Below are 144,179 nucleotides of genomic sequence, written 5' to 3'. Positions count from 1 at the left end.
TGACTTGCCCAGGATCATGCAGATAAGAAGTATCCAGATTTGAACTCACAAAGAAAAGCCTTTCTGATTGCAGGTCCGGTACTCTATCCACTATATCACCTGGCTGCCCCAAGATTCGAAATAATGCTTACCTTGAATTAAGGCAAGAGCTCAAAATGCATTGTTGAGAGGGAACTGGGAGTAATAGTCAGAAAGCTGGTCTTGAAGTCAGATAGAGATGGATGGGTTCATGTTCTACCTGTGACACAAATATAGTGGCTGTGGGAACCTAAGCAAATATCTGAGTGCTCCAGACAACCCTAAAACTGCAAAGGGCAGTAATGATTTGCATAGTTAAAGGAAGTTCTTCCCTGGGAATTCCCTATTATTGATGAAATCACAGATCTGCTAAACACACATACACACACACACACACACACACATCACTGATGATGTGGCCTGAAGATCACTTTTTTGTATGTTTACTATTTGGATCATCTAAATGAATATAAATTGCATACCTGGATGTACTGATTGTTTCTTTTTTAGATTCATGAAAAATACAATCAAAAGTTGCAGTAATGAGCTCTAGAACTAATGAATTCTAGAAAGGCTCCTTTGAACTGATAATAATACAACTTCTTCAAAGACACATATTAGAATTCATATCACAGCTCCTCTACACTGCATATGGTCTATATGGTAATAGTTTTAAGGTTTACAAAACCTGCTATACATAGGATCTCATCTGATCCTTGAAACAACCCTATTTTAGCCCTCCTTTAATACATAAGTATACCAGCTCCCAAAGGCAAAATGACCTGCCTTGGTTTTTCTGACTGGAGCGCCAAGGTTCCAGTGAGCTGCCTCAGGAGTTACTGTGGCTGAAAAAAATTCATTCCCATTTGTGCAATCTTCTTGTGCTGAGTATCTCCAAACTTAGCTTAGCTGGTCCTCAGACTAAAGACACATAGTCCATCTCTCAGAACTTTTCCAATTTGGTAGACAGACGAAGCCTTTATTAAGTACTTAGAATGTACCTAGTACCACATGGAATAGTAGGGATACAAATCCAAGCAAAAAAGACAGTTCCTACCCTCAAGAGCTTATATTCTAATAGAGAAAATAAACATCTAAAAAGGTACTGGAAGGGTAGAGGAGAAGAAAGGTGAAGGCTGCTAGGAAGATAAAAAGTCTAGAGAGTCAAAAGTGGAGCCAGCATAAAATGACAGAGAAAGATAATGACGAATGTTGGAGGGGATGTGGGAAAACCGGGACATTAATACATTGTTGATGGAACTGTGAACTGATTTAACCATTCTGGAGAGCAATTTGGAACTATGCCCAAAGGGCTATCAAATTGTGCATCCCCTTTGATCCAGCAGTGTTTCTAGTGGGCTTATATCCCAGAGAGATCATAAAGGAAAGAAAGGACCCACATGGGCAAAAACGTTTATGACAGCCCTCTTTGTAGTGGCCAGAAACTGGAAATTGAGTGGATGCCCATCAACTGGAGAATGGCTGAATAAATTGTGGTATACGAATATTATAGAATATTATTGTTCTATAAGAAACGATCAGGAGGATGATTTCCTGGAGACTTACATGAACTGATGCTAAGTGAAGTAGGTAGAATCAAGAGAACATTGTGTACACAGTAACAACAAGATTATATAATGATAACAGTGATGGACATGGTTCTTTTCAACAATGAGAATGATTCAGGTCAATTCCGATAGCCTTGTGGTAGTGAGAGCCTTCTGCATCTAGGAGGACTATGGGGACTGGATGTGGATCACAGCATAATATTTTGACCTTTTTTTCTTGTTGTTTGCTTCCTTGTTTTTTTTCTTTCTCTTTTTCCTTTTTGATCTGATTTTTCTTGTGTACCATGATATATAGGGAAATATGTATAGAAAAATTGCACATGTTTAACCTATACTGGATCATTTGCTGTCTAGGGGAGGGAGAAAAATTTGGAACACAAGGTTTTGCAAGGGTGAATGAAAGACCATAGGATAGTGTCATATACATGGTGAAAAGGCTACTGGGAAGGTGGAAAAGTCCATAGAGTTAAGAATACAGGCTAGAGTGGAAACTTGCCAGAGGATGCATACTGCTAACATAATTTTCAAGGACCCAAAGTCACCTCCACACTCTAATAATGTATCAGAGGACTCATATTTGTGAGAGCACTTTCCTCATTTCTGTTTTTCCTACATAACTTTGGTTGGTCCTTTAGAGCATGAATTAAGAATTCCATGATGAAGGTCAAAATTCAAGTATTATTAACTCCATTTTACAGCTGAGGAAACTGAGGCTCAGAGAAATAAAGTGACTTGCTCAGGGTCACACAGCTAGAAAGTATCTGTCAGAACTTGACCTCAGGTTCCTCTCATTCTAATTTTATCCGAACTCTTTTCATAACAGTAGATTGTGTTATTCTTTACAAGATATTTTTTCCTTTCATTATTCACGATGATTTCATCATCTAATCCAAAATTTGTGCTATAAAAGACCAGCCAAAGTTATGCAGGAGAAGCAGAAATGATCACCTCAATTCCATAATTAAATTAAGAAGGACTACTAGCTGATGACTTGTCTTTCCTTCCAAATATTGCAACTGAAACGTAATAAGTACATGCCAATATTTAAAGGTTAATGTTGTGTCAAAAAATGAGCTATCACTGAGCTCTAGCATTCCCTAATTCCCACTTTAGAAAATGCTGATTAGGTTGGCTCGGTTTATAATACAGCAACCTTGGACTCTCCTTCCTTCCTTTGTCCTTTTCTTCACAATTCTTTCTTCTTTTGCTCTTTTTCAAAGAAACAATCCTCAAAGATGCTCTTTGAGGATAAGCTCCTGATGTACTCACTGTCTCATCTCCACTGCAGATGCCTCTTTTCAGTAGGACTTTGGGCCATGATGTCTGTGATGACGATTACCCTATCTTCTTAAATAGTAGGTCCCATTTCTAGGATTTAGAGAATCTTTTGAGATTCTCTGAACTTATAGAGTCTGAGAGAAAGGACCCACTATGCAAACTCTAAAATGCTTTGTCTCTTAAGGAGACCTTCATATGCAGATATTCAAAATGATGAGAAGTAGAAATACTTTAGGCTTCTTGTCAAATGGATTTCTGTGTACCTGTGAACAGCCAGGTCAGAGTAAAGTTGATGTGACTGATGAGTCTTAACAAGATTACTACCAAAATCTCATATGTGTGTAGACAACTAACTCTAGGCAGAGTAGACTAGTCTACTATAAATGGTCTTGATATTTAAATGATGAACTTGAGAGCAGAGTAGAAAAGAAAGGTAGGTATTCTGCTAACCAGAGACTGAGGTTTACTAAGATATTCCCACTTTCAGATATGATCTTAATAGGACTATGTAGAGCCAGTAAGCAAGGTCACAAGATATTAAATTTTTTAATTGGATTTCTTTATCCCTTTTAACAGGCCACAGTACTGGGAACATTCTAAGAAAAAAATTTTTTTAATTGCCCAAATCATTTTTAATTTGCATAATGAAAAATAATAGTACTTGAGGGTAGTTTGGTCCATTGAGATGAAGCATCACTAAGAATTATTATTAAAAGGAAAATCTTCAACCTAGGGCTACTCTAACATTTTGACCATCAGGTAAGATGAAATAAAACAGCTTCTAGAAGTATCTTCTAATTGACTGCCTTGAGTCAGGAGTATGTTGGTAGTTTCTTCTTGGGAAACTAGACATCCTTATCTTTTAAAAACCCGTATTAAACACCTAATGGTAAAGCTCTGTTCCTGGAGCTATCCAAAAGGAATTTCAAAGAGAAGCTGTTCCTGGTCTCTTGGTGCTTGCAATCCAAGACAGCAACATGTAAAGGTACTGTTCCTCGAAGTAACTTCACACGCAGGTTTATTCTTCATAAGATCACTGCAGAATTAAAGCTGGATTGTGAATTGTAAAGTTGCTTGGTGGTGCTCCCATTTTCTGTGCTACTTCCAGACAGCAACCCTGCCCCCTTCACCATAGTATGATCCTTTGAGCAGCTAAAACCTTCATGTTCCTCTCCCTGCTTCTATCAAAACCTGCTGTTGAGAAAGGATTTGTATTAGTCATTTATAACTTATTTTGAATTTAAATGACCATTGCCTAACCCAGAGGTATTTGTATTTAAGCCTTATCTCTATTTACTGAATGAAGACATTTATCTCCTGTTAAAAGGATTTTAATAGGCAGAGAAGCAGAAGCACCTTCTCATTTTTAACAGAAGTTGTGATGTTAAAAAAAAATAACTGGAATATCTTGAATTTTTCATAGAAATTCCAGCTGACCTGAAAGGCTTTTAGGCTGTTTTAAAGGGAAAGAAATACCTGATCTTATGGGGAAACTTCAATTACCTAGCTATTACCTTTGCTTGGCTGGTTTCAGTGCTGAGTGTGTTGGGGGGAGGATGGTGATTGAGGGACAGAACAGGCCGGGAGGTGCCAGGCATGGAAGCTAGACTGGAGCATCCAATCAGAGCTGAGAGGCAATATGCAAAGTCTAGGGTCTTATTACAATGGTCAAGGTTGGCATTCAGAGAGCCAACCTGCACAGGAAGGAAAAGGCAGCAGTGTGGTCAGCATAATCGGTGCCCACAGGTGCAAATGGGCCAGGGAGATACAAGCAGGAATGGAGGTGAATGTTCAGGAGAAGGTCAGGATTCAGCATTCAAGGCAGACAAAAGTTCAGACCAGAAACAGCATCTTCAGACTCAGAACAGATAAATGGTTCACACAAAAGCATTCCAGGACAAAGGAGGTCTGCACTCTACCCTAGTTTTAAACTATGCTTTAAACAAAGCATTTTGAAGGAGGATGGACAGCTCCAAGGTGTGGTCTGCTTTATGAGAGTTAGTGACTGTAGCAAGGGAGCTAGACCCTTTGGGAAGCTGTATGGAATAAGGGAAAGCTTTCAGAGTTTGAAACTCACTGACATTTATTTACTAGCTATATGACCAGTAACTCACATAATCACTCAGAGCCTCAATTTCCTCACCTGGAATATTGGGATCGTATTACTCAGAGGGTTGTTGTGGTGGTACCTTGTAAACTTGGAAGCACTACATAAATAGGAATTATTATTAATTGCAGAGAAAGGACTGCTTCCCTCTCTCTCTTGGGATACTATCACCTCCTAGAAGACAGACACATACATAAAATTTCCTGTAGCTCAAACCTGCTAGTTGTTTTTTGCACTTTTCCTCAATCACATTTTCAGATGGGTTTGAATTTTGGATAGTGTCCTCAATCAACATAGTATAGTAGAAAAAGAGCTCTTGGCTTTAGAGACAAGAGACAAAATTTGGGTTTGAGTCACAGCTCTAGTACTTGTTACCTTGTGATGCTGGGTTAACTCCCTTCACCTTTTGGGGGGCTCAGTTTTGTTATATTCAAAACAGGCTTGATAATAAAACTTAGCTAGCTCCTAATGCTGTTGTGGGAAAATGTTTTGGAAAAATGCTAAAGAAATGGGAGTTATTTTCAGCCATGCCAGATTCTTTATAACCCCCTATTGGGTTTTCTTGGCAAAGAAGTAGTTTGCCATTTCCTTCTCCAGCTCACAGGATTAAGTGACTTGCCCAGAGTCGCACAGCTAATAAGTATCTGAGGTCAAATTTCAATTCACAAAGAGAAGTCTTCCTGACATCAGCCCCAGCACTAGCCACTGCACCACTTAGCTGTCCCAACCTCAACCATAACAAAGAAATGTGAGTTATAATCATCTCAAATATAAGATATTCTGTGTACAGATACAATACCTTCCTGAAGCCATGTCCAGGCAGTTGGGCTTAAGTTGCTCTCCTGACTGTGTGTGTATATGTTGGCTGCAGTTTTTTGTCCTTTTAGATGCCAGCACAACAAATGATCAAACTAATAGCAGCAGGAAAATGAAGTAGATAGATAGAGCAGAGTTGGGAAAAGTGAGATCTTTCTATATTAGCTCCCCAAGTATTAAGCTTCTTTGTTACTGGCCCAGTTGGATCTAGCTACTGAGGAGTATAAAAGAGAAGCACATAACATTGATATTTTCATACTTAAAGGACCTTACCGCCTGGTTGGGGAGACAAGGCTGACTGACACAAGCATTAAAAGGCTAGAGAATTAAGTACTAAATTGCATGGTTCTGACTCAGAGCAGTAAGTGTTGGGAAAGTGGGAGCTCTGTGTGGGCCAGAGTCATCGGGAAAGGCAATTCATTTCAGACTTTAAATGAAGAGGTAACTTTTTAGACTTAAAGTAAAATACATTAAAAATAAAGCTTTTTTTTTTTTTTTTTTTACTTTGAGTTCTTGACTGGGTCCCTCATTTTGCTTCCCAACACTTTGTAAAATGAAAGTTAACTCTTACACCCAACATTTAAAACATTTGTTTATAGTTGAGCTAGGACTCCACCCTTCCCATGAAACCCATTAAAAAAGTATTTCTAACTCACAAAGTGAAAAGATAAAATGGTCTTCAGTATTAACACAAAGCAATCTCCTTACAAATACTTCACCATTCAATTTGATATTAGTTGCTGTTTCTCAAGACATAGCTTGCAAATATATTGCTCATTAAATAGCGAGTTATGCAATAGTAGGACAATTTGTACTAAATGTGCATTCCATGGAAAAGATTAAATTGCAGACCTATCTTTCAGGTTCAAGAAAAAATGTTTGCTTCAAATAGAATACATAATATAAATAAATTTATAATGTCTGGCTTATTGTAACTTTTTCTGTTTTTTCAAAACTTTTGTATTTCATGTTTTCCTACACACAAACTTATATTCCCTCTTGTAGGCCCAATGGGGTCAAAGTATGTTCAACATTTTAAAAACTGTCACTGATGTTACATTTCAGAACCTAATTCCAGTTGGAGAGTTTTCCAATATAGCTGCTTAGATCTTTGAGACAAAATACTGCAATATCACTTTTAAATCTGTTCTGTTGTATGAAAGAAAGTATCTCTGGCAGATTATGTTAGTGATATTTTATGGTGCTGCATCCCTAGCAATATTTTTGATATTAAAAAAGAGTCTTATATCCCTTTTAGACAGATAAGAGATATTCCAATGTCAGAAAATAATTACTGCTTTGAAATACAGTTTCAATAATTTGCCAACTGAACTGCACATAGTAGGCTTAGTAACAGCTTACTGAACTGAAAACAGAATTGACCTCAACAGCACAAAATTGAATTTAATAGCAATCACCAAACATGATACATATCAAAATATGATCCAGAAGGATATTAAAAAAATGAATGTTAACATATCAATGGCCTTAGTAGCTATGATGATGTAAGGGACATTAGAAAAGTGACATTTATTTCTGTAGATAAAAAAATTCCTACCAAAAATAGGGATTTTGGCAGGGAGGGAAAGAAAATATAAATTTTATTTAGTATTCTCATGTTACTTCTGTGCTAGCAAAAAAATATATATCTATTATTTTAAAGGATCATGGAATTTTAAACTGCAAGAAATCTTAGTGCTCATCTAGTTAATTGTTCAACTATTTCTTAAATGCCTATTTATGTGTTAGGTACTAGGCTAGGTGCTAGAGATTCAAAGATAAAAATCAAATAGTCCTCATTCCCAACAAGTTTACATTCTACTGAAGAATACAACATGTACTTAGGCAAATAGGTACAAGATAGTACAAGAAGGAGGGGGTGCTAAAAACTGAGAAGAAGCAGTTTCAGATAGGAAGTGACACTTGAGCTGAGTCTTTAAGAAAGCTAGAAATTCCAAGAAGCAAGATTGCATTATAGGGATGATGGATAGAAAAGAGAGAGTATGTTAAGTTCAAAGAACAGATAATGGGACAAATTTTCTGGAATGAAGAATGTGGAGGAGAATAATATGAAGTAAGTCTTGAAAGTAAGGTATTTCAACCTCCTCTTTTAAAAAAAGGCACTGGGGATCAGTGAGGCTGTTTGATATCATCTTAGAGGTCTCAAAAGGAGTGTCCCATGATTCGTCCTTGGCATTCCAAAGTAGTATCAATGACTTAAATGAAGGTAGAGATGACATACTTATCAAATAGCAGATGTCATGAAGCACTAAAGGAATTGACAATGCATTGGATGATATATTACAGATCCAAAATTTGATCATCACATGCTAAAAACAATTGTTATATTAAATAAATTGAATAAAGTTTAAAGGGGATAAGTTTAAAATTTTACCCTCAGGTCCAAAAATTAACTTCATAAATACAGAATGGGGGAAGAATGACTAAGCTAGGGTTTTCATGAAAACGATTGGGGATTTTAGAGAACTGCAAACTCAATATAAGATGGTACTATGACATGGCAGCTGAAAAAGCAAATACAAGTCAAGGCCACATTAAGAGTGGGATAGCCCAAAAAAGGCAAGTAATAGCTTCGTTACATTCTGCCATGGTCAGACCTTATTTAGAATGTTTTTTTGTTCAGACATCACATTTTAGGAAAGACATAGACAAGTTAAAGAGTATCTGTAAGAATGGACTGATGCTACTGGACTGAAGGGGGTTCATTGAGTAGAACCAGGAGAACACTGTATACAGCAATACCAAGATTATACAATGATCAATTCTGATGGATATAGCTGTTTTCAATAACTAGGTGATTCAGGCCAATTCTAATGATCTTGTGATGGAGCAAGCCATCTGCACCCAGAGAGAGGACTGTGGGGACTGAGTGTGGATCACAACATAGTATTTTCACCTTTGTTTTTGTTTTCTTTCTCATTTTTTCCTCTTTTGATCTGATTTTTCTTGTGCAGCATCATATTTGTAGAAATATGTATAGCAGAATTGCACATGTTTAACATATTGGATTTTTGCTATCTTGGGAAGGGGATGGGAAGAAAGGAGGAAGAAAAAAATGGAACACAAGGTTTTGCAATGGTGAATGTTAAAAATTTTCTATGCATGTGTTTTGAAAATAAAAACCTTAAAAAAAGAACATCTGTAAGAAAGCAATAGGGATGGATAATGAGAGAAACAGGGAGCCTAGGACATACAAGGATTTGGTGAAGACAAAACTTAGAAGAGACATGATAACTATCCTCAAGTATGTGAAAAGCTGTCATGAGAAAGGATTCAATTTGTTTTGCTTGGTAAAAGAAGGCAAAAGTAGGAACAATGAGTTGAAGTTGAAAAGAGGCAGAATTCTGTTCCCTGGACGACGAGACTTTCTAAAAACTAGTAGTAGAATAGGCTGCCTCAGGAGGTAGTAGCTTCTTACTCATTGGAGGCCCTCCAGCAGAGGTTAGACAGCCAAGACCTCTTGATCCAGTCAGATGAACTAAGTAACTTCTGGGGTCCCCTCCCACTCTCAAGATTTATGATTCAGTGACTTGCCAAAGTGACAGGTAATGAATAGCAGAACTTAGGTTCAAAACTCAGTCCTCTCACTTCAAATCCAGTGCAATTTTTACTATAATATTCAAGATTTCTGAGTGCGCTTGTATTTTTAGCTCATAGATCACTCGTAAAGAGTATTTTGGCAAAAACTTTTAAAAATCATAATTCTACAACTAAATCCTCAGAGTCTCTTTCCAGAGGTGGCTTGCCTCAGAGGCAACATGATTATGGTTCGGGTCTATAGAATAACCTCTGTAGGATAGTTCTAAGAGGAAACATGACATAATAAAATAACCATTGGCTTATTTTATTTATTTATTCAGTCATCCATCCATCCATCCATCCATTCATTTATTTGTTTATTTATTTATTTACCCAGATCTGGGTTACCTGGGTATCCTTTGGTCAACTAATTTTTCCTCCTCTCAGGCTTCTATTTCCTCAATATATGGAAGGGGAAGGGGAGACTAGATGCTGTCTTACATCCTTTTTGATCTGAAGCTATGATCCTATGATTTCCATTTGTTTAGAACCTCAGAACAGTTAACAATCTGTCAAAATCTCAATGCTTTGCTTTCTTAGTTCCAGAAGGAGAAAGAAAAATTTATGTCTAAAGCAAGATGTTGAAATTCTTAGAAGTAATTTAGTTATCTGATTAGGTTTATTAAGGGGCAACATCCAAAGTAATATCAAACTGAGATGAAAACTTTCAAAGGCTGTGAAAAGCCACAGGGTTTAGAGTGAAAGGATTTGGGTTTGAGTTCAGGCTTTGCTGTTTATGTGCTTGGGCAAGTGATTTCCCCTCTGGGAATCTCAGTTCTCTCATCTGTAAAACAGTGAGATGAGATTTATTGAAGACTGATTTTAGCCCTAAATCAGTGGTTCTCAAAGTATGGTCTAGAGAATCCTGGAGATCTCTGAAACCCTTTTAGAAGGTCTACAAATTCAAAAATAGTTTTCATTTTCAATATGGTAAATGTCTATAAATATAATCCAGATAAACAAAAACGGTTTGGAGATGTCCTCAATAATTTTTAATAGGATAAAGATACTGAAAACAAAAGTTTGAGAACCACTGTCCTAAATCTTCTGATCCTATTAGTCAGTCCATCGACCTGCTTTCCAACCAGTTTCATTCTCAGTAGAATGGAAGCTAATAAATAAGCAAACAAAGAAAACTGAGAGCAGAGACTGATTTTGTTTTGTTTTGGCTTTGTACAGTGCTTTGTATATAGTAGGGACTTATTAAATGTCTGTTGAACTGAACTGAATTAAAAGTATTGCCAGGAAAAGATAATGAAATAATAATTGAAGGAGATGTGGGAAAACTGGAACACTAGTGTACTGTTGGTGGAGTTGTGAGCTAATCCAACCATTCTGGAGAGCAATTTAGAACTATGCCCAAAGGGCTACCACACTGTGCATACTCTTTGACCCAGTAGGACCAAAACTGGGTCTGTATCCCAAGGAAATCATAAAGGAAGGAAAAGGACCCACATGTGCAAAAATGTTTATAGCAGCTCTTTTTGTGGTAGCAAAGAATTGGAAAATGGGAGAAAATGGAGAATGGCTGAAAAATTGTGGTATATGAAGATAATGGAATAATATTGTTCTATACAAAGTGATGAACAAGCTGATTTTAGAAAGGCCTGGAGAGATTTATATGAACTGATGCTGAGTGAAACAAGGAGAACCAGAAATACATTACATACAGTAACTGCAAGATTGTGTGATGATCACCTATGAAAGACTTGGTTCTCAGTGATTCAGTGATCCAAGCCAATCCAATAAACTTTGGATAGAAAATGCCATCTGCATCCAGAAAGAGAATTAGGAAGATTGAATGCAAATCAACACATGCTATATTCATTTCTTTTTTTTTTTTCTCCGGTGGCTTTTTCCTCTTTTGTTCTGATTTTTCTTCTCTCAACATGATTCATAAAGAAGTGTGTATTAGAAAAGTTAATTATGCATGTATAATCAGAAAAATGTTAAAAAAAATTAAAAATATTACTATATAATTCAAACTCTCATTACACATACATATATAGATATGTTATTTACCTTGCAAATCTGGAAGCAGGATTTATAAGTGAAGTGTGAGGAAATTTCTAAGGCTGAACTCTAAACCCCTGAAGAGAGCCCAGGGTGACTGAAATTGCTAGCAGAACAGTGTTGCGCGTCATGGGTATAAATGAAAAGCTTCCCCGGTTACGGAAGGGGGTTAAAACCAGTATTAGAGTCAGTAACTGATAAACACTCTATCTTTTATATAGGACTTTAAGTCTGAATCTACTGGCACCATGTGAGAGTGAGAATGTGAGAAAATGTGGCACGCTGCTGTGAGAGTAGGAAAAGATTGGAAATTGAATTTCCTTCTGCAGACCTTTGCTCTGCATTGACCACTGTAATAAGTCCTGTGGCAGCAGCAATCTCATTGGGAGCCAGCCTTGAAAAATCATATCTGCAAAGGTGGAGCCAGAGACTTCTCCTTAGCGCCCCCAGCCCAGGATATCTTCCTGGGGTGGGAGGGGCAGGGTAGAGGAAAGTGCCATTCCTTTATGTGATGGATACTCTAAGTGAAGCCTTTCTTTTATTTGTACCCTGAGACACTCATTTTGCTTTTTGAATTATATCCAGAGCTGCCAAATGCCTTAGAGAGTTTCAGGTGCCATAAAAATGCATAACATATAACCACAACGTATCTTCTTTCAGGATTAGATTTGCCAAGCCAAGAGTTGTTTAAATGTGTACAAATGAGATACTGGAAAGCTTGCCAGCAGATGGCACATCACCTCATTACTTAACACAGTAATGTCTCACTAGATTGCAAACTGGTAAATCAACACAATGTTGTCAAGTCAGAATGTTAGAATTAAATGGGTGATGATATTTCCCCCTTAGGCGTGGCCAGTGTCATCAAGGGCTGTTTAGAAAATGCGATGAATATGAACAAAAATATAATTTTAATGATTGAAGTATAACTTAAAATGTCAAAACCACATCCTTTCCAAAGACAAGCACCATTGAAGTAATTTGCAATGTGGTCCTCACCACTATCAGAATATCTGGTCGTCTCTATTTTCCACTAAGTTGTCATATTACACATATAATGTTCATAAGATCAAGGAAACATAGAACGTGGTCTTAATATAAAACCTGGGAAAGCTTCTACAATAGAAGACGTATTCTGTCTGAATTTGAAACTAATACTAACATTCCCTAATTATTTAAGAAAATCAGGAACAAAGAATGTTAGAGCTAGTAGGAGCCTTTGAAGTCATATAGTCCAATCCCCACATTGTGTAGATATGAGGCCCAAGGAGGAAAAAAGGTTTGACCAGAAAAGGCTTCGTATAGAAGATAATGCTTTTGTGCAGTCATGGAGGCCAGGGATTCCAAGTAGTCTCTTCTAAGAAGAGAGGAGAGAGTGCATTCCAAGCATGGGGGACAGTTTGTGCAAAAGGCACAGAGTGGGGAATAAAGTTGCATACAAGGAACAACAAAAAGACCAGTTTGGCTGGACTATATACAGTTGTGAAGATACTGTTATCAGTGGCAGGCCCAGAATCAGAATCTAAAACTTCCCCTGCCCCATTAAGGTTTGAACACAGGGTACTAAATCAGGATATAGTTTTGTTAGGGGCCATCCAAATAGGAAATGAGCTTGAAGACTCAGTATTAACTTTGCAAAAGACCTCAAGTGGCCACAGATCAGCAGCCATGAGTTCAATCATCATCTCTACTCAGAGGACTCCATCGATATATCCAGTCCAAACCTCTCTCCTGAACATGAGTGCTGTGTGTCTAGATGCATGCTGAACATCTGTAGCTGGGTGTCCACATCAGAACACATTCTCTTCCCTTCACAAATTTGATCCTCCCACAAAGTGCTCCATTCCCAATGAGGGTACCATCACCATTCCTGTGGCTAAGATTTTCAATCTCAGGTATCCCTGACTCTTCCTTTTCTGCTATCTCACTCCCACACAGTTGGCAACCAAATTTTGTTGGTATTATGTCTACAACATTTTTTCCTATTTAGCTGCCTACTTATTTTTCTACTTAACGAACACCACCCTTGTTCAGTATCTTCTCACTTTTCACTTGGACTATTTGAATAGTCTCCTTATTAAGCTACCTATCACCAGTCTCTTCTATCTTAAATTCATTATCTATCATATCATTATCTAGATATTATCAATATCTGCCAAATATTCATAAGATAAAGATCTGACTGTGATACCTATTACTCAAAAATCTTCAGTGGTTCTCTACTGCTTGCATAAGATAATACAAGCTTTTCAGCTTGGCATTTGAAGTTCTACATAATCTAGCTCCCACCTACCTTTCCAGACATCATCATCTTCTTCTTCTTCTACTTCTTTTTTTTCTTCCTTCTTTCTTCTTCCTTTTTCTTCTTCTTCTTCTTCTTTTCTTCTTTTTCTTCTTTTTCCTCTTTTTCTTCTTCTTCTTCCTTCTTCTTCTTCTTCTTCTTCTTCTTCTTCTTCTTCTTCTTTTCCTTCTTCTTCTTTTTTTTTCTTCTTCACAAATTCAAACAAGTCACTAACTGCTCCTTAAATTTGACATACCATTCCTCATCTCCATGGCTTTTCACAGACTGTCTATCATGTTGGGAAGGCACACCTGCTTCACTTCTGCATCCTAGATTCTCTAGGATTCTAGATTCTCTAGTTTCCCTCAACACTCAAATCAAATGCCACTGCCTATAGGAAGTCTTTCCTGATTCCTTCCATTTGTTGCAGTTCTGTCCTTGATCAAGTTCTCTTGTGTTTATTTATCTAAATAGAATTGGATCAATCAACAAGCATTTACTAAGCGCCTACTTTGTGCCAGGTATTGTGCTAGCTGCAAAGTTTATAAAGATAGAAGCAAAACAGCTTTTAAAACATTTTTAAACATCTTCAAGGAACTGACATTCTAGTGGGGGAGATAACACACACATGCATAGGTATGTACAGGAAACATATAAAACAGATACTAGATAACTTTAGTCGAGGGGAGAGGTTGTGGCATTAGTAGCCAAAATGACCAGAAAAGGCTTAGTATAGAAGATAATGCTTTTGTGCAGTCATGGAGGCCAGGGATTCCAAGTAGTCTCTTCTAAGAAGAGAGGAGAGAGTGCATTCCAAGCATGGGGGACAGTCTGTGCAAAAGGCACAGAGATAGGAAATAAAGTTGCATACAAGGAACAACAAAAAGACCAGTTCGGCTGGACTATATACAGTTGTGAAGATACTGTTATCAAACAGAAGACTTTATATTTGATCACAGAGTTAACTGGTGTTTGTTGAGCAAAAAGGGGTTGACATGGTCAGAACAACACTTTGGGAAACAGCTGTTGAGATGGACTGGATTGAGGAAAGGCTTGAGTAAGGGAGTAGAATTAGAAGGCTGTTGCATGGAATGATGAAGGTCTAAACTATGGTCTACCACCACACACAAAAGAATGGAAACTTGAGGCATGTACTCCTTGTTATTTTTTAACTTTACTATTCTTAGTACTAATCTGTGACTAATAAATGTTTGCTAAATTGAACTGAAGTAAATCTTCCAGAATGTTCAGTCTTGTCCAGTCTCCATGCACTAATCAATACCAACTATCCTGAATTTTCCTTTTCCCATCTGATTCTGTAGATCAAGGTTTTATATCCTCAACCTTATCTGAAGGCTTCTTAAGGCCTGAGATACCATTGGTACATCTATGTATCCCTCAGCATGTAAATATTTACTGGATGAATGAACACTAGCTTCAGAACAGGACAATAAAAATCTTGCTTAGAACCAGACCAGTCTTAAGGAAGCATCAAGCTCCCTCACTCTTAGAACTTTCAGTCACTAATCTCTAGAACCCAAACTTGTTCTACTAGGTACCATCTCTTTAACCAAAGGTGTCAAACTCAAATAGGAACAGAGGTCACTAAACTGTACCTAAGCATCCCTGCCAGGCAATATATTGACTTAGAAAACCATAACTTAATATTACCTACATTCCATCATATTTTTATTTTGCTAAATATTTCCCAATTACATTTTAATCTGGCTTGGGCTGCAGCTAGAGTACTGCAGGCTGCAAAGCTGCATAAATGATACCTCTGTTCTAGATTACTAGACTTCCTAGACAGATTCTCCTAGACTTCCCATACCTCAGCTTCCAAAGTCTCAGTCTTTTGACTTTGTCTTCTACATCCAATTCACAGATTCATGCTTCCACCAGTCTTGCATCTAGACCATTAACTAAATCTCCTGTTGAACTGACACTAGGAGCTGGAGTCCCAAGTCTGCATTCTGGCCATGAAGAAAATAGATTTGGGAAATTTTTGTGGATTCTATGAAGGATTTAAAATTATCTTTTGTGATAATTAATTTCATTCCCTTCTGACTACATCTACATCTAAAGGACTGGTCATTTAGCCCTTATTAGCAAGTTTAGCCATACATAACCTAGGCCTTGGGAATAATCTAGTCCTTAAGCAGGGAAGATATAGGAATCTATAGAAAGCAGTTTAGATGACTCATCTTCCTCTCTGCGCTGACCTTGTCCCTGACTATAGCAATGTGACTCTAGCTTTATCCATTATAACTAAACCCCTAATATCCCTGTATTAGGGCCCAATTTCATTTTCCAATGCCCACATCTTTCTCTCTTGCTACTTTGCCCTGTTCCCTATCCCCAACCCCTTTGAGATAACTTGTTCTTGCCACTCCTGTAAGTGAACCCACTACCAGTTTCCAGATCTCTTAACATTGCCCGCCATCTTTGGCACGTAGTCTAGTTTCCAGAACTACTTATCCCAAACTGACTACTAATTTTACCCTCCTGATTTTTTTTTTAATTTCTTAATGAAAAAGGCCTCATTTCTAAAATATATAGAGACTCAAATTTATAAGAAATCAAGCCATTCTCCAATTGATAAATGGTCAAAGGCTATGAACAGACAATTTTCAGACAAAGAAACTGAAACTGTTTCTAGTGATATGAAAAGATGCTCCAAATCACTACTGATCAGAGAAATGCAAATTAAGACAACTCTGAGATACCACTACACACCTGTCAGATTGGCTAAGATGACAGGAAAAAAATAATGATGAATGTTGGAGGGGATGTGGGAGAACAGGGACACTGATACATTGTTGGTGGAGTTGTGAACAAATCCAACCATTCTGGGGAGCAATTTGGAACTATGCCCAAAAAGTTATCAAACTGTGCATACCCTTTGACCCAGCAATGTTACTACTGGGCTTATATCCCAAAGAGATCTTAAAGGAGGGAAAGGGACCTGCATGTGCCAAAATGTTTGTGGCAGCCCTTTTTATAGTGCTCGAAACTGGAAACTGAATGGATGCCCATCAGCTGGAGAACAGCTGAATAAATTATGGTATATGAATGTTATGGAATATTATTGTTCTGTAAGAAATGACCAGCAGGATGATTTCAGAAAGACCTGGAGAGACTTACAGGAACTGATGCTGAGTGAAATGAGCAGACCAGGAGATCATTATACACGGAAACAACAAGACTATAAGATGGTCAACTCAGATGGATGTGGCCCTCTTCAACAATGAAATGATTCAAACCAATTCCAATTGTTCAGTAATGAAGAGAACCATCTACACCCAGAGAGAGGACTATGGGAACTAGTATGGACCACAAGATAGCATTTTCACTCTTTCTGTTATTGTTTACTTGCATTTTTGTTTTTCTTTTCAGTTTTTTTTTCTTTTTAGATGCTAATTTTCTTGTGCAGTAAAATAACTATATAAATATGTATACATATATTGGATTTAACATATATTTTGACATATTTAACATATACTAGACTACCTGCCACCTAAGGGAGGGGGTGGGGGGAAGGAAGGAAAAATTTGAAACGGAAGGTTTTGCAAGGGTCAACCTTGAAAAATTATACATGCATATGTTTTGTAAATAAAAAGCTATAATAAAATAAAACAAAAGAAAAAAAGAAAAAATTCTTAATCAAACTCTTTGATTTGCATTACAAAATTTAAACAAATATGCAAATGTGGATCTTGCCTGCAAGCCAATTTTGGGGTACTTAAAACACTAGATACATAAAACATTTTATTTTATGCGGCAAGTACCCCATAAAGAGGGGAGAAATTCAGATACTGTTTTATTTGTATTTGCAAGACTAGGATCTTCTTGCTGGTAGGATAAGGCCTTAGGTTATTAGGGTCCAGAAGATCAAGAAAGGCAAGGAGAAATGGATCAAAAATACCAGATAACTTCAAGGAGTACAGGCCTGAGAGTTCATAGTGGCACTAGAAAAAATATACATTTTTTTTTCTCAATTACATGTAAAATTGTTTAAACATTTGTTTTTTTTTATTTTGAGTTCAAAATTCTCTCCTTTTCTCCCTCTCCTCCTTCCCTCATTGAGAAGGCAAGCATATATATAACATATATGTTATACTTGTCATATAAAATGTATTTCCATATTAGTTATGCTGGAAAGAAAACACAGATCAAAATTTTTTATAAAGCAAGAAAAATAAAGAAAGCAAAAAAAAAAAAAAGCATGCTTTGATCTGCACTCAAACTCCATCATTTCTTTCTCTGGAGATGGATAGCATTTTTCATCATGAGTCCTTTCAAATTGTCTTGGATCACTGTATTGCTGAGAAAAGCTAAGTCTAACATAGTTGACCATCACACAATGTTGTTACTGTGTACAGTGACCTTAATCACTTTATTTTGCATCAATTCATCTAAGTCTTTCCAGGTTTTTCCAAAAGCATCTTGCTCTTCATTTCTTATAGAAAAATAATATTCCATCATAATCAAATACTACAAGTTGCTCAGCCATTCCCTAGTTGATAGGCATCTCTTCAATTTTCAATTCCCAAAAGAATTGCTATAAATGTTTTTCTACATAGAGATCCTTTTCCTTTCTTAAAAATCTCTTTGGGATATCAACTTGGTTGTACTATTGCTGGGTCAAAGTCTTTATAGTGTTAAGGTCTTTGGGGAATAGTTCAAATGACTCTTCAGAATGGTTGGATCAGTTTATAACTCTACCAACAGTTCATTAGTGTCCCAGTTTTCCTTCACTCCCTCCAACATTTGTCATTTTCTTTTTCTGTCATATTAGCCAATCTGATGGCTGTGAGGTAGTACCTCAGAGTTGTTTTAATTTGCATTTCTCTAATCAATAGTGATTTAGATCATTATTTCATATGATTATAGAGAACTTTGATTTCCTTGTCTGAAAACTGCCTGTTCATATCCTTTGGCCATTTATTTATCAGGGGCTGACTTGTATTCTTTTTTTTTAAGGTTTGTTGTCTGTCTTCTTTTTTTTAAATTAAAGCTTTTATTTTCAAAATATACACATGGATAATTTTCGACATTCATCCCTAACAAAACCCTGTGCTCTAATTTTTTCCTCCCTTCTCCCCACCTTCTCCCCAAGTAGACAAGTCATCCAATACGTTAAACATGTTCAATTCCTCTATACATATTTCCACAAATATCATGCTGCACAAGAAAAATCAGATTAAAAAGGAAAAAAAAAATGAGAAAGAAAACAAAATGTAAGCAAACAACAACAAAAAGAGTGAAAATCCTATGCTGTGGTCCACATTCAGTTCCCAATGTCCCCTCTCTGGGTGCAGGTGGCTCTCTTCATCACAAAACCTTTGGAACTAGTCTTGAATCACCTCACTGTCGATGAGAGCCATGGATGACCTGTATTCTTATAAATTTGATTCAGTTCTCTATATACTTGAGAAATGAGGCCTTTATCAGAGAAACTTGCTGTAAAAATTTTAGAAAAAAATTGAAAAACTAACTCCTCAAGATCAAATGGAAGATATAATACATCTTCAGGGATTCTATTGGATTGGTTTCAGGATCTCTGTCAAGTATCTGCAAACCCCAAAGACTTGGATCTCCTATGGGGTACTGGTATTGGGTCCTGACAATGTCTTCCTTTTTTAAATTATCCTAATTAATGATCCTGACTGGTATAAAGCACTGTTTAGTCCATTCTTTTGCCTTAAGCCCTTTGACACCTAGGCCACCTAAGGCTTACCTTTCTTAGTAGGTGATAAAGATGAGAGAAAAGCTAGATCTGTTGCTCATGAATCCCATGTGGAAGGATTGGAGTGGGAAGATGACAGAATTAAAGATTTCTTGCTAGAAGGGACCTTATAGGCCTTTTAATCTTCCTTTTACAGATGATAAACCCAAGGCCCACAGGGTTTAAGTGATTTGCTTAAGGTTATATAGGTAGTAGAATTTGGATTCAAACTAGGATTCCTGTCTCCAAATCCAGAATTTGAGGGATTATACAGGAAACATCAGCCCTGGATCATATGAGTAAAAGTGGGATATCATTAAATATCACATTAAGTTTGTCATATAATTTCATTATAACACTAAACTTTGTTTATATATTTAAAATTTTTGTATTTCAATAGATACATTTGGAGGCAGGTGAATGAACTTGAACTCCTTAGATCCTTTATAATCTTATAATTTTATTTTATTTTGCCATGTAATAGATTTTTTTAAATTCATCTTTTTATATTGAGCTTAACAACCCATCAAATAAAACAAGTATTTTTATATACGGAAATATACAGAAAACAACAACAACAACAACAAAAAACAGAAAGAGGACTATATATAAAACTGAATCTCAGTGTACAACTGACTTTCCCTTTTAAGAATATCATGAATTCAACCTGTAACTTTCAAAGTTGTCTTGCTTATGCATATTTTCTTCTAACCTCCATTCCATTCTCTTCTATGCATTTTTCCAAAAATGTTTCAAAGAGCAAAATTTTTACTTTCTTAATTTTTCCAACTGCTTTAAAAAAATAATAACATGACCAACATGGAAATATGCCCCACAAATACAACTGATATTATACTACTCAATTTCTCAATGGGTAGGGGAGGGGCAGAAAGAAGGAAACATTTCAGAAGTCAAAATAAAAAAAAAATGAAGTTAAAAACAATATTTTAAAAAAATGCTTCAATGACCCTATTTTCTTTCTTTCCTTTTTTTGGGGGGTGGGGCAGGGGCAATCCTATTACTGGCCCCTTGGTCCCAGATGAAAAAAAAAACACCCTAAAATTGAAAAAGAAAAACCAAAGCCCTTGCAATAAATATGCTTAGGCAAGCAAAACAAATTCCCACACTGGATAAGACCAAAATATACGCTTTGTTTTGTATCTTGAATGCATTTTCCCTCTGACAGGAGGTGAACAGCAATCTATAACTACATTAATGATCTAGAGAAATAGTAGATCATTGTATCAGAGTACTTATGGTTTTCTTTTTTTTTTCCTTAAGTCTTTCCAAAGTGTTTTTCTTTACAATATTTTTACTGCATACATTGTTTTCCTGGTCTTTTCACTTTACTTTATATCAGTTCAAAAAGTCTTCCCAGGTTTCTCTGAAACTGTACCTTAAGTTATTTCTTATGCAGAAATGATATACCATTATATTCCTCTCAAAAACTCTCCAATATTTATAACTTTCTTTTTTTTGCCATTTTACCAAACTGATGGGTATGATGTAGCACCTAAGCTATTTTACTTAGCATTTTTCTCATTATAAGTGATTTAGAACATTTTTTTCCTACAGCTATGAGAATTTTATTCCTTTGAGATCTGGATCTTTTGCCTACTTATCTATTGAGCAATAGTTTTTTTCCTCATAAATCTCAATCAATTACTTACATATCTTGGAGAAAATAATTCTAATTTAAAAACTATTGGTCCACAGGTCTAAAAAGTAATTTCTTCCTCTTTTGGCGGAAAGATTCCATTGGTAGGCATATACCCCCAGGAGGTAAATGACAAAAAGAAAGACCTAATATATATTAACATATTTATAGCAATACTTATAGCAGCAAAGAGCATGAAAAGTAATAAATGTCCATCTATTGGGCAATGGCTAAAAAAATCTGGGTTCATGGACAGAATGAAATATTACCATGGTGTAATAAATTATGAATATGAGGAATATGATGAAAGCACTGTTAGACATGAATTGAGAAGGAAATGGCAAACCACTTCAGTATCTTTGCCAAGAAAATCCCATATGGGGTCATGGCAATTCAGACAGAACAACAACAGACTTACAAAATGATTAAAAGTAAAGTAGGCAGAACCAGGGAAACAATACATACAAAGGCTACAAAAATATAAATGGAAAGAGCAACAAAATTATCAAAACTGAATGCTGCAAAATTATGACATAGCTAGATACCAAAGGGGAGATATGCTTGAGAAGTCATCTCCCCTTGCACTTCTTTGCTGAGATAAAGGACTATAAATATGGAACATTACATATAACATTTGACTTTCTGTTGTTACATTGACTAGTTTTGCTAAATTGCTTTTTCCCTTTCTTAAAAAAAATTCTGTTTTAGAGGATGGCTCTCTGGGAGAGGGAGGGAAAGAGGTACATTGGGAAATGTTGTTGATGTAAAAATAAAATATATCAATACAATTTTTAAAAAATAAATGGCATTTGACAATTTGTTCCAAGAATTAAAGGTTTTTAGTTTCTCTCTCTTTTTAAATCAGAGATGGAATTTAGGATAAAGGTGAATATTAGAAGAATCAAATAGCTTTGTTACTTAGCAGCATGGCAGTGTATCACAAAATGAAAAGGATCCTAGGCATTTGTTAAATACAATACTTTATACTTAAGTGAAGAAATTTTATTTGGATGGCATAGATAATTGCTACTGTCATTTTTACAATAGCCCAGTTATAGTCAGTTATTTTAGTATTTATAACAACTACAAAACAACTGCTACTCCTCCCAGGAGTCTCTCTCACCTGTGCCTCTTCTAAGCTTGATTCCAGAGTATCACTGAATGTGTATTATCTTTCACAAACTCATCTTCCAGCTCACTTATCCCTAGGGAAAAAAGTTCTTAAATGAAACCTCCATCCCCAACTTGCTCTACTGCATCATTCTGGTTAAAATTATGATTTGGTAGGGAGCGGAGAAGAGGAAATAGATATATGCTTTATTATTTAAAATAAAAGTCCCATCCATTGACTCTGTCATTCCACTGGCAGAGTAACTAGATGTCCAAGGTGCAGTGAATGCAGAATACATTGAGGGTTCTAAAACTAAAACCACAGCTACAATTTTGAAAGATAAACTCTAGAGTAGGCTTGAGTAACTGCAGGCTAGGCTGCCAATTGCATATGTTAAATGTTAAGAAACTGCTCTTATCATTCTAATTGCAGAATCCTAATTGGAAATCTATAGTGCTAACAGTGTGTAGATTTAGATTTTTAGAGCCCATAGAAAGCACTCAAGTATCACAACCAACTGGGAAAATGGACTACCTTGCAGTACAATTTAAACCAGCTCATTACTGTCCCTCTCCTATGTATTGTGCCATCAAATACTTTTGGGTTGACAAAATGAACCTAAATTATAGTGATCAGCAGAGGGATGTGAATCTAGGCAACATAACATTGATCGATACTCTGAAGCAGACTGAGGGTTTTATTGAAGGAAAAATAACAGGAATTAAAAATAAAACTTTTATAAGGCCAATTTTATTGATGATGTGGCATTTCCACATCCTCAGTAACAGAAGCCAGTTGTATTATTTTCCGAAAAGAAATTACGAACATTTATCATACCAAATCACTTGGTGTACGTCACTTTGAAAAAATACACTAATTGAAACAATAACGCTAGTTTAAACTTAGAAGGCAAGTGCAATGTCTCCCCCCAAGAAAGGGTTTCAAAATATGTGATGCTTTCCTTTGGGTCTTATTGTCAGGATCTGCCTGCCAAAAGCTATTGCTTCCGCCACCCACATCTTCGACCTCAGCCCAGTGCTTCCAATTACCTGCTCCCACCTTCTGGGTCCAGATTAGCCACATTGGGATTATAAAAGCTGTAGATCCAAGACAGAAGAACCGTTTCGGTTATTAAACTTCTTTTTACTAGGCTTTCCCCCTGCTCGACTATGTGTTGTTTTGTCATTCCAGATTCTGGTCATTTCTTTCTTGACCATCTCCAGGGATTCTTGACCACCTACTTCCTTAGCCCTGTGATACAACCTTTGGCTGGTTTTCCTTTGTTTTGATTCGGACCCCTGGCTTGGTCTGCCTCGTGGCATACTTTCTGCCGGCTTCCCTAGGTCAGGCTTCTTGATGTTTCTCAACTCTTGATAGTGACTTTGTATCACCTGGATTCTGGACTTATCACCACTTTCATTTTGCCCTTTCCAACACTTGCCTGCTCTTTTCGTGCCTTGCCCAGCTACTTGTATTCTTCACACAATGTTATCTGCTAGTATGTGTTCAAACTATTAGTTACTCACCTGGTTCTAGTCCCTTTGGCTCTCCATTTTCTGTCAGTTTCCAAGCATATCTCTGGGTTGAGGCCACCCCTGTGTAGATTTAGATTTCCCTCCCTAAACAAATAAATGATTTGCTCTCAGCCCAATCCTTTCTCATCCAGGTCCCACAATAGTCCCCTCCAGTTGCCCATACTCCCAGAGCTGACATTTGAGTTGAGTGCAAGCTGCCAGGCGCATTTTGAGGTCCATCAACTCTCACTCATCATGTGGTGCTATATAATCAATAACTGATCCATTGACCTTAGACAAGTCACTTAGCCTCTCTGTATTTCACTTTCCCCACTGAGCAGATATGTGTTCTAAGTAAGAAAAATGTGCTGGGTTACTCTGTCACCTAAACTGCCGACATCCTTCCTGAAACAGACAGTATGTCTATACAGGTACTTTTCATCTGAGGTTGACACTTCATTCTAAGATTTCTCCAAACTTATTCTTTCCTCCCATTTCCCCCAAACCCTAAATCATGATTTTATAAAATTTCCCTTCTGCCAACTTCTCCTAAAACTACATGGCTGGCCAAAGCCTCATCTTGTGCACCTCTCCAAAAAGCATTTTGTTTACTAAAGCAGAGAATCGTTTGTCTTGGTTGTTCAAAAGACTAAAGAAACTCCCTATATCCTTAGCTCTTCATAGTATGTATGGAGGAAAGGGTGCAAAAGTGAGAAAGACTAACAGTGTTAAGGTGGAATGGTGTAGTGAAAAGTGCTGTGGAAGTGCTTGGAAGACTCGTTTTGCCACTAAATGTATGATCCTGTGTGAGTTACTACCTCTCTAGGAGCCTCAGTTTCTTCATCTATAAAATGTGGGGGTTAGATTAGATCAGTCTAAGGTCATGATTCTAAAGTCCCTTCAAGATCCACTGTTCTTTGTTTAAGTCCTCTCCAGCTCTAACAATATGTTCTGAGATCCAGCCCGGGTTTCACATGTTCCATTCTATCCTATGATCCCGTCAAACATTCTTAAGTAGTCCAATGAATGAAGTGCAAGTTCAGAATGACTATGACTTTGTAAGGAGAAACCCATTCTTTGTCCCAGCCTAAGAAATCTGTTCACTGATCACCTTAAACCTTTCAGTGACTAGCAAATAAGGAACCCCTCCTCCCTGCTACAAATATAGGTGGGCATAAGGATTTAAGCTGTTTTCAGAAGACGGAATCCATAAATTTAAGTGTATCTCTTTATGAGGATTCATTACTTAGAAATTGCCACAATGAAATTAGAAAATGAAGGAAAGAATTCAATACAAACTCAAGAAAGACATGAATTAAAGGAATTTTTTGAATATACATACATAAACATTATACATACATACATAGTGACACACACATACCATATATCTGTGTGTACATATACACACATATTATGTTATAGATACATACATATACACACTATATCACATACATATATAAATATATAGTTTTCTAGATTTTCTCCCTAAGAATAAATTTTATTTATGCAGCACATTCATGATTCATGTATGTGTATTTTATTTTTAAAAATAATAGTTTTTTTATCTTCAAAATATATGCAAAGATAGTGTTTAACATTTGCCCTTGCAAAACCTTGTGTTCCAAATTTTTCTCTCTCTTCCCACCAGCCCCTCCCCTAGATAGCAAGTAATCCAATATAGGTTAAACATATATAATTCTTCTATACATATTTCCCCATCTATCATGCTGCAGAAGAGAAATCAAAGCAAAAAGGAAAAAAATGAGCAAGAAAAAAAGCAAGCAAACAACAACAAAAAAGATGAAAATACTATGGTGTGCTACACATTCAGTTCCCACAGTTCTTTCTGGATGCAAATGGCTCTCTCCATCATAAGTCTATTGGAATTGGCCTTAATCACCTCATTGTTAGTTTTCTAAATTTTTTTATCCATTATATTGACCTGCAGTAAGAAGAGCTGATATTCACCTATTTTTTCCTTTCGTTTTGCATTGATGGAAGAAGGGGGGAAAACTTTACCTTTCGAAACATCTAGAGTTTGAACTATTGAGAAGTAATCCTCTCATTTTCTATTCTCTTTTTCTTCCTTCATCAGCCTGTTGCTGTTGGGAAAGTAGGAAAGTGATGCATTGAAAATTTCTCTTCTATCAGTTCCAAGGACTGACATTATGTCCAGATCCAGGAGAATCAATGCTAGTTATTCATATCCCTTGCTTGTGGTATTCAGGTAATGGTCAGACTGGCTTCCAGCCTTCCCTTGCACATGTGTAAACACAACTCCAATATTAGAAGGGGGCAGGGTGGAGTTATAGGAATTTGGTTAATGTGGAGCTTTCAGGAATGTATCTGGTCTGTAAAATGAAGTTCACTTATAAGCAAACTACAAAAACAAAAACTTCTTGATTGTTAGAAGATCCAAAGAGAAGTGACCTACACTCCATGAGGAATTCCCTAGAGAGGAAATGCTGAGGAGTCAGAGAGCTTTTTCACAAAAGGGTTGTCCTTGGACACCTTACTTCCCAAAGCAGCTTTCCTAAGACAAGACCAACCTTCCTAAGAGCACATTCTTGTCACTTTTGCAAACTAAAGTAATATGAAATAAAATGATCATGGATAACTTAAATCAATGGCCAATTCCTAGTCTTAATGTTCCAACCTTCTTTCCTATAACATTTTAAAATTGAATGAGCAGAGAAATAAACAAAATTGGCTTATTTTCAATTTCTCTCCATGCTCCTGCACTCCCTCTGGTGGAGATGTCAATAAGCAGAGCAATGATTAAAAGGTGGGCAGCAGGAAAGGGGAGAAATAAAGGGCCTCAGCAATCCACAAATGATAAATAAATAGCTTCAAAGTTCATTTTTAAAACTTAGCAATATATATTTCATTGCCATTTATAAAATGTGTCCTGATAATCTCCCTTATCAAATAGTTGCCCTGGTTGTCAGCAGACTCAAGATAGTTCACAATCATTGGGGGAAAAGTATTATTAAATCTTTAGAAACCTCAATTTGTCCTGTTTTGTTTTATTTGGGACAGGAATATGTAAGACTGGACTGCACTAAACAATTCTGTAACAAATTCCATTTTCAGGTTCATATGCTGAATATAGCACCAGACAACATTATCTCCTTCATTCATGCTGTTCCCACCTAGAATTTATTTCACCCCTTGCTATCCAGAAACATTCCATAAGTGCTTCAAGATCATCAAGAATACAAGTTGCTTCCCCAGATGAAGTCTTTCTTATCTTCCTCAGGTACCTGATCTGAATTATTTCCAAGTTTTAATTAACTTTAGAGGTAATCCAGTCCCATCTCTCACATAATTCAAGAATCCCATAATAGACAGACTTCCACCTTTTAAAATTCCTGTGCTTAGGGGCTATATTACATTGAATTGAAATGTGCCTCCCTTTGTTCCCCACCTCTAGCATCTACTCCTAGGTTCTAATCCTGTCCTGTTTGGCTATACTGCAGAGCATTTGAGATCGTGTGTGTGTGTGTGTGTGTGTGTGTGTGATGTTTTATCTACTATACCTTACATGCCCCTCCCCTCACTTAATTATATACTGTCTTGTATTGCTCATTGTTTTTTTGCATTAAACTATAGGACTTCATGGTCTAATAATAGTGATAACATCATAGCTACCATACCTTCTTCCTTCCGCATTGTTATTTTCACTTGTCATTTACTTAAGCCTACCTCAAGTCCTGCCTTTTTCATGAAGCCTTCCTCAATTACAGCAATCCATTTTGGTATGGTTGATTATCTTATGACCTAGAACACAATCTATCATTTCAGTACCTGTGATTTCTTTCATCTGTGTGACTGGCCCATCCACATCAACCATTCTGTTGAGAGTTGCTTGGTCTGAAAACTGATCAATTTGTTAATAAGCTTCTATGACCTTAGCTAGACTGGTCTTCAAAAGACGTAAGACATACAGTCTCTTCCTGGATCAGTACTTAAAAATCTTTTCAGTTCAACAGGATCAAGGCGATCTGTCAGGGTTTATAGGTTGCTGATAAAACCCTCAAAACCCCAGGATTACCTTCCTACAATGATGAGGCATCAGGGGACTTTATTGGAGTTCAAATATTTAATGTTTCTGTTTCAGTCTGCTATCCTCATTATCCTTGCCCCAAACGACACTGTAAGCTTTTTCAAGGTTAAGGCCTCTTTTTTCAAATCACATCTCATTTTCTTGTATCCATTCACAATATCTAGCACACGTAGGACACAACATTTCAGTTAAGTGCTTGTGGACTGTTTTCTCAGTTGGAATCTAACTGGATCTATAAGAAGGCAGATACTGGAACCCCAAAGTGGGACACAAGTGTCCTTATGCTCACTGACAAGAAGACACTAACCATTACTCACAGGGCATCCCCCATTTAAACCAGAAAGCATGGGGAGTGGATGTGGAAAGAACTCGGGACTTGAAATTTGAACAAGGGGTTACTCTGGGACCTGGGGCCCGGACCTCAGTTTACTTATCTATCAAATGAAAGATTTGGGCTAGTCTCTAATGTCCCTTCCAGTTTGGGAGTCTTCTTTTTGTCTAGGCAAATAAGCTAGACTTTATTTCAATTAATTGCAATTCCAGTGAATAGAAAATCATTTTGATGGGGGTCGTTAGCGGGGCTTCTTGAATGCTTATGGATTTTATTAACTCCAAATGGATGTCTCCCCCCTCCAACACTGTATTAATAACATAAAGACCCCCATAGCTACCCATAATCACGTGCTCTTGGCAGCGTGCAAGAATTAGGCAGCTCCTGTAAATGATTGTCAAGTTGGAAAAGCTGGCAGTACCAGCCCAACAAGCTTATCTCTAGCTCCTGCAGCGGCAGGGATGCTTGGTGATCGGTGCTGTTCAGAGAGGGAGTGGCAGACACCAAGAGCCCTCGCTATGCCACAGCCGGGTCTGGGAGGGGAGGAGGCTCCCCCCGCTGCAGGCGGCCATCTCCCCTTCCCCCCTCTCGTGGGTTCTGGGCTGAGGCCGGGGACTGTCCGGAGCTGATCTCGGGCTCCCATTGGCCGCTGTCTGCCGTGACGTCACGATCATGATGAGAATTGATGATCGGACACGCTGATTTCATTGTCTGAGGCGGCGGTGGAGACCCAGGAAAAATCTCGCGGAATCCGCCCTGCCCGGCGCTAGCCCGCCCCGGGGAGCCTCGGATTACGGCCGCTTTCCCATCACGCCCGAGGTAAGCCCCGCACCTAGTGGAGTGGGCTGGGGGTGAAGGGCACGGGGGGGGGGGCAGGGCAGTGAGCTGCTGGTCCGCCCAGTGGGGGGCCCTCAGGGGCCGAGGCCTGCGGAGCCAGGGCGGTCGAGCAGCTGCGCGGGGCCCCCAGAGCCCAGCGTTGCTCCCCTCAGGGCCCGGGCGGCGGCGGGGCGGAGCGGAGCTGGGGAGGGGGCTGCCGCGGGCACAGCCCAGGGGGGCCCGGGGCCTGGGGCCCCGGAGCCGCCGGGTTCGGGGCCCGCCCCCTTGCCTCGCCTGGCCTGGCCTCGCCGGAGGAGGAGGAGGAGAGGAGGAGGTGGCGCCTTTTCCTCACATAAGAGGGGGGCGAATTCTGCCGCTTCTAGATTGTACTGGACAGTAGCTTTCCCACAGCCCGACTCTTACGCGCGGAGGGCGCTGCGCCTGCGCAGTCCCACCTGCGCGAGGGTGGGGCGCGCGGTGAGGGGCGGGCTAGCGTGCGCAAGCGCACTTCTCCGCTGGACTTGGGGCTGCACTCTGCCTGGGGACTGGAGGAGGAAGAGGAGGAGGAGGCGGAGACTGGTGAAGTTGGAAGGAAACCTAGTTGGAAAGCTAAAGATGAGCCTGGTAGGGATGGGATTTCTGTGGGTGGGGTGATAACATCAACTCTTCCAATGGACAGCATCATTGTCAGGTTCTTTTGGGCTGCTTCCCATTGACTCCATTCTCTTAGCTTCTCTTAAGCCCACCTTGCTACTTCCTCTGCAGTTAGAGCCCCACTTTCTCATGCTAAGTATGACTCCCTACCTGTAGCTGCATTTGAGGAGCCTCACGAGGCCGTGGGGCCTTCTGGGTAGGATTTTCCCTCCCTTCTGCTGTACCCTTTTCAAGTTGAAGCTACGTGCCTGAGTTTCCTCTTTTAGGTCCCACACCCTTGTCTCCTTAATTGTCCCAAAACCATATAAGCTCCTCTAATTTGGAGTGACCTCACACCCGACGGGGTTCCCTTACTCAGAGCCGGAGACTAACCCAACGACAAACTCTCTGGCACGTGGAGCCAGTAGGCAGCAGTTCAAGATGGCCGGCACCTTCTGTGCGCCCCAAGAACTAAGTGCTATTGGCTGAAGTAGTTGGCTGTCTGTTCTGTGCTTGGGACCCCGCCCCCCCCCCCCCCCCCCCCCCCCCCCCCCCCCCCGTGGAGGCATGCCATCAAATTACTCTTTGCCTTTCTTTTTTTGAAGGTCTTTATCACATCCCAATAGGTTTTTTTTTCTTCTGTGTCTCCACTGCGGCCATCTTAGTTCACACTGCCGTAATCTCGAAGCAATTACAAACTCTTAACTCTTCCCCATTCCCATTCCCTTTCCCAATTCATCCTGTATACCCCTGCCACAAGAATCTTCAAATCCTACTTCCATGATCACGTTTCGCTTCTCAGAAGCTTTTAGTGCCTCTCCATTGCCTGCTCCACCACAACTAAATTCTTCTGCCTAACTACCCTCAGGACCCCATCTTAATTCTCCATTTTTATTTGTCTCTATTCCCCATTGCCTGTTTCTTCATTGTCCCCCAAACACACCCCACTCATTCACACCTCTGCCCCTTCACTTGGGTTTTTACCCAATCTTCTCACTCCCCAATCCCCCTCCCCAAAACACACATATCTGGAATGCTTTCCCTTCTGTGGCTCACCGTCTTTCAAGGCTAAACTCAAGCCTTGACTGAGTGAACATAGGATCACAGATTTAGAGACAGATGAAAAAGTGAGATCTAGGGAAGTTCAGAAATTTGCCCTAAATCACAACTTCCAAACACACACATACACACGGATGATGACTAGACTTGAAAGAATTCAAAATCAGCATATGAAAAATCTAAAAAAATCACTGTTGTAGGCCATCAGAAATAAACTGTATGTTGATCAGTTTTTTTCCTCTTTCTCTAATTTATGCCGTTCACCCAGACTTTTTTTTTTTTTTTTAAAGCATGGGGGTCCATTTATCATAGTATTGGTGGTGTCTTTTTTTACTAGACACTGGCAAATTAGTCAGATATGCTCGGGGATCTAGAGATGGGATAGATTATGCTAGAATGATGCTTCCCATGTTTGGGGTGGGGAAGGACATGGCTAACAAAGTATGAACATGTAATGTGTTTATTTCCCTTCCCCCCAAATCTTTGGAGTATTATAATTCCTATCTCAATAATTATTTTGAAGATGTTCTCATTCACTCCTTTCCCCCTGTCTTATGTCTTAACCAAGTGTAAATTCCCCTAATTTTCCTTTCCCCATTGATGAGGCCTTCCTTCTGTTTTGATTATATTTCACTTGAGCTCTGCTCTTTTGTTTGGCCTTTAAAAGGAACCCACACAGCTACAAAAAGAGACTAAATAGAGGCAGGAGAGGTGGGTGCTAAAGCTTCTGGAGAGAAGCTTTCACAGCCACACAACCCATGATTATCTTAAGACCATAGATTTAGAGCTATAAGAGAGCATCAAGACAAACTAGTCCAATCCCTTCACTGGGTAGATGACACAATTGAGGTTCATATAGGTTAAGTGACTACCAAAGTTAACAGTAAGTGGCAGAACTGGATTTGAAACCATGTGCATCAAGGAACTGAACTAGCACTGTATGGAGTTAAGAGTAGAAAATGCTTTCTATTGGTGTGATTCTCCTGCAGGCATAGCTAGAATCCAGGAATGTGAGCCTTTATTCTGGTAGAACAAAAGCTTCTTGAGGACAGAAGCCATTTTTCCTTTTTTTTTCTATCTCTGGCACACTTCACATAGTTGTCATTTAATAAATGCTTTCTTAATGAGACAGGACCTCTGCTTTACTATGCTCTACTCCTGAAATCAGTGTCAACCATTCAAACTGTGATCCTATTCTGAGCAACTGTAAATAAAATAACAAAGCATAAGCATAATTAACATATAATTTTTCTGTGATTCGCTTAAGAGGCTCAGAAGTAGAATGACTCCAAAGTAGTTTTTCCATTGTTTAGCCAAAGTTCCATTCTATAAATTTTAACTGGGACTTTCTGACACAGAATGCATTTTAATGATGCATGCAGTAGGGAGTTAGCTGTAGTCTCACACTAGGGTGTGAATTGAAGACAGCACAACCGTGGCTTTCCACAAGAGAGAAGTTATCAGTGATCATCAAGGATACAAAAAAAAGTAAATACAATCCCTGCCCTCTAGAGCAATCTAATGGGGGAATTAAATATAAACAATTCTGAACCAATAAGACATAGGTTAAATTGGACCTAATCACAGAAGAAGACACTAGCATTAAGGGAATACCAGGAAAGGCTTCTGGTAAGTAAGATTCTAGTTGAGTTTTGAAGGAAGCTAGAAAAGCCTAGAAGAAGAAACAAGGAGAGACAGCATTCTGGGAAACAGGAACATTGACTCAAATGCATGGGGTAAGGAAATAGTGTCTTGTTTGTTTGAAAAGCAGCAAGGAGCCTGGGTGTCAGTGAAAAGATGTGGGAAAGGGGGAGTAAGGTAGAAGAAGATTGAAAAGGCAGGAGAAAGGGTAGGCTGGGAAGGTCTTTGAAAGCCAAAGAGAAGATTTTATACTGGATTCTGGAGGAAATAAGGTACCCTGGAGAGGAGCTGGAAAGAGATCTTCCTGAATTGAGGAAGAATTTAGGTTCAGAGAGGTCCACCTGAAGGAGGGGGCAGAAAAGAGGAGAAATAAATTTAGACACAGATGATTTCCTTGTATAGCCCACCATTGTACACTCAGAAACCAGAGGCAGATGAAAATGTAAAACATTAGGAAGTCAAGAGACATTCATACCCTCTAGCACCTAAAGAATGAAGGCACAGGATCACATGGTCCCCAGGGAGTAGAGGAATCAGCACCAGGTGGAGACATAGACTGGTGCAGAAATACAGACTGATGGAGAGATAGAGAAGAGAAACTAGTATTGGATGGAAATCTGAAAGGGGAGGAGATGGGTTGCTAGAACATATGTAAATAGGGGAAAAGATCAACATGGCAGGGAGCCATGACAGAGCTTCATCCAAGGGGATACTGTAAGTCATGTGGACTGTGCAGATACCTGTGGAGATGGAGGATTGCCAGAGAGAAGGTTGCTTAACTCTCAAGCAATTCTGAGTTTGTTTGTTGTTTTTTTTTTTTCTGCTTGGGGAAAGCACTTAAAGTAGTACTAGAAATCAGGAACAATAGTATAAAACTCAAATAGAAATTGGGCACCACTAATCTATACATAAGGGTCCTTGCAAGTGCATGCTGACTTAGAAACTGCTTATTATTGCCATTATCTTTGTTTTATTGTATTTGTATTTTGTTAAATATTTCCCAGTTACATTTTAATCTGGTTCCAGTGCACTAGGGAGGGTGGTAGGCTGCCCGTGTGTTTAACATCTTGGTCTACAGGATTGTATAGGTTCCTGGGAAAGGCAGGCCACACCAGAAGAGATTGTTTAAGGCCTCAGGTATGAGTCCTTTGAGTTTTCTGTTGGAGTAAATAAAACTCATTCTATATTTAATGTTTTGTTAGCCTGAGTGCTTTCATGGGAGACTGATGGCTTTCTTCCCTTGTTTGTGGAGACCTAAACATGAGCCAAAGTTCTGATGTTCCTCTGGGGAGACCAGGGTAGGAGCATGAACCATAGAATGATTAAAAAGCCTTCAAGATCAAGCCTTGTGTGTGTGTGAGTTTAGAGCTTTGATAATGGACCATAAGCATATAATAATGCATTTTTTCTTTATAATAATATATAAAGGATCTATAGAGTTGACATTTATACAGCATTTCAAGGTTTTCAAAGTGTCATACATCTTTTATTTCTCATTTGGTTCTCACAACCCCTGAGGTAGGTACTATAGATGTCATCACTCCCATTTTAGAGTTGACAAAATTGAAATCAATCCACTTGCCCAAAATTTCACACAGGATTTGAACCTAGTTCCTCTGAAACCAGATCCAGTGTTCTTTCCTCTGTATTACCATGCCTACTTGGTTAAAGGAGAAATTAGACCAACTGGTATTAGTTAGAATCCTTTACCTTCAGCAAGCATACTATGTGCAGACCTCAACCAAAGTCCTACTTGGATGCCTCATTGTGGTGTGGAGGTAACCCTAGATTCTTGAAAGTTGGACTAGCCATAACCATACCAGCAGGTCCAACCAATCTGAAATGTATGGATGTGGGGATGGATTATGTGTTTCTTGGGGGCGAACCAGTCTAATTAAATATTGAAAGATACATTATCAAAACCTTTAACCAATAGGAAATATTTTTCTTTTGACCACAGTAACTCATTAAGAAAAGAGTTGTCATCATAACTGCAGAGAGTGTCTTCCCTGATGGAATTAAAGACAGCCTTGAAACCCTGAATTGTTTGTATAGGGTGCTATGCTAGGTACCAGAAGAAAAAAACTTGACTTCTTCACTACACATGTGGCTTCTTTGCTGTGAGTATTTTCCCCACCCATGAGATCACAATCTTTCTTTGCTTTCATTCCATGTGATTCTTGAAGAACCCACATACAAGAGGTCTTCTCATTCTTTTTATAACTTGGGGGTACCAATGTATCACTTTGCTGTCCATCTCTCCTTCATCATTTTCTCTGCTTGACCAGCCCAACTCGTTTTAGGGGGATAATCCAAAGATACTTATATAGAAAGGTCTCGAGTTCATGGAATTCACAATCTAGTAGTAGTGAGGATATTACACATATGCAAATAACTGTAACTGTCTTAACAAACAAGTAAAATACAAATGTCTTTGCCTAGCATTAAAGGCCCTCCAAAATTTGGTGCCATCCTCCCTTGCCAGCCTCATTTCATATTACTTTCCACCACAAACTCTATACTTCAGTAAAAGCAGGTAATCTCTGCCCCTCCCACAATGAATCAATTAATAAGCATTTTTTCATCACCTACTATGTGTTAGTCCTTGTGTTAAGTGCTAGAGATACAAAAAGAGGCAAAAGACAACCTTCAAGGAGTTTATAATCTACCACATGCAAACCAGCACATCATTTCTTACAGAATAATAATATTCCATAACATTCATATACCACAATTTACCCAACCATTCTCCAATTAATGGGCATCCATCAGAGATTCATTTAAAAAAAATTAATAACAGCTTTTTATTTTCAAAATACATGCAAAGATAGTTTTTAACATTCACCCTTGCAAAACCATGTGTTTCAAATTTTTCTCTCTCCCTTACCCTCACCTCTCTCTCCTAGACAGCAAGTAATCCAATTTAGGTTGAACATGCACTTCTGCTAAACATATTTCCATATTTATCATGCTGCACAAGGCAAATAAAATCAAAAAGGGAAAAACAACAGTAACAAAAAAGGCAAAAATACTAGGTCCACATTCAGTCCCCATACTCCTCTCTCTGGGTGTGGATGGCTCTCTCCATAACAAGTCTATTGGAATTGCCTTGAATTACCTCATTGTTGAAAAGAGCCAAATCCATCAGAGTTGTCCATCACATAATCTTGTTGTTGCCGTGTACAGTGTTCTCTTGGTTCTGCTCATTTCACTCATCCTCAATTCCTGTAAGTCTCTCCAGACCTCTCTGAAATCCTCCTGCTGATCATTTCTTATAGAACACTAATATCCCATAACATTCCTGTATCATAGCTTATTCAGCCATTCTCCAACTGATGGCATCCACTAAGTTTCCAGTTTCTTGCCACTACAAAATGGGCCGCCACAAACATTTTTGCACATGTAGGTCCTTCTCCCTCTTTTATGATTTCTTTGGGATACAGGCCCAGGAGAAATACTGCTGGATCAAAGGGGATGAACAGTTCGATAGCTCTTTGGGCATAGTAGGGCAAATTGTAGAGCAGGGCTTCTTAAACTTTTATTTGTGACTTCTTTTCACCCAAGAAATTTTTAGGTGACCCCAGGTATATAGGTATATAAAAGAGGTATACAGATCAACCATTTACATTTAAATTAGATTTTAAAATAAATCATAATTTCATGATCCCCACATTTAGTTACAAGACCTTGTGTGAGCTTGTGAACCACAGTTGAAGATGCTGGAAGCTAGGACATAGAGCAAACAGATGGGAATAGAGAAGAGTGGAAAAGTATAAAAGAACCAGACTCTATAGGGCTCTGAAAACCCTGTTAAGGAGATTGAATTTTATTTGGAAGACTATAGTAAGCCATAGAGGAATTTTGAGCAGTGAAGTGACATGATCAGATCTGTGCATAAAAAAGAGTTCTCTAGCATCATTGTGGCTGATGTAGAGATTTGCCAGGAGGCTGCTGTAAAAATCCATACTATTAACTAGTAATGAAGGCATGAATTAAAGTGGTGTCAATGCAGCTAAATGGAACAGTGGAGAGAGTGGTGAGTCTGGAGTCAAGAAGACTCATCTTCATGAATCTGAATCTGGCCTCAGACACTTCCCAGCTGTGTGACCCTGGACAAGGCATTTATCCCCGTTTGCCTCAGTTTACTCCTCTGAGGAATGAGTAGCAGAAGGAAATGGGAAAACACTCCAGCATCTCTGCCAGTCTCCCTAAATATGGTCACAAAGAGTTTGACATGACTGAAATTTTAATAGAACAATGGTAATAGAATGAAAAGGAACATGTCAGAGATCTTAGGAAGGTGACAGTGATAAGACTTGATAACTGATTGGCTGGAAGTGTCGAGAGAAGAATCAAGGATCACACCAAGGTTTTAAACATGGGCAATAATAAGTGAATGATGGAACCACTGATAGAAGTTGAGAAGTCAGACGGTGTTCTTGTATTGAGTTTGTGAAGAAAGGGTGAGATCATCAAATGTTGGAGTACCTTTGAGGTTATCTGGTCTAATCCCTTCAAGTTAGAAGTGAGAAAAGTAAGGCCCAGTGGGGGTAAGTGATTTGAACCAGTTTGCCCAGTGAGTTACTTGGCAGACTCAAAGGCAGATCTCCTATAAGGTTTTGCCCTGCTGTGCCATCCAGTTTCTCCCCTTCATCCCATTTACTTTCCTACAAATTCTGTGACATAAAAAAAGGCTTTGTGATTTCTTTAAGACAGGTTTTAACCTTTTTGTGTTATGAGCTCCTTGGCAATCTGGTAAAAACTTCTGGACCCCTTCTTAGAATAACACTTAAATTATGGGAAGAAATGCTAAATTTTAATCTGAAGTTATAAGTTTTTTCCCTTCCAAGTTCATGAAATACTCCCCTCCCCCAAACTGATCCACAGACTCCTTGGGTGTTTGTTGATTCCAACTTAAGGACTGTCCTAAGATCTTTTGAATTAATCTGCATCAGAGACTCATAGGATTATAGATTTAGAGGTATGAAGGATCTGAGAGCCATCTAGTCTAAACCCATAATTTTACAGAAGGGGAAACTGAGGCTCAGGGAAGGCAAATGTCCAAGGTCACACAAGTGAAAAGTGGGAGAAGTGAGTTTTTTTTTTTTTTTTTACTCCAAATTCAGCATTCTTGTCATTGTATCCTACCGAATGCATCATTAAAATGCATTCTGTGTCAGGAAGTCCCAGTTGAAGCTTATAGAACAGAACTTTGGGTAAACAATGGAAAAACTACATTGGGGTCCCTCTGCTTCTGAGCCTCTTAACCAAATCACAGAAAAATAACATTAATTATGCCTATGCTTTGTTATTTTATTTACAGTTGCTCAGAATAGGATCACAATTTGAATACTTGACATTGATTTCAGGAGTAGAGCATAGTAAAGCAGAGGTCCTGTCTCATTCAGGAAGCATTTATTAAATGCCAACTATGTGCAGTGCCCCAGAGATACAAAGAAAAAAGGAAAAATAGTCCCTGTCCTCAAGAATCTTATGTTCTGCTAGAATAAAGGCTCATATTCCTGGATTTTAACTATGCCTCCAGGAGTATCGCACCAACAGAAAGCATTTTCTACTCTAACCCATGCCCTATACTGTTGATGTTCCTTCCAACATAATGGCCTCCCAGTTGATCCTCCTCTTATCTCCTATGACCTGTTCTTCCACTGCACCTCAGCAGCACCAAGGATCATATGTCCATATCTCACCGCTATCCACGTGTTCCATTTTCATGGCCAAGAACTCTGGAATTCCTTTATGAGACTACAGGCTCCTGTCCTTTCGTTTTTTCCTTTGCTTCCCTCCTCCTAACCCTGTTTTTCCTTCTCACCATAACTTTTAGATCCCCTAACACTCAATTATATCTCCCAGGATCAAGTCTTGCTCTTCCTTTACTTTTCTTCCTTTTGCAGTCCTAAGTCTGTAGTTAAGCAGCTCGATTACACAGAGTCCTCTATGACCAAATTCTTTGCCTCCTGCCCTATTGCTACTCATGCTTTGCTAAAACCCACCATCCTTCTCTGCTCTGATCCATGCAGAATTGAAGAGTGCATTGAGATCCCTTTTCGTTATAGCTGCAGCCTACCTGCAACAGGCCTATTGCACTTTGCCTTTTGCATTGTCTTTTAAGCAAACTGGCCAGTGTGATATCAATTCATTTCCCACCTGTATTAGCACAGGCTGTCCCTCATGCTTGGGGTGTACTCGCCTCGCCCCTTTCTCCAAGATTCAGCTTAAGGACCTTGTCTTCTATGGGGCTCATCCAGATTCCTCTAGTTATAGTAATTAATTTCCATTTATTTTGTATTACTGGTCTTTGTTCACGATGTTTGTCCTAACTGAATATAAGTAAACTCCTTGAGAGTGGGAACTATTTTGTTTTTGTCTTTATTTCTTTAACGCCTTGCAAAATTCCTGACACACAGTAAGCACTTCATGAGTCTTTATTGGATGAATATATAGAAAGTCAATACATTAAATGTAGGGAAATCTTACCCATCTTATACTCACCCATAAAAGATATTTCAGACTTTTGAGTGGCAGGCACCTAACCTTTGATTGGGAATTGCCTTGAAGTGAAGGTTACTTAGTTTTGAAGGTCCAGTCAGCCATAGCAGTTCATCAAATCTTCTGCTGAGTGCCAAGGGCACAGCTGGTACTCAAGGAAAAGATGCTGGGCACTTGACCTGCCTATTCCATAGAGATATTGGAAGATCACTGAGCGGCAAGATGGCACTCGATTGTCTTTTCCTTTGCACATTTGCATTGCAATAAAGTCTAACTCTGTGTGGATTGTTTGGGGCCAGAGAAAATCTTTTTTTGGGGGGAGGGGGGAAGAGAAAGTTCAGTGCAGTGAGGAGCCATTGGGGACATCTTGAGCACCCTTTAATATGCAGTCATTTCTGAGTTAGGTTAGTCAGCTCTTTGCTCTGATTAAGAAGTCCCCTGGTATAAACTTCCTCGCACCACAAAGGGGGCTGGGTAAAAACCAGAGGTTCAGAGAGGTGGGGGATAGAGAGCTAAGGCCATACCACGAAGCTAAATGCCATGACAGTTGCCCTGTTGGGGGTTGTTCTTGATGTGCAACTGTCTTCATAGAGGATTTCCAAGTGACAGATCACAAAGTGGCAGATATTCAGGCAAACTGCCCCTTATGCTCTCTTGCCATGCAAACAATAGTATCCAACAGCCATGCTCACCTGTGTGCCCAGGGCAGCTTCTCCTCTCATTTCGGAGGGACTCCAGCTATTGTTCTAGCAACCACCAAAGCTCTGCATCTTCCTTGGAGTTACAGAGAATAAGGAAATTCTTTAGACCATCTTAGCCCAGATGTTCCATCTTCAGGGAAGGTGGAAAAGGAATCCTTATGGCTCTTCAGCTATGCCCCAAAGTAAATAATGAAAAGTAAGCTTAACCCATTGGTGGGGTTTAGCTTGGACAGATAGGGTGAGGGTACACTTGTTAATATTTCACTTTTCTTTCTACCTTCAAACTTTTCCCATTGTCAGAGGCTTTGTAGCATGTTCCTTCTTCCCTCCACAGAGGTGAAAATTTGTATCTGGAAAGAGAAGAGGAGGGGAGAGAAGAGGAGAGCTCCTTAAGAGATGTTTGGGTATTTACCTCCAGACCAAGAAAAAGGAGGCTGAATGATAAGAACAAGAAGGACATTTAAGGGAGGGACAGCGAGAGATTGGAATAAGTAAATAATTAAAGAGACAATGAGAGGATTTCTTAGTCGGGTTGTAGTCAAGGATAGCTTATAGTTCTGCATTAGCTTTGTGCGCTCTTGTATTGCTCTGGTTTTTCTGTTGTTTGGTTAGGGATTTTTGTTGCTACTACTATACATTGCTAATACGTTCTCGCTCCCACACGGGCAGGAAGCATCCTTTAAAGGTATCTTTGAAACAACTCTGCACTCTCCTTGGCCAACCTGAACAGAGGCTAAACAGAACAGTGAAACTGAACAGAAGGGGAATTGGGGCAAGCCCAGAAGAACTCTGTAAACTGTAGGAGAATCAGTTTTGCCAGCACAGGCTTGAAGGGATTACAGGAACTACAAGTATCTTTGATTTTTGTCTGGCCCACTCTTTTAGGAAGACATAGTAGAAACAGAAAGCCACCTTTGAATATCAGGCAGTCAGTTATCAAAAAAAATTCCTCCTCCTCCAAACACACCTGTGATCTATTTTGGATGAGCTCTCAACTCTCCTTGTATCGGTGATTCACAGTAAGATGATGGAGTGGGTCAGTTTTCCTCTGGTTTTCTCCAGCTGGGCACTTGTTAGAGTGGATTCCACAGCTTTCTAAGGGACCAATTAGTGCCCTAGTGCATCTACACCTATTGAAAACTATTCTTGATACAGTGGCTCCTTAAAAGTTCTTATATCCTTGAAGGCTGCTGTGAGATTCCAATGCTTAGAGACATGTGGCAAGAATAGAGAGGAGGCCGAGATGAAATCGGTTGACATCTCTCTTTAAATTTGACTGCCTGCAGCTTGGAATGTTTCAAGGTTTGGCACTGGGGGAGCAGAAGAAAAATACTATGGCTGTTTTCCTCCAGCATTGCATTGATGAAGACCTTCCAATGGAATTGCTTTCAGTTGCATGAATTCTAGATTGTCCGGATCATCCAGACCTCAGTTTCCTCCTCTCTTAAATGAAGATATCAGCCTAGATAACCTTCTAGCTTTGGATTCTGTGAGCTTAGCTATGACCTGTTTCAGCATCAACTTCTCTCTGGGAGCAGGACTCCATCTACTTAGAGAGGAAAATCTCTCCAGGATCAGGTGAATTGTCTTCTTATGTGGCAGCAAGACCCTTTGAAGGACATTTGTGTTAAGGATTTAGCTTTTAACATTGCAGAGAGGTTCCATATTCATTAAGCATCCAACAGAACGCCCTGCAAGCTAAATCGATGGGGCTATGGGAACGCTAAAAAGTCAGTTAGCTGGGGTCTTATTAGTGAAACGGATGGCCAGTCCTGCCCCCTCAGTTGATGTCTACTTGTTATCATTGTTGAAAGCCTTTGATGAGTAAAATTTTGTGTGAAGCACTACGTTGAGTGCTGTACAAATGGGTCCATTATATATCCTTGGTTCCTCTTCAAATAATCTTGCAAATGTTTAGGTCTTCCTATTGTATCCGCCTAGTGAAACATGAATTCTTTGAATCCATGAAGTGTTTGTCATTTGGGGTTTTGTATCCTCAGGTTATCACCCCAGAACCTTTATACTGTACTTAATAAAGGTTTAAGACACGCTTGTTAGATTAGATTGATTGGTCCTTGCCCTCTGGGAGTTTATAATCTAAGGTACAAATGACAGACATGAATGAGCACACAAAAATAATTGACAAAACACATAAAATTAATAAAATAGATTATATACAAGCAAACTCCTCAAAACAGTTGTTGGCTCTTCTTCATGAGGCAGTACCTTAATGATTGCCATTTCCCTGAAGTTTAATGCCTACTCTCCCACCTTCTATTTCAAAGGAAGTGATATCTTTTTGTTCTTCTGATTCTCTTGACCCTTTTGAAATTGGTTTAAGACTTGCACAGAGCACCCTACATTAATGGTGCTTGTCCACAATAGATGCTTAATAAATGCTTGTTAAATGAAGGGCAAATGATCTCCAAGTGATGACAAAAAGTGGTCGCCTCTTTTGTATCTCTCAGCATCCTTTGAAACTACTGACTGGAAGCGAGGAAATTGCTTTGCAAGTTTCTATTCCAATCTCTCAGGCCTGACAGTTATATTGAAGCAAGATGTGTAGGAAAAACACAAGTGAATGTAATACCTTCCAAGCAGCCATGGTGGTCTTTTCTTGCAAATGGCTGTCAAGCTACCTGAATTGAATGATGTCAACAGAATCAGAACGACCAGGCGTGCTTGTCGTGCTTTTGTTCAGATTGTTCTCTGGGCTTGGAATGTCCTCCCTCCTCCTTGCCTATTGAATTCCTTCATTTCTTTTCAGTCCCAACTCAAATGGTACCTCTTAAAGTCTCTTTGTATTCTCCCCTGGCTTATTATGACCCCCCCTCCCATTCAGATCTCTCAAGGGCCTTGGTTTTGTAACCCCCTAATGGACTTAGATGTGTGTATTTTATAATAGTCTGTTTATGCCTTCCTCTTCTCCTAATTTTCTTGAGGATAAGGGACCATGGCTCATTGAAGCCATGTTCTGTCTTCCCTGTGCCGGAATCATTTAATACATTTGTCCCATTTATTGTATCGTCCTGTTCCATTAGCCCTCGGCCAGTATTGTGTTCTATATAGTATCAGGACTGGATTCTCTTTTGCTGGAGTACCTCAACTCTTTCCTCTTGCCCTGGTTGGTGACAATGGCCACGTTTCCAGGAACCCCAGTCTGCTTTTGAAGTCATCTATTCATGTATGGTGATGATATGAGATTATAGTAATTCTACAGGTTTAGAAAAAGGGAGTTATTCCTCTTGTCATTAGATTTGTCTTTGGGCTGTGTTGTGTGGACTCTTTAATCACAGAGTTCAGCTTCTTAGTTTAAAGAAAATCAGCTAATTTTGGGCAAGAGCACTGGACTGGGAATTGGAAGATTGTTTCTAATTAGCCATGACATTAAGCAAATCGTTTCACCTATCTAGGCCCAGTTTTCTCATCTCCAAAATGATGGGATGAAAGGCATCATGGTGGAATAGTTAGAAAGGGGAAGGGGAAGGGAACGAGCATGTATCATATACCTACTATGTGCCAGGCACTGTGCTCAGCACTTTACAGATATTATCTCATTCAATCTTATTTGACTGGTTAGAGGGCCAGTTTGGGAGTTTAAGGGTTTAAGATCAACTTTTGATAAAGCAAGCAGTTTTATCTCTCTGTATCCAGAGAATTCTCCAAGATTTTAAATTGCAGAGGAATTATTGATTTGCCTCCATGGAGGAATTTTTCACATTAGGTGTTCCCTAAATTGATGACTAGAAAAAAAATTAAATTAGGGGATTGGATTTGAGATATATATTTATATATATGTTGTGTGTGTGAATGTATACATATATGTATAGATATTTATTAAAGGTTTTTATTTTTAAAACATATGCATAGATAATTTTTCAGCATTGATCCTTGCAAAACTTGTATTCTAAATTTTCCCCTCCTTCCCACCACCCCCTTCCCTAGATGGCAAGTAATCCAATATATGTTAAACGTGTTAAAATATAATTTTTAAAAATTATACATAGGGTCTTTATAAAAAGTAGTATTTATTTGTCCAAATACATGCAAAGATAGTTTTCATTATTCACCTTTACAAAACCTTGTGTTCCAAATTTTGCTTCCTCTTTTCCCACCTCCTCTCTCCCTAAGACAGCAAGAAATCCAATATAGGTTAAACATATGCAGTTCTTCTCAACATATTTCCATATTCATCATGCTTTGCAAGAAAAATCAGATCAAAAGGGGAAAAAAACAAGCAAACAAACAACATCATCAACAACAAAAAGGTTAAAATACTGTGCTTTGATCTACTGAATATTCAGTTTCCATAGTTCTCTCTTTCCATCACATAGACTTGATTTTTAAGGTACCTCCCAGCTTTAAAATCTCTTTACATTACTATCACTGTGGCTCTGATTTGATGAATTAATATATACATGATGCCATAAATTTATAAGTAGACATTGAGGTTTGAGAGATTTTACTAACTCCGAAGAACTAGATACCTACTTACAAGAAGAATTTCTCTCAGGTATTTGGAAGCGCCCTCTCCCCCTCCCCCTTTTAATAGGTTAGTATGGAATTAAAACTACAAAGGACTCTTTCTGTTCCTATCTAGGTGACATTCTAAGCATACGTGTGTTTCTCTGTTCTGGGAAAATGCACTCTCTTAATCTGATTTGGAAAACTACAGCAAAATCTAGGCCTAGTAAAAACCTAAGTAAAGAAATACAATTTCAGTCTTTCCTAAACAGAATCTAACTACTTGACCAAACTTTGGCTGGGCTATTTAGCATAGGAGCTGGGAAAATGGAAGGAGGTAGAGGTAATAAAGGCAAAATCCCATTGTAATGGACTCTTTAGGACATCCAGATTATTCTGGTATAATGAATAGTTGGAAATCACATTCCCATTATATAAGGCTAGAGATGCTCTAGCTTCTCTCTGAATGGGATTAACAAATGAAAAGAAACACTTTAAACTTACTGCTCCCTAGTGTGAAATATGAAGCTTGTCAGATTTGAACCTACTGTGCTTGTGGAAATAGGAGCATTTTTCATTAACTTGTGGCTCTAATAATGGAGGAAGTTTTTTTTTTTTTGTTTTTGTTTTTGTTTTTTTTGCTTCATTAGCTGAGGGCATAGTAATGTAAACAAAAACAACCCATTCATTGAATAATTGTCTGAGGCCTGCCCACTATGTTGTTCTATGTCCTACAGATTTTATCAACTTTTGGCCTTTACTTGTAATATATTTTCTGTATTTAAGATACAGAGATGCCCTTAAAGCTCGGTAAATTGGACAGAGTTTACCTGTGAGCTCTGAGACATAATGTCCATAGGACCATGGGCAAATCACTTGGCCTTTTATTGTTCTAGCAAACTCCCAAAGACTCTAAAGTTCCAAAAAGGTGCTGACCTGCCTTGATAAAAGGAGTTTCCACACTGGAGAATTGCTTATATCAATGAAGTCTCAAGTCTAGTTCTTACGTCTATCCCTGGGATCCTATAACTGAAGACCAAAGCAGATGACTAGCCAGCAAATTCATTCATTGGGTCTCTGTTTACATGTCAATTGCCATCTCTAGTCATGTGTGTATGTAGTCATTTCAACAAAGGTAGAATAATTTCAGTGTCTTCCAGTGATTGAGAATGTGCTTGAATTTTCTAAGTATTTTCACATATTTTTTTTATTTTTAAAATTTTATATTCCAATTTCTTTTTTTTTTAACTTTTTATTGACAGAACCCATGCCTGGGTAATTTTTTACAGCATTATCCCTTGCACTCACTTCTGTTCCGACTTTTTCCCCTCTCTCCCTCCACCCCCTCCCCCAGATGGCAAGCAGCCTTATACATGTTAAATAGGTTACAGTAGATCTTGGATACAATATATGTGTGCAGAACCTAACAGTTCTCTTGTTGCTCAGGGAGAATAGGATTTAGAGGGTATAAATAACCCGGGAAGAAGAACAAAAATGCAAGCAGTTTACATTCATTTCCTAGTGTTCTTTCTTTGGGTGTAGCTGCTTCTGTCCATCCTTGATCAATTGAAACTAAGTTAGATCTTGTCTTTGTTGAAGAAATCCACTTCCATCAGAATACATCCTCATATAGTATCGTTGTTGAGGTATATAATGATTTCCCGCTTCTGCTCATTTCGCTCAGCATCAGTTCATGTAAGTCTCGCCAATCCTCTCTGTATTCGTCCTGCTGGTCATTTCTTACAGAACAATAATATTCCATAACATTCATATACCACAATTTACTCAAACCATTCTCCAATTGATGAGCATCCATTCATTTTCCAGCTTCTGGCCACTACAAACAGGGCTGCCACAAACATTTTGGCACATACAGGTCCCTTTCCCTTTTTTAGTATCTCTTTGGAGTATAAGCCCAGTAGAGACACTGCTGGATCAAAGGGTATGCATAGTTTGATAACTTTTGGGGCATAGTTCCAAGTTGCTCTCCAGAATGACTGGATGTGTTCACAATTCCACCAACAATGTATCAGTGTCCCTGTTTTCCTACATCCCCTCCAACATTCTGCATTATCTTTCCTTGTCATTCTGGCCAATCTGACAGGTGTATAGTGGTATCTCAGAGTTGTCTTAATTTGCATTGCTCTGATCAATAGTGATTTGGAGCACTCTTTCATATGAGTAGTAATAGTTTTAATTTCATCATCTGAAAATTGTCTGTTCATATCCTTTGACCATTTACCAATTGGAGAATGGCTTGATTTCTTATAAATTAGAGTCAATTCTCTATATATTTTGGAAATGAGGCCTTTATCAGAACCTTTGACTGTAAAAATGTTTTCCCAGTTTATTGTTTCCCTTCTAATCTTGCCTGCATTAGTTTTGTTTGTACAAAAACTTTTCAATTTGATATAATCAAAATTTTCAATTTTGTAGTCAATAGCGATCTCTAGTTCTTCTTTGGTCATAAATTCCTTCCTCTTCCACAGGTCTGAGAGGTAAACTATCCTATGCTCTTCCAATTTATTTATGATCTCATTCTTTATGAATGAAACCATGACTTATGATCATGAACCCATTTTGACCTTATCTTGGTGTATGGTGTTAAGTGTGGGTCAATGCCTAGTTTCTGCCATACTAATTTCCAATTTTCCCAGCAATTTTTGTCAAATAATGCATTCTTATCCCAAAAACTGGGGTTCTTGGGTTTGTCAAACACTAGATAATTAAAGTTATTGGCTGTTTTGTCCTTTGAACCTAACCTATTCCATTGATCAACTAGTCTATTTCTTAGCCAATACCAGATAGTTTTAGTAACCGCTGCCTTATAATATAATTTTAGATCTGGTACAGCTAGGCCACCTTCATTTGATTTTTTTTTTCATTAATTCCCTTGAAATTCTTGACCTTTTGTTTTTCCATATGAACTTTGTTGTTATTTTTTCTAGGTCATCAAAATAGTTTTTAGGAAGTCAGTATTTTCACATATTGGCAGTTGTAATCAAGGTGTAAGGGTCTGATGAAAATAAAAAAAAATTTATGAACATTCACAATATAATTATAAATGGTGCAAATTCATCAGCTTGCTAATGATTGTCCTTTCCTGTTGCAAGTATTAAGTTCTGTGGTCTTGAGCCTTTTTGGTAGAGACAGATCTCCTTTATATAAATCTATCTTCATTGAGTTTCCTATGAAAACTTACTAAGTTCTATGTAATCAGTGACAAATACTACATGTTATCTCTAAAGTAGTTTTTAAAAATAGGATTTCTTTGAATTCAATGTCCAATTTCTTGACAAAGTTGTGAGCTAGGGTGTTCTAAAAGTTCCACATGTTTCATATTTCCAATGAAGAAATAGAGGCCAATTATTTCTTTAAAAGGGAAGAAGAAAGAATGTGCACAAAATACAATCAGCAATTTTGGCCCAGCAAACATAACTAACATCCTTTCATACCAATAAAGCGCATGTTGTATCTGTTGCTGGACATGTCGTTAGAATTTGTTGAAATGTATTTTTTATTGTTTCTGCAACTTGTGACAAGTTAATTTAAAGGTAAAGAAAAAAGAAAAGTAAAAAATAATTTAAAGGTAAAGAAAAAAGTAAAGGAAAAGTAAAGGAAAATGCTTTTTGAAAAGAAGAGAACCATTCATTATAAACCACAGACCAAAAATAATGGTTGATGAAAGCAAGTTCATAGGACCAATTGATATAAAAATGGCAAAGTGTCATTACACTGTAAGTAGAAAATACTTTACTATGTATAACTTCTTCTAAGAGAAAATTTTTTTGAAAAACTCTGCTGTGGTTAATGTGAATCATCCCTCAAGAGCAGATAGTAGTACTCTTCTCCTTGCCCTCTCATCTTTTGGGATTCTTGTCCTTTCATAAACCCTTCATAGAGGATTTTTTCCTCACCCCAGTACCCTGTGGACAGTAGTCTGGACCTTAAAATATTTCTTGTCTAACTCTGTAGCATTTGGGATGCCCTTTTCTTACTCCTCACTCTTACTACATGACCATCCAGTCTCCTTTCCTATACTTGATCTGCTTCATATGCAAAAATCATCATAGATAATTGGCTGCTTATACCTACCATGTCTTCATTTCTCCATAACCTTCTGGTTCCCTGCAGTTTTGGTTCTTACATTTTGTTGTTTCATGATTTACTAATCTGTGATTAGTGCTTAGTAGCAGAAAAGTGAGACCCTTTTCTCACATCATGTCCTCTGAACTAGGCTCTGTTCTGGAACCAAGCACAGAGGAGCTGTGTAGGGCACCATATGTCCATTGATGTGTGTGGACATTATGGCCATCCCAGATTACATTTATGTTTATATGCTCCTTTATGGAGGTACAAAGTACTTTTTCACACCTTATCTCTTTTATTCCTTCCAAATGCTCCAGGAGGCAGGTAGAACAAGAATTCTTATCTCCATTTTACAGGTGAAGAACCGAGGCCCAGAGCAGGGTGGCAATTTTTCCAAGAGCATTGGCTTTCACTCTTCCCAAAAGGGGGATGTACTCAGGCTTCCCTGGCATTTCTTGGAGGAGACTAGCTGACATGTACTTATCCTGCTTCTTATTTATCCATCTGTGGTAGGGATCTTAGGCCACAGAACAATACTGATTCCCAGGAGAAAAGGTCACCTGGTTTTGACCAGATGTATTTTTCCTAGGGTTCTGTTACTGGGCCATTGACAAAAGGAAGGATGGTGCTCAAAAAATAATGTTTGGCAATCACCAACTGTGAAAAACCTTCAGTAAGAACAGACTTTGGCTTTTTGTTATGTTTTCAAACTAAGCTCTCATCACCCTGCCCACTTTGAGAAGAATTGATTGATGATGGGGCAGGCAAACTCTGGAGTGTGCATTGAATCCATAATTCAAAGTATTTGCACCCAGATGGTTGAGTGGATGTTGAAGACTGGCAGCGATGGAAGACACCTATATGTGAAAGGCAGTGATTATTTAGTATAATTCTAAGGGAAGCTTGACATCAGCAAATCTTGTTTGTGGCTCAGCTTTTCATTTACAGGTATTAATTTGAACTTCTCATTTCGCTCAGAGCTGATTTTTTTTTCTTAAGGGCAGCTATTGACTTCCAAGACAAACTACATTAGGTGTGTTTCTTCATATTAGGAAATCCGTGAAATTGCAAGTGGGCTTCTGATGAGTTATCAGTTGAATGTTCTCCCATCGATTGGCTTTTCTAGGGAATAGCTATTCTAGATCCATCTGTTTATTTTTTATCTCCATCCATTTATTTTATAACTTCACTGTCTGTGAAAAGAGACTAAGGCTTAAATTGTGTGGGATTTCACAGCACCAGAGATCTGGTTAACCCTTTTCTGGTGGGCCAAAAGGAGAAAGGGTCGGGAAATATGGCATTAGAGGAAAAAAAGATGCCCTTTGTTTTTACCCTCATTGCCTGTGCAGTATCTTCCAGATATGACTTGCTTAGCACATATGGAGATTTCCCGTGTGGTAGTTTGGGAGCAGATATTGTTATTCCAGTCTGTACTGTTGTTATAATGAAATTTATCTTTCCATAGGTTAGAAATCACAGACTCATAGATTATTAGAGCTGGAAGGGACCGGAGGGAACATTTAGTCCCAAATTCCTCATTTTGCAGATGAGGAATTGATTTTTTTTTCTTTTTTCCCCCCTAGAGTTAGCAGATAACTCTGTTTCTTTATCAGACTAAAGATAAGATAATGACACAGTTGCCAAAAGTGGGTAGGTAATTCTCTAGCATGGTACTAGAGAGACGCACAAAGAGAAAGCATTTGTGTGTCTGTGGGGGCCTGGGTTCTTTGCCTTTTATAGGCTTTTCTAAGTCCTGTTCAATCTGTTTCTTCCTCTGGCTATACTTACAGCCCCCAATCTTTGGAATCAGGAAAATGCACAGTCATGTCAAGAGGAAAGGGATTCTTCTTCTTTCCTTTGCTACTCTTCTTTGTATCCCTTTATTTGAGTTCAGCAGAGAGTTCCATATTGGGTAGATCGCTGAATATTCCAACCCCCTTCAACCCAGTGTGATGAAGTGGATCAAGAACTGACCTTGGAGGCAAGAACATCTTAGTTTAAATCCTGCCTCAGACACTCAGCAGGCAAGTGACCCTGGGCCTGGCATTTCATATCCCTGGGCCTCTCAGTTGCCTTATCTGTCAAGTGAGGGATTAGATGGGATGGCCTCCTCTAAGGTATCTCCCAGCTGTTCCTGTTATCCTTTGCAGCTTTAAGCACAGGAATACCTGACTAGACCCTGACCACTCCCTGATCTTGGTAGCCCTGGTGTTTTTTGGAAAGACTTAGGAAGCATTCAAGTTTACTTAGCACCAGGAGTCAAAGGCTCTAGAACCAATTCAAAGGCTTATTTCTCCTCAGTGTTACTGCTTACTTGATAAAGTAATATTACTAATAACAATTTAAATATTTAATCTAATGTTTCTGTTTGACTTGTTTAATCAGCATTAAGCAGAATGAAAACTAGAGTAATGTCTCTGACATTTGGTTCATTAAGCTATTAATGGAATAAATTGTATCACTTTGCCAAAACCCCTACTGGCAGGATCTTCAAATATGCTGATTTTAATCAAACTTTATTTCCAACTCTTTCTCAGTGTGAATTGAGGGCAGTAAAATGAAGTCCCTTTTTTAACCCTACGAAGGCCTTTGAGAAGAAAAGATGGGTACCATACTATCTTACCACAGACATTGAGCATCCTGCTCTGTTAGGAGCATCACAAAAAGGCAAAAAGGAAGTAGAAGGAGAGCCACCCAGTTCCTGAAAAATACTAGGTTTTTCTCATATGCAGGCAGGATCTTCAGGGCTCAACTTCAAAACTCTTTGTTCTTTATGTATACTGCTAGTGAGCTGAATTAGTTGACTTCTGAGATTAGGGAGGAAAATGGAAGGGATGGAGTTAGGGATGAACCCATTGAAAAGTAATAGCTGGCAGTAAGGGAAGAGATTGAAAATACATGTGTATATACACGTGTCTATATGGGTATATATGTATGCATACATATATATGTGTGTGTGTGTGTATATATATATATTTGCAAATATGAATTGTATATATCGGCTTAAAATTAACCTGTGCCTATTCAGGGTATTTGTGGGACAAATAGCCCTTCACATGTTCAATAGAACCTGTGCCATTTGCTGTATTAGGTAATCTAATCATTGTAAAAGTACCTAGCCAGGACACCTAGATCCTTACCTTGCCCTTCTTCTATCTAACTCTAATTCCAAGATGTGTGACTCTGGGTAAAATGATTTTCCCCTCAAGGCTAATTTTCTTGTGCGAAGTTTTCACTAAGCTTTTACATTTTAATTCTGTGATTATAATTATGAGATCTCAAGGAAATCTGTTCAGTATCTTCCATCAGAGAAAACAGGGAAATAGAGGCTACTTTTTTGAAATATTTCGACAACAAATGGAGGAAACAAAAAAGCTTGAGTGCTCACAGAGGTGACTCCTCTGCTATCTGGAAATCTTGGTTATGAGAATGACTTGTTCACATGCCGGTTCTTGGGAGTAGAGGCTTTGATCACCGTTTTTACATAACAAAAAGATGTTTCCAAAAGATTCTTAAAGAACATGGTCATTCTGTATCTACTTTATGACAGCTGGCCCTTACATAGAATGTTCTAAGGCTTGCAAAAGTTACCTTATTTCTTTTATCTGAACTTCCCGACAGCCCCGTGAAATAGATATTATAGGCATCCTTATTTGAAACCGAAGACTATGAAGAAGATGGAGAAACTGAGACTCACAGAGGTTAAGTTGCTCAAAATCTTGCAGTTAGAAATTGTCAGAGACGGGATTTGAACCCAGACTTTCCTGCCTCTCAGCCTAGCACTCCATTCGTCATACTGCACTAACTTAATGTAGATTTCCTCTTTCATAATACCTTCAAAGGTTGAATGATTTACAAAATACCCCCAGAAAATCTTTTCTGTCCTTTGTTGCCTTTTTGAAGAAAATGACACACAAATGGACCTGTAACAAGAAAGAGGTGAGTAATGGTAGCCCAAGGCAATGGTCTCACTGTGGCTCTGGTCTCACTGGAAGCAGATGGCCTAGGAACACTGACCCAAAAGATTAGATGGGAAGGTGGACTCCTGGAGGAGGGTGGTGGAGGGGCAGGAACATGGTGGGTCACTACAGCCAGAAAAAGTCACCAAAGAGTTGTAGCTTGGGTAGTGGAGCCTTGTGACAAAGCCCCTTTTGACCTCTCCTCATTACATGGATGTGGATACCTAATAATCACAAATTGAAACTGTGCTATAGTTTTGTTTTCCAAATATTCCAAGACTGATTATGGATAATAAGATTGTAGATCTGGAGCCAGAAGGGACATTAGAGTTCTTCTAGTCCAAACTCCTCTTTTTACAGCTGAAGAAACTGAGGCCTCAGGAAGTGCTCCAGGTCCTAGGTCAGTAAGTAGGATATCATCTAATTCTTTAGACACTTTTCACCATGCCAACAGCAAGGAGGATTAAATCTTGATGTTTTATTTCCGGAGAGAACACCAGATTCACAGAATAGCATGCTCATTTTTGTTCTGCCCTAAATCAAAATGCATTGATATTACCTTTTAGCAGTTGAGATCATATTCTTCTCTAAGGAATGGTACACAAAACCCAATAAAAGTAAAGTTTATTTAACCTTTGGGAAGGAGCAGTACTTTGGAATTGATATTATGGGTTAGGAATCTGCTATAGTACAAACCATCCATCCTGTTTCTCTTTTTTTTGTAACTTTGTATAAATAATTATATGAATAGGAAAGTTTCAAACAAAAATTTGGTTAAGGAAAATATTTAACTGAACTGAATAAAACTCCATTTCCTGGCATTCCTTTTCTAAAAGCCTCTTGATCATGCTTCTGCATGCTTGATTTGGTATTTGAACCCTGTGTACTTCTGCATAATTTGGACAAACAATAAGCCTTTTAACCTCTCTAGTTTTTATTACTTAAGTTTACCTGAGTACAGTCAAGACCATATCATCTTGATCCCTTAGGGATTGAATCATTCTGGAGAGGCAGATTTTTAGGATGGCTTATGCTGTGTTTTACATCCACTAAGCCCTTTAAACACAATAAAACATTTTAGCCATTTTGAGTGGAAGTTATTTACCGTGTCTGGAATGCTCTTTCTCTTCACCTTTACCTCCAGTCCCCTTCTTCCATTAAGAAGCAACTTGGTGGGCCACCTTCTACGGGAAACTTTTCCTGGTCCCCCGGTTATTAGTGTTTCTCCCTCTATAATTTGCCTTCCATTTACTCTGCATGTATCTTATGTGGACCTAGTTATTTCCATGTTCTCTCCCTCTTTACTTAGAATGTAAGCTCCATGAGGGCAGGGACTCTCTTTGTTTTTTTCTATGTTATTCCCAGCATGTGGCACAGTTCCTGGCACACAGTAGGCATTTTAATAAATGCTTGATGGGTTTATGACACATACATCTAACTTGCTTAAATAGGGCCTACAAAAGATAATTGAATCTTCTTCTTTGATGACTCACTTTCCTTATGAACATTAATTATAGTTCCTGCATGGGGTAGATGAGTCCTACTCTTTTTGGTAGTATTTTGTTTTTATATTTCTGTGCCACCTTTCATTCATAAAGTGCAGATATTGTGCCAAATATCCCTGGGAATTATTAGAGCAGTTATTTCTTCATTGCATTTAGCTCCAGGGTGAATTTCCCCAGCAGTTTAAGTCCAAGATAATGACAGTTTGGGGCAGGAGATGAACAGTGTTTACTTTCGATCCAAGCTACATGGAGAATTTACGTTGGTAGAAACTTGTTTTGGTAGCCGTATTAGCTCTGATGAAGAATGGCCCTAGCTCTTCAGTGACCTTGTACTGTCAGGACTTAAAATCCATGGCTTAAAGCTTGGGATTCATTTGCCAGCAGGATAAAATGTCTGCCTTTCAGGGTAAAGCTGTGAAAATAACTGGATTCTTGGAGTGTCCCAGGAAAATTCCTCGTCATATTCAGACACCTCTGCCTTCCCCCCCCCCCCATCCCATGCTGTGCTTATTGTTTAGTCATTTTAGCTGTGTCTGTGACCCCTTTTGAGATTTTCTGGCTAAAGATACTGAAGTAGTTGACCATTTCCTTCTCCAGCTCATTTTACAAACAAGGAAACTGAGGCAAATAGGGTAAAAGTGACATCTTCAGGATTACACAGCTATTAAATACCTGAGGCCAGATTTGAACTCACGAAGATGCTTCTTGTGGCCTTCAGTTCCGGCGCTCTATCCATTGCAGTGCCACCCAGCTGCCCCACACTTTTAAAAAATGGTCATACTTGACATGTCTTTAATGAAGTACTATTTTAGCTTTCAGCTTAAAGAGGGAGAAGATTGTGGGTGCTAGACTGTCTCTGCTTAGACTGGAATTGTAATACTATTTGCTCTAGAATGAGACTATGTACACAGTGCATTTCTCTTGGCTTAAGTAACTGAAATCTCCAAAGGGCATAGGTACAAATTAATCTCAAAGCAATTACGTGGCATGTTCACAGGCTCACAGATTTAGCTTGAAAGGGAGAGGAGAGGTCATCCAATCCAGTCTCCTGATCTTAAGAGCTGAGGAGAGGAGTCCAGAGAGGTTAAACTACTCCTTTAAGGTTACAAAGGTAGTAGGTGACCTGTCCCTCCAGAATGGCTTTACAGAGAGGCTCCCGGTACAATGTCTTGATTTGTTTGGTTTAGTCATTCTCTCCCAAGGAGGTCCGATTATTTTACCCATTTATGTCATGTAAACCTATGTAGGGAGGAATTGCCTTCTTTTTTAAAGTTTTATTTCGGGTGGACACTGAGGTCTCGAGCAGTGAGTTAATACCCCAGATCACTGTGTGTCAACAAGAGCAAAGTTAGGAAATGGTTCTGATTCTTCATGTAATGGAGAGAAAATTGGATTTGGAATCAGGAAGGATGTGGACTTGAATCCTACCAAGTCAGTGTCTCTCAGCCTCAGTTTCTTCATCTATAAAATAGGGATGATAGTAGTCATAGCACTTCCCTTTTGTGATTGTGAGGCTCCATTGAAGTGGTATATTCCAAGGGTTTTGCAGATGTTAAAGTGCTATATGAGTCAGTCAGTCATTTACCTCTCATTTAGCATCTACTATGTGCCAGGCACTGTGCTAAGCCCTGAGTCAGTGAATTCTTATGAATTCGTACCCAGTTTAGTGCTATTCCCATTCATTTACTGTGCTCAGTCTTTTCTTAGCTTTTGACAGTTACCTCAGGAATATTATGAAGTGGTAATACAGCAAGGAAAAGGCCTAGTTGTTATAATAATGCTAGTAAGAAAAAACCCTTAATTTGCCAAATGCTTTTGCATATAAGTAACACAGTTGCTGCATGTTATCATGATCTGTTTTTGGCTTATCCCTTTCCCAGATTGTAAATTTCATGAGCATAGAAACCATATCTTATCTAAATGTCTTTCCCCAGAACCCAGCACAGTGCTTTGTTACCCAGTGCGTGCTAAATAAATGTTTGTTGAATGAATACATCATTTCTTTCAGTCCTCAGAATAGCCTTTTGAGATAGGTTGGAAAGATGGTGCTATTCCCATTTTGCCACTGAGGAAACTAAATCTCAGAAAGGGAAGATGGTTTTTGTTTTTGTAGCCAGGATATGGGGATTCTCTTTGCCCTTATCCTCAGAATTGAGCTCCAGGCTGGAGTCCCAGATAGAAAGGATGAGGACGTGATCTGCCTTTTGACTTATATAAGGTCATAGCACATTTTTCATTATTTAGTTCCTTTTTTTCCCTTTCCTTTTCCCAATAGTCTAATGCCTATGGGATCCCCAACGTGATTTTTTCCTTCTGCTTCTGATAAATAAAAATCCTACCTGTAAGAGTAAGATTGTAAAAAAAAACTTTTCTTGCTGATGATTAAGAGCTTCAGCTGAGCAGTTGGGTATCTTGCTTCCTCACTGCCCAAGATAACTGGGGTGGGTGGAGATAATGACAACTTATCTTGTTCTTGCAGGGTTATCTGGTTGTTGTGGGAAAGAATTAGCTTCCTTTAATTTGGAAGATAAATAATAGATCTCCTGAGCAAAGTGGTCTTCCTGCTGATGCTACTGAATTTATGGAGAAAATGGAAAAGGTCACGGTGTTGTCTTTTACCAGAGCTGGAGCCGTTGTATTTAGCTAATAGTGTCAGTAATGGAGAACCTGCTGGGATTTGTGAGACTGCCCTCACAATTGAGAAAGTGGCCATTATTTTCCTGGAGTCATGCCAATAGGAAGACATCTCCCCCAATTCGGGCAGGTGTTGTCCCACCTAGGTGTCGTCCATCCCCTTCCACTCCTGGGCTTTATGCTATCATTACTGTCCCGTTAGGGAGGGGCAAAGCTGTAGCAGTAAATGCCCGCCACGAATCTAAATTGGCCACTATGATTTAAATGGACTGCATCCCACCAATGCCTTGTAAAGTGCTCCGCACGTTTCTGGTGCATAATAAAAGTGTGTTAAATTGAACTGGTTCTAGCTAAACCCCAAAGGAACACAACTACATTGCTTCGACATGTGACTACAGCATTTCCATTGGAAAACCATGAGCCCCACTCACCTGAACAACCTGCCGAAATGAATATATTTTTATAAAAGCAAAGAGAAAGGCTTTCATCTCCCGATGGCTATGAGATCCTACAGTTTGTTCAGATCAGGAGAGGTGGGCTGCTTTGTTGGCACACCAGATCTCTTATCTCCCAGGTTCTTTCCTGTTGGGAACGGAAATGAGTTGGAGTTCTCGGAGGTGGCAGCAGTGGTAGTTAGCAGCCACTTTTGTAGATGCTGCCACTGCCCACTGACCCAAATACCTTGGAAAATCCCATCGTGTGGCTGGGGACTTTAAGGAGACCCCTCTTCATGAAACAGATGGACACCTGGGTTTCTGAACTCACCAGATCAATCAGGGCAGGGACCCAACTATCCTCTCTTTTCTGTGACCCCACAGCTCCATTTTATTGTTACCATAAGCCTCCTGGAGGTAGGGAGATACGAGTGGGGGCAAAGAAGGAAGACAGGTACCCTGTTAGCTGCTGAGGAAGCAGGCATTATGGGTCCTTTCTCATTTCTTCACAGGACTGGTTTGTTGTTTAAAATCTTCTGAGAAGGGAAAATCAATTTTAGTTCATATGCCCGGGTACTGAGTGTTCTCTATCTACAGTTGCCAGGACAGACTTCCTTCGGGTTTGGCTACAATGTTGTTGTTTCTTGGGGCATTGTCTTGTTTCTTTTCTGTTTCTTTTTGGGTTTTTTTTTTTTATTATCCATTCTACTTAAGAAAGGCTTGCCTGCTTTTAGAAATATTCATTTCAGCGACCACTCCAAGAAAGAGCTGGAGTTTTCCTTGGCCAGAGTCTAGGAATTGTCCTTTTCTGAAATACAGAGGTAAAATATACCTATTCTTAAAGGAGGGACCTGTCATCTCCCACTGTCAAGCCAGTTTTTTGGGGTTGTTTTCCCTTTAGGACTAAAGTATCTAGCCTATCGTGCAAGAAGGAAGTATGCTTTGTTTTTTCTTGCAGTCTAATTAAGATCCAGTGTTAATTTAACCTGAAGGGGCATAGATTAAATGTGGCTTGTTTTCCATTGAATGTGCATGGTTTGGGATTTTGATTTCTATGCTTTATATAGGTATCAAAATCACAACATTGGTTAGTACTGCTGAAAGAGCCTCCCACTCATACCTGGCAGGTTATTTGACAATATTTCCATAAACATTATAGCTTAAAAGAAGAGTATTTTGATTTTTCCCCAAAGGACCACTTTACTCCTGGAAAGAAGGAAAAATAAAAATACTGATTTGTTTCTGGTTGTAAGACAGATATCTGTCAGATGTGGTCTTGCCTGACTGAGAACAGCTATTGGTCTTGGTGGGAACTGACCGAGGATGGCCATAACGATGCCAACCTTTACTGGCCATGTATGTATATTGCTTTTGGTGAAAAAAGCCCTATTTCTTTTTTTTTTTTTCATACATTAAACTAACCAGATAAGGACTCTCCATTTATTTGGCAGTCTTTTAAGCTGATATTTTCTCTGAACAAATACAGTAAGTCTTCACCTGATGTGCATTTTATCAGCAAGAGCTGTCTCCCCATAGCCCAAGTAACTTATTGCCCTTTAGTGGGGATTAATTCACTGAGAAAAGCCTTTTAGCTCGGTAGCTTGAACTTGTCCAGATAAATGAGAGCCTGCAAATTCGTCCGTCTCAAACGATTGCTTCCAATGTTCAGAGTATCTTCTTTTATTTTTAGATGAATCTGCGTTCGGTATTTACTGTAGAGCAACAAAGGATTTTGCAGCGTTATTATGAAAATGGGATGACAAATCAAAGTAAAAATTGCTTTCAGCTCATATTACAGTGTGCGCAAGAAACTAAGCTGGACTTCAGTGTAGTCAGGGTAAGTACAGAGGTCTTCCACCCTTGAATTGACACCATTTCATAACAAATGATATTTGTTTAAAGTGAAACCAACTGCTGGGCATGAAGGCACTAACTTTCTCAAGAACTTCGTATAACTTAATGCTCATTTTTGTAGTGAGAGCACTCCACCTGTAGTCTGTATTGATGTTCCTGTGAATGTCTTGGGAGCATGAAAGCCTTTGTTGGGGGAGGAGGGGGGTGGGCAGGTCTTACATCGATTGAATGAATTTCTTGAGGGTTGCTTCTTCCTTTTCGGCTATCATTAAGTCTTTAATTAAATTTGACCTTTTCCTAAAGATTGAGTTCAGTTATCTGAGGGGCCCCTGATGTGCCTGACCCAGTGCTTCCCTATCCTGTGGATGTAGATCTCCCAAGAAGTCTGTACACTTGATGCAATCAAATGGCCACCAGGCACTTATGGCACGGGCATTTATTGATCTGTTTTAGGGAAAGATTTTCTTTTTGGTTTTTAGTTTGATAAAAATATATTCATTTCATCAGGCTGTTGAATGAGTAGGGCATTCCCAGAAAAACATGGCATTGCAATGTGAATGAACATTTTGCACCCAGAACAGTTATGTTGTCTTAATCATAGTTGTTAGCCATTTTGGAGAAATCAAACCTCAAATTCATCAGTCCTTTCATAGTTGTTGACACATGCTCATCTACCCCCTGACACCAAAGTCAGTGGGACAAAGAAGAGCAGATTTCTCAACCTTGGCATTCTTTTAGAGTAATTTGAGAGAATGTACGTCTTGTTTTAATGTATTTTTCTGTGGAATGTCTTCAAAGAAATTTAAAGATTGAAATCTCTTCTCAAACAGAATACTTTGGAGAGTACATTTCCTTCAATCAGAGAACATGTTCTTTTCAAATAGGGATTTGTATCACTAATCATAGGAAAAACAAATTGAGAACATAGCTTTCTTGTTTGCTGAGCTCAACCTTCAACCAAAATAGATTTATGTGAGGACCAGAATGTATCCCCTGGGTAGCACAGTGTTGTATTGCAAAGAATACCTTGACTTAACCTTGTAGTTGTTTTAAAAATAAATAAATAAAAGAGGAAAAAAAAGAAATCCTTTTGGAAAAAAGTGGCTATTATACAAGCCTCCTCTTGGTTGTATTTAGGGTATTTAATAAAAAAGAATGAGTAATAGTAGCTCAGGTTGATGGGATCCCATTTTGTCAGATCAAATTCTCATTTTTGAAGTGTGACTTCCTTTTGTTTTTTTCTCCCTTTTATCTTCCTGTTACTTTGATGTAAAAAGTGTTCTCTGGCAGTTGTATGGCAGACTCTTAGCTTTCATATTTCCAATTGCTCATTGCAATCTTCCTCTAATAACTTGTTTTTTTGTGCTTGAAAATTGAGAGTGCGTTGAAATACAAAGATGTGGAATTGTGCTGTTGCCAATGCCTAAACAGGGAATGGACTTAATGGGACTAAAGAAAATCGATGCCTTCAACATAAGATTACAAATAAGATTTGAACCAAAGCATTAGAAATTTGTAAAGTTTATGCATGCTCATCATTCCAGGCTAGTGTAAAGAATACAGAAATTCATACTTTTGAAACCATACTCCAACAGGACTTGGGTGATTTTTTCCAGCCCAGGTTGAAGAGAACTGTGTCAAGCCTTCACCCCAGCCTTTGCTACTGCTCTAAGAGAGAAAGACAGTGACAGAGACAGAGACAGAGAAACAGAGAGACACACACAGAGAGAGAGACAGAGAGAGAAAAAGAGAGAGGGAAAGAGGAAAGAGAGAGAAAAAAGAGAGAGACAGAGACAAAGAGACAGATACAATAAGAGAGACAAAGGGGAGGGGGGGAGACAGAGGAAAAGAGAGTTGAGAGAGAATTTGGTCTCCTTTCTTTCAGTTGTGTTACACATTCGATTCACAGTACTCCTTCTCCAAAGAACTCCAAATCTCTGGTTTGGAGAGCTTGTAAACAGCATTTCCTCTAGAAAGAAGATTTTCAGATATTAGACCAACAAAATGACAAATCTCATGTGAGACTGGAAGAGAGAAGGGGAAGAGGGTCACTGAGAGGAAGTTGCTAAGCATCAAATTGAGTTTAAAGAGATCTGTATGGAAACGAAGGGTCAACATCAGAAAAATCTCGCTTTTGTGTTCTGTATAGCGTTGCTTTGTCAGCTCTTCACCAAGATTCTAATATTATCACTTGACCCATTTGTTCATCTCAGAACAATAGAACATTTGTATAGTAGAACAGTGTACATCAAACATACATGCTTGAGCTGTTGACTTCTTCCTAAGACTCAAACTTTTTTCTGTTTTCCTATAGAAATAACAGTTAGACCTTGGCTGATGCAGAACCCTTGGGGAATGAGTCATTCTGGATTGCTGAGGGTTTACTCCACCATATGAATTGTTTGCTTTTTTTATGTTAACCATTTTGGAAAGAGATCTTCCTAAACTGTATTTCCCACTTCCTTGCATTCTCAAACAAAGGATATTGACCATCATTTAACCTTTCCTTGATGACTCAGAGGCATCACCATGAACATCAATCACAGTACACTGCTGTGAACCAGTGACGCCCTCAGGGCCAATTAGTGTGTTAGGGCCCTTTGCCTCCGCACTCCACGGCCCCCAAGAACTGCAGTCCTTTTTCAATTCTTTTGTCTGCTCCTGGTAGTTAGGTTTTTTTCTCTTCCTTTGTCAGGCTGTCAGATATCACTTCTCACTTCTGTCTATAGTAGCCCATCTCCTCTACCTTTTGAAATGGCACTTTTAATCTGCTGTGGGTTTGTTAAACTCAAAAACCAAGCTCCTTAGAATTGTGTGTAAAGTAGTAGGAAAGAGGCTCCGAGTGAGGACCTGAGAGAATTTCTTGTGAGCACACGCATAAGTTTTACTGCACAGGCTTTTGTGATAATGTCTTTTGGCTGCTTGGAAATCTTTTTTTTTTTTTGCCTGCTTTCTGAAGCTCAGCTTTATTCTATATTGACAAGTTTTCTAACTCTTTAGGGTATTTATATAATTTAGCTTTTGCCATATGCCTCGTTCAGTTCTCCGATGGAACAGTACAAAATAACCCTTAAGTTTCCAGTGTTTTCAGGTTATTCTGCATGTCCCCAATTCAAGTTTGCATGGTGAAAAACATCTTAGTTCAGAGACAGAGAGGAAGTGGGGGGGAGCGGATTTGTTCCAAAACTTCTCTTCAAGAGGCTGGGAAATTTCAGACTTTCTTAGAGAATTAGGTATTTTGTGCCTGCTTAGTATAAGGCATTATCCTAAGCTTTGCAGATACAGCAAGGAAAAAAAATCACACAATCTCTGCCCTTTAGGAACTTGGTTGGGGGCTGGAGAGGAAATGAGGGAGTTGGGAATACACCATGAACCCTAATTAAGGATTACAAAGATAGGATGTGATAGGGGAAAGAAGAGAGCCAGACAAAATGCTCCAGGACTATTGGAGAGGAAAAAGACACTAAGCCGAGGAGGATCAGGGAATACTTCAGGGAAAAGACTTTTCTGTTTTAATGTTTCCATTTTTCCCCCTTTGTATTAAAATCATAAGATTTGTAGCAGGAAGGGACCACAGAGATAATCTAATTCAACTCCTCCATTTTATAGATATAGACGCTAAGAATTACTTATCATCTCTTTGTCAGATGAATGTATATATATACAGCATGGTGCCCATGTTTAATTTTCTAAATTTGAGAAATCACCAAAAGGTTGCCAAATACCAATAAAATTTAGCGTATTTCTACGTGGGATCAGGATGAAAATGGAAATTTTGTTTGCTTAGTTATTAAGTCAAAGACACCGAACGTAGATAGTTTTCCTCTTTGGACCCTGCTTTAAAATATATCTTTGCTAGACAGTTCTATCTCAGCCCTTGCAAGACTAATAGGATCCCAAAATTTTCAAGATTTTTGAGCTGATCTCATTCCCTCATACCCAATCCCTCAGCTTTCAGATGAGGCCTTTGCCTCTTGGTATTCAATTGTGTTATTCCAGAGGTTTTTCTTCTGCCCTTTACTTCAGCTCAATCAGAACAAGTTTGAAGCCGGCATAGCGGCCTTGGTATTGTCTTCATTTGGACAAAAGCTGGTCATCAAAGCACAGACCCCTCTTTCTAGAATTTCTCAACAGGCATAAAAATCACAGCAATGTTTCAGGTGGTGCTGATACTAAATCACAGTTATCTAGCACTTCAGTTTTATGCTACACCCATGGGAGGCAGGGAAGAATCATCTAGGGCCTGAATCTCTTAATTTCTTTGCTAAGAGCAGTTCCAGATGTGACAGCTCCCTCTTTCTGATACGACTCACAAATTCTCTGCAACTTAGTCTTAGAGAGTTGGGGACGGGGGGCGAAATCCCTGAGAAGTTAAGTGATTTACCCAGTAGTAGTAGGTGTCAGATGCAGGTTTTGGAAGGAGGTCTTCCTGATGCCAAAGCTGGTCCACCACATCTTAGTATCTTTCTCGTATATTATTCTGTAGTAGTACCTTCATTATACATATGAGGAAACTAGAACTCAGAAAAGTTTTTAAAAAATTGTTTAGCGTTACTTGTCCAGTAAGTGGGACTGCCAACAATCAACCATAGGTGCCTCCTGACTTCAGGTCCAGTATTCTTTCTGCTCCCTCACTGCCATTTTTAGAGTAGCATTGGTCTTCTGTCTTGTGTAAATTAATATTTAAAAAAAAAAAGTAAATCTTACCAAAAATCAAAGCACAATGCAATTGAGGGTTGGCCATCATAAAACATCTTCACTCTCCTTGTATAAAGGTTAGGTGCCATGTAATTGGGGAAGGACAGTGCCACAGTACACTGCAGAGAAGGTTTGAAGTATCCACCAAGTGTCTGTGAATACTCTGATCATAATTAATTTTTGGAGAGGTCTTTTATTTGACTCTTCTTATCTTTTAGCTAAAAGTGGTCTGATAGGAAATGTGAACACAGTTTATCTTTTAAAGAATGAGGCTTGCTGGCGAGCTGTTAGGGGCTTTGGTTTTTCATATGAATTTTTTTTTGTCTTTACAGACTTGGGTTGGCAACAAGAGAAGAAAAATGAGCAGCAAGAATGCGGAGTCTGGATCCTCAACCCCAGGGACTATACCTGGTACCCCTCAAGCTTCTCCAGACATGGCTGTCAGAAACATTGTCAATGTCAATGTCGCTCGACCCCCGAGCCAGCAGTCTTCTTGGTCTTCTAACAATGATGTCATAGTGACTGGTATCTACAACCCAGCTACTTCTTCTAGTAGGCAAGGATCCACCAAACAGACAAATGTTCAAATGGCAGAAACTCATAAAATCCCCATTCAGAGATCCCTGGGGAAAAATGAGCCTGAATTTCAGCTGCATGTTCCTGTGCAGAGGCAAATGGCACACTGTAAAAATGCCTCACTGCTCCTGGGTGAGAAGACAATTATTTTGTCAAGACAGACCAGCGTACTGAATTCTGGAAACACCGTATATAACCAGGCCAAGAAAAACTACGGAGGTGCCTCAGTCCAAGCTGCTGAAATGCCATTACCTCAGAAGTCAACGGCGTGCCACCGCCCTTGCAAAACAGAACCCATGGGGGGCCAAAGGTCATATAAGCCCGAGCATTCAAGTCTCATGCCACACAGCTCATCTGGACAAAGGGCAGGTGTCAGAGACCCTTACTGTAATGCCCAAAACCTGGAAATCCGAGAAGTGTTTTCATTGGCAGTTAGTGACTATCCACAAAAAATGCTTGGAGGGCACACCACACACAAGCCTAGCTCAGCAGAAGGGAATTACCTGTCCATTGCAATGGAGACGGGTGATGTGGATGATGAATATGCCCGAGAAGAAGAGTTGGCCTTGATGGGAGCCCAGATCCCAAACTACTCACGCTTTTATGAAGGCAGTTCCCTTCGAGCTGAGAACCAAAGTGCAACTTTGACTGGACCAGGGAGAAATATGGCAAATTCACAATTGGTGAATGCCAGAGACTTGCCTGACAATGTACTCTATCACAGAGACTATCACTTGGCCCCACGGACCTCATTGCATACACCATCCAGTACGCTGTACAGCAGTGCTAATCCATCACGAAGTCATTTTTCTCCACATTTTGTATCATCAAACCAATTGAGGCTGTCACAAAACCAAAATAATTACCAGGTAATTTGCAAGTTTTGTTTCCGTGGTTTGTGTGTGTGTGTGTGTGTGTGTGTGTGTGTGTGTGTGTCTTTTTGTCTGTGTGGGTTTTCTTGACAAAAATATCAAAGTCTCTTTACTTTTGATCATTCCTCAGATTGAGTCTTGGGTCAGATAGCTCACAGTTTGGAGACATCTTGAGAATTTTTTTTCCCTTCAAGGCTTGGTGTTTTGGTGTCATATCCTGGAGAATCTTGTATTTCCTCTGCCCTTTTTAGAAATGCTGACTTTTTTCCATTGAAGATAGTAATTTTAACACTTTGGCAGGTTTCCCATAAGGTTTGAAATGTGGTTGATTTGTCAGGAAATGGTGGCAGCCTTATGGGAAGTACAAAGCTTTCTGTCACTAAAATTGGATTGAATTAGCTAGTTACATCCTCTTTAACCTGGATTGTTCCTTTAAGGAAAGGGTCCATAGCCTGGGGGGGACATGCATTTTTGAGGGAAAAATAAGTTTTGTTAACCATATTTCAATGGACCTGGTTTCTTTGGCAATGCTATGTATTAATAATCCTTTAAAAATTTAAAAATTCTGAATAGGAATCCATAGGCTTCAGCAAACTCCCAGAGATGTTCAGAACCCAGATAAGATGAAGAACCCTGCTGTAATAAGGCCTATGCCTGCAATTTAGATAGTTACCACCACATGGATGGGTGCTGTGTTCAAATACAATATGAAGGTGATTTCAGTCTTCCCGCTAGTCCCTCAGGGCTGATAAGAAGCTATTGATATCTGTTCCAGAAAGCCATCATGATAAATGTTTATCAGACTAGCTTATATAAGAACATACATCTATAGGAAATTATACAAATTAAAAGAACCCTAAGCTCCAAAATTGATCTTGTTTTTCCTTGCTACTTCATTAGTCTGTTTGCTAGTTAACTACATCTCTGAGCAGGTACTTCCTCATTCTATACCTGCCCCAAAGCTGCTTTGGAAATTGCTTCTTTCTGGAGCCATGATGCCTTTCTGTACCTAAAATGATGCTAGGCCATTCGCACCTATGGCATGAGATCATGTTGTCTTCCTAGTCCTAGTGAGGAAAAATTGCTCCATTCCCTCTTCTTCTTCAGTGTTTATATATGGACGAAAACTCAGAGCTTGGCATATCAGCAGGTATCCTGCCCTGACCGCCAGAAGAGGTAGTTCTGGGTTCCATAAAATCTGATGAGGAAGGTGCCCAGAACCTTTCTGCTGCATGACGGCTAATAAAATTGTGAATAGATAACGAGTACTTACTGTATGAAAGAGAGTGCTCTAGATGGACCTCCTGGCCCTGCCATTGTTCCCAGAACCCAATGGTATGTACGCAGTTAACACTCAGAATTGTTTGTCTGGTGGGTGGATGGGTAGATGGTGCATGTCAGTTCCATGCTGGTTCTAGCATCTGTGTAGTAGAAGCACCCAGAACCATACTTTTTTTTCATCTCTCCTCACTTTAAAAATATTTAATCAGATTTGAGCATACCGTTCAACTCTTCTTAGGAGACAATCATTATCTCATTTGAATTTCTCAAAAACCCTGAGGCAGGGACTCTGGTTATCATTCGGTCCATTTTACAAATGAGGAAACTGAGGGGATCGAAGAGATCAAATAACTTGCCTCTGGTGATAGAGGTAGTCACTGGTCATGACAGAATTCAATTCTACATCCCCCTGCTTCCAGGAGTAGCGTTCTTTCCAGTGTGTCATGCTGAGTGCAGATTGTAAGGCATCCAAGGGGGCCAGAGAATTTGGCATCAGCTCTGCCTCCGTACCATCTTGAAGAAGTTATGTCAGCTTCAGAAACAAGAATCCCCAGCACGCCTCAGAACCAACTGCAGTGACAGGGTGCTTTGGTTTGGAGACTCTCTAGTCTTGCCCTAGATAGGGTCCACGCCTTTGGGGGAGACATGCAGTCACATTGGGCCTAGGAGTTTGACTCACTGTGCAGTTCTCTTCAATGTCAAGCCATCTGTATATCATAGATAGGCTTACTGTGCTGATTAAAGATGAATAATTAATGACCATCTATGTGAAGAGCTTAGAGCTTTTGGAAGCAAGGTGCTATATAAATTCAAGATTTATTATTGCTATTCTTATTTTGGCTCTGTACTTACTGCATTCCCATCTCAGGGATTTCATTAGATCTTATGAGCTAATGGAAGGAAAGCACTTTGAGTCCCTCTAAAAGGCACTTTATAAACACAAAGCATCCTCATTAGTGACAGTGTCTTGGTGGTCTGTTCCTACTCTGGCCAGTATCTGTGGACTTAAGTACTTCTTGTTATTACATCTTCCTTTATTTCATGTGGGCCTTTAAAGACACACGCAGAAAAGTTGCTTCTTTTGGTCCTTCGAAGGGCCTTCTGGGTCCCGGATGGACGTCTTCCCTCTCCACACTTTTTTGTCCAGTGTGATTCTCACACAGATTTTCCCCTAAGTTCCCCAACATTTTGGAAATAGAAACATAGCCCTGCAGGGTGCATATTGACTTAGAAAAACACATATTATTAACATTATCTACATAATATTATCTTTTTATGTATTTTGTTTTGGGGCAGCTAGATGACACTGTGGATAGAGTGCTGGGCCTGGAGTCAGGAAGAGTCCTCCTTGTGAGTTCAAATCTGGCTTCAGACACTTACTAGCTGTGTAATCCTGGGCAAGGCACCTAACTGCTGTTTACCTCAGTTTCCCCATCTGTAAAATGGAGATCATAATAGCCCTGACCTCCCCAGGTTTTTGTGAGAGCAAATGAGATTCTATCTATAGAGTGCCTAGCACAGGGCCTGACTTACAGTAAGCACTAAAGAAGTGGTAGCTGTTGTTACCGTTAAATATTTTCCAATTACATTTGAATCTGGGGTCAACACCTGTGTTCTAGAGGACCACAGTCTTTTTCTTCCGGTGTTGCCTGGGCAATAGCACGCTGATGTAACTGCCCCTCTATTTCCCATTCCAAGCCCAGGTCCCCCTCTGTCTCCGATCCCATTTACCTAGATGTGCACCTAGCTCACGCGTCTCACCGTGCACAGCATCGGCACAGAAGCTGTCATTGACAAGCTACCCCATCTTGCTTGTACTTGCCAGTTCTGTTTCCATAACCTTTGTGCAAAGGTGCTAGCCATACTGGATGCCTCCAAAGTCAGTGCAGTTTGAAGCTTTAGTAGTTTTGAACTTAAAACTATGCTGACTTGAGGGATACTCTGAATATCCTATTTTTGGCAATATATTCCCCTGTCCCCATGTGGAAGAGGAGATGTGTCTTTTCCCCCCTCCCCATCATTGCTTCAGCTTTGCCCCTGGCTGCTTAGATTAGCCAGTAGAACAGCTCTGAAGGCTTGATGAGGACTCTCTTGAAGAAAAAAAGATTATCTGATAGAAATTAAAGGAAAAGACCTCAAAGAAGTCCAGAAGGAGGTTTCTGGTTTGGACCAGCCTTCAGAATCATGGCGGGGATGCAGGGTGCAGAAAGGAACTGTAGATTATACCTGTAGTATCTAGCGTATCCCTCCTTCTTTTCCTCCTTTAGGGGAGAAATACCTGCTAAAACAGTATTGTTTCCGGATTTGCCAAGATATCTGGGTCTTAAACAGACCTGTTTTCAATCCTTATTTGTTTTTATTCCTCTAAAGAGGAAATCACAGTGTGAATTTGCCAGGCCACTTAGGTTTAGGACAGCAGCCAGGCCTGTTTTGTTTTGTTGTAGTTGGGTCTTTAAAAAAAAAATCTGTTGAAATTCCCACTTTGGGTAAAAGAGAGAAAGCTAGAGAAAATCAAAGGGGATGTACTTCCTGGAAGGGAGGAGCAGCAAGAATGATAAGATGCTAGATGGGGAAAAGTTATAATTTCTCATTCAGGGTTCTTGCTAGTTCTGCTTAATAAAGAAAATACTCATTATTCAGCAGATAATGATGTGATCAGTACATTTTTAAAAAGGAAAACCAAAAATGGCCGAATCAAGTATCAAACGTGGCCATGTTTGATCCTATTTGATAAAATAGCATGTGCATTGAGGGAAGGTTGCTGTTCAGAATTCTTATAGCCTTTTTTTCACCCCTCAAACCAATGCATAGGGAGATAAAGTCACTCTGAATGGGGTATTGTTGAGGTCCCCTTTAATTTTGCCATTATTTTTAGCAGCTGCTGCTAAAATGAGGTTTGTATATTGTGTATTGTTCTTTTAGAATCCCATTGGAAACAGCATGGAATTCCAATTTACCTGATCTCTATCTCTTGTGGTTTGTAAAAGGTCAGCTGCTAAAATCATGTGGAAAAAAACTGCAAAGCAGCTTAGTTGTCAGTTGCCAGAGCTTTCAGGGATGCTAAAGTTTCCCAGGCACTAGTTTCAGATCACTGAACAGAAGAAAAATTAATGTGCTTTAAAACTGTGTGAGTTGGTTAGCTAGAGGCTATGGTGTTGAAAGTATTATTTATTGTTGGGGGGGTTTTTAAGTCTCATTACCAAAAGACTGAATGGAGGAAAGAGGGAGAACTACAGTTTTTAAATGACTCAAGGGAACTTTATCCTCTGTCCACTGATAGTCAGTTCCCAGCCAGGAGCAGGCCCTTTTTCCTCCCGGGAGATTCTCATCTCTTACATGATGTCCTCTCTTAGCGCTCAACATATGCTAGTTAGCGAATACTACAAGACCATCCCCGGAATTTAGTCAGTCTCCCATTTATTGAGTGCCTACGGCATGCTTAGCAGCAGGTTCTATGCCGTACAGGGTATTAACGTTTTCTTTCATTAACCTAAGGATTCAAAGACACCACTTCAGAAAAGCTTAGGAAACCCTGCAGATTAAACCTGAGTGATGGATATGTTTTAATACCCAGCTCATGCCAAAGCTGTAGCTGACAGAGAGGTCAAGCTTTGATTTATGAATCTCTTGTTGCAGAAAGTCAGTGAGCAGTTATCTGGTTGGATGTTAGTTGAATCTTGCTGATTGCTTTAGTTAATCAAATTCATTTTAATGAAACGGAACTTAATAAAATATCCACTTTTATACTTCACATAATGTAAAAGATATTTCAGGTAGCATCTTTTTTCCCCTTCCATAAATGGATCTGAAATATTAAAAAATGGGTTAATTAACCTAAGTGCAGAATTGTTTTTCCAACTGGGTAATTTTCAAGATCAAAGGAGGAGTGCTCTCTGAAGTGTGCCTTTTATCCTAGTATTGTGACCAAATTGGAGATATCCAAACTAGGCACTGAACCCTTCAAAGCAGCCAATTTGGAGAGGTAGTACAAATGCTGATATAGCCATTCATTCAGAAAACATTTATCAAACACTTACATAGTAGGGCTGCTCCTAGAAGATGTATAGAGAGATTTCTTTTTAAATGACATAGTCCCTGCCTTCAAGGAGCTTACATTCCACTAGAATCATAAATGATTAGAGTTCCTCATTAAAACTGGTATGAGTCTATGACCCATTTTTTTGAATCCTAAATCCTTTGAATGCTTTCTTGTCCTTTGAGGGTCAATTTAGTTTTTGGAAATGGCCAAAGGAACATTTGTAGCCAAGGTGGGTGAATAATGTGACCGAGCAAAGTAACACAGTTTAAGATGTTGAATGACTATTAAATAATTACACTGATTTCTGTGTATGCTTCTGGTTCTGGATATCATTCCAGCCAGGAGATGGCCCAAAAGATTTGGACTGATGGCACCCTTGCTGGAATAAGTGTATAGTCTGCCAAGGATAGTGACTATGGAGAAGGGGAAAACATAGCTTCCAGAGTTCGGGGGCTTTGCAGTTGAGAGGGAGTTTGTTTCAAAGCACTTTGAAAACTTGACTCCTCTGCTTAACTACCAAATTATTTGTACCATGAATTTATGGAACTACAAACATGACTTGAGTGTCCCTGAGACTCTGTCCAAGGTTCTCTTTTCTACTCCTTTTCTATTCTTATTTGGTGATTTCATTAGGTCTCCTGGCTCTAACCTCTCTCTTGACTTCCAGACTCACATTACTAACTACCGATTGTATATTGTGAACAACTGGATGTTCTGTAGACAACTCCAATTGAACACGTCTAAAATAGAACTAATTGTCTTTTCCCCCAAACCCATTGTCTTCCATGCTTTCCCATAACTGTCACTTCTCGTCACCCAGGTGCACAACCTCAGTGTCAGTCCTTGACGTTTTCTTCTCATCCCACATATCCACTCTGTTGCTAAATCCCATCATTTCTACTTTGACAGCATCCGTTACATACTTCACCCTTTTTCCATTCAGATAGCCAACAGTCTGTCATGGGCCTATATCTCTCTATGCCTAGGCCACTGCAATAGTTGGTTGGTCTCCCTGCCTCAGGTTTCTCCCCACTCTAGTTCTTCCTGCATTCAGCTGCCAAAGTAATCTCCCTAAACCGCAGGTCTGACCCCATCATTACGATACTCCATAAACTCCAGTGGTTCCCTGTTAGCTCTTGGGTCTCTTTGATTTTATAACTAAACCTCCTTATCTTCTTATACTTTGTGTCCTTCCACTACATTGATGACGATGATGATGATAGCTAACAATTATCTAGCATTTACTCTGTTCCAGGCATCAAGCAATCAGTGCCTACCTTCTTGCTCTTCCTTGCATGTGACTACATGTATTTTCATGGGTTCTCCCTCCTCACTGCCACCTCCTGTCTTTCTTGGCCTCCTTTAAGATTCAGCCTTCTTTTTTCATACCTTTCCTTCCCCACTGCCATCACTAGCATGTGCCTGACCCTCCGAGATTACCTTCCATTTCCCTGCATATACCCTGCATATACATAGTTATTTGGGATTGATGATGATGAGCTCCTTGAGGATAAGGGGTTTGGGCTTTCTTTTGTATCCTTAACATTTGGCACAGTGCCTAGCACATAGTAAGTACGGAATAAATACTTGTTGGCTAACTAAAGCCAAAGTTAATTGGATTTGACAGTTGCTTGTTGGGGTAACTGTTGGTGACTACTTTATAAAGGAGGGAACTTAATTCTGTCCAAACTTCATTACGTAGACTTAGTATTTGTATTTTTTTTAAAATTGTAGGACATTGGAAGTGACCGGTGCTTATGGGACTAACCCATTTTCTTAGCTACACGTAATTGATTTTAACACAGAAACACATTTTATAGTCACAGATGGGCCCTGTCACTGTTTATATAAATTCAATTACCAAGTTTATTATATATGTGCTTTTGATTATTTCAAGTATGATCTTGCGGTAGTTATTGTTTTTTGCAGTTCATTTAGTTTTACGTATTTTAAGTAGCAATTATGTATAGCGAGCTCTCAATTAGCCTCACCAAAAGAAGGGAGCAGTTGTACAGATAATCCAAAATTGTTGAAAATCCAAATCATTTTTAGTTAGCTCAAGAATGCTAGATATTAATTGCTTTCCTTTCAGCAAACTTCCTTTCACCTTTGTACTTTCCATTGCTCAGCACGGTACATGACACATAGTAGATACTTAGTAAATGTCTATTGATTGATTTATTGCTCATTTTTGCCTTATATTTTAATTAGCTTGCGTTACTGAGCACCTATGCAAACTGACTAAGAATTGGGGACATCACATAGTAGGGGTGGGATAGAGCAGGACCTCTTAAGTTTTTGCCACTCTTGAACCCTTTTCGCCCAAGCAATTTTTATGTGACCACAGGTATATAAAATACATATTCAAATCAAACATTAACTGATAATAAACAATGATGAGATCGCAAACCACAATTTAAGAACCTGGGGAATAGAGTACTTAATAGGTTTTCAAAACTCACCTTCACCTCCTCTATTAAATCATTTATCAAGTCCAGTTGATTCCACCCCTGCAATATATCCCCCATCCATTTCCTCCCCTATTCCTACTGGCTTGAATTTTGGGGAGAGCCTCTGTGTTATTCCCTCATTTCAGTGGTCAACTCTTCATGACCCCGTTTGAGATTTTCTTGGCAGACATATTGGAGTGTTTTGCAATTTCCTCCTCCAGCTCCCCTGAGGCAAACAGGATTAAGTGACTTGAACAGGGTCACACAGCTGGGAAATGTCTGAGGCTAGATCTGAAGTCCAGAAGAAAAATCTTCCTGACTTCAGGGCCAACTCTGTCCGCTATAGCATCCCCTAGCTTCCCCTAGCCTCTTTACATAGATTCTCTTTTCTCTTCCCCTTCAAGCCATCCTTCCTGTGCCGCCAGCATAATCTTTGCTATCTATAGATCTCCTCATATGGCTCTTCCCCCCAGACATTCATTGATTCCCTATTGCCTCCCGAATCAAGTTTGAACTTCTTTGCCTGACATTCAGGACATTATGTCACAAGTTTTCCATGTCACTTCCCAGCCTGTCTCAGATCACTCTCCTACATGTCCTCTTTAACTGAATTGACTGGCTGACGCTTTGCCTCCTCCCTGTGCCCTGAGCTCTCCTGTGTCTCTCACTTCTCTCATTGTCTTCTCTATGGCTAGAACATGTCTTCTTCTTTCTTTCCTTCCTCTTCTTGTGAGCTCCTATCCGTGCTTTAAAGTGTTTTAAAATCTCAGGCCATGTCTTCCATGAAGTTTTTCTTGATGTTCCCAGCTGGCAATGACCTTGCACCTTACACATCATGTGCTAAGTACTCTGTTGTACCAAGCATGGAACATTTTGTGTTAGAATTATGTTTTGGGCTCGTGTCATCTTGCTGTATTGTAAACCCCATGAAAATAAGCATGTCTTAACTGAATTGTCTCTCTTAGTTCAGCCCAGGATTTTACCAAAGCAAGCACTTCACTATTTGTAGAATGAATGGCTGCTGAGTAGCCTAATGTGATTTGCCTATTATTATCTCAAAGACAGATCACAGTCCTAGTAGCGCAGGCACAGTAATGGTTTTTTCCCCAATGTTTGAATTATTGTACACAGGCACTCTTTCACATCTCCAAGAGGCAGTTTTCTTGTCGGTAGATATAATGGACCAGCCCTGAGTATAATTTATCAAAAAAAAATGGCTTTTCTGATAGACAGCTCTTGCATCTACAGAGAAAAGTTTGGTTCTGGCTCTGTCTGGCTAAGAAAACTCCCGACCAGTTGGAGTTCAGCCTTTGATGGTGTACCCCAGGGACTCTGAGGTGCCTGGAGCCTAAGGTTGTCCTGGGCATGAGTTATGTGCTTGGTGCTGTTCTAGAGTAGAGCACTTTTATCCTTACCCTTTCTTGATTGTTTCTTTGCTTTGCCTTTCTTTGTGTCCCCAGTCTTAGTCCTGCAACTTCCTGGTACATGGTGGCTTCTCTATAAATTCTAGTTTACTCACCCACATTCCCTGGGGCCAGCTTTGAGTGCCATTCTCCCCCTCCTCCCACTTTCCAGGTGACAGTGGTGGGACGCATCGGTCAGTTCTTTTCAGAGTTGGACTATTATCCTATCTAATGGGATTTGGCAGCTTGCATTCAGTGATCTTTTCTGTAGGTCAGTGGGGGCATTTGAGAGTGGGTTGAGAAATTCGTCCTCAGCAGCCATAATGGGTCAAATGAATCCTCTTCACCTACCCCCCCAACTGTAATTAAAGCTCCGAGTCTCTTTACATTCATGGGAAATGATTGCAATTCATTTGTAGAAATTTGAAGTGGCCTGAGCTCTCTGAAAGCCCTGTCTAAGAGTAAGGTGATGGTATTATCTAAAACCTCTTTATCAGCATCGAGCACCCGAATGTGACAGGTCTTTTTAGAGAAGTGTTCTTCTCTGCAGAAATTTGACGTGGAAGAGCTATGCCTCTGACTCATATTTCCCTTCCCCCTTCTCTCTATTCATAGGTCTTTTCTGTAGTTGAAACTTTCTTGAAGTTAATGAATCTCTGAAAAAAGGGATTGTAGCATTTCCTAGAAGAGGAGTAAAGTTACTTCCACCAACTATAACCATTTGGATCATAATCTCTTTTGGTGATTTTTGATTTTTTTGATAAAAGGGTGGGAGTGGGGACTTTGAGATATTTTTACTGTTTGAGCAAAACTTCGTTTCCAAGAATACTTGGAAAAAATACTTGTGTAGGGTTAGTCCAGTGACGATTCTGAAAAGTAAACTGAGGTCATCTTTCTCAATACTGTGGAGCACCTGTCTGTAATTTATGCCATATTTTTGCTTTTGTTTTTAATAACTTTATTGTGTATAGAATTAAAACAAAACCAGCCTGTTTTCTCAGTTGCCCAAATGATTCCGCAATGCAATGTTATGAAAACATTTCTAAATTTCTAGGGGGACCTTGTCACCTCCCTTCTAAAATTAAGAAAGTCCTTTAGATCTCTTGGGGTAAATGAAGGAATCACTTTGGTTGGCATAGGGGATGTGCTCTGGAAATAGACCCATCTCTTTCATGTTGATCTACCTCCCACCCATGTCAATGTCTACCTGACCGAGACTCCATTTGTTGTTTCCACAGATTTCAGGAAACCTTACTGTGCCTTGGATTACAGGGTGTTCTAGAAAAAGAGCAGTAAGTAAATTTTTATATAAAGCAGCAAGCGGGTCATACCTTCCTTATTGTTGTTAGGAATGCCATGTAGAAAACTGCCCTGGTTTTGTAATGCTGGGAATATAGAAGTTCATTAAGATTGTTTTATCTCAGAGGCTATATTTTGAAGTAATATTTACACAATGTTTACAAATTCCACCAAATAATGGTAACCTTTAAAAAATACTGCAATCAGCATACCTAAGAAAGTTTTGCAACAGGTTGTTACAGCTGGAAAATCATTTTCATAAACTCTAATTGGTAAGTTTTCCTGGGTCTGATTGGTGCCAGCTAATTTGGCTTAACAATTGAATCTTGATTGGGACTAAAATTAGAAGGAATTTCTAATCTTTGTTAAGGAGTTTCTCCTATCACTTTGTATTTGAATGTTTGGGGGGGGGGCTAATAAATCCTCAGGTTGTACCCATCTCTCTTTTTGTCCTACTCTGGTTTTCAGTAATCAGATTTGAGAAACATTTGCAGTCAGTACTGCAGAGATTGGGAATGGCAGATGGGGTGACTGGCCTCTCTCCCCATCAGTTCTGTAGACAATAAACCTTGATGCTCTGTTCTCTCCAGCCCTTAATCCACTCAGATTTCTCCCAGTCTAATTACCCTCAACCTCTTCTCTCTCCCTTTCTTCTCCTGTTCCCTGAATGATCTGACTTAACTAACATCCCTGTCTCTACCTCTTTTCTTTTGACCCTCCCTGCTAACCACTTCATTCCCTCACTGTGCTTCTGTCTGGCATCTTTCTAAGGCCTGGATACTCAATTCTGGTTTGCACTGAGGATTGAGTCTTGAGGATGAGAGCTCCAGAGAAATTGCTAACTTGCATGCCCATAGCTCTCCAGTTTTTCATGAAAGTCCTATAAAGCAATAGCCCCCTCCCCCTCTTCCACCTCTACTCCCACCCCAATACATCTTGAAGAACACGTCAAGCTTTATTAAGAATGTGGTATCATGTGTTGTATTTGCAAATAATTTCTGTATATAGGCACCATACCAAAAGGAAGCCTTTGTTAAATAGATTGACTGCTAAATGGACAGTGACTTGTGAGCACATCTGGCGATGAAGATTTCTTATTTAATCAAATTTGTTACACCCATATCATCAAAGCAGCATGAGAAAGTTGGCCGTGGCATGGAAACGGGCTCATTATAGAAAACTGAGCTTTGGTATAACAGCCATTCAAACTGGCTTCTACCTGGTTTATTTGGGCAAAAGATGGCAGTGGATATGGGTATCCTTATGAAGTTTTACCTGGACCATTTCTCACCAAATTGTAGCCTTTCTGTACTTTCAGAGGAAGAGGATTGGGTTTCCTGTTTCCATGGTTGTTTTTTTTTTTTGTGTATGTGTGTGAGTATTCAATGATTGTCTATCTAATTCAGTCAATGGAATAGCATTAAATGAACTGAATAGGGGAAGAGAGCTGGAAAATCCAGGAAGTTCTGAGAGCTAGGTCCACATACACACAGCGTTGGCACCTGGCTTAGAGATTTCTTGGCTTGGGAAGGCCTACAGGCTCCACCAAGAGAGTTCAAACTACTAGTTGGGAACTCTGCTTCAGAAAGTCAGCAGTTGGCTTTGTACCATTAAGCCTAACTTTGCCCAATGAACTTCTTTTCTCTTTTTATTAAGATATCCAATTTTGAAAACCAATCAAATTTATTTCACCTTGGTTTGAGTCCTCCTTCATTTCCTCTTGCTCTCCTCTGCATACACCAACTAATTAGAGCCCTTAAAATTATATTTTGTATTATTTAAATCCTGAGAGAACATTGCTGTTGAAAGTAAAGCTTTCCTAATTTGCACGTGACAAACTATTGTCCGAGTTCTATCACAACATATCTCCAATTTCACTAAAAAGAGACCTGAGTCATCTTAGGGTGTCTAACAAAACCTAATAAAGAAGTAATAACCACTGTCTGGAACATTAGACTGTTTTCAAACAAAGAAAGTATAAGGAGTTATGTTCAAGGAAAGAGTGGGAAGCAGGGAGGATCATTAAGCTAACCCCTTGAACCTCTAGTTTACTTTCCTTTAAAAAATAATTATAAAAATGCTTTTGGGAAATACCTTTTAAAATACTGTTAAATACCTTTTAAAAAATCTGTGAGTGTTTATTCTTCCTTAGTTTCATTTGCACTCAATGTTATGGGCATTAGTACAATTTGGCAAATACAGGAAGGAAGCCATGCTGAGTTGGGACCATAAATCTCCAGGCTACAATAATACTGTAAATCTCCTCTGAAAATATGAGGATGTAAGAAAGGATTATTTAGGAACCCTTTGTTCACTCTGCTTGATATTAATTTTGGGGTAATTATTAAATTACATGTAAAATTGAAATTGTTGTAGTTTAAAAAGCAAAGCCAAAACTCGAGGCGGTTTGCTGTCGTGGATAAAGTGTTGGACTTGGGAGAGTCCAGAAGGATGGAGGTTTGCATTACACCTCTACCACCAAGCAACATGATTCCCACTTCCGATCCTCAGTTTCCTCATATGTCACATGGTAATAATAGCTGTAGTGCCCAACTCACAGGGGAATCATGAGGTTCAAGTGAGAACATAGATTTCAAATGCTTTGCCAACTACAAAATACCTGAGTAATGTCTGTTTTTGTGGTTGTTACCTTGAAGTGAACCTTCTTCTTGCTTGGCCAGACAAGGGTACACCAGTGATCAGGGCCATTTTGGTGGATATAAGGAGACTACCATTTTACCACCACTGAAGTTTGATAGTTGTATCACCTTCTGCAACAGGTTAGCACTGTTTTGATGGTGCATATTTATGTACTATACTTATTACAGACTAAATAAACTATTAGAGACTATATGAATAATTTGAAATTGCTTTCAAAGTGAGTTAGTTACATGAGCAAGGAGAACAGAAGCCTGTATTTATAGGTTCAGCTTTTCCATGATTTTCCCCTATTTGATGGAAGATATTTATTAGGTGTTGCAGTTTCTCAAAACTCATCTTTTTCAATAATATTTCAACAGACTGCCTTGGGAACCGAAGAAAATGGACATTTGAGATATGTGCCTTGTAAAATCAATTAATCTTCTTTTGATTCATTTTTTAATATGAAGAATACCTGGTTCCCCATCTATACTTGCAAATAAAAGATCTGTAGGTCAAAATACATTCAGTCCTTGCCAGTGTAGTCATAAGACTGAGGTGCTGAGGAAAGGTTTGAACGGCACAGATAGTAAAGAGCTGCTCAAGAAGATGATATTTTTCCTCTACAAAAAAGAAATGTACTGTATGTGTATTTGAACTTTGCAGCAAGTTTATTACTTTTCATAAGATACTTTCTTATTGCTCACATTAACTTTTGTAGATAAGGGAGAAAAAGGAAGAATCTGTTTTAAGATATCCTTTTTTTTTAATTGGGAAAATAATTATTCAAAAAAGGTAGCAGGTCTGTTTTATAAGCAGGTTGCTTTATTTACCCTGGATACATTTTTGTATTTATCTCCCATGGAACCTTTGAGATTTGGGGGAGGGAACAGAGAGAGGAGACTAGATGTATACATTCCCATCTCAAAAGTCTCGTTAGTCTGATTCAGTTGAGTTTTTCTTGACGTGGGAGTAAAGTTGCTCTGGGAACACTGCAGTACATTGCATTCAGTAGTCTTTGATAAGAAAAGATGTTTTTGACCTAAAGTCAAAAGGAAGTGGCACAGAGGGAATTGCAGGTCAGGAGGAATGGCTTCTAGACCCAGTTCAGTCACTTTCTGGATGACTTAGGGTAGTCACATAAGACTGGCAGAATGAGAGAGATGGCCTCATTGAATTACATGGTTCATTGCAGTGCTGATGTTCCATGATGACATATCTCTCAGTACTTTACAAATTCTTTTTTTTTCTTTTTTAGAATGATTTTTGCAGCAAGCAATATTGGAAAATTGTGCAGTTGACTTTGCATCTTCTTCACTCATATTACTATCTTAGACTAGGTACAGGGAAAATTCAATTCAAATGAATACCAGTAGAACAAAGGTTCTGTATAACTAAGCTGTTTTCCACAGAATGGCCCATAGTATGTGGGACTGGATATTTGGCCCTTCTCAGAATCACTTTTGAATAACTTCCTTCCTTCCTTCAATTCTCTAGAGCCAAACAAGTAGCTTCAAGAGCCCAGAACAGAGTTATTGGCCCAGTAGAGATATAGCCCTAGTCCATGGTAACTGTTATTTATGTGATGACATCAGCAACAAATGAGCAAATATGATTAGATGAGATTTATTTTTGAAATGTTTGTGAAAGAGAATGTGAGGCGAATAGAGTTACTTCATTCACGGCCTTGAGGAATGTGAAATGATATAAACTGTTGCTAAAAGACTTTGTATTTAAATTTCTCTGCCTTCTTGACATTGTTTATGTGAATTTTCTCCACTTGCCAGTAGTTGAAAGATAAGTTGAAGACCACATGACCTAGACTATGTTCTTAGTGCCATGTTTTTCAACATTTTTATCAGTGACTCGGATAAAGACAGAGATAAATGACTTATCAAATTTTATGAATGACTTGAGACTAGAAGGAATAGCCAACCTAGATTAGATAATAGAATTGTGATCCAACAGGATTTTGACAGCCTAAAATGAATCTAAATTTGACGACATTTGATAGAGATAGATGTAAAGTCCTATACTGTATAGCTGATCTTTAAAAGCCAAGTCAGGATGGAGGAGGAATAGCAAAATAATAGTACCTATGAAAAAGTCCTGGACTTTAGCAGAAAAGCAGCTCTGTACAAGTCAACAATGTGACCATGCCACCATGATCTTGAGCTACATTAAGAGAGAAGCGTTAGTAGTATTCAGATACTAGGGAGGTATGGTAGTTCCCTTTCTGCTCTCTGTCCAGACCATCATCTGGAGTGTTGTGCTCAGTTCTGGGCATCATTGTCCAGACCATCATCTGGAGTGTTGTGCTCAGTTCTGGGCATCATGTTTTAGGGAGGGGAGACCAAGACAGACTAGAGCATGTACAGAAGAGGATAACCAGCAACAATAGGAGTATCACTGGAAAGAAGTGGAACTGTTTAGACCTGCTCATTAGGACTTGAGGGGAGACAGGATAGTCTTCCTCAAATATGGAAGAGCTCTTAGGTGGAAATAAGATCGGACTTGTTCTCCTTGGCCCCAGGGGGGCAGAACAGGTGGAAGATATAGAGAAAGAAATTTCAACTGACTTAGATGGGAGAAAATGCTAACAGAGCTGCCCCACACTGGAACAAACTGCCACTGGAGTTGAGTTTCTGATCCCTGGACTTCTTTAAGCAGAGACTCAGTGACCCCTTGTTGGAGATGGAGAGGTAGTTTCTACCCAGGTGCTAGTTGGACTTGACCTTTGACATTATATAATTCTTCCTGATTAGACACCGGCTCAAAAGCCCCATTCTATTGTTAAATTTTGTCCTGCAGCAGAGTTGGGTGTCTTTTGGAATTTGTGTAGGACAGAAAGAAAGCATGTGGGGTGAGAAGCGTAGAGGAGACATGTGGGTTCTAGACCTAGCTTTGCTACCAGTTGGCTCTATAGCCTTGTCATTTGGATTCTCTGGGCCTTGGGCTCCTTGTCTCTTAAATGAGATATTTGGAACACTTGCTCTCTCTAGCCCCTTGCAGCTCACTCTCAGATTTTATCTCAAAGAGGGAAAGGCTTCAAGAGAATAGAAAAGGACAAACAAACAAAAGGACAAATTAGCAAAGACACTAACTGAGAAGCTATCTGTAACTACTGACTCCCATGTTTGTTTTCTGATGCATAGAAAGTCCTTGAAAATGGTCTGTGTGTGTGTTTGAGGCTATCCTTATTGAAAATATGAGAAGGAAAATAGGCAGGATTTTGTGAGCAAAACCAAAAAGTTACTATAGATCAGCTCTTCAGGGGGATGCTATAGATACAATTAACTCATTATTTTAGCAAAGCATTTTACCCAAATCACTCACGCTATTTTTGCGTGTGGGGAGGGAGTGAAGAGATGTAGGTTAGATGATGCTTCAGTTGCATGGATTTGATAGGCCTGAATGTACAGTTTTATACTCAGTTTAAAAAAAAAAAATCAGTGTCCCAAGTACATGATAGGGGAGTGTTCCTGCATAGCAGTATATTTGAAGAAGACTTCTAAGCTTTAGTGGACTGCAAAGTTAATATGGTGGTCAAAAGAGCAAATGCAGTCTTAAGTGGCACTTTAATTGAGACACAGTGCCCAAGGCGAGGGAGGTTCCAGTCCTTTCTGTGTTTGGCCCTGGGCAGACTACATCTGGAAAATCGGGAGCACTGGAAGCTGGAGGGCAACCAGATGGCAAAAGGCTTTGGGACAGTGCTGTGCTAGAAGGAACTAGGGATGTTGATCCTAGAGGAAAAAAAAAGATTTAGGGGAGACCTGATGGCTGTCTTCAAGTCAAGTGAAAGAAGGAATTGATTTGTTCTGTTTGGCCTCAGAGGCCAGAACTGGAAGTAATAAGTAGCAGATACAAAGACTGAAATTTCGGTCTGATGTCGAGAAAAAAACTTGGTAGCAATTAGAGCTGGCCAAAAGTGGAATGGGCTGCCTCAGGAGGAGTGAGTTCACCCTCACTAGAAGCCTTTAAGATGAAGGGTTAATGACCACTTGTCAAGTATGATGTAGAAGGAATCCTTGTTTAGTTATAGGTTGGACTAGATGGCCTCCGAGGTCCTTTCCAACTCTGAGATGCCATGATTCTTTGATCAATCACTATAAAGATATGAGTAGCTCCTGCAATGGGATTCTGCAGCAGATCTTAAATTTTCAAAATGCTACTTCTGGGAGTTGAAGGAGGGAAAGAAGTTCTCCAGCCTTGGATTTGTTTACTCCAGTGAATGACTGGGAACTAGGAAACTGGGCATTTCAGATGGCCGGGGTGGGGCGGGGTAGGGGGGGGGTAGGGTGTCTCTTGGCTGTACAAATTCTCCTTTTAAGGAAATTATTGTTAAAACTGAGATGGATGGAACTTGATCAGAATAGTTCACGACAGCGAGACTCCTAGACTCAGTCAGGTGAGGCTTAGGCCTCTCTCAGATGTGGGCACTTAGCCTCTCAGGGCCCCCTCCCCCATTTTCTAAAGTTAGTTCTCTAAACAAAAATAACCTCTTATTTTTTTTTAAATATTAGTTTTCTGTTTTCAAAATATTTGCAAAGATAGTTTTCAACATTCACCCTTGCAAAACCTTGTGTTTCAAATTTTCTCCCTCCCTTCTCCCCTTCCCTCTCCCCCAGGCAGTAAGTAATCCAATATATGTTAAACATGTGCAATTCTTCTATACCTATTTCCACATTTATCATGCTGCACAAGGAAAATCAGATCAAAAAGGAAAAAAGTGAAAAAAAAAAAAGCAAGAAAACAACAACAAAAAATGGTAAAAATACTGCGTTGTAATCCACACTCGGTCCCGTAGTCTTCTCTTTGTATGCGAACAGCTCTCTCCATCACAAGTCTATTGGAATTGGTCTGAATCACCTCATTGTTGAGAGGAGCCATGCCCATCCGAGTTGATCGTCACATAATCTTGTTGCCATGTACAATGATCTCCTGGTTCTGCTCACTTCACTCAGCATCAGTTCATGTAAGTCTCCAAGTCTCTCCAAGCCCCTCCAAAATCATCCTGCTGATCCTTTCTTATAGAACAATAATATTCCATAACATTCATATACCATAATTTATTCAGCCATTCTTCAGCTGATGGGCATCCAGTCACTTTCCCATTCCTTGCCATTACAAAAAGGGCTGCCACAAACATTTTTGCATATGAGAAATTACCTATCTTCACTCAGAAGAGATTATTTATTTCCACATCAGGAGTCCCTCTCCCTATCATGAAATCACAAGCCTTCCCCCTACCAAGAAAAAATATTTGGTAACATTATTTCAAGAGTTATTGAAATCTTTGGGACAACCCATTTTTTCATTTCAAGAAGCTTTTACTTTGGATCTTTAAGTGCCACAAAACTCTGTTTTTTAAAAATAATTTAACCAGATTCTCATATTTTTAGAAACAATGAAGATTTGTTCTGAGTTGATTGGTTGTGTTTCCTCTGTGCAATCCTAGAAAACTCAACTTAGAGATACTTAGAAATCTGGGAAATGGGTTTCAATGGTCACACTGGGTCAGAAGTCAGCATAATGCCAGTGTAAGTTCAGAGCTCCAGGTAAAACAACAGCTTGGAAATCAGAAGCTGGGTGGCCACTTATAAGCCAAGAGATAATCTTCCATTTCCCCGCCTGTCCGGTGGAGGCAATAATTTTTTTTCACCGTGCCCTTCAGTTTTCCACACTTAAGTTTAAGGGGCCAGTATTTTCCGAAGTGATCCTAATCCCACCACTCCTCGGTATCCCCTGGAGGATCTGATGTGTTGGCCACTGCCTTGATGTACCAGTCCAAGCTGTTTGGGTGCTGAGGCCTCCCTCCCATTCCTCCCAAGGGCTCTCTGTGGTGCTTTCTGAAAAGAAGAGGCTTGGGCTATGCTTGCATGAAGTAAGCTCAACTCTTTGGCATAGCCTTGTGATCTTGTTTCTCCTATGCATTCTGGAAATGTTATTAAAAATATATTTGTGGATGAGCCATAGTTATTAAAGTTGACATCTTTTCAATAAAGAAAAAGCAATTCAAAGCTGAGGAATGGTAATGAGACATAGGTTACCTTAACACAGCCACTTTCAAAAGTATGAATATTGTTAATACAGAGTAGCCTGAATAATTATATCTATTTTTTCCCTTTCACCTGCAGGTTGGGGGGTTGGGGTGGCAGGGTAATTTCCTGTTAAATAGAGTTTTTATTAAATTAAATTAGTCTTGACTCACAGCTGCTGCAAATCAAATTTCTAATTTTCATGAGTATATTTGCCCATTCCCAGGTAGGGGCCCTTCTGCCCCCTCATCCCATCAAGTCTAGGCAGAGATTCAAACTGTTGAGCCTTCCCAATTTTAATAACTTACAAAAACAATTTAAAATATTGGTTAGACTTTAGTGCGAGAAGATGAAGAAACTTTAAAGAGACAGTCCTAAAAGGAATGGTCTGCAATGAAGCTTTAGCTAGAGGAAAAAGAATTGAGGAGAGACAAGTTTGATCGGGAAGGAACTTAGATTGCAAACGCTCTGCCTTTCAGTAAATTTCCAAGACACTCAGAGCAGACTGGTGGGTTGTTTTTTAGTTATTTAATTTTTTTTCTACCACAGACCTCTATAAACAATGCTGCCACACAATCCCGTACCATGCACCCAGCGGACAGTCAATAAATGTTAATTGGCTGGCTGACAAAACATCTTTTCCAGCAAAAGGCTGGCCATCGATTTCTTGCCGCATTTAAAGTTATGCAGAAAGTTCTTTTCATTAAGCATTTCTTTGTGTCACATATTAAGCAGAGCATATTGGCGACCTGATATAACACTGCACAAAAACACAAGAAAACAAGCTATCTGATGTAGAAAATCTATCTGTGCTTTTCCCACAATAACATGCAGATTTAGAAAAGTATCTGAACAAAGTATTCGTACTGAAATTGCCTCATTTCTCATCCCAAACAGTGTGGCGATTGTCTTTAGGAGTTGTTTAGAGGTACAGGGCGTGCATGCAGAGGATTGCCCTTTCACCAACAATATAGACATGTGTATAGTTTTTTTTTTTTTAAATTAGACTATGTCTATATATTCTGTATTGTAGATTTCATGCTTCTTGCTTATCTTACATTTCCTAGTTGCTCGAGCTAGGAGTGGCAGGCTAGGGGGAAGGTAGGGAGAGGGTGCAGCTGACCAGTTCCCATATGCAAAAGAGGCTACAACAGTTTGCTACTTCTTCAGTTCAGGGGATCAGAATCCCAAAGTTCACATAAGGAAATGTCGTATGGCCTCAGTGGCTCCCCCGACCACCTCCTAAAAAGTCCAAGGGATGGGAATACCCACCAAGTTCATTACCTTACCTTGGCCAGGGAATTAGCCACTACTGTTTTGTTTCATTTGTTCCATTCTGGAGACCGTTTGATCCTCTGGTACAGATCGCTAGATGTATGCCAGGTTCCCCATTTTGCAAATATGCAAATTCATACTACCTGGATATAAGAGAACCAATGTGATGAGATTTAGGGAGGTTGAACTAAGCAACTTCAAAGGTCTCTCTCAGTTCTGGCATCTCCATCTGTCCCTACCTCCACAAAGCTTGCAGGCAAATTTCCAGTCAGTCATAAGATCCATCTTGTTTAAAAGTGCAGGTTACCCATATAGACCACTTGGTACTTTGGGGGATGGAGATCATCCTCTGAGATCGGATGAACCTACTTAATAGACTATGATGGAGGATAAAGCACCCTGTATATCTGACTTGTTCCTTCCATCTCTGGCTTCTAGGGAACATTGGGTGATGGATTTTGGAGGTGGGATGGGGGCCACTTAGCATTCTTACTTGGGAGGTTACTTCCTTAACACTGAGCAACAATTCTTGGAATATGTTTTTCGATTGTTGCCTGCTAACTTTGGATGAGAAACTTTGATGTTCCTGTCCAGAGAATATGAGATCACACTAGAGACTTCCTTAACGAGTCTGGTGTTCTGTTTTCAGTAGTTTTATTCCTGGAAGTGATCATATAGACATCTCTCCCCCCCCCCCCCACTACCACCACCTCTTTCTGCTTGTCAGTTAAAGGGATTTCTGCCCCCCCCCCACGTTTCTGTCTCGCATCATTCTCTGTGACAGTCCTCTAGCAGATAGGTAGCAGTAATCGAAAGGGCTTGAGTGACGAGCAAAAACATTGAAATGTTAGCTTGGCAATATCCGTTTCGGCCCTGGAGTTTATTGCTGATTAAAAGAAAGAAAGAGGAATGTAGCCTTCCAGAAGCCTTGGCTGCATGGCTACATTGTGAAGATTTATGATGCTCCTTTAGGAGCATCACCAGAGGACTATATTAGTTCTAATAAGGCAGCCCAGCGAGAGAGGTTTGTACCGGCCAGGATATTGGAGGTGCATTATGTTTCATAAGTACAAAGTACTTTGGAAGGAAAGCAAACAAGGAAAAGTTATGGCTCGCTTATAAAAATCATTGTAAAAAATGATGGCCCAAGTTTATCTATCTGTGAGTGTCGTAGATAATGTAATGAACCCTGCTTCTTCAGCCTCTCTCAGCTAGATGGATTGCCCCCCATCAGATGCTTTAAAATTTAATAGGAAGTGGAGAGACCTGTAGGTTTACAGGGATGGCTAGATCTCCCGTGTGTAATAATGTAGCTAAGAATTGTTTCTGATATTAATAAGGTCCATGTATTTTGCATCTGTCTGGTTTTCTTTTAGTGGTCATACACCCAATTAACTTCATTATATTGTTACACTACTTGCACTGTTACTCAGGACCAATAGGTTGAGGAAAATGAATTTTGTGTATAATATTAATATTTTTTACCTCTGTTGTTCCATTCTCTTGTAAATTGAAGCTCAGGTGAAGCCCTGTTAAAATACTTTGCTTCATTGGGCACATGTGTGTCTGTGTGCACTGTGTGTGTGTGTGTGTGTGTGTATTCAACTACTATGTGCAAAGAGCACTGCAACCATTTATTATGGAGGGGGGGGAGAGCCTTTGAAATGATTTTTCTAATGACGACAACACAACTATTTGCCTTTAGCCAAAGACTTGCTTCTAATTGTCTTAAGGGACATGGAACAGATCTTTTATCAGGTGGCGTTTTCCATTTCTGAAAGAGAAAAATGGATTTCACAAAGGAATTCCCGGAATCGGGCAGTACAGCAAATACGCAGGCAGCCGGGCCTGCCAGTTACAGAACATAGCCGTCCGTCCTCTGCCGTGGCCACACCTTCCAACTGCAGTACTTTGGCTCGGCCTGGCTTTTCCAGCTACACCACTGTTTGGCAAGGATAGCTCCTCAGCCACCTCCATTTTGTTTATTTCCCCCCTTAGAAAAATCTCGTTGCATGCAAGTTGAAGGACCTGCTGCATCCCAGCATCCCAAGCCTGTGGGGGTGGGGAGGATGCCCTCCAGGAAAGGTTGCTCTTTCTTCTGTCAAGGAAAGTGGATGTGCTTTACTCACAAATCTGGGGATTGTGCTTAATCAAAGAGACTGATAAAAGCTGGATTTCTCTATTTGAAGAACCACCCTAGAGAGTGTTGGGGGATATTAGCAAATAGATTGTTGTATTCAAGCTGGATTACTATTTTGATTTATTGAGTCTTTTAATCAAGGGTATTATGGACTGTATTCTCATTCATTCTCCCTCTTTCTCCCTCTCCCTATGATTGGTACCATATCAAGTAATGGTTTTGTTCTATGGGAATATTTTTCCTCATGCATAACTGTCAGAGATTATCAGTTTGAGAGTTCTCCTTACACTTTGATGCCTCTTCTTTCACCAAACTGCTTAAGGGGGTATGTATATACAGCATCTACAGACTGTGTGTACATATGGTATGACCGTAAAATCAGGAAAGTTTTAGAAAACTGTAATAAACATAGCCAACTGTAAATTGTCTTCTGCACATTTGATAAGAAAATTACAAATGCCTGTAAACAGATCGCTCACCAAAGTGTTGAATGGTACTGTGCCAAGTGTAGACCCCTGGGGCACTCTGCTAGAGACCTCCCCCCATACTTCTTACATTGACCAGCATTCCCTACTACTCTTTGGGTCTTGTCATTCAATCGGTCCTGAGTCACCGAACTAGATACGATCTAGCTCCCACCTCTCTATTTTTTTCATAAGAATGTAGCACTAGAGAATTTTTCCAATGCTTTGCTGCTAATCGAGCATTCCCTCGATCCATCAGGCTACTAGTTACTCTACCAAAAATGGGTTGCTTGATGTTCATTGACTTTTCTTATTTGCTTTCTTCATTTTGTCAAATTGTCCATTTTTTTCCACTCAGCTCCAGGTGGATCCCCCTCTGCCTCCTCTGCTTCTTTTCCTTCTTTGTTTTATCTTTAAAGCCTTTTTTCCCCATTGTCCCATGGAAGACTTCATTCTCCCCAAGAGCCTGGAGAGTAGAGAGTTATTCCTTTAGTCCTTTTGCCTCCTTCTTAGGAAGGAGAATGAACTATTATATACGTACATCCTGTTACTCGTCATGGGAATAAACACAGGCGTAGCACACTCTGTAGGTTATTGCGAAACACCCCTTGCCTTCCATACTGCCTGGAAGTGAAATTCTTAGTTCTCTGTCATTCTTGTTGGTAGCTTTCAAGATCATAGGGGTGGAGGATAGGGTGGGGGTGGGGAGGAGGCTTCAGGGGTCTCAAGCTAGACCTTATTTATAATGGGCCTCCTGTCTTTTCTGCAGAGATGATGCTGGTTTGTTCAGCTGCCTTTGATTGGCAATTAGAAGCTTCCTGTCAATGGCCCAATTCAAACAAGCTGCCTGCAGCTGTTTGTGACAGGGTATCCAACAGAATCCAATTACCAGTCATTTTTTTCCCTTCTTCCTACCTCTTCCATCCTCTTTTGATGATCAGATTTCTGAAACCTGTCTTGACACCTCTCCACCACTGCTTCTCATGTCAAGGTTATTTATAAATAAAGATAAGACAGTTCAATTCCAATGTAATTTAATCCAGTGATGCAGCTTAGAATTATCTCCCAATTGTCCCCAATTTGCTAAAGGGTTTCATCTGCTCCTAAGCCTAACAGGAGAAAGTCTTAGGCCGTGGGCTGCCACGGACCATGGAGAGCTCAAAAGACCTTAACGGTCATCTAGTCTACCTCCCATTTTCCAGATCAGGATGCTGTGGCCCAAGGGAAACTAAAGCCGAGTCCAGTGATCTTTCCACTTTATCCATGCCCCCTGGGATTGATTTGTTCTAAAAGATGAGTCCCCAGGATTTCTACTGATTCCCAGAAGGGCTTCTCCCTTGGACAGACCTCTCCCACGTTATTCTTTGGGATTTACAGATACCGCTTTGAATTTTCTGTGCGCCAATTGTCATGGTTTTCTTTATGTAAATAAATGATGACTCTGAGAGAAACTCTTAGAAAACAATAAATGAAAGACAGGGAGATTCCCGTTACTTAGAACAGGAGCTCTGCACCCCCGATCCCAAAGCAGGAATTCAATCGCTAGATGTGCCTCCACGGCCAAAAATGTTTCATGGCCCCAGCCTCCCTTGGACCGTATGTGCAAAGTGATGTCAATAGTCATCTAGTCATTTGGGCCAAACCCTTTCTTTTTCTCCCATATGATCGCCAAAGAGCTCTTTTTGCCATTTTAGGAAGATAATCACTTGTCTTATCTTTGCTTTAGCCAGGGAAGTCTAGGGAGGCACTCTCACATAGTAGGTGCTTGATCAGTGTTGAGTTTATTGCATTAGGCTGTGTCATTAGTCCTTGGCCAGTATCTATTACATGAAGCCTGTGCCTTTGAATCCGGTACGACTAGTGAAAGACAGAGGTCACTCTGAGTTGGGTTTTTTCCTGAGTACTCTATGAGAAATTCCCTTTCTCCCTTAAACCCCAACCCCTTTTCCTTTTCCAAAGGGGCATTTGAAGTTTTAATGCTAATTGATTTTTATTACCTTATTTATTTTCTTAGTTAAAATATGCTCTTAGGAGCCTTAAAAATAATTGCTCTTTCCCAATAAGCTTCTACTTAAGAGGCATTGTCAAAATAGGTCGATTTCAGTGCTGCTAATGTTGAGACCCCAGCACATTTCCAGCAAATCAAATCAGTTTTTATTTAGTTCAATTTAGGGGACTAGGCGGCTTTGGATGCCCTCTAAATGAATTACAAATTAATTGGCTGAGTGTGCTCAGCGTTCTGTTTATTGTTCCTTTCAGACTGGCAGGAATGCACATTAGCTTGCATCGGGGCATTTGGGACAATGGAAAATAATATGAGTATTTAGTCTGGTCATTCTGCTGGGCTAGCTGCATCTACCCAGGACCTTCCTACGATTTCTTCCCATTCTCTTTTCTTTTGAGACATTTCAGCTCTCCATCTATTTTGCAATCAGTCTGGTCCAAGTATCTAATGAGGTTTTTATGCTATAAATCACTTCAAGAGTTTCTCCTCTTGATTAGAAAAAGTTGGATAGGATATTTTGATTCACTTATTGGGAAGATGTAATTTAGTACTAGTACTTGTAATGAATGTTACTAATCATTAGGTTTTTTTCAAGGACAGGAGGAAAGCAGACTTAGCAGATAATATTGACTAATATGAATAACTGTAGCAATATATTTCTTATGAAAAGATCTACTTTAATTGGAGAGACAGAGTGATGAGTGATGCATTGACAGAGTGCTGGCCTTGGAATCAGGAAATACTTGGATTCAAATCCTACTTCTGACACTTCCTGGTTGTGGCATGCTGGGCAAGTCGTTTAAACTTTATAAACTTTACTTCCCTCCTCTATAAAATGAGGGTGATCTCTGTAGTCCTGACCTCGTAGGCTTATTGGGAGAATCAATTGAGAGAATGAATTTTGTAAGCACTTTGTAAACCTCAAAGCACTACATAAATGATTACTTACTATTTGATATGAGTTCATTCTCTGAGGAGTAACTGTGAAATTTATAGAGTGCTTTCCCCCAAGTGGCAAGATATACTTCCCATAAGCCTTTCAAAAGTATCCACATGTGGTCTCCCTCGTTTACCTGACCTTTGCCTATTGAGATGTTCTAGTATGTTAGGATCATTTTCCCACAGTCCGTGTGCAGAAGAAGAGCTTTTCATTTCCCGGATGGACCCAAGACCTCTTTCCCTTTGAACGGTCAGCACACTAGAGGGGAGCCCGATGGCTCCCACGGCAGGGTGTCTTTTCCCTTGAAGAAGTACCTTCTCTCCAAGGTTTTCAGGATGACTGCCCTGCCCCTTGCTAATTGGAATCATCCTGGGCTATTGCAAAAGCATAATTAGTAATTGGCGGCCTAGTGAGTAGGTCACCGGACAAACAATTACCGTCCCGCCTTGTCCGAGCTTTGGCATGGCCTCCCAGGCTAACGCTGGTCAGATTGTTTTCCTCCTTTACCCAGTTCCTTCTCTGTGAGATGGAGGGTGACAACATGAGCCTTGGAAAGGGAAGTGATTTTTTCCTAAAAATGAGCAAGTAATAAGTAGAAAGGCTGTGATTTGAACCCAGATCACAAGATCATCAGTGTAGAGCCGAAAGGGACCTCAGAAGCTTCTTCTAGTTCAGATCTCTCCTTTGAGGAAACTGAGACCCAGGCAGGGTAAATGCCTTGCTTGTGGTCACCCAGGTAGTATGGGGAAGGGTAGGAAGCAGTATTTCAAACCCAGATCCTTCTTTCTTCCTATTGTATCCCACTGTCTCTGTCTTGCTCCCCAATTTGCAAGGGGGCCTCGTAGATTGATTGAATGAAGGCAATTGACAAAGGCCATACTCCAAGTATGAGGTGTTTGTGTCATGCTTAGAAGGAGTGAGATGGAAAGGGTCTCTGCTGCCATATTAGAGCTCTTCTGGCAGGGCTGGATTTGTGGTCTCTTTCCTGTTGTCCTTAATGAGGGAGTTGAAAGGAAGCCCGTGGAAGGCAGATTGAGATGAGCTTGGTTTAAAAGGCCTTCCCTTAGAAAGGTTTGACTGATGCGACACCCCTGCCGCATCATGTTAAATGTTGCGGAAAATCCCCATCTCCAAAAATGACTTCCATTGTTACATCTCCGGGCAGTGGGGTGTCCTCAAAAGAACCGTGGCTGGGAAATCAGAAGCCTTCGGTTTGAGCCAGGTTCCTTACTAGCTGTGTGGCCAATCCCTTAACCTCTGTGGGACTTGGTGTCATCATCCATTAAAGAGGGGGGGCTGGAAGACAGGGCCAGATAAGGTCCTCTCCAGCTCTGAATCCTGTGAAGCTCAAAGCCCATCACCACATGTGCTCAGGAAGGCTAGCTGATCCCATTAAACATCAAAGAGATGCTCTGAGCTGGTCAGCCAGGCACATCTCATCCTGGGCAGCCGCTCGGTCCAATCCTTTCATTCCAGGCTTCTAATGAGAACATTCTGTTTTGCAGCTCCAGGACCGCACCCAGTTCAGCGACCGCGATTTAGCCACCCTCAAGAAATATTGGGACAATGGCATGACAAGTTTGGGCTCTGTTTGCAGAGAGAAAATTGAAGCAGTTGCTGCAGAATTAAATGTTGACTGTGAAATAGTCCGGGTAAGACTTGTGATCCTTCTCTGATGGAGGTGGAAGGGGAGTGTGGAAGGATGCCTTTTAAAGTTGCATGAGGCGACCTGAAATAGATGGCACATGGTAGGTAATGAAGAAACATGTTCCGAAGCACTCTCGGCTTGTTCCTGCTCTATGGAGATAAAAGCCTCCAGCTGAAGATTATATTGATCAGCCCCAAGGCCACATTTGACATTCCATTTGCAAGGAGTTTAGATAAAATTTCAGTGGTGACAATGATCCCAGAAGACCAAGAGGAAGTGCTAGTTGGAAGAAAGTGGCCCAAATGTAATGCTCTTCAGAGGAAGGTCTCTGAAGCATTTTCTTATAAACATTCAGGGAGAGAGTCAGGCGGAGAGAGAGAATGACCGTGAGGGCAAAGGTCACGGGGTTATCAGTTTTTGAGTTAGCAGGGACCTTGGAGACCACCTAGTCTAACACTGTCACTCTGTAGGTGAGGATACTGAGGCTCAAAGACAGAAAGCTGCAGCAGTGAGTCCTCTGACTTCCCAGTCTTGTCCTGCCTCATACTCTGAGATACTGGAAGGGGTGGAGAACAGAGCTGCCTGCAGAAGGTTCAGTTGTTTCTTTTCCTTGAATCCAGATGGGAATTAACAATAAGAGGGTTGATGGAAGCCAGGACAGCTCTAGAGCAAGAGGATTTATGATCAGGCTGGACTCTTGCTTTCGAAATGCTGCCAAAAGCCCATCTCAGCAAAGCAAGAGGGTGAGCGATAAAGCCAACCTCTGTCACCGAGCCGGGGCAAAGGGGCGCCAGAATTTGGAGCTATCGCTCCCAGAGCAATCTGGCCATTCGTCTGATCCCTTTTGCTTTTACTCTTGGACCCAGGCAGCATAGGGAAGGTGAAAGGGGACACGGCATCGTGCTATCTCATCTGTGAAAGTGGGTATCCCCAAGCCTTAGTGTAAATGGAACCTATTAAGACTTAAATAAACTTTATTTCTGTTTTTAATAAGCTATTAAAGTTGAAAACTGCACTAAGACTTTGGGGACACTCGGTGTATATAAGATAGATAGAATGGACAATAAGATAGAGAGGAGTTGACCAGCTGGTTTCAGTCACATACCGTGTGCAGAGTACCGTGCTGGGCACAGGAGTGAAGCCAAATTTAAGGAAGACAGAGTACCTGTTCCCATAACCTTTATGGCCTAATAGGAGAGTGATCGACACATAATGGCTGGCCTACACTATAGTATACCATAAATGCATTTGGGAATTGAAGAGCCAACTGCTACATGAGGTCTGAGGAGAAAAGGAAGACTTTTCTATAGATCACAGGATCAGAGATCAGAACCGGAAGGGACCTTACATAGACAGTTTAACTCCTCCATTTTGCAGATGTGTAAGATTGGGAGGCGGGTGGTGTTAGGAGAACAGACCTTTGTCCGGTCTGGTGAAGTGGAGGCCTTTGAGGGTCATAGTGGACCAAAAGATGTCATCTAATGCACCTGTCTGAGATGAGATTCCTTTTGTAGAACGTGATGTCACAACTGCCTAGGTACTATGGAAGGTTGTATCAGTCCCAGGAAGCACTCGAGGAGGGCTGCAAAAAAGGGAAAAGTCATGGCAATAGCTAAGTAGGGTAGGCCACACCCTCCTGAAAGCAGCTGATGGGGGCTAGTGTTAAGAAATCCTGTGCTGGAAAGAAATTTCCCCATTTGCACAAGCCGGCTAACTTAAAACTCCTCGGGAACCAAGGGAGCATCTGGACTAGCTTTGCCATTAGCAGAGGAAGAAACCGAGGTCCAGAGAGATAAAGTCACTTTCCCAAAGCATGCAGCCCCTCCCAGAGACAGGCTTGAAAGCTAGGCTACTTTGGTTTTCCATCCAGTGCTCTTTCTGAGTCCTCTCCCCTGGCTCCCTTGTCACACACTTCCCCCTAGGTGTAGACCTTTGAGGAAAGACTGAATGATTGATCAGTCAGCATTTATTAACCTCCTACTATGTGGCAGGCAAGATGCTTGATGCTGAGGATACAAATAAAAAGAATGAGGAACTTCTATTTTTCAATCTCCCCACCTCCCCTTCCTGGTTTCCTTTAAGTCTCAATTAAAATCCTACCTTCTACTGGAGGTCTTTGGATTCTAGAGGTAATAGGGGACCACTGAAGTTGATATGGGGGTAGGGGAAGTCAGTGTGACATGGTCAGATCTGTGCTGGAAGAAAATCATTTTGGCAGGTGTATAGAGAATGAACTGGAGTTGGGAGAGGGTTGAGGCAGAGAAGCCATCAGGAAACCATCGCAGTCCTCAAGGTTTAAACAAAAGAGGAGGCTGTATAAGTAGAGGGGAGTAGTTGGATATGTGGACCACTCATCAGGTATGTCATAGAGGGTCTGGGTGGAACTAGAGGCCCAGCCCACTGAGGTTCTTCCAACTACGTGCTATCACACCAGGAAGAGTGAGTGTTCATGGGCAAGGAAGGAACCAGGAAGCCAAGGAGTCCTGCTTTCCTCACCAGGGAGCGAGGCTTTGGCACTTGATTACTTTGAATTGGTTTGAAGGGTCTTCTCCTTCCCTTTTATTGGGCTGGCGGCAGAAAGTTGAGGCTGGCAATGCCCGTGATATAGCCCTTCCCTAGTTCACTCCCATCCCCTGCCCCTGGCTCAAGGTCACAACACATTGCTTTGTAGCTGAGCTGAGTGGATTATCTGCTATTTAAAATAGTAAAAACCAATTAACTCAGTGGGTCTACGCTGTACCTAGCCCAGTACTAAGGTACACATGATTCAGAAGGGAACAGAGTGTATAGTTACCGTTCCTGAGGAGCTTTTGATCAAGTTGAAGAGATAGGACAAAGCCTTTTGAAATGGGGAACCAGCTGTAGAAAGGACTGTATTCATAACATTTGGAGAGGTACAGACCATGAACACTTTAGGGAGAAATTATTGTGGGCAGGAAGGATCTCTGAAGGCCTCGTTGGGGAGTGGCTGAGAGCCGAGTGCACCTTGAGCTAAGAAATGTGTCTTTCTCAGTTCTTCTTCCATTGCAAAGCATTTCATACAAGGCAGATCATGGTTCTGGATTCTCCCACTCTGTGCCAGGTGGGCATGGGCTACACGATAGTTGTGCTGAAAAAAGCTCTCTGACGTTTCAACGTTTATGATGAGTTTCCGGTGGCATATGGCTTTCTGGAAAGCTCATGTGCTCTTAGGTCTAGTACGCAGGTAAGGAGGCATTAGTCTCCCTTTACTCTTCCCTGGTCAACCACATCTGGAGTATTGTACTCAGTTCTGGGCACTAATGCATAGCGATGAGTAGAAATGGCCAAGAGCCAAATGGAAGTAAGGAAAACCTTTCCAAAAATGAGAGTGATCCCAATATGAAATGGACACTCAAGGAGAGGTAGTGAGCCTGCCCTCTCTAGTGCTCTTCAGGCCAAAGCTGGGTGACTATCACTTCCTGTTCAGGTATACAGGTAGACTGAGTGGGCTTCTAAGGCCCTATCTTGCTCTGGGCGTCTCAGTTCTCCACGAAGGTGTCCCCTCCAATGAGGTGCTCGGTGCAGAGGCCAAGCAAGAGTTCACTCCACATTTGCTACCCTCTTCTCTCCCAGAAGGAAGAATCTAAGCATCCTCTGAGTTGAATGCTAGAAGCTTCCATCAGGTGAAGGAGCGTGCAGTGTAGGGCCCAGTGGACTACTGTAGGAGAACTAGAGGGCAAAGATGACCTGTTCTCTAGCATTAGATAACTTCATTCCTCCCAAAACACCCTTTAAGCTCTTTACTATCCCAAGCTCATAGTAGGCACTTATTCAGTTCTCCTTGATTGATTGATTTTAAGACGTCCATAGAAACATTGAGCTGAATTTTCCAATCACTTGTACCTCATTCTGGGGTCTTTGGCTTGTGATTGGTGGGAAGGAGGGAAGACTTGGTAGAGCTTAGTTCTTTTCTATTTTACCTCCTGATCTTTGTCTCTTAAAAAAACAAAAAAGACTAATTTCTTAGCTCAAGGTCTAATCAATTCTCAGCCACTCCCCAAAGGTCTCTCATGGCATATGTAGTTTAGTGGAGGAACTCTCCCACGTGGGTCAGGGTCACAGCGTATCGATATCCAAATCCGCCCTTGTGGGCCCAAGCACTTGAATGATGGGCATATGTTTGAATGTTGGCAAAACACTGTCAAAGTGATTTTTCTGAATTGAGATAAAACTTCTTGGAAAGCAGATTTGTTTTTCATCATTTTGCATGGTGTTTACTTTCAGAGTAACAGGATTTATTTGAAATCTCTTTAAAAAGAAGGGTGGCTTTTTGCTCATAATACAGCTTTACTTTGGCTTTAAGTTAGATACATTCCTGGAAAGTTATGCTCCAAGTGCACACAGCAACCTCTGTCATCTGGTCTTGGGGACTGGAAAGATGCTGAGAGATCATCTGGCCTAATCCTTGCCTGTTACAGATGAGGAAACCAAGGCCCAGGGACACATAGTGATTTGGTCAAACACATAGCTAGTTGGAGGCAGAGCCAGGACTAACTCTTGAGTTCCTGATTCCTAGGCCACAATCCTTTCTACCATTCTCAATATATGTTTCTCTCCAGGAAAAGAGCACCAAAGGTTGGGCCAGTCTACCCGGCATTTTCAAATGATAAAGGGAGAGGTGGGGGGCGTTGGGGCGGGGGGCAGTCCAGTGGGCTGCAACACAACTCACTAAGTTAATCAGTCTGCAAGATTTGTGCATAATATGGGATGGCAAGGGGTCTGGGAACCATCTTGTCTGAGAACACTCGAAGGAACTAGGAGTGTCTGACCTAAAAAAGGAAGATGTATTTGCCATCTTCAAATGCCTGAAGGACTCACATATAAAAGGGGTGGGCTTACTTTGTTTTGCTCCAGAAGGCAAAGCTAAGACTGAGGGATATGGGGAAGCCTGGCTCGGATCATTATAAGAAAAATTTTTGAAAAAACTGTTTAACAATGGAATGGGCTGCCTTGCAAAATCAGCAGTCTTCCATCACTGGAAGTATTTGAGCAAAGAAAAGAGGATGATCTTTTCAGTGTAGACATAGAAGAGCTTCTGACTTGGAGTGGTTGGTAGACTAAATGACCTTGAAGGTCCTTCCAACTCAATGATTGTGTGATCCTGTAATATCACACAATACAACTTGGATTCTGTCTATTCATAGAATCATATTTTCTCGGTGCTTTCTATTATAATTTGAAAGATATGTCTCCACGGAAGAAAACTTAGCTCCCACACACAATACAAATGACGCTGAAGCCCAATATTCATTCCAAGGGACAGTTTGCCTTTTGTCCACATGCAGCTGATGCATGTATAACCCCCAGAAAAATTGAGTTGGGCTTGTGGACCTCATCCCCCCTTGCCTTTCATTATCCCTTAGCTCTTTCCCATCCAGTATGACCCAAGCAAGTTTAGGAATCTCTTTGAGAGACCACATCTTCCCACTTCTGTCCCTACTATGTTTTTTCCTGAGTATACATGGGTCATATCATAAAAGAAAAGGACACTTTTTTTGTTATTGCTTGATAAACATCAATATTCAGTTAGGAAATATAGGAAGTGTGTGACAATTAAATGGGGTCGTGGTAAGAAGTTCCAGCTTCTAAGTTTTCTGAAGTGTAACAGTACTTTTTCACATAGACAATGTAATGGGGAATTTAAATGGAATTCTACTGTTTAAACGAGTATTTCTCCTAGGGGAGAAGTTAGCAAAGCCAGGAAAATTAATATACATAAATATTTTTCTTTCCTACGGGGTAATTTTCACTTGGGACTTCACAAAAACAATCCATGTGTTTCGGAGTGTATATTTAGTATTGAATACCGAATACACTTCCTGAATTTGAAGGGAAAATACTCAGGCAAAAATGAAAACAAATACGTCTTCCTAATCTTAGTCTTTGATTTTTCTCCTTATGTTAGATGAGTTTTGTTCCTAAAATTAGGTCCAAATAGATGAGGCATTGTTTTGAGAATGGGGAATAGTATGATGCAGTGGCAAGGACCCTGACTTGCTGGGGAGCCCAGAGACCAAACCTGTGAATGAACCATGACCTAAGACTGGCCACCTGTGCTCTCTCGAGCCTTTCTACATCTGTAAAATTGTAGATGATGGTCTTAGATGACCTTCAAGAATCTCTGAGCTCGGAGACACATTCAAGTTCTAACACTGGAGGTCATTTCCTCCACATTGATGGCTCTCCGGTACAGAAGAAAGCCTCGTTTATATGAACTGTTTTTTAACTGTATTCAAATCAGAGCAGAAATCACTGCATTCCATTGGTTAGTTTTCTGTACTAGCTCAGAGATATCTTTATGAGGGGAAAAAAGAAACAATATTTTGACTTGAGTTTTGTAGAATGACATTGACCAGAACAGTGAGGCCACAGATTCTAGCCACAAAAATGAGCATTGTGGAAATTATGGGAGGAACTTGACATGCAGATTAATTATCAATCCAATCAACCTGGCTTTGAAGCTACTTGAATACTGAGCTGATAGGGAAAGGACGAAAGTCACCAAGGCAGATTTTCACCTAGGAAAAGCAAGATTGGAAATGGGACATAAGCTTTAGTTATAGCTTACATGCGCAGTTCCTTTGGGAACCCAACCAATCTGTTTTTCTTTTGAAAGATGTGGCAGATTATTTTCTCTGGGAAAAAAAAAAAGTAATGAACTCCATGTTGCTTGGCATTGTGGGTATTTTAAATAAATATGATTTTGCATCTAAGCTGTTTTGAAGTGAGCACGTCGTCATATTGCTTATACTTCATTGACTTACAGAAAAACAACAACCAAAATCCTTCTCAGGATGGTTGTGAGGAAAGCTCTTTGTGAACTGCAAATAGTTATTTAAAGGCGAATAGAGCCAGTCGTTATTCAATATATTTTGCTTTTTTCTGTTTCTCATTTAAATCAAAAGCCCACTGTGTTTTACTCAGAGCCTTTCCTTTCTTTTCATGCTGCGAATTAATGAGCTTTCTATGTGTTCAAAAGTTTCTATTGTATCTCCCTTATAAAGACTTGGATTGGGAATCGAAGAAGAAAGTATCGTTTAATGGGAATTGAAGTTCCACCTCCCAGAGGTGGTCCTGCTGACTTCTCGGAGCAGCCGGAATCGGGCCCTTTGTCTGCACTAACATCAGGAGAGGAAGCTGGGCCTGAGGTAGTGGAGGATAACGACAGAAATGATGAAGTATCCATCTGTTTATCTGAAGGAAGCTCTCAAGGTACTCTGCTTGCTGCATCTCTTAATAAATAGCCTTGACAAAGGGCTACTTTTCAGTGGTTATTTGACTTGGTTTTCAGCCTTTACACTTAAGGTCCACATATTTTGTTAAGCATTTAAACAGAAATTGATTTTTTAAAATGTCTCTTCTTAACATCCTTCTACATCAGGCTACAAGAAGGAATATATTTTCACCTAAACTTAGCCCAAATTTGGAATTTCTGCTTCTTGCCACAGGTTTTATACCAGTACTGAGAAAATATTTTTTTTGATTCTTTTTGGAAATGTGATCAAGTATATGGCATCAAGACCCCACCATCCTGAAAACTAATAATGGTATCATGGAAAGAGCCCTGTTCTGGGTCCCTAATCTTACGATCAGCAGGACCGTTAAATCAAGAATCAGATATTTTAAATGTCACTGGAATATTTGTTTAGGAACACTGTGCTTCATTTGACTTCAAACAGGGAAAAAAAAGAATTCTCTTCTGATAATCTTTCAGAACCCCAGAAAATGTGCAGAATGTACCAAAAGATCTCATACAATGTTAAGCTATTAAAAATTAATATTATTACATTGAAAATTTTGAGACACCCTGTATTTTCTCCCACACATAGATGAACTCCTTGCTTTCTTCTATCTAGTACTGCCCACAAACTATCGGTACCCACCGGTCTCTCTTTTGAAGTTTGAGTTATCTGACCTTCTCACCATCTCTTGATCTTTGTTGCTGTCACGCACCTAGTTACAATTCAACATTCTGCTTGATTTTCGCATCCGGATCATGTTCTTGCTGGCCATCCCCCTCAGAGATTCAACTAGTCACATTCATGGCCCCTCCAACATCCCTTCTTTATCCTTCCTCAAACTCAATTTCTGTGACCTCTTTGTTCACTTAGACTTCCAGCACCCAATAGGATAGCCTAACCCTAACCCTTCACTATCCCTTGAAATTACATCACCATCAAGGCATCATAGAATAGTAGATAGAATGGACTTAGAGTCAGGAAGTCTCCAGTTCAAATCCTGTATTGACACTTACTAGCCAGGTCATCCTGGCGAGTCCTTTAACTTCTTTTTGTCTCAGTTTATTCATCTATAAAATGGAGAGATTAGACTTGATGGCCTCTGAGTTCTCTTCCAGCTCCTGAGTTTTGAGATTCCAGATCCTGATCACAATCTCCTCTCCTTCAACATTTCCCACTTTTTTACTCCTTCCATGCTTGTTTCTTGCCCATGTGGAGACTTTTGGCCTTTTGATTCTTCCCCGCTCTCCCTATCAAACCAAGTCTGCCCTACTTTCCTTTCTAATCAGTCTTGGCCTTATGATCAGCCACTTCAGCATGTTCCCTCCTCTAACTCTAAATTCCTTGTCCCCTGGACTTTTGAATATGTGGGCCCTGTTAACTCTCAGCTCTGGGATTCTGCCATCAGCCTCCTCTGCTCCTATTCCCTGAGGTGCCAAAGGCTGCTGGAAAAAAATACCGAGATCTCTGGCATTGGGTTCGATACAGATTTCTGTTCCCTAGACCTTCCCTGCTGTGCAGAAATACCTTACTGGACTCCCAAGGATGGTTTGAGAGCCCTTGGCAATATTGTAGCCTCATGGGAACTGTAGCAGACCTTTTCCTCTTTCTGCTAAGCCCCTCTCCCCATCAGCAGATAATCTTGCTGATACTTTTCTACTGACACTATTTAGACTGTTACACAGGAACTTACTTAGTTGCACCCATCTAATCCTCCCAGTGGCTTCTCCCATCCTTTCCTCCTCTGTTAGCTCAGAGGCAGAGATGGCCTTCTGCTCCCCAAAAGGACCCCCACTACTAAAACCCTAAGCCTCAGCCTAGTCCTTTCCTTCTCTTTGGGGAACATGCTGCAGCATTCAGCCTCCCTTCATCTGCAGTTTTCAGATGCTCTCCTCCCCCATGGGTCTTTTCCCCCTTCATCTAGAAACACATTTTGTTCTCTATGCTCTAAACAATGACAGCAACAAGCAACTAGCTTTGCTCCTGTCCCCTCCCTTCCCCCATCAAGCTACTATCCCATCTCTTTCCTTCTTTCATTGCCAAACTCCCAATGAGAACAATCCAAACGCTCCCATCCCTTTCACCCCCACAACCTACTAAACCAAGAGTTTCTGACCCTTCTAACTATAACAAAACCGTTCTCCACAAGGTCATCGCCAGATGCAATATGTGACTGTTTGGCCTTTGGGTTGGGGGGAGGGGAGCGAGGTTGACCATATCTGCTGTTTCAATACTAAAGACAGATGAAAGAACTGAATAGAGAAACTGAGGCACAGAGTGACAGTGGCTGACCAAGAAACTGAATTCATATCACTTGCCATCTCATTTGCAGTCCACGTCTTGCTCCATGAGATAATCTTTGGAACCAAAATGTGGCTTGGGAAATCTTGGGCATTTTCCTTCTGTTTAGGGTAATTCATAAAGGAACATCCAGTAGCATCAGGGGGAGTGCTTGGAAGCCAGTAGGCGTTAGTCTTTGGACTCAGGAGGATGGGAAACAAGGTTTGACAGCTCTATATTATAGGGAAGAAAAAAAACAAAGAAATAACAGGGACCAGAGAGAGACTGGGAAAACCAAGAAAGGTAGCTTGTCATTCTCTCTGCTCCCCACCCCTCTCCAGATCCCAGAAGAAAAATCTGAACTGGAAAAAAGTGAAAGTTAGTTTTAAAGTTGCCAGTGGACCACGGCTTCTCCACTGGCATCCTTTATCACTGAATAGTGTGTTCTCTTAGACAGCTGGCATGGTAATCAAGACCTAATGAGAGAAAGGGGAGAGAGGATTTAATGCCCGCTGCAGAGAACACTTGATGAAAAGTGAGATTGCCTCCAATTCCTCTCAGTGGCTTATTTTTCACAGCTGCATGGAAACCTTTTTATTCTCCTCAGAAATTGCAACAGAAAAGCATAAAAGCATTTCCCAGGCTGAAAGGAGCCTTGTGTAGAGAGCTGACCCCCGGTTCCAGCCTATTCTCTTGCTCATTTTGTTCAGAGAGAATGCTAATCTGATTGGTTTGAATGTCGCGATTAAGTGCGATTGTGTCATCTGGCCTGGCCTAATATTATCTAACCTCAAAAGAAACGGAGCTCTCCCAGGCTAACCAGGTCCCATTCTCAGGGCCTGAACATTACAATAAGCAAATAACATTAGCCGACATTTATCTCATGTTTTTAGGCTTCCAAAGTGCTGGCCACACTCTATCTCACTGGACCCTCCCCCTGCCCCCATTAACTATTTATTATTAGCTGAATTTTCCAGATGAGGAAACAGACTTAAACAGAGATAAAGTGACAGTGGTCACCTAGCTAATAATTATTGGAGGGGGGAGATTCAAAAATCAGCTCTCTCCCAGCACTTTCCATCATACCATACTGCCTCTTGAGGTTCATTACCAAATCTTTCTTGGGAGGTTTCCTCTAGCTAGCAACTTTACAATCCGATTCACTTCCCCTGCCAAGTGCCAAAAACTATACAACTGAGAGGAATCCAGAGTTGTAGCCACTGGACCAAGTGGATGCCATTGAAACATTAGAGGGGAGCTCACTCACCAAAATGCACATCAGAGCAAAAAACAAGTTCCTTTTGAATCTCCCCAGAGGGCATTGTGATAGCCTAGGATTCCAGGAAAGCCTGATCAGTAGGAATCCCAAGGTAGAGATAAAAGGACAAAATGAAAACTTAGCCCAAGTCAGTTCTTTGGTTCATGGCCAAGGTGGGGGCATGGGGGTGGTTGGGGAAAGCTAGGAGGGATCTTTGGAGATCACCTAAGGCTTGAGAAAGGAAGTGATAAAAAAAATCCATTTTTTTAGGGGACGGACCCTCAGTCTCCTGATTTCTGGCTCAGGAAGGAAAATTGGAAGGAAATGAGAATTTATTAAAAAAAAAAAACCCAACTCCAAAACCAAAACTCTACTATGGTGCCAGGCACTGTGCTAAGCTCTTCATAAATATCTCACTTAATTTCCATAACCACCTTGGGAAACAGGTGCGATTTTCATCCCCATTTGATAGTCAAGGAAACCGAGGCAATCAAGTTAGCAAGTATCTGAGGCTAGAATTGAACTGAGGCTTTCCTGACTACAGACTCAAGACTCTCTCTCCCCTGTGTCTCTTTGGTGCCCCAAAGCTGCGGGACCAGGGCCAACCCAACAAGGGTTGTTTCACTGCAGCAGACGACAGCCACGGCCTGTGATTGCTCCAGCTACACTTTTCTGTTCTCTCAGGGATTTAAAAATATATGGGCTTATGCCTTTTAAGGTTTGTCTGTTTGTTATTAACGAATCTAAGCATCGAGGGGCTAGATATTGTCTTTAGAGAAAAAAATTCTCCGTTTTCACTTTAACATCACCAAAGACAATGAACTTTTCCTCTTTAACTTCACCTCTGGGCTAGAGGTGCTGCATCAGCAGTGCTTACTCAGAAAAGCTATTTTGATCTCCTTGGAAGAAAAAGATTCGATGCACGTAATTAGTCTCTCTGTGCCCCAGTTTTCCCATCTCTACAATGGGGATAACATTTCATCAAATAATTGCTTCTGGTAATACCCCCAAATAACTAGCAGCTAAAGTTCTAGGTAAATAATTAATAAGATTTGGTTCCACTTCTTGCCCTGAAGGAATAATTAGTGAATGTCCTTGGGTCTTCAAACTGTGATTTCTCTAATTACCCACCTGGTCTTCGCTATCACGATTCTTCTCTTCAGGGATCTGCCTCATATATTAACACACCTCATACTCCAAAAGTCTTGAAAATCAGAAGAGATGGTGCAGTCTTTTGCTCTTCCCGTTCCCAAGCCAGCAAACCCAGCTAGTTTCTGATCTATGTAGGTGTCCTTCAGGCAGGTTCATTGATGAATTTCTATAAAGTGAATCCTAATGTTCTCTTGACTTCTCTTTGAAAAGAGGAGATGTGTTCTTCTGGGGCCAAGAGATGATCTCTATATCTAGTAAAAATCATGCCCAAAACTGAAGGAGAAAAAGACCTTTTGAGAATCATCTGTTCTTTAAAAAGTATAACCTTCTGTTAAAACATTAATGATTCTTTCCATAACTTCAGCTCCTTATCTCCCTGCTAGGGAATACTGTACTTTCCTCATCTCATCCCTTCTCTTTTCTCATTTTGTCATCTCCCCTTCTTCCTTCTCTCTCCCATCCGCAGAAATGTGGAGAGAAGGCAAAGTGAGAAGTGACAGGCAATTCACTGGGGTTGCTCTGTTTGCCCCCTCCAACCTCAGACCCTGGCTCAGCTAACAACACAAGTTCATGCAACTTAGCCCCAAAAGGGGGCCTTAGAGATTATCCAGTCTCACGCTTTCAGTTTACAGATGAGGAATCTGAGGCTCACGTTAAATGACTTTCTCCAGATGACCCAGGTAAGGACCGAATTGCAGATCTAGGATTCTAATCTGAGTTTTTGGCCTCTACACCAAGATCTCTCTACTACACCGTGCTGTCAGTTGGTCAAGCCCCTTAGTCTTGTTTCAAGAGACAAGCTTCAAAAACTTTTGGTTTATGAAGAGAAAATGAGTATGGTTGTCAAGAAAGCTTTCAAAGCCTTCCAACCACCATCCTAAGTAAAGTTTTTGGAAGACTAGGCCAGTTAGCCCCTCTAACATTAAATTTCATTGGGATGCCCCTTTTGAGCTCTGTTATGCTCATGAAAGAATTCTCCAGCCAGTTCCCTAGTTGGAACGTACTGCCTTTGTGTAGCAGGCTCTCTGGAATTTGACTAACCCATAGCTGAGTATTTGTTTATTTTCCATTTCATAAAGTCTCTTCTTTTCTAAAGATCAAGACATGAAAAATGTGCTTTTGTGACATCCCTTTTCTTCATCTACCCCTTTAATCTTGAAATCTTCCAGTAGCTTTTATGTACCACTTTCAGGATGTGAAGGCTCGGGCAGGGAAAGTTTTTATGGAAGGCTTGTTGATGCCCAAAGTTAGGAGAAAGTGAGAGCAGAAATCTTTCACAGAGTTCCAGAAATAATACACATGAAGTCACTGATGAGGAGGGGCCACAGCTAAGCTCATGACACCTTGCTCACCTTTACTCCATATCAGTTTGCTGATTTATAAGAATGCTTTGAAATGTCAAAATCATTAACAAGATAAATTTCTTCTTCCATGAAAATTGTCTTACTTTTACTCATGTGTTGGCTTGATTTAAAAAAATCTGTTAAGAACTCTCTCAATACATTGTACTTCTATTCACTAAGCCTTGGAATTAGTCTGTCACTTGTCTTCCCATTACTGGGGGGAATCATGGACTTGGAAAAAAACCATGAGAGAGCTGACACATATTTTGCTATTGATTAATAAGGCTAATATAATATCTAACTCTGAAGAAATTGAACTACCTTTCTCCTTGTCCAGGTAATACTTAGGAGTTCAACTCAAGGCTTTTATTTAAAAAAAAATAGTTCTCAAAGTATGATCTTCAGCAGGTCTGCAAGATCAAAACTTATTTGCATGATAATAATCTCGCTGTTTCAATTTCTGATAGGGTAAATGTCAGTAGAGATAACCTACATGAACAAAAGTTCTTGGCTGAGGGGTCCTCAACAATTTTTAAGAGTGTTGGGTCAGTAAGATTGAGAACTACTGTTCTAAGGCCTTGCCATGGAAATGATTGGGGGTTCATGAAGATTATATGAGTGGAGCACTAGCTCTTTCCAGTCTGTATGGCAAGGACATGGATGGTTCATGTGTTGTCGGAGCTCTGCAGAACATGGAAGGGTTTCTCAACAGAAGTTTGATTAAGAGGTGAGACTTTTTTTCAGCTGCGATGATTCACAGAGATCCTTTGCTCAGCTGTGGAAGAGCTTTGAGCCACACCTATACAGGAGAGCCTACATTGATGACATTTGGGTTTCTTGAAGTCTTGGTACAAGTATGTATGGAGAGAGGGCTATGCCACATGTTGGGGGAAAGTCAGGGCTTCCTCAGTGAAGCAACTCCATCCGATGGAGAAATCCACCTTAGTTTTCAAATTAGAATCTCTCCCTGCCAAGGATTTTTCCTTCTTCAGCTTCACCTTTGGGTGGAGATGCCTGATCAGCAACCCTTATTGGGAATGGGCTCTTTTAACCTACTTGGAAGAAGAGTCAATGTAATTAGGCTTTCTTGGTCCGAGTTTGCCCACTTGTACAGTGGAGACAACATTTCATCCAAAAGTTGCTTTGTTTAATTCTCCTTCGAGAAAGATTGGGGTATTTTGGATAGGGCGTCATCCTTTGAGATTGAAAGGCTTGAGTTTAAGGCCTATCTCTAACCTATTCTAATTGTGTGATCCTGAATAAGTCACTTGGCTTCCCCCCCCCCACCCCAAGTAACTCCATGATTGTAATTTACAGATAAGTTGCTGAGCTATATTGGTGGAGTGATTTTCTACTCTCAGCGTTCTCCGTCCTGATAGAATCCCACTTTTGGCTCTTTTTGAAAATAGAAAATTCCCCTAAACAGCTAAGACTATCCAAATGCTAGATAAATAATTCCCGAGATTTAATTCTACCTCCTCACTTTAAAGAAACAATTGGCAAATGTCTGTTGGAGAACAAATGGCCTGTAGAAGGATAGCTCTACCTGATGAAACCAAAGGCCTTGAAAATGTTGACTAGATCTCCAGGTCATGATGTTCTAGAAACACTGCAATTTTGTGGGTTTTTTTTTTTTTTTTTTTTTTTTTTTTTTTTTTTTGGTACAGGGAAAAATAGAGGCCCAGGCAGTATCTGTATAACTTGCCTGTGAGTCAGCACTCCTCCCTGACTTGGGTCCTATATCTTGCTCAGTGGCCCTGTCTCTCAAAATGCCTTTCTAAGGATACAGGTGATAAATGTCACCTTGAAGGAGTATTGTGAATGCAACTTTGAGCATATAACCAGTGGTGGCTTTTTCATTTCCATAGAAGAACCCAGTGAAGCAGTTCCAAGTGAAGCGAGAGGGCACAAGGAAGAAGACCCCAGTGCAGTGTCCACAGACAACGTGGTATGTATACTTTGAAATACCCTTGGAACCAAGTGGCAGGCTTATAAAATGACAGACATTTCCAGTGAGTGACAATGTCAGCATTGTTAGAAAGGGAAGTTTTTTTATGTTGTCATTTCTGTTCCGGAAATTATTCTTTTCAGGGAGTCACAAATGTAAATAGCTAATGAATGCTCAGTATTCATACAGCATTTTACACCTAAGAAATCGTTTTTCTTCAGCCCCCTTGGAAAGCAGCAGAATTCTCCTCTTTGGACAGATGGTAGGATGAAAACGGAATTAAGCACCAGAACATGAAGGAAGCCATTGTTAGTGCTCGAACTCGTATTCAGGCCTTCCTGGCTTGGGGCTCTACACCTCTGCCTCTTTGAATCATATCAGTTCTTAGGGTAGCTCCAGTGTTTGGTGTATTTGGAAATTTTTCGTCTTTCTAGGGGAAGTGGGACCCCTTTAACAACCTAGTAAAGTTTGAAATGATGAAAAAAAGAAAGCATTAGAGGCAGATGAACAAGGAGTCTGTGTACATATAAGTACATATGAATCCAACCAGCTTTTGAAAATATAAATAAGAGTCTTTGTTGTTGGGGAAAAGGGAGTGAGAAGGAAAAACAGCTCCAGAGCTGTGATTTCATTGGGATGGAGAATGAAGCTCTTCGATTCATCCACACAACTTAAAGCCTGAGAGGGGCACTAAGCGTTGAAGTGGTTTGCCGGGTATGGCAGAGGAAAAACTTTAGTTTTTTCATTGAGAGCTCCAAGACCAACCCTCTTTCCACTGTCATACCATACCTTAAACTGAGAATAAAAAGGATTCCTTTACATTAATGCTTTATAGCTACAAAGCACAATGCATGCGTCATCTAATTCAATTGAAACAATGACCCTATCAAGTTGTTTAAAAATTAGTGAAGAGTATTATGTGAAGAAAGCAAGGCTCCAGAAAGTTATTTGTTGGAGTTTGCCACTCAATAAATGACAGGCTCACAGGACATAGTTTGCCCAAACCCTGTCTTAGGCAAGAGTATTGACGTTGTTTTAATGATACCCATTTCCTTCTAGACGCTATCGAGACATTTGGCACTTAGCACAATGCCCAGCACCTTACTAAATGGTGATTGATCGATTCAGATCCCAGGACCGACTTTAAACTTAAGGCATATTAAAAAAAGAGCCCTGGGCATTCGCTTTGGTTCCATTAAGTCAGCATCTGGTACTTATGCTCAACCTTTAAAAATATGGCTCCTGAGGCTGATTTTCTAATGTGCGTGGCATTGCTCCCTAGACTCACCCTGGCCCCCATTTGTGGATTTTTGCCATTAGAATGTTACAATGGGTAATAATAATATGTTGCTCATTTCCACAACTCGAGGCTAAAATGGACTGGGTTCAATCTTGGTGACCTCTATTTAATAAAAACTCATGTATTCCCCCAGTTTCCCTTGGGGATGTCAGAATTTGTCTCTTGTCTTGCTCTTTGTAAAAAAGAAAAATGGACTTGAGAACCTCAAGTGCTCAGGCTAGCAGAACATCATACTTAGAACACATTTGATTTAACCTAAGAGAAAATGTAAAAAACTCAAACTTTAGTCCATAAACAGTCAAGTCTGCTTCTTTTACCTTGCTAGTTGACCTCCACTTTACCAAGAGACCTAAGGAGTCCTCCTGGTTTACGGTGTTATCCTGGATAGGACAGTCACTCTCCCACACATAAACATATAGATACACATACACTTGAAATCACTCAAGTCAAGCGATTCCTCTTGCATCCCGCTTACTTCTCTTCCCTCTCTCTCCCTCCCCCCCATTTCAGAATTTTCAATCCCCATAAATTACATCAGTCACATTGTCTTATAGCCCCAATGGACTCTGTGTTATTTCAAACAACTCATGCAATCTCCCAAATGCTTTTCCCAGTATCTTTTGTTGTTGTTCACTCTTACCCAACCAACTCTTCATAAGCGCATTTGGGGTTTTCTTGGCAAAGATACTGGAGGGGTCTGCCATTTCCTCCTCTGGCTCACTTTGTGGATGAGGAAACTGAGGCAGATAGGGTGAAGTGACTCGCCTAAGATCATACAGCTAGAAAGTATCTGAGGTTCTATTTGAACTCGTGAAGAGGAGTCTTCGTAATTCCGAACCCAGTGTTCCAAGCACCGTATCACCTAACTACCACTATCCAGATTACATAGGGTATTATCCTCTCCAAGTTTCTGCTTTTAAATCACAAAGGGGCTCCACACTGAGCTGTTAATACTTAATAAGACCTATGGGTGAAGAAATTGTTTCAGTTGTTTTCTTCATTGCTGGAGAACCCTTCTTCACCCTCATTTTGTTAGTAGTAACAGCGCGCATTTACATAGTATCTAATTTACTTAGATTTTAGCAGAGCATTTAGCAAGGTATCTGATGTTACTGTTATGGAAAAAATGGAGAGATGAACTAGACAGTGTTATAATTCAATGCATTTGGAATGGCTAGACTCAGAATAGTCATTGATGGGTCATTGTCAGTTTGGCAGGTATAAAACTGGTTTAATCTTTTTTTTTTCTCAATACATATCACATTTGCAGAGGCCACAAAGCTAGAGGGCAAGGGGAGGAGGAGTCAACACACTGGAGGACAAGGTCAAGATCAGGAGCAAAATATCATATGAACTTCAGTATAAGTACACGTTAAGTCTTACGCTTGGGTCCAGTAAACTGGTCTCCCTAGGGAAGACATGGTTAAATGATTTGTTTAGAATATGTTTGTTAGAAAAAGATCTGGGGTTTTGAGGGGACTGCAGACTTGACAGAAGTCAGCAGTGTATGGTGTGGCAACCCAAAAGCTCACGAGACTTGGGCCTACACTGCTAAGAGCTAAGCTTACAGGAAGAAAGACACCACTTTGCTAGTATCGTGTTCACATCTGGGTGTCCCAGTTTAAGAAGGAGTTGGCTTAGAGGGCTTCAAGAAGATGCAGCCAGGATGGCAGAAGGCCTCAAGCCTAGGGCAGACCTATAAAAAGTGATTGAAAGGACTTGGATCTTTTCATCTGGGGAAAAAAAAAAGAAGACTAGGAAAATTATAGCTCTCTTCAGTATTTGAAAGGTAGCTGTCACATGAGAGAGATTACATTTGTTCTGTTTGGCTCCTAAAGCAGAACTGGAGAGAACTTTGGATGTTACAAAGCAGTAAATTCCAGCTTGCTATCAAGAGAACTTCGGTCAACAAGAGCTGTCTAAAAGTGGGTGTTGCTGCCTTGGGAAGAGGTAGTGGTCTCAAGGTGGTGGATGCAGTGGAGAGCACACTAGGTCCATAGTCAGAAGCCTGGAGTTTAAGTATGCCTCAGATACTTACTAGCTCATTTGGCCCTGGTCAAGTCACTGCCTCAGTTTAAAATGGGGGTAACAATTGCATCTCCCTCTCAGGGTTGTTGTGAGGACCAAATAAGAGAATATTTGTAAAATGCTTCGCAAACCATAAAATGTAGTACAGATGCTGTCTCTGGTGTCCTTCCTGATACATCTTCTAGCAGTGAGTGGTGAAGGGGGGGGCGGACAAGGCTGCCAAATGACCTCATGACTGTGTGGCCTAAGTCAGTGCTTCTCAAAGTGTGGTCTCTGAAACCCCTGGAGAGGATCTACTAATTCCAAATTCGCTTTTGTTTCTAATAGGGTAAGTATCTCTAAATGTAACCCACATGAGCAAAAACTTTTGGACAGATCCTCAATTGTATTTAATAGTCCAAAGATGCTGAGAACAAAAGTTTGAGAACTGCCGGTCTAAGTGCTGTTTCAAGCATGGGCCCATCCCATTTCACAAATCCTAGGAGTCATGAAAGCACTTTCTCATCCTAGCTCAGGAGTGAGATTGTAGTATCAGTGAAGGTCACTGTATTAGTCAAAGTGATCCAAATCGGAGTTCTGACTGTCAATACTAGCTGGGCCTCCTTGGACATGTCATTCAGTTTCTTTTAGGGAAGCAGTATGGGATGAATGGGACAATAAAAAGCTAATTGGCTTTGGAACCAGTGAGCTTCAGTTCAAGTCCTTCCTCTGCCGCTTCCTGGGTGTGTGACATTGGAAAAGTCACCTGATTTCTTCAGCCTTCAGTTTCTTCATCTTTGAAATGAAGGTGTTGGGGCCAGATGAGGTCTGAGGTTCTTTCCGGGTCTAAATCCCTCATCTTTGAGGTTCCGTTTTCTCCCCCAGAAAATGAGAACAAGAAATTCTTGCACTGTTAACCTTACAAGATTATGAGGATTGACCAAGAAAGCACATTAGAGCATTTTGCAAAGTGAAAAGAGGTATGCAAAGGACAGCCTCGTCAACATCTTCATTATCACTTCCACACTCACAACATCCAAAGCTCTAGAAGAGGCGGAGCATTGCAGATTGGACTTCACTGGTGTCCATGCTGGCGAGGGCTAGCACTAGCTCTTTTCCTCTAGAATATTGCATCCCCCCAATCCCTAATGGAGCAACAAATGGGAAGATGATTTTGCTTTATTCTAGGAAAAGTTGTATTTTTTTTCCTCAAGTAGGGAGTAATGATTTTCCCCTGTTATGAATTGTGTTAATAACATTTGAAATTCCACAGGGTCATCTCCCCCCAGCATAAAAAACAGAGCCGGGCTGTAGATTTCCATTCCATTGTAAGATGCCAGTTGGAGGCTGGACAGATATAAAACTCTTCCCCCTTAAAGAAATGCTTGTTTTGTAGCCTGCCTCTCTCTGCACTGTGTCTCCTCTGCAGCAGACATTTGAAGATAATGAATGAAGTCATGGCATAGGATGACTCACAGTCACTTAGGCACCTAATTTTTCAAGAACAATTGATTTTCAAAGACCAAACTCCAAACTTTCAAAGGTTGCTCGCCTCTGCCTGTACCCTTTTAGTGCCCCCAATTATTTATGGATGACAAATTACACAGGCTTCGAATGTCTATTTGTGGGCTGAAATCTCTAGGGTGGCCCATGCCCACTCCCTATAGGTTAGGCAACAGTAAAATTTCCAAATTGCTTTTCCCAGAGCCCGATCCAGACCAAAAAAAAAAAAAAAAAAAAAAAAAAAAGACCAGATCCAAAGTCTGATGCGAGCCTTCATGATTAAGCCCCAAGTTTATTGTGATTATAACAGAAAACAAAACATTAGATTCATCTCTAGGCAGCAGTAGAAAGCAATTTCACTGCAGCCATCCTATTGACTCAGAAGCCTTCAGGTCACAAACCCCATAATGGTATTGTATCCTCATAGGCAATATATCAAATATGATCTTTTGAACTTTGCCTATGACTTTTAATCACCATATATATTGCTGGGTGGGCAGCCTCATCTCAGCTTCTGTCTATGACATATTGCTGTTAATGTACTCTTTTCTTAAAGGCTGCCTAGTGCCCAGCTCTGGCTTTGCATTAATTTGGTCCTCTGTTTCGAGAGTCAAGAGAATTGGAGACTATTGGGTTTTTTGATTCTTGTGTTTTTCCTGTGCTCAAGGGAGAGAGATCTGACTCTGAATCTCTAGAGGACTCCTTGGCTTGGTTTAACCCGAACCCAGACGTTTCAGTTCTTAGCAAACTTGCCTCTCCGGTTAGATTGTTTTCTGTCAGCAGTCTGGGTCTCTGGCAAGAAGGAGATTCGATCATTCGACAGATATTTATCGAGTGCATTACTCTGCGTGCAGTGCTATGGTTCAAATACCTTAATGCCAGAGCGTGGTATTTTCTAGTTTTTATTCCTCTCTTTGTTTAGTGGTTATTGGCCACTGAAGGAAACAAATTATCGAGCATTTTTTCAGCATTGAATCCTAAAAGCCCCTTTCAATTGTACAGTCAGCTCTCAATTATCTAGCCTAATGGAAAGAAGCAGTGGCATGGCTCGTCGAAAATAACAGATAATAACAATCCTGTAGATTTGGCTTTGGAGTATCCTCTGGCTGTCTTGGATTGTTGCTGCTTTAAAGACGAAGTTAGCGTGAGAGATTTTGATACAAGGCTATGAAGAGCGTCCTTATGATGAGAGCTATCCAAATAGGAATGGTTTGCCATGGGAGATGGCCTCTTAGTAGCAGAATATGATGGAGCTAAGAGGGACTTTAGAGATCATTTGGCCAACATCCCACCTTTAACGGTCTAATAAATGGAGGCCAAAAGTAGAGAGCTTCCCGGCACTCAAAGTGTTCAAGGAGAGCTCGCCAAAGAGAAGGCTACAGAGGGGTCACCTCGTTGAATGAATGGAATGACCACAAGGGTCCCACCAACCCTGAGATTCCACGATTCTCTTAATATTAAAATGAGTTTCTATTTTTGGCACGTATTCACAAAAGGTACAGAGAAATGGTCCACCACAGTACAAAGAGGTCGGCCTCAAATGCAGACTTTATTCCAGTTCTCCAGAATGGATGATCTCCACACAGATCATCAAAAACTAATTGTATATGCTCACACTGGGGAGGGTTGTGTATAATAGCAAAAACCTTATGCATTTATTAACACTTTTCTACCTGTGTTGCAGAAAATAGAAATAATTGATGATGAAGAAAGTGATATGATAAGTAATTCAGAAGTGGAACAAATGAGTTCTCTCTTGGATTATAAGGTAGAAATAATATTTTTGTCTTAATTTTGTTGATATCATTTGGTGTCAGTAAAAATAACTTTGAATTTTGCATTTCTAATTCTCATCCTATCTTCTCTGAAACAATCTAATGAGCATTTATTAAGGTTCTACTGTATGCAAATCGTTGTGTCAGCCTGGAAGATAGAAGACAAAACAAAATATGGTCCTTGTCTTAAAGGAACTCATCTCTCAATGGGGAGAGAATGAAACCTATAAACAACTAAGCATCTCGACAAGCCTAAGGCATTAATGGTACTTGTTGGCCCCAGACCTGTGCTCCTTCCTTCTGGGAAGTTCAGTGACCCAAGGTATCTCATCAACTCCCTGACATTAAGGGAGCTAGAGGAAATAGATTTTGGTGAGACCAGTGGTTATGGACCGCTGTTGACAGGGGTAGGGGGAGGAACTCATGGGGCCAAAATTTTCTTTTTAATCATCAAATCTGTATCAAAATGGATTTTTTCCGATGGAGATGATGCAAGAACCACTCATACCATGATATTTTTGTTGCGGCTCCTTTTGGGGTAGCCAAAAGTCTTTTGTAATTTTTTCTTAGAATAGGATTTGTCCTAAAGAGTAAATTATTTTCTTTATATGGTAATTTACCTGTTCTATTGGACATTTCAAAAAGAATCTTCGGAGCGTTTTTAATGGCTAAGGAGACTACAGAAATGAATATGAATAGAGATGACCTTTTCTTAATGTCACTTGTCACTGAACTGAATGGCTTGTTGTGACAGGATGCCGTACATAACTTTGTTTGTTTTTATTAAATTTTGACATCAACAATCAGTCTTTTGATCCCATATGTTGGCCGCATAGGTGTTCATGCCATCTGTTGGTGAATGGGAACCCTCTACCCTGGGAGAACTTTGCAGCCTTCTCTGACTCCTTTTGATGCCCCAAATTCTTTCCTTGGAGCACCTGTAGTGTTCAGAGCAGAGCTGGACAATCAGGAGATGTTAACTGAGAATAGCATTTTATTGGAAAAGATAGCAAACAGGTCTCTTCAGTTTTGCTAGTTTTTTCATTGGCCAGATTCTGTTTTCCAAATGTTCCTAAAACATCAGGTTTTCAAATATTGAAGAACACAAATAGAGAAAGAATCTGTCTTTTAAGAAATCTTTGCAAAGGAGGTCAGGGAGGACAATTTAATTGTGGGTTTACCTAAAGTTGTCTTTGCCACTAAAAATTACTCAAGTGAGCACCTTTGGCAGACAAGCATGTTCTCATCCCTCTTATATGTCATTCAGTGACTCAAGAAACATTGACCAGCTTTTTGTAGTGGCAAAGAACTGGAAATTGAATGAATGTCCATCAGTTGGGGATGAGTAAGTTATGGGATACGAATATAATGGAATGTTATTGTTCTATAAGAAACGATGAGCGGGCTGATTTCAGAAAAGTCTGGAGAGAATTACATGAACCGATGCTAAGTGAAGTACGTAGAACCAAGAGAACATTGTACAGGGCAACAACAAGATTATGTGATAATCAACTCTGATGGACTTGGCTCTTCTCAGAAATATACAAATACAATTCCAATAGACTTGGGATGGAAAATGCCATCTGCATCCAGGGAGAGAACTATGGAGACTGAATGAGGACCAAATCATAGTATTTTCATCTTTTTTGTTAGTTTTTTTTTCTTTCTCATGGTTTTTCTTTTTGTTTTGATTTTTCTTTCAAAACAACAACTAATATGGAAATATGTTTAAAATGATTGTACATGTATAACCTATATCACAGATTGTTTGTTGTCTTAGGGAAGGAGGAAAAAATTGGAACTCAAAATCTTAGAAAAACGAATGTTGAAAATTGTCTATATATATTATATACATATAATATATTTGGAAAAGAAAAAATACTATTAAGTGGGGGGGGGGAAGAAACACTGAGCAGCCACCTTCAGTATTCAGAGCTCTAGGCATCATGTGGTTTGCTCCAGTACCCCAATTTGGAAGCTGACAGAACCCCACAAGCCATCACTTGGAGTCAGCTCTGCATGTTATAATTGACATTTGCAGTCAATTAACAACTCGTGCAAGCCTCTCTCCCTCCCTCTAGTCTGTGGAAGGGGATTAGAATGGAGACTAAACTGTGGAAGGTCCCCTGTAGCTGTACAATCTCTGACTCCAGGTCAGAGGGCCACATTGTCCAGCTGTGAAGTGGTTTCCCAAGAATAAAGATGAGAGTGGGCTCAGGACTTATTTAGTAAGCTCAGTTCTGAAGGCTCCTTTCCCTGAGGCTTCTGAGCTGCTTGAGGAAGTTTGAAGGCCTGGCCCAGAGGAGGTTGTATAGTCCAGTTATGCCAATTAGCTTTTGTGCCAGGCTGTAAAGGGCATTTAGTATCCTGGCCCTTTTCATTGTAGCAGGTGCTGTAGGGAACAACGAGCTATTTCACTGTTACTTGGGGGGAGGAGGGACTTTTGAGTCCTCCCTTCCTCCCCCATAACCCCATGAGCGACTTTGTTGGAACTCACAAACACCAGTCCATGTAGAGTAGCCAGAGAATTGCAGGACTGGTATTGGCGTGTTTGCCAATTCCATTCATTTAGGCACCTTGCTACCCTGCTTCCCAAGGAAGGCTGCATTGAAAAGCAAATTGCAATGCCAGTTTTTGTTTTTGACAGCCTAATCTGTATTGGATCATAATGTGTATTTTACCTTTACCCTGCTTAAAAGAAATTATTACACTGTGAGTGCAAATGCCTACACACACACACACACACACACACACACACGCACACACACACACACACACACAGAGTTATTTGGCGCCCCTAAACAAGTAATTTTTTTTTAAGTTTAACATTGATTTATGTAGTAGAATGTCATCTTGGGAAGGATCCTCCTCTCCCATCCCCAACCCCTGCAGTGCTGTGATACAGGCACTAGGTGTTATTAAATCAATTCAGCTTTTCTGTTTGGTGCTAATTATAAATTACTCAGTCTTTTTTTTTCCTGAGTACTGAGTTGAATCTACATGTTATTCCTGTGATTCCATGTTATAAATGAAAAGAATACCTTCTTTGTGTATTCTCTCATTGCTACCCATTGACACTGAGTATACACATTTGGAAGCTTCCGACTGGGTTGTAGCTTTGGAAACCCATATTGTGTAGGAGTGCCAAGCCAAGACCAAGTTCTTGCGTGGTTCAGGGTGGTAGGCATAGGCCCTGAGATCCAGTTGTCTTGGTCGGAAAAACTACCTTAACTTTGGCAGCTGTAAACAGGGTCAGTGATAGCGTGAGCAGGGAAGGAAGGAAGCAAACATTTATAAGCACCTACTCTTTGCCAAGCACTAGCAAGTACTTTCCAAATATTATTTCCATTTGATCCTCACAAAATCCCTGGGAGATAGATGCTGTTTTTATTCCCATTTTATAGTTGAAAAAACTGAGGCAGACAGATATTAATTGACTTACCTAGAGTCACACAGCTAATAGTATCTGAGGCTGATTAGAATTTGGATCCTCCCAAATTCAGGCTGGGGGAATCTATTGTGTCGGTAGTTGCCTCCCTTACTCTTCAAAGATCCTCAAATCCTTCCTGTATATCATCCTGTTGGATGAGAGCTTCCATCTAATTGAGTGGATTTAGCAGCAAGACAAATGAGCTCATTGTGGTGTGGGTAACTCAGTAGTCGATGTTCTTATTTCCGTGCCTTCTACAGGCAGGCCCCTCCTTCCCCCCGGAAATTACTTGGGCTACACATAACAAATTACAGATAATCTAGAAAATGGTCGGCATATTTGCAAAGAGAAGCCCTTAGAAGGGCCTGGAAGGTGATTTCAAAGCTGTTTATATTTTCAGAACACTACATGGATCCTTAAAAATTGTCTGAAAAATCAGGGGCCCGAATCTGCAAAGATAACTCTATGACCTTTGTAAGCATGAATTAATTTTTTAAAAGTGATCTCTAATGGATTGTGAATGCAGCCAGGACAGTACTGCATAAAGACCAAATGGAAGATAATGATGCTTTATAGAAAAAAAAAAAGTCTTCCTGGATAGCACTTTACTAATACTGCTGTCTTGACAACTACTACTAATAAATGCTAGAGGCCTTAAATGAGGCCTGCCTGCTAGAAACAGGACATGTGCAATTTTATTGCCAAGCTTGTAGTAACCCTACTTGTCAATACAAAATGCCTCTTGATAAGGAACTCCGTTTGTACAGATGATTTATTTCTGATCAAGCTGTCTGCAAAGGCAGATCCCAGAGGCAGCGTGGTAAATAGTGCTGCCAACAGATTTCGTGCATAGGATATGATTTTTCCCTTGACCACCTCAGTCAGGACAGCCAAAATGCTAAGAAACTCTCATTCTTGGCATGTTTTTATATAGCTCCTAATTAGCATTATTTAAAAATTGTTTAATGTGTTATTTATTTTTCCAACTACACGTAAAAACAGTTAACGTTTATTTTTTTAAAATTTGAATTCCAAATTCCCTTATTCCCTCCTTTCCCTCTCCCCTCCTTCAGCAGGCAACTAATTTGATATAGATCATATGTGTGTAGTCATGTAAAACATATTAGACGTGTTGTGAAAGAAAAGACACACCAAAAAACCAAGAAAAATAAAGTTTCAAAAACTATGCTTCCAGCTATAGTCAGACTCCCTCAGTTCTTTCTCTGCAGGCGGATAGCATTTTTCACTGTAGGTTCTTCGGAATTGTCTGGGTCGTCGTATTGCTGAGAATCGCCAAGTCATTTACAATTAATCATCCTTACAACACTGCCGTTGATATATACAATGTTCTCATGATTCTGCTCATTTTACTTTGTATCATATTATATAAGTCTTCCCAGATTTTTCTGAAAGCAGCCTGCTCTTCGTTTTTTATAGTACTATAGGATTCCATCACAATCATATACTACAACTTACTCAGCCATTCCCCGATTGTTTGGTATCCCCTCAATTTCCAACTCTTTACCACCACAAAAAAGAGTTGTTAGAAATATTTTTGTAAAAATAAGTCCTTTTCCCTTTTTAACTCCTTTGGCATAAACCTAATAAGTGATATTATTGGGTCAAACAGTGTGTAGTTTTATAACACTTTGGGCATAATTCCAAATTGTTCTATAAATATTTTTAAACATGTCTTTTTTTTCTTTTTGTTTTTTTCATCTCTTTGGGATATAGAGCTAATAGTAGTATTGCTATATTAAAGGGTATGTACAGTTTTATAGTCTTTTGGGAATAGTTCCAAATTGCTCTTCAGAAAAGTTGAATCAGATCACAACTCCTCCAGCAGCACTTTAGTAGTCTAGTATTTCCACGTCCCCTCCAACATTTGTCATTTTCCTTTTCTGTCATATTAGCCAGTCTGATAGGTATAAGGTTGTTTTTGAGTTATTTAAATTTGCATTTTTCCAAAATTTTAGTGATGGTTTAGAATATTTTTTCATAGGGCTATAGATAGCTTAGATTCTTCTGAAATCTGTTCATATCCTTTGACCATTCTCAATTGTATTCTTATAAATTTTACTCAGTTCTCTATGTATTTGAGAAATGAGGCCTTTATCAGAGAAAATTTTTCCAGTTTTCTGATTCTGATTTTGGCTGAAATGGTTTTGTTTATACAAAACCTTTTTAATTTAATATTAATCACAGTGATCCATTTTATATCCCATAATGTTCTGTATCTCTTGCTTGGTCATTCTTCTCTCTTCTCTCATTCATGGATCTGGCTGGTAAAATATTACATGCTCCTCTAGTTTGTTTTTTATATCATCCATGATGTTTAAATCATGTACCAATTTTGACCTTATCTTGATATATGGTGTGAGATATATGGTCTATGGCCAGTTTCTGTCAAGCTGCTTTTCAATTTTCCCAGGAATTTCTGTCAAATCATGAGTTCTTGTCTCAAAATCTTGGATCTTTGAGTTTGTCAAACTCTAGATTACTGTGGTCATTTGGTACTATATTTGGTACTGTCATTTGGTCCCTAATCTATTCCACTGATTTACCACTGTATTTATTTAGCAAGTACCAGATTTTTTTTTATAATTACCATTTTTCTAATACAATTTGAAATCTAGTACTGCTAGGCCAACATCATTCACATTTTCCCTTGAATTTTTGATCTTCCTTGATGTTTTTTGACCTTTTGTTATTCCACGTGAATTTTGTCATTTTTTCCTAACTCCATAAAATAATTTTTGGGTAGTTTAATTTAATGACTAAGTCAATTAATTTAAGAAGAATTGTCATTTTTACTGTATTGGCTAGGGCTACTCATGAGCAAGTAATATTTCTACAATTATTTAGATCTGACTAGATTTATATGAAAAGTGTTTTACAACTGTATTGTATAGTTCCTAGGTTTGTCTTGGCAAGTAGATTCCCAAGTATTTTATATTATCTCCAGTTATTTTAAATGGAATTTCTCTTTCTATCCCTTGTTGCTGGCTTTTTTTGATAATAAGCTGATAATTTATGTGGGTTCATTTTATATCCTGCAACTTTGCTGAAATTGTTTATTTTTCAACTAGTTTTTTAGTTAATTCTCTAGGATTCTCCAAATATACCAACATGTCATCTGCAAAGAGTGACAGTTGTGTGTCCTCATGGCCTGTTCTAAATCCTATAATTTCTTTTTCTTCTCATTGCTATGGTTAGCATTTCAAGTACAATATTGAATAATGGTGGTGATAATGGACATCCCTGCTTCACCTCTGATCTTCCTGGGAAGGCTTTTGGCTTATCCCCATTACAGAAAATGCTTGCTGATAGTGTGGGACAAATATTAATCATTTAAATGAAAACTCTGTTTATTCCTACCTTTTCAAATATTTTTAATAGTAATGAGTGCTGTATTTAGTCAAAAGTTTTTTTCTGTATCTGTCGAGATAATCATGTTTTTTGTTATTGATACGGTCATTTATGCTGATAGATTTCCTAATATTGAACTAGCCCTGAATTCCTAGTATAAATCCTAGCTAGTCATAGTGTATGATCTGTGAGATGTATGCTATAACCTTGATAGTTGTTTATTTTAAATTTTTGTATCAATATTCACTGGAGAATTTGATCTAGAGTTTTCTTCCTTTGTTTTTGATTTTCCTGGCTTAGGTATCAGCACCATATTTGTGTGTTAAAAGGAATGTGGTTTGAATCGTTCTTTCCCTATTTTCCCAAAAAGCTTATATAGTATTAGAATTAATTGTTCTTTAAATGTTGAGTAGAATTCACTAATGAGTCCACCCGATCCTGAGAACTTTTTCTTAGGGAGCTCATTGATGGCTTGTTCAATTTAGTTTTCTAATATGGCTATTTAAGTATTGTATTTCCTCTTCTGTTAATCTGGACAATTTATACTTTTATAAATATTCAACCATTTCACTTAAATTATTAGATTTATTGGCATATATATGAGCAAAAATCCTGCTAATAATTGTTTTAACTTCCTCTTCATTGGTGGTGAAGTCATCCTTTTCATTTTTGATACTGGCAATTCTTTTTTTCAATAGCTTAACCAATGCTTTATCTATTTTGTAGTCGTTGCTTGTTTGTTTTTTTTCTTCCACAAAACCAGTTCCTAGTTTTACTTTTTAGTTAAATGGTTTTCTTACTTTCACTTTTATCAGTCTCTCCTTTGATTTCCAATTTGGTGTTTAATTGGAGTGTTTTAATTTGTTCTTTTTCTAGTTTTTTTTTTGTTTAGTTGCATGCCCAATCCACTGATCTCTTCTTTCTTTGTTTTATTGATGTAACTTTTAGAGCTATAAATTTTCTGTCTCATAAATTTTGGTATGGTATCTCATTGTTGTCATTCTCTTTAGTGAAATTGTTTCTGTGATTTGTTCTTTGACTCACTCATTCTTTAGGATTGCATTATTTCATTTCTAATTAATTTTTATGCAACTAAAAAAGCCAGAAAAAGAACAGATTTTAAAATCCCAATTAAATATCAAATTTGAAATTTTGAAAATCAAAGGAAAGATTAATAAAATTGAATCTAAGAAAACTTTTGAACTAATAAATAAAACTAAGAGTGGGTTTTATGAAAGAAAAAAAACACAACAAAATAGATAAACCTTTGGTTAATTTGATTAGAAAAAGGAAAGAAAAAACCAAAACACCAGCATCAAAAATGAAAAGAGCAAACTTAACCATCAGTGACAAAGAAATTAAAGCAATAATTAGGAGCTGTTTTGCCCAGCTATAAGGCAACAAGTCTGACAATCCAACTGAATTGGGCGAAAATTTACAAAAATAAAAATTGCCCAGATTAACAGAAGAGGAAATAAATTACTTAAATTGTTTCATTTTAGAAAAAGAAATTGAAAAAACTATTAATAAACTCTCTAAGAAAAAATCTCCAGGGCCAGATAGATTCACAAGTAAATTCTACCAAGCATTTAAAGAACAATTAATTCCAATACTGTGTAAACTATTTGGAAAAATAGGTAAAGATGGAGTCCTGCCAAATTCCTTCTATGACCCAAATATGCTACTGTTACCTAAACCAGGAAGAGTCTAAAACAGAGAAAGAAAAATAGACTAATTAATTTTAATGTTTCCATAGCTCTTTATTGAATATAATTTTGTTGCATTATGATTTGAAAAATTTACATTTAATATTTTGGATTTTCTGCATTTGGTTGGGAGGTCTTTATGCCCTGGTACATGGTAATTCAGGTGCCCTGAACTGCTGAGGATAAAATATATTTCTTTCTGTTCCTATTCAATTTTCCCCAGAGGTCTATCACTGTCTAACCCTTATAAAATTCTATTCATCCCCTTAACTTCTTTATTTTATGGTTAGATGTATCTAGTTCTAAAAATGGAAAGTTGAACTCCCTCATTAATAGAGTTCTGTTGTCTTATTTCCACCTGCAACTCATTTAAATTTTCCTTGAAGAATTTGAATGCTATACCATTTGATGCATATATATTTAATATTGATATTATTTCACTGACCATGGTACATTTTAGCAAAATGTAGTTTCCCTGCTTATCTATTTTAATTAGATGTATTTTACTTTTGTTTTGTCTGAGATCATTATTATTACCTCTATATTTTTTACTTCAGCTGAAACATAATAATTGTGCTCCCACTCCCTACCTTTACTTTATGTGTGTTTTTCTGCTTCAAGTCTATTTCTTGTAAACAGCATCTTGTTGGGTTCTGGTTTTTAAAACCACTCTGCTATCTGAATCTATTTTGTGGGTGAGTTCATCCCATTCACATCTAGTTATGATTATTGTGTATTGCCCTCCATCCTATTTTCTCTCAGTCTCCTTTCACTGGAGCGCTCCCTTCTCAAAAGTCTGTTTTACTTCCGATCACCACCTCTTCCCATCCGCCCTTCCCTTTATCACTCTTTCCTTCTCTTATTCCCTTTCTCTACTGCTTCCCTGTGGGGTAAGATAATTTCTGTACCTAAGCAAGTGTGCTAATTATTGCTTCTTTGAACCAGTAAGGTTCAATGTGGTACTGCCTTTGTCTTCCTCTTCACTGTGAAAGCTCTTCCTTTCAATTTCTTTCACATTACATAATTTTATTCCACTCTACCTAACCCTTTTCCCAGTACATCTTTCTTTGTCATTCCTTAATTTTTTTTGAAATCATATCATAGTCAACTCCTTCTTGTGCCCCTTGTCTATACATACTCCTAATTGCCTTAATAATGGCAAGATCCTTAGGAGTTACAAGTATAATCTTCCCATATAGGAATAAAAACAATTTAAATTCACTGAATCCTTATTTGTTTTTCTTGTTTACCATTTTTATGCTTCTCTTGAGTCATGTATCCAAAAGTCATATTTTCTATTCAGCTTTGGTCTTTCTATCAGAAATGCTTAAAAGTCCTGTTTCATTAAATATCCATTTTTCTTCCCAAAGAATTAGAATCACTTTTGCCAAGTAGATGATTCTTCCTTGTTATCCTAGCTCCCTTATCCTCTAATATATCACATTCCAAGCCCTCTTATCCTTTAATGTGGAAACTGCTAAATCTCGTGTTATTGACAATATATGAATTGTTTCTTTCCTGCTACTTGCAATATTTTCTCCTTGACTTGTGAGCTCTAAAATGTGGCTATAATATTCCTTGGAGTTTATATTTTGGGATCTTTTTCAGGAAATGATCAGTGGTTCCTTTCAATTTTTATTTTACCTTCTGATTCTAGGATATCAGAGCAGTTTTCCCGATAATTTCTTGAAATATCATGTATAAGCTCTTTTTTTGATCATAGCTTTCAGGTAGTCGAATAATTCTTAAATTATCTCTCCTTGATCAATTTTCTGGGTCAGTTATTTTTTCCAATGAGATATTTCACATTTTCTTCTGTTTTTTTAAAAATTCTTTTGATTGTGTTTTATTATTTTTTAATATCTCATGGAGTTGTTAGTTTCCACTTGCTCATTGAGCTTTTATACCTCCTTTTCTATTTATCTAATTCTGCTTTTTAATATGTTGTTCTCTTCAGGGGATTTTTGTGCCTCTTTTACCATTAGACTAATTCTCTTTTATTTTCTTCATTATTTTTTGTGCCTCTTCTACTAGGCTGTTGACTCTGTTTTCTTAATTTGCTTGCATTCCTCATTTCTTTTCCCAATTTTCCCACTCTCTCTCTTATTTGGTTTTTAAAATTCATTTTGAAACCTTCTAGGAAGTTTTTGTGTGTCCTGTCACCAATTCACATTTTTCTTTAAAGTTTTGCCTGCAGCCATTTTGATTTTGTTTTCTTCTTTTGAGTTACTGTCTTGATCTTCACTGTCCTCATAGTTTCTGCCTATGGTCAGGTTCTTTTTTTGGTTGTCATTTGATCATTTTTAGCCTATTTCTCAACTTTTAACTTTCTGTTAAAATTGGGCTCTGCTCACAGAGTAGAGGGGATACTGTCCTACTCTCCTGCAGTCACAAACATCCTCTCCACCCTGGAACTGTGACCAAGGTCCCCATCCCTTTGGCTGTAAGCATTTAGTGAGTGTTTCTCCTCGCCCTGGGACTGAGACCCACAGCACCATATGGGCAGTATAATAGAACTCTGTACCCAGTGCCAGCAAAGGATCCTCTTTAATTTCCTTCTGACCAGTTGCCCAACCCTCTCACTGCCAATGCAGTTGCCTTCAAGGCCCAGTGCTGATTTGCCAATGTCCGGCCTGCACTGTGTTCTAGGTCCAACCACCACCCCTGATTAACAGAGTTTTTCTGTCAACCTCCTAAATTGTCTTGGACTGAAAGATTCTTTCCTCCTGACCTTTTGTTGGTCCTGCCACTGCAGAATTTTATTTTAGGAGTTATTTCAAAGTTAGTTGGAGGGGATTTTTAGAGAGCTCAGATAGGTCCCTACCTTTACTCTGCCATTTTGGCTCTGACCTTTAGTCTATACTCTTAAAAGCCCTTTTTGCTAGTCTCCTGTACTAGTTGAAACCACCACACTAGGTAGGCTTCAATGTGACCTTCAGGCTTCCATCAGTCTGACCCCATCTCTCTCTCATCTTGTCACCTCATGCTAAACAAGCATAAGTCAGATACTTGTTAGAAATCTTGGGTTTGAATTCTGGTACTGTTTATTTTTCTAGTTCTGTGACCTTGGATAAGCTACTTTAATTCCCTCAATTCCATCCTCTACATCAGGGCCCCTCAAACTAGGGCCCTCAGGCCAGATGCAGCAGCTGAGGACAATTATCCCCCTCACCCAGGGCTGTGAAGTTTCTTTATTTAAAGGCCCACAAAACAAAGTTTTTGTTTTGACTGTAGTCCGGCCCTCCAACAGTCTGAGGGACAGTGAATTGGACCCCTATTTTAAAAGTTTGAGGACCCCTGATCTATACAGTGAGAGAGCTGAGAGATGATTCTGAAGGCCCTTTCAGATCTCCCTTCCTCTGATTGTCTGGCCTGAGTAGCCTAAGTGAAGTGTATATCCCTGATGCACTTTAACTGGAGTCTAATAAACAGCAACTTATGTTTTTAATTAATTTTTCTCCCAAACATTTGCATGTCCATTATTTAATTTGCTCTTGATGAGTGTGTGGGATCAGAAGTTGGAACTGGCCTTTGGGATGCCATCTAGACCACCCTCCTTCTTTGACAAATGAGAAAGGTCAGACATTCCCTTTTTTGTCTTTGTATTCTCTGTACCCGGTATGTAGGAAGGTTCAATTAATAAATGTTTGTTGAATTAAGAGGCTTGGCCAAGGTCACACAGCCCATAAATAGTTGAACAAGGATTAGGATCAAGGTCATCTGCTCTACTAGGACAGGTATGGTGCCCATTATATAGATGAGGAAAGTTGAGGCTCCAAAGAGTTGACTTGCTCAGGGTCACATGGGCCAGGTTTAGAACTGAAGTTTCCTGACTTTCCAAGTGAGAGCTTTGGCCACGTTGTACCCCGCTGATATGAGTGCTCAGGAGAAGTCGGGGCCCCCTTTTGTTGTATGAAAAGATCCAGCAATCAAGCTTCTGTGCAGCCCTTAAATTAGTCCTCACAATCTCCATTGTGTTTTCCAAGCCATCTTGTGAGAGGGTAACATATTTAGCTATTCCCAGTACCTCATTTTATTAAGAAGGCTATAAGATTGTCCCTCGCCTCCTTGCTCTCAGTTAATAAGGGTCTGTCTGTTGTTAATCCTAATCTAAATGCTCATTAGACTTTGGGGGATTTTCCATGAATGGAATTGTTTCTTGTGTTGTTGAGTTTGTTTATTTCCTCCTCCTTTACCAGTTTCACTTGTGACAAAATTTTTGACCTTGCAAACTCAGACTTGATCATCTTTACCCTGAGGGATGTTTTCTATGGCGATTCTATTAACGGCCAACCTTTGAGCACTGGAATAATTTAGCTCGCTTCATTATATTCTCCCATTAGAACTAGATTTTTTCCCTTGTCCCTTTGCTTTGAGAGATTTTCAGAATTTCCACCTTTCACATATGCTAATGTCTTTGGGGCTGTTTCTATCTCGGCCTGCAGAATGAAGAAGTCAGATTCATGGAAAATGAGCTGGAGATTCAGAAACAGAAGTACTTTAAACTCCAGACATTTGTGAGAAGCTTGATACTAGCCATGAAGACTGACGATAAGGAGCAACAGCAGGTAAGTCAGAGAAGAGACCGGGAGGCTGCAGTGTATCATGATGAAAAGTGGGACATACTACTACTTTCCTGCATATTCTGTCACATCTATTCTTCCTTCTGATTTTGCACTGAAGAAGGGTGTGTCAGGCTGGGATTTGCCCTCTCTCTCTCCCTACCCCTGCCCCCGGAACATAATTTCATTCACTCCCTCTTCAGGCTTTGGGCATAGTCCTTTTGTGGAAAGACAAGATGGCGGACCAGCATATTTGGTCAGTTTGTATCCTTGCCTTTAGATGGGGAATCATGAGACATTGTTAAAAACCTAGTGATTCAGGGGCATATCGGTGGGCACCATTACCTTTTTTATATTTGAACTGTTGAAATGAAGAGCTTTGCCCTCTTTGCATTTTTTCTAATAATTTCTTAATCTTGCTAGGATGAATTTTTCCCAAAGCCCTTTACGCTAAAATGGAGCTAGATCTTACCATATGATTGCTCACTAATCTGGGCTACAACATAGGACATATATTAGCAGCTCAAGGAACAAAGAAGCTTTTCTCAGGGAATGTTCTTCGGGGTATAAGAAATCCTAGGGCTCATTGCGTTTGTGTCTCTGTCCCAAGGCAGGACCACAGTTAGCCTGTTCCAAGAAACTCAAGGATCAGAGGATCATAGACCTCTAGTGAAAACATCTTCGGATGCCACCTGATCCAACTCTTTCATTTTTCAGCTGAGGAAATTAAGGCTCAGAAAAGGGAAGTGTCTTGTTCATGATCACACATATATTATGGGGCAGAGTGTGGCTTCGTACCTAGTTCTCTTTACTCCAAGCCCAGTGTTCTTCTCTCTTACATCATGTGGAAGATTCGATCGTTGCCAAGTCTAACAGGCCGTGCCTCTCATAAATTCCTTTCTCTGCACTCTAGAGGAAACTCCTCAGCTAGGAAACTTAAGGCCAAAGGGGTAACTCATTCACGAGACTTAACCCAGTCTTCTTCCACCTGCCCTCGGCCTCAGTTCAATCAACCTTTTAATTACCCCTACCAACTTGGTTCAAGTGAATTGCTCTCAATGGCATGTATGTAATGGGACTCTGCAGTCCCTTCATTCTCAGAAACCTCAAGTATAGGCTCTAAGAACTCATGGCGGTGCTTTAGAATACAGGCCTAGGGGCATTATATGGTCTGGATAATTGTAAAGAACAAAATGGGATCCAATCCTGGGCCTGACCTTCAGAAAGTGGTCCTGGATTTCAAGGCCATAGTCTTAAGAATTCAGTTATGCAGTCAATTTGGAATCACCAGTGGTATTTAAACATGTGAACAGACACATTCATTTTTAGTTGAAAAAGAAAAAGGAAGCTGTTCCAAATTCTCATGTGACCCACCCTCTGTGCTACAATGATTCCTTTGACCTCTGGGTAAGACACTTATCTACTCAGTGCCTTAGTTTCTTCAGATGCAAAATGGACATCATGATAATAATGTCCAGTAACTCTTGGGAGTTGTTGTGAGGTTCCAATCTATGAAAGGGGGTTTGCAAACTGTAAAGTACCAAAGCAGAGTGAACTGATCTGCACCATTATTATTATTGTTGCTGTTTTTATTATTATTACCAACAGTGAGTCAAACCTTCTCCCTTTTCCCTCTTCTCCAGTAAGGGAGCTAGAGGGTAGAAACATGGTGCTGATAGCGGATGCCTGAATAATGAATAAAGGCCTCTTGGTGGCCGGTGGTTAGCCTGGGATTCTCAAAGTGTGGTGTGCTGTGGTCTTCAGGTGGCCTGAGGCCTGTTTGTCTTGTTAGCATTTCTATTGTCACATGACTATAGTTCTGTTACTGGAAGGAAGGAATAAATTTGACATTTAATAATTTTGAAATAGACTATGATATTGTTAGCATATCATAAGGCAGTATCGCTTTCTTGTGAATCCTGACGACTCAGTTTTGCTTGTCTTTACCGTAACGGAGAGAAACTGGAAGGGCAGGTGAGGCACAGAATTTTTTGCCCTAACTATGTTCAGGGGCTAGAAAAGTTGGAGAATCCTTGGTGAAAGAGAGATTGCAGGTTCCCTGGGTTTCTAATCCATGACAATAAGGATAACAATGAGCACCATACCATAAGCCCAGACCATTACAGACGTTGGCAGCCGCAGCCATTACACCAGTTGATTTTACTCAGCTGGTTTTCTTTATTGCGGAGGGATGGTTGAGTTTCTAGTGGGGAGGGGAGGGATATTTTGAAATGACTGATATAAAAACCAAAGGCATCACTAAAAGTTCTCTAAAACAAAGAGAGAAAAAATTGGTTCCTGAAGACACATGATGAAAACTCTTTCTTTCTTCTTGGTAAAGAAAGAGGTCAGGGACCATGGGCTCTAAATGTTGCATACTCCCTCAGATACAACCAGCTATGTTACGTGCTTTTGCTTGGCCCATGGGGAGCAAGGGCATGGCTAGGAGGAAATGTCTATTGTGAAAAACAAAAGACATCAAGGAAACTTACATTGTGTGTGTGTGTGTGTGTGTGTGTGTGTGTGTGTGAGAGAGAGAGAGAGAGAGAGAGAGAGAAAGAGAGAGAGAGAAAGACAGAGACACAGAGAGAGAGAGACAAAGATAGAGAGGGGTGGATCTATCAGCTTTCTTCCCCGAACTTTGATTCCTTCACCTTTACATGAGGGTAAAGAGCAATAACTATCAAAAAGTTTGCCATTTTCCCCCTCCATGCCTCTGCCCCTCTCCACCCCTACAGGAGCCTCCGATTAACATTACAGAGACTGACATGGGACTAGCTCGGCCAGACTCCACTTGTCTCCACTTGCAAGAGCTACAGCAATCGTAGAGAAGCGGTATCAGTAAAATCACTGGTTTACTTTCTTTGTTCTGTAATATAGGCAGTGAAACTAGGCTGGAAATTTGTTCAGGGTATTAATATTAAAAGCCAAGGTCACAGTAAGACATTGAAAATCACCACTTCTTAGTCAACTTTATGCCTCAGCACTCAGTTTTATTTGTTTTCTCTATACATATACATACACATCCATAAATAAATATAAATAGGGAGACATGTTGCCTCTGAGACCCAAATCTTCATACTTCACGAGACACCGACATTAGTCAGTCATGGGTAATTCAGTGTTGAACAAATACATAATCCTCTTCCCAGACTTGAAATTATTACTCCTAGATTTGATAATGCAGTTGTCTCACGTCCTTTTGGCCCCTGCTATATCTCCTGAAAATCTTAACAAAAGGTCTCGTTAGTATCTGTTGCAGCGGTTTGCCTTCCTTAATGAGGATGTGTGGCAATTACAAATTGAACTAAGTCCAGTCGTTTATTTTGCACAGATTCTGTCTAGCCAGTGCCAGTAATGACTTCCTTGTATCTGACCTTGGTTAGAGGTTAACCAACATGCCGGAGATGAAAGTCTCTGCATCCCGTTACTGGGATACGGCGTCTGAGAAGGCATGTGGCACTTTGGAGATGACCTTTCTGTATCAGTAATCTCCATTTCAGCCAGAAGTTCAGACTTTGAAACTGAGCAAAATAAATGGCAGCCCTGTTTTGGCAATGAAAGCCTCATTTCCACACAGGTCTTAAAGTAACTTGGCTAGGTCTCTGTTACATAACCTATCCAAGGAGTATGTTTCTCATCTCAGGCATGGGAGGCTAAATGCACTTTACCTTTTTTTCTTTTTTTTGCCCGGGGACCCGCAGCTAGGAAGCTTTAAGTGTCTGAGGTCAGATTTGAACTTCTGACTTCGAGCCTGTGCTCTATCCACTGAGCCACTTAGTTGCCCCTCGGTTTGCCTTTTCAAAGAAGGAATCCTGCCTTATCTCATCAGAAGATCTTATGTCTTCACATAAGTCCTCTCTTAAATTTGTTCACATTCCTTAGTCTTGGACCCCAACTAAGGACTGGAAATTGCCTAAAGCTACCATGTTGTTTTCAGTTGAGGGAATGGCCAAATGGCTCCTTGATTTCCAAGTCCTAATGGCAAGAGGGCGGTGGAGAAGCCAGCCAAACAAAGACCATTTGTTTGGAGTGGGCTGATACTAGTTCTGCTCATTCTGCCAAAACAATTGGCTAACGGCAGAGGTGAGTCCCCGGTGGTCCGCCCAGGCAGCCTGTTTGCCACACGTTGTTCCATTCAGATCATTTAACCGTCTGGATTCACCGGTGTGTCTGTGTCCTGAGTGGTTACTGAGTCACCTGTGGATCGGGCCACGGCTTGTGGAAAGGATGCCTGGTCCATTTTGAAGTTGTCATCTACCGAAGGCATTTATTCTCCCACCAAAATGCAAAATCGTTTGCAGTGAAATGGAAATTGTCTCAGTGATGGAGAGCATAACTGGCACTGGCAGAGTTTAATAAGGCCCACAATTTTCAGACTCTTTAACAATGATTATCAGGCCCTATTGCATTAGTGATGACAAACTAGAAATGCCTCAAGCTCTCCAAAGTACTTGTTGGAGAATGGTTACTCATCTTCCCTCCTGATTTCCCCTTTGTCCAGAGTACCTCTCTTGTCTAATCCATGCTCCTCAGTATCTCCTGCTTTATAATTATTAAATTGTCAATGAAAATTTCCCTGTCAGATGAGAAATGTGTTCTGTTCTCACCAGAAAACCATGCAGACAGAGGCTTCTTTCTCTAAATCCCTAGGAATAAATCCAAAATGAGATGCTTGCACCTTTTAACATAAACCTAGGAGAATCTGTCCATATACTAATCCAAAAAAATTGATTTTTTTTTCTGACCCAGGCCCTGCTGTCAGATTTACCTCCTGAATTAGAAGAGCTGGATTTCCATCACGCCTCGCCAGAGCCTGATGATACCTCATTCAGTTTGTCTTCTTTATCAGAGAAAAATGCCTCCGACAGTTTGTGATTCGGGGAGGGGGAGGGATGGGGGGCAATCTATGCCACAGCCTTTGGGCTGCCTAACAGGTGTGCATTTCAAGATAACTGCATTTTGTTGCCTGATACCCTTCAGTTGGAAAAACAAATTGAGGGAAGCGGACAGATTCTGTGAAGGATGGACATGATAGAACAGTTGCAATTTAGAGTGAAAAGAAATATGGGATTTAGTGTTTGGGGTTTGGGGCTTTTTTGTAAATTGAGGAAGTTCTATGGGGAAAGCTTTATTTAATTTTTAGCAGTACAGCCATGAGATACTTAAATGTCTAATTTTGGAGAGATTTTGGTTTTCTTTTGTTTTGTAGAAGAGTCTTATTTTGAACAGTAGTTTTGAGCAGGGAACCAAGAATGCAAAAAAAAAAAAAAAAAGGGAAAAAAAGAAAAAAGAAATAAAGGTATTTCAACACTACCTGTCAAGATGATCAAGCTTGGCTAGCCTGGTTTTTGTGGCCTCCCTCTCTCTCCTCTCCTCTCCTTGTAATCCACACATACTTGTACTCAGGAAAGCTGGCTTAGCATTGAACATTAATGTGAAAAACCAGTTTGAGCCTGACTGAGTGTGGGGAGTGATTATGGGACCCCTGTGAAAAGTTCATTAAATCAGAGATTGAACCGGAGAAGTACTCGCTAGCATGTGATCACGTCATATAAGTTGTTGCTGTCCTTCCATCCTCTTACCAAAATGTCTGGGGCAGGGCAGGGGCAAACACTGGGGAAGATTAATTCAATGACTTCAGTCCAATCAATTATTAAATGTCCCGAAACAAAAGCACAACTGTTGTAAAAGAGTAGACTCTTAATGGGAATTCTTGATCACCACAGATGGCCAATATCAGTAGGATTCACATTGGACTGGTGAATTTTGGAAATCAGACTAGATCAAGTGTTGTAGGAATATCCCATCCTCATCACTGCCTCTATAATGTGTTTCAATTCATTATGCTTCATGAAACAGAGAAATTCAAGGTAAGCTACTGCAGTTTTCCTCTCAAGTTGCTCTGAGAGTCCACGTAGGCTCCCCACAGAATGTGTACAGTGCCATCAGCCAAGGATGCCCGCCGTCCTCCCAAAACTGCCCCGCTCTTGCTAATCGGGAGCCTTGGAATTTCCTGGATGCCATTTACTGAGCATTCAGGCCAGTTGGGCATGTTACCCAATTGTTCTATTAGCAGGCACCAGATGGCAACTCGCTGTCGAAAAGACTTGGCTTCCTGAGCACCAGATGGTATTACCGAGACCTGATACAGGTAAATGCCAACTTGTCCCCAAGCACGCAGTGCTTTGTGACTTGGCGGTGTGGAATTGAGTTGCACAGTTAAATACAGGACGGATCAGTGTGGTAGGTGGCTGCCTCGGTCGTTTCAAAAATCAAATACTTCCTCTAAGTACTAAGCGTGTTGTCATCGAGACCAGATTGGACCCCTGAAAAGACACAGATATCTCCTTCTGACTCCAGAAGGGCTTGTGAAATTTATTCAGCCCCCATTTCCCACATATGTGTATGGACACATATGTGTGTGTCTGTGATCTTGTCCATGTAGAACATCCCCTTTGTGGGAAATCTCTCCACTGAGATACGTCGTAACCAATCTAGGATATAAGTTAATCCTAAGAGTAGCCTGAGGCAAAAAGAAATTGGATGACTTGCTAGGATATGTGTGTATGTGTGTGTATACATACACAGACATATATATTTATATACATTTTTTTAATACTGTCAGTGACCATGCTTTCACTAGCATTCCCTTTCCAAGCCTCCCGTTGTTTTGAAGTCGGTCTTTAAGGCTTGTTACAGCTAACGAATTCATCAAGCTGTGGTCGGCCCAATAACGACCTTCTCCCAATGAGTTCTCTGATGATGTATGTACAGCATGTGCCGTGGGACTCCTACCTACAGCCTTCCCACATTGTAGTATCTATCAAAGAATGCACCCTACTGACACAGCCTTCAGGAAACCAGGTTCATGTCCACATTGTGGAGAGATGGCAGAGGAAGACTTAATTTGAGGGGGTGTGCTCGTGCATGTACCACACACAGGTACAGACAGAATTGGGCTCTTCCTATGCCTCCCACCCTTCCCACAATCCAAATTGCATCAGTAGACATGGATATGAGTAAGGCCACAGAATCCCACATATTAGGTTAAACTTGGTCATCTCACGTTGACTTTCCCGTGGGACACAACACCCATAATACAGAGCGGATGTAAGGAGTCAGCTTCATATGATAGCTCTAGGAAAGGAGATCCCAAATTGTCCAGCCTGTCTAAAGGCTTTGACAGTCAGTGAGTTTGCCTTCGGTATTAGTGAAGGAATATGTGAACTCATCATTCCGGGTCTCCCACTAAGGGTGCCCATTGCTTTTCATTTTGGGCTTGTCCATGGCTTCCCATACGTCCTCCAAAGAGGACCCACCCCTTCAGTGACCTAGAAGCCATCCTCCAGCTCGTCTGACTAATAGTCTCTGGGCTTTTTGCCATCCCTCAAGCTCATCATCCAACTGGCCCACTACCCTTTTCAGTCCTGTGTTTCCATGAGGTCTTCACCTGTGCTTGCGTGTGGATGTAACCCAGGCTTATTCCAAAGCTTCTGGTCGGGGCCCAGTGACAGAGCACGTGTACCATTGAAGGACCAGCTCCCGAAGCATGTAGAAGCCCACCACCAATGGGCTGGCTAGTGGGTTACGAGTCCTTTGACCACAGCAACCTGTGAAAAGAAGAATTCTCCTTCCTTCTCCTTCCTTCCTTATTTTAATGTAAGATCTTGTTTTATTCTCACTGTAAATGAAGATGGCTGATTAGCTTTTCCATAATAACCTTTTGCATGCTCAGACCATAATGGTCACCTCAACCTCTTCTTCTCAAGGCTAAATAATCAGTCAACAGATATTTATTGAGCATTTACTCTTTGCGAGACCTTGCACTCTGTGCTGCATCCTAATTCCCCGAGACTGCCAAGAATTCTTTCTCATTAACTGTTTCAGTGGCATTCGTAAAAATTATTTCATTTGCAATAGAGCAGATTAAACGTTAAGGGGTCTCCCGGGGGCGATTCCCAGATGGAAGTGTAGGGTACGCTTCCGAGGGGGATCCGAGGACTCCTAAGACCCCAGGCTGCATTAGCGTTCAGAGAGAGGGGAGCCTACGGCAACTCCGTCTCCCAAAGATGTGCCACACTGGCAGGCTGGTATTTGCACCATTCAGGACAACTTCACTCACCACCGGTGGAATTAAGATGCTTCTAAATTGGGACATGGTCTGTCTCTAGCCGGAAACGGCAACACTACACTGCTGTTTCTGGGCAGGAAGAAGGGTTAGAGTTGGCAGATTGTAATTATGCACATTGGAGTTGGAAAAGGATGCCAAGGTCAAGTATGCTATTAATAAACTATGAGACCCAAAAGGATGGGCTCCCAGGAGGCATTGCAGTAGAGGGGAAAGAACACTGAGCTAGGAGGCCCAAGTTTGGAGGTGTATGCCCACCAGCCAATCTCTTACTCTGGGCCTCAGTTTGCTTCTCTGTAAAATGAAAGGATTGGTCTCAAAGGTGCCTTCCTATTCTAACGTGTTGTGATTGATTTGACTGAGTTTTGAGCAAGGGAAAATTCCTGGATAAATGGTACAGGGAGCTTCTTCAGATTTCACTACTACAAAACACTTTTTCTTTTGTAATATGTTGTTCCTGTTATACTGCCACTGGGTTGTCATCATTGCACCTCAGGCTTGAGAGGTGGAAGGGACTTTGTCTAACCCAGAGACCCAGAGAAAGGAAGATAATTTGCCCAGCATCATCTAGTAGGTTAATGGGTGCTTGGTTGCTTGGTAGTTGTCCTTTGTTCCCAAAGAAGACCAAAATGACATTGCTATGTTAAGTTAGTCAAGTTAGTGACTTAGAGTTAATAGGAAGGTAAGGACTAGAACTCAGGTGTCTAGATTCCCAACTCAGCCCTTTTTCTACTCTAAGCCAACTCTTTTTTTTGTCTCCATCTTGCTGATGGAGGCCATCAGGATGAAGTGACTTGCCCAGGGTCACACAGCTAGTAAGAGTCTGAGGCCGTACTTGAATTCAGGTTTTTCTGACTCCGTGCTGGTGTTCTCTTCACCGTACCACCTAGCCGCCCCTTGAAAGCCAACTCTTCGAGAAAGAATCCCTGCTGCTTCTCCAGAAGACCAAGGCCAACCTGAGAGCTGCTTCTCCATTTTGATGTCTGCCATAAGCTCAGGATCCCCATGAGTGCCGCCATCAATTTCAGGCAAGTCCCCATAGAGCAGCTATGAGAAAGTGAGAAAGTGGGCCTTGGAAGCCAGGCACACAGTGGGAAAGGCAAGAAGTAAATGGGCCTCTCCAAGAAAACACGTGATGGCTTGTGGTAGGCTCAGCTCCTTTGACCAGAACCATTTTAATGGTAGGCACTTCATGGAAATGTTGAAAATTGTTGGTGAAAGCTCACTAGGGGTCCAGTGATATTTCTTCTTAACCGTTCTGTATTCTTCTCTGCTAGGGCTTTGAAAGGTAGCTGAACAGTATTACCCTAAGGACCCCTCACATTCATGAATCATGTTAGAGATCTGGCAAGGAATAGTGGGATAGGATGTATGTGTGTCTGAGGGGCAGCGGGGGAGGGGGGAGTGTATTGTGTAAGTCTCCTGTTCCTAGTTTAGCCTTGTTGGGTCTTTAGGATTTCACTGAGCGGTTTCTTCCTCTTTCCAGCTGGATGCCCTATGTTCACATTTAGAGAAATGCTCAGAGTTTAGACAGTTGACTTCTGGGGAATCTCTTTTTTGGCTGGCTGCCATTGTTATTTAGATCCTCAGGCTGTGCAATAAGGTGTCTTAGAGCTCCAGGTCCGATAGATCTGGATCCATCGATGCCGCCTTGTGGTGCCGTCACCCAACGTTTGTTCATTTGTTCATTGCCACATTCCCGATTAATTAGCGAATGCCCAAAGCACAGGTCAGAAGACCTAACTGTGTTCGCAGTCGGCATCATCCTTGGCAGATAGCACTGTACCACTCACATCCCAGGGCAACGCTACGGGATGCTCTCAAGAAAGCCCCTACCGACTTCTGCGCCAACAACTAATGTACCTCTGTCTGAAACGTACCAAATTTAAGAGCTGATTTGTTAAAGGGGATATTTCAAAACTTCTAGGCCATACAAAGGTTCGATTTCGCATTAACTTGTTGGGTTAATGATTTTTGCGATTCCGCATCCCAGGTTGTGCTCACTACCTCTGAAACACTACCATTTAAAGCCACATCAGACTGTAATGTGAACTTTTGTAGGCTTTTTATTTAAACTTTTATAGGCAATAAATGATTTCCAACAAATACACATCTATTTCTTCCTTTGCTCGTTTTCTAAGCTTTTGTATTTCATGCAAGTTTTATTTTCATTCTCAGTAGCTTTTCTCCTTCCCAAATAAATTGCTCATAAAAAGGGAAATAAGGCAGGGGGTGGTGATGGATTGAGAGTGGGGGGGAGGGAGCGGCCAAGGGGGAGAGAAGTGGAAAACACAGAACATTCGATTTGTGACTTGGTTGACTTCCAAACAGAGATGTGTGTGTTGCTCTTAATAGACTTGAGCAGAGAACTGTTCCAGTACCGAGGAAATAAAAGGAATATTCCCTAATGGACAACAGACTCTTGTTTGAGATAGAATATGCAAATAGGAAATCCACCATGTGCAATGCAGCAGTGTGAACAAAGACAAGTGTTTTTCTCAAACACTGTTTGTTGTCCTCCTCCGAGCACCCAAATCCTCCTGCCTCCTTCTGCCGCCAGTTGTGTGTGCTTTCAATTCAGAGGAAACACATCCCTTCCTTGTCAAAACTTCATGGCAATTCAAAACGTCCGTGCTACTGAGGGGTGGGGGTGGGAGTGGGAGAAGAGAACAATCATTTAATAAGGACCTACCGTGTGCCATGCATCGTGCTTAGTACTTTGCGAATATCATTTTATTTGATCTTCACAACAACACAGGTGGGTGGGTGGGGGTAATAGGTGTTATTATGATCCCCATTTTACAGTTGAGGAAACTGAGGCAGACATCGTCAAGAATATTACAAGAAGCGGAAATGTGTGCACAGAGAAATGTTCCTCTCATTGTACTGCCTGTTTCTTCATGTGTAAGTGAAAGGTTTAGACTCAGTGATCTCAAAGGTCCTTGGTTCTTTCACTCATACCTCTGAAAACATTTTGTTTTAAAAGGCACAGCATGGAGATTGTTTTCAAAGCAATGGGTAGCAGAGGAAGTTGGCTTAAGTTTGAGGTTTGGGAATGAATTGTGTCACAAAATGGAATTCTACAATATATAATCCATATATATAATATCACTTACCGCCTTGGGCATGTTCCCACCAGACGAGCCTTCCTCATGTATCCAAGATGTTACCAATTGAGGAAAGCTATTACACTTACACTAGAAAGCTCAGGAGTAAATCTTACATTAAAGAAATATTGTGGAGGGGTGGGGTTGTTTTGTTTTCCCATAAAGTTCCCTATATGTGTGGCTGTCAGTTTACATGAAGGGTTCAGAATAATGTGCCTTGGAAATCCATAACACTTTGTTTCATCCTTAGAACCACCTACCATTGGTCTCATGCCTACGTGAACTAGGGGCATCGATCGACAAACACTTCTTAGTTGTCTCGCTGTGTCAGATGCTGTGCTAAATGCTGCAGACAAAAAGGAAAAGGAAAAAAAGAGACCCTTCCCTCAGAGTCCTCACGTCCCGGTGGAGCCAATAGATTGCTCGTGACTTAAATAGAAAATACAGAGTAGATGACTTCGGAAGGGAAGGCTCTATTAGTGGGAGGCTGAGGAACACGTCCCCTACATTAGGTGGTACTTGAGCTGAAAGTCTCTCAAGACGTAGAAGTATTTTATTCTTCAAAGATCCATGACCTTGTGGGTTCAGGTACTTCTTCCATAAACGCAAATCATAATCTCTCTGAATCGGAATGGACTAGTGTTTTGGAGAGGGAGGGGGTTGGGAACTCCCAGTGTGGAAAGTCTATCCATGATGAAAATCGGTAACTAAGGTATAGTCCGAGAGCATTGTCTAGCCTGCTGAAAGATTAAGCAACTTGCCCATGGCCACACAATATCTAAGATTCAGGGCTTGACTCCAAGAGCACCACCCTGGCTTGCCCTGTTGGGTGATGACTCAAAGTTGTAGTGATGACTGTGGCCAACCCTGGGAGGAGCTGCTCTGAACTTAGCCAGCCTAGCTAGGTCTGGGAAGAGCACTGGTATGGTAGGGCCATCTCTCACAGGTTTTATATAAATTGTGTGAATATTGAATTCTCCTGTGAAAGAATGATTGATATCAAACTTTCATTCTGCTCAGATATTCAAATGAATCCTTTATGCCATTGATTTAGGAGTTCCGTTCAATTATGAAGATGGCAGCCTGGCCTTGCTGGCCCAACCAGTGTGACTCTTGTCTATACCCTGCCCAGAGTTCACCACAATATATTCTAATCATTGGAGCTATCCAATATCATTTAGATAATATAATATTATGTGTAGTCTTCTTTGAAAGACCCTTTGTCACACTATTCTCAACTCGATTGTCAAAGTGATCTCAAAGCACAGATCTGATTGTATTACCCATCACCTCAACCACCACTCAGTAAACTGCAGTGGCTCCGTATTCTCTTCATAACCTGGGCTCTGCTTTTATATCTCCCAGTTCAAAGCTTTTTACTGCCTGTTTCCCAGACCTTAGAGCTAGGTGGTGGATGCAAGACTCATCTTCCTGAGTTCAAGTCTGGCCTTAGACACTAGCACTGTGATTCTAAATAATGTCACTTCTCTCGGATTCCATTTCCTCAACTTCTGGGAGAGTTCAGTTTTTCAGTTGTGGTTGACTCTGTGACCCCGTTTGGGGTTTTCTGGCAAAAATACTGGAGTGGTTTGCCATTTCCTTCTTCAGTTCATTTTATAGCTGAGGAAACAGGCAAGGAGAGTAAAGTGACTTGCCTAGGTTATACAACTAGTAAATGTCTAAGGCCAGATTTGAACTCAGGAAGATGAGTCTTTGTGATTCTAGGCTCAGTGCTCATTTAGCTGCCCTTCTTCAACTTTAAAATAGGCAGAATAAGAGCACCTACTTTCCAGGGTTGTTGTGAGGATCAAATGAGACAATTTTCGTACAACATGCAGCATAGTGGCTGGTTCATAGTTGGCACTTAATAAATAATTGCATCTTTTCATTCCCTCTCTCCCTCTCTCCCTTCCTTCCTTCCTTCCTTCCTTCCTTCCTTCCTTCCTTCCTTCCTTCCTTCCTTCCTTCCTTCCTTTCTTCCTTCCTTTCTTCCTTCCTTCCTTCTTCTCCACCTCCTAGCTTCCCTGGCCTCATTCAAATATCAGCTAAAATTCTACCTATAAGAAGCCTTAATGTTTGGACACAGTTGTTTTGCTTTTCTTTGTATTTGCCAGTACTTAGCACAATGCCTGGAATATAGTGAGTGCTTAATAAATGCTGGTCGACTCCTTCCAAATTTAGCATCCTTTAGAAGATGTGGTCACACTACATAATCTGTAAGGTTCGAGCTACCTTGCATCTCAAATCCATGGAATCTCTTAGAACTCTAATTTTCCTCCTACCTCTCATTCCTTGATAATAACTTGGGTCTTGAGGGCCCACCCTCAGTATTGTGAAAGGAAAGAGCCCAAGGAAAGGAAAAGCCCAAGTTCAAATTCTGGCTCTGCCACTTATTAATGTGGCATTTGGTAACTCACTTGACCTTTGTAGGTCTCAGGCTCTTTGTGGCCAGCTCCCCTTTTAGCTCTAAAAGATATGACCCTTCACTTTAGAGACCAGAGCAGTAGTGCAAGGCCTAGGCTCTGCACAGTTCAAGTTGGGTAGGACTAGACTCATGACCATCAGAGCAGTTCCCTTTATTCAAGGCCTGTTCCACGGTCACATAGTTTGAGTGTCCAACCCCATCTCAGTAATGCTTGTCCCTGGCCACAGAGGGCCGGGTAAGAGAGTGTGGGTGACTGACCGCAGCCCGCCTTTCACCAATGTGATTTGATTTAGGAACTGCTGGGAAAGCCATCCTCTATGTAAACTTGTCTTTGTTGAAAGAGAGCTTTGCTCCAAGTCTCTGGCTTTACAGATGAGGAGATGGAGGCCTCGGAGCATTCTAGAGGTGAAAGAGAGCTCAGTGGTCACCAGGTCCAACCCACACCTGAAAAAGAATCCATGCTCCAGCAGAGTCCACAGGAAGTCAGCCATCCTTGTTGGAAGCCCTTCAGTCAGGGGGAGCCAAAACCTCCCAAGGCAGCCCATGCCATTTTTCAATAATGCTAATTGTTAGAAACTGTTTCCTGATGTCAAGTCCCAGTTTGCTTCTTTACAACTTCTACCAACTGATCCAAATTCTGCCCTCTGGGGCCCAACAGAACAAGTCGATCTCTCTTGCATATGACGGCTATCAAGAAGTGACTTGCCCAGTGTCACACAAATGGCAGGGGTGAAATTCAAAACCAAGTCTCCCAATGCCAAATCCAGTGCGCTTTCACCACACATCCAACTTGCCTCTGGAAAATTCACTTCCTTGGCTTAATTTACTTTAAAAGAGAAATGCCCTGAAAAGGCTTAAAGCTGGGGCAGAAGGGGGTACAGGAAGTCAGCCATAGCTTAATCTATACTGGTGTGAGCAGCTGATTCCCACAGTTAGCTAAAAGCTAGAGACAGAAGGAGTGGGATTTTTCCTGGGGAGCAGGTCACAGGAAAAGGGACAGGAGTCCATTTGTGGCATTGAGTGTTTCCGGGGAGGTCAGGCTGGGATGGAGCATCAAAGCAGAAAACTTGAGAAACCTAGGGCTTCCCTGTTAGGAGATGACCCTGACCCTGGCAGAGAGGAAGAAGAGGACTACAAGCTCTACATTTTTTTTTTAACAAATGAGGATATTAAAGTTCTGAGAGGAAAAGGATCTTTCCTGCATTGACTCCAACAAGAAATGGAACTCACAAAATGTGAATCTTGGCTTTCCATTGTAGCCTTTTCCCCATTGGTTCTCTCAGGGGGGCAATGTTCATCTGCTTCCATGTCTACTAGATGGTGGCTTAGACACTGGGCAAATTCAGCTCCTTAGTTTGTCTGAAAGAAACAACCCATTTTCCTGTACTCGTTCATGAGGAATATGCTTCAACACCTCAAAAATTGATTTCCTTGTACAGGAGGGGAAAAAGGGAGGAAAGAAATATTTCTCTTTCTCCTACTATGTGCTAAGTGCTTTTTTAACAAATTTTATCTCATTTGATTGTGGTGGGATGCCCTCTTCACTGATGCTGGTCACAGCTCCTCCACGCTTTAGAACACCATCTTTATGAGTTACTATGCCCCCTCCCAAAAAATACCCAGTGATAAACCTGGAAGTAAACCCTATTTGTTTTTCTAACTCACTCTCTCTGTCTCTCTTCCTAGCAGTTCTGGAAGAGCAAAGCTATCCTTTAGCCTAAGCTGGTTTTATTTCTGCTGTATATTAGAGGATGAGAGACTTAGAGCTGGACATGACCTCAGAGATCATTAAGTCTGAACCCCTCATTTTATAAATGAGGACACTGAGGTGTACAAAGGTTAAATGACTCAGCAAAGTCACACAGCTAGGAAGAATGGCCCAGATTGAAACCCATGACCCCAAGTCCAAATTCTGCTTTCTTTCCAAGTTCATTTTCAAATGACCCATATTCTATTTTTCCATAAGCTTCCTGTACATTCTTATATGCATCCTTGTTATTCAGTGATGTTTTCCTGGATTAATTGTGAGTATTCCAGAAAATCCTTCATTTATATATATATATATATATATGTATGTGTGCATGTCTGCTAGCCAGTTGGATCAGAGGGAAGGATGATTTATCTTTGCTAAACCAGTCTACTGGACTCAAGGTTACTGGTTAGAGAAATGAAATAAAGATTTCATTTCTGTATTAATATTTTATGTTTATTATTATTTTATTTTATGTTTAAGCAATGCAAAGAAACAGTTCAATTGGAAAAACAAGACTAGTTCCCCAGGGAATGGAGGAATTGATGGCTGAGAGTCTAAATGAGAGCTGTGAGGTCAGAATGAACTGGACTGCAACCATTTAGAAGACTAGCACCCAAACACTGACAAATTGGAGATGCAATAAAGCTGCTGTCAAAGAAATAGCACTTATTTAGACCTACCTGGAGCTTCATAATACTCCCTTTTTTGCCTTTTACCTTATAGAAATCCTAGCTTTATCCCTGCCTAGCCCCTGACTTTGCATGCAGTAATTGCTTATTACATGCTGAATTGGTTAAATTGGATGTGAGCTGAAAGATTTCAGGAAGAGGATCTGTTCCCCACTCCTCCACTGGCCTCACTTCCTCCTTTGTCCATTAAGTAGAGATGATAGGAAACGACTTCTGGGACTTCTTTGCTCTTCCCCAAATTTAGGGCCTCCATTCCAAGCCCAGGTGTGGTCTGTTCCCTGTGTCTGGAATGCACTCCCTTCTCGCCTCTACCTCTCAGAAGGCTTACCCCCCTCTACCATCTCCTAGCAGGAGCCTTTCTTGATCTTATTTTCTCCTAAAATTATGTAGATATTCATCTGTTTATGGACTGGGTCCCCCCAATATGAGTGCTGTAAGCACCTTGACATCAAGGACTGTTTTATTTATGTCTGAATCCCCAGCACCCTGAACAGTGCCTTGTACAGAGTAAGTTCCTTATCAATACTTATTGGATTAGATTAGGCTTATTATTATTGGATCAGCAAACAGGTATGTCTTGATTGTCTGTGTCCCTTTAGAGGGCACAGAATTATATATATATATATATATATATATATATATATATATATATACACCAATCATTTTAAAGCTCTCACAATTTGTTTGGGGAAAAAAAGCCAATTTTGCCAGAGAATCAGAATCTGCAAATTGGAAGAGAACTTGAAGGTCTCTCTCCCGATCCTCATCCTCTAGCCTGTCAATGTCCCAGCCAGAAGTAAACAGAGCACTGGAGATGAGATCTGACGGGGTCAGAGGAGAGTACAGTGTGTCTGTCGCCTCTCTCTGTCTGGACACTAGCTTCTGTTCCTGTAGCCTAAGCTGTGTATTGGAGACGAGCTGTCACTAATATGTAAATTTCACATCAGTTCCTTCTCATCCCATGAAAATGGGCCACTGTTCTCTTGTTCAGGAGCCTCTTGCGGGGGATCAATTTCTCCCCATTAAGTGC

General features: G+C 40.1%; 1 protein-coding gene across 4 annotated transcripts; it reads left to right on the top strand.

Moving 5' to 3' along the window:
- Positions 1-28,668: 28,668 nt before the first annotated feature.
- On the top strand, positions 28,669-132,373 carry HDX (highly divergent homeobox). Of its 4 annotated transcripts, none has more exons than XM_031945007.1 (10): positions 28,669-28,907; positions 58,221-58,367; positions 63,415-64,527; positions 74,942-74,995; positions 92,010-92,156; positions 99,178-99,385; positions 107,313-107,392; positions 113,887-113,970; positions 126,928-127,050; positions 131,797-132,373. In XM_031945007.1, the coding sequence occupies exons 2-10, from the start codon at positions 58,221-58,223 to the stop codon at positions 131,920-131,922; spliced, it is 2,082 nt and encodes a 693-aa protein (XP_031800867.1). In that variant the 5' UTR covers positions 28,669-28,907; the 3' UTR covers positions 131,923-132,373. The 4 variants fall into 4 exon arrangements, with proteins under 4 accessions (XP_031800867.1, XP_031800869.1, XP_031800866.1 ...); XM_031945006.1 differs by lacking the exon at positions 28,669-28,907 and adding an exon at positions 29,410-29,528; XM_031945008.1 differs by lacking the exon at positions 28,669-28,907 and adding an exon at positions 57,272-57,351.
- Positions 132,374-144,179: the final 11,806 nt, after the last annotated feature.

The sequence above is a fragment of the Sarcophilus harrisii genome, chromosome X (genome assembly GCF_902635505.1).
Source record: "Sarcophilus harrisii chromosome X, mSarHar1.11, whole genome shotgun sequence".
NCBI lineage: Eukaryota > Metazoa > Chordata > Mammalia > Dasyuromorphia > Dasyuridae > Sarcophilus > Sarcophilus harrisii.
Note: the sequence above shows the minus strand (reverse complement) of the source record. Positions and strands in the feature narration are given on the sequence as shown.

Excerpts from the sequence above, each read along its gene's own strand:
- HDX (XM_031945006.1), top strand. Across the intron at positions 92,157-99,177 it reads TTGACTGTGAAATAGTCCGG|ACTTGGATTGGGAATCGAAG; the intron begins GTAAGACTTGTG and ends TCCCTTATAAAG. Across the intron at positions 127,051-131,796 it reads ACGATAAGGAGCAACAGCAG|GCCCTGCTGTCAGATTTACC; the intron begins GTAAGTCAGAGA and ends TTTCTGACCCAG.